We start from the raw sequence: 144,179 nt of genomic DNA, 5'->3' as shown, positions 1-144,179 counted from the left end.
CAAAAGGGAATAAGAATGGACAATAATATTATTTATCTTATATTTGAATATATTTATTAAGGGTTCCTTTCCTATTTCTGGAAATTATTATTTAAAAATGAGTCAAAGGCATCTATCCAAGGGCCAGGGTAGAGTTAATCCCATATAGGAAAATATGCCCTTTGAATATAGGGACACTCAGTTTCCTGGGTGGGGGAAGGGTGGCACCCATTTCTAGAGCTCCAGGCTTAGATTGAATATTTGTGCTCTTTCAGACTTTTTGATGTAAGCATTTAATTGTCTCATGTGTCGGTGTGAAGAGACCACCAAGCAGGCTTTGTGTGAGCAATAAAGCTGTTTATTTCATCGGAGTGCAGGTGGGCTGAGTCTGAAAACAGAGCAGGCTTGGTGGGATTATCATTAGTTATTACAGGTGTTGGGATAGGTGGTGGAGTTAGGAGCAATGTTTGGCAGGCAGGGGGTGGATTTCACAAAGTACATTCTCAAGGGTGGGGAGAATTACAAAGAACCTTCTTAAGGGTGGGGGAGGTTACAAAGAACCTTCTTAAGAGTGGGGGAGATTACAAAGAACCTTCTTAAGGGTGGGGGAGAAACAAACCGCAATGGTGGAATGTCATCAGCTGAGGCTATTTTCACTTCTTTTGTGGATCTTCAGTTGTTTCAGGCCATCTGGATGTATATGTGCAAGTCATAGGGGATATGATGGCTTAGCTTGGGCTCAGGCCTGACATTAATGCTATCTTTGAAGGCTGTATTTAGGCTGATGACATGATGTATATAATTATGTAAACAGGAATAGAGACAGAAATAAGGTTCAGGAGATTTGCATTCTATCACTGCTCTATATCAGGGAAAGAGACAAATATGCTAAAGTTCTGAATTACTATCTTACTTTCTAATTGACCTAGGAATTTGTCTTTCTGCTCCTTCCAGCTTCCTGTATTCCCAGGCACTAGCCTACTGGCTTCTTACCCTTCTATGCTCAAGAAACTCTATAATCCTCTGGTGATACTTGATTTGGGAGGTGACTCTGCTGACTCACCTCGGCCCAGAGCCTCTTCTCCTGTAATAGAAACAGCTTTATGCTAGAAATTATAACTTTGAATATGGGGAAACTTTGCTACTGATGAGATATATCTTTTATAAAACAGAAAAGTCAAAGAGGATAAGAGAAAATAGAAACATCCTATACATAACCAAGATAAAATATTTAGGAATTATTACTTAACTTTTGGCACTCTCTGGCAATTTATTTGTCAACAAAGAATGTCAAGCTCTGTAACATATTTTAAAAGGTTTATTCTGAGCCACATATGAGTTATCATAGCCTGAAACACAGTCTCAAGAGATCCTGAGAACGTAGGCCCAAGATGATTGGGTTACAACTTGGCTTTATACATTTTGGGGAGACATAAGACATTAATCAATACATGCAAGGTATATATTGATGCTGTCTGAAGAGGTGGGATAACTTAAACCTGAAGGACTTACAAGTAACAGATACATTCAAAGAACTTCTGATTGGCAATTTGTTGAAAGAGCTAAATTAGAAATTCCTGGGGGTGGGGCCAAGATAGCCAACTGGCAGAGCCATTAGGAGGCTCCCACTGGAATAATATAATAATAATAATAATAATAGAAAAGAAGAAGAAGAAGAAGAAGAAGGAGGAGGAGGAGGAGGAGGAGGAGGAGGAGGAGGAGGAGGAGGAGGAGGAGGAGGAGGAGGAGGAGGAGGAGGAAGAATGTGAATCCTTCACTGGCAACCAAGGTATCCAGGTTCTTTCATCAAAATTGACTAGAAGGCTGGCATAACCTATGGAGAGAAGGAAGAGCAGTGTGATGCAGTGGCCCACCTGAGAGCCAAACAGGGAAGGGAAACACCCTTCCCCTAGCCAAGGGAGGAGGTGAGTGGGCATGCTACCCAGCCAGGGAAACTGCTTTTTCTATGGAACTGTGCAGTCCGTGGATTGGAAAATCTTACTAGTGAACCTAGGCCATGGGGGCCTAGTGTCCCAACCCTGGAATGTGCAGATTCTTACAGCCCCTCAGTTGGAATCTGCTTAAGCCTACCAAACTTCTGAGGGGGAGGGGAAACCAGCACTGGCTGCAGCTGTCTGCTGTCTAAGCCATTTGAGCTCCATAGGGGAAGGACAGCAACCAGCACTGGGACTTGCAACTGACCAACACACTAAGCTCCCTGGGCGGGGAAAGGGTGGCACCCATTTCTATAGCTCCAGGCTTAGATTGTCTATTTGAACTCTTTCAGACTTTTTGATGTAGGCATTTCATGCTATGAACTTTCCACTTAACACTGTTTTTGTTGTATTCCAGAAGTTTTGGTAGATTGTGTGACTATTATCATTCACTTCAAATAATTTTTAACTTTTCACCTTGATTTCATTGTTGACCCAAAAATGATTTAGGAGCAGGTGGTTTAACTTCCATGTAATTGTATGGTTTTGAGAGTTCCTTTGGGAGTTGATTTCCAATTGTATTCCACTGTGGTTTATGAGCATATCTGCTATAATTTTGTTATTTTTTATTTTCTTGAGATTGTTTTGTGGCTTATTATATAGTCTATCTTGGAGAATGTTCCATGAGATGATGAGTAGGATGTATATTCTGAAATTGTTGGTTAGATTGTTCTGTAAATATTTGTTAAGTGAATTTTTTCTAGGGTATATTTAAGTCCATTGTTTCTTTGTTGACTTTCTGTCTTGATGACCTGTCTACTGCTGTCAGTGGAGTGTTAAAATCCCCAACTATTGTCATTTCTTGCAATCTATCTCATTTCTTAGGTCTAGTAGTAATTGTTTTATAAACTTGGGAGCTCCAGTATTATATTTTTGATTATATTTATGATCTAAATTTATCCAGTATATATTTATGATTGTGACATGTTCCTGTTGGACTAGTCCTTTTATCATTATATAATGTTCGTCTTTGTCTTTTTTAACTGCTGTTGCTTTAGAGTTTGTTTCTTCTGATATATGAATAGCTACTTCTGCATGCTTTTGGTGTCCACTTGCATGGAATATCTCTTCCCACCCCTTTTCCTTAAGTTTATGTGGGTCCTTATGTGTTAGATGAGTCTCCTGAAGACAGCAGATAATTGGTTGGTCAATTCTTATCCCTTCTGCCATTCTGTATCTTTTAAGTGGCGAATTTAGGTATTTACAGTCAGTATTGAGATGTGAGGTACTATTCTGTTCATTGTGCTAATTGTTGCCAGAATACCTTGGCTTTTATTTTTCACTGTGTTATTGTTTTATAGGTCTTGTGAGATTTATGCTTCAAGGAGATTCTATTTTGTGGTTTTTTGAGGATTTGTATCAAAATTTAGATCTCCTTTTAGCAGTTCTTGTAGAGCTGGCTTGGTAGTGGCAAATCCTCTCCATATTTGTTTTTCTGAAAAAGAATGTATCTTTCTTTAGTTTATAAATCTTGGCTTTGTTGAATACAAAATTATTTGCTGGGAATCATCTTGTTTAAGGAAGCTAAAGATAGGATTCCAATTCCTTCTAGCTTGTAGGGTTTCTGCTGAGAAATCTGCTGTTAATCTGATAGGTCTTCCGTTACAGGTTACCTAATTCTTTTGCCTCACAGATTTTAAGATTTTTTCCTTCTTCTTGGCTTTAGATAACCTGATGACTATGTGCCTAGGTGATGACATTTTTGCAATGAATTTCTCAGGTGTAGTTTTAGCTTTTTGTATTTGGATGTCTAGGTCTCTAGCAAGACTGAGGAAGCATTTCTTGATTTTACTCTCAAATAAGTTTTTTCAACTTTTAGATTTTTCTACCTCATCAGGAACTCTTAATTATTCTTTGACTCAGTCATTTATCATAATCCCAAACTTCTTGGAGGCTTTGTTCATTTTTTGAAATTCTTTTTTTTGTCTTGTCAGATTGATCAAAAGCCTTTCTTTGGACTCTGAAGTGCTATTATCTACATGTTCAATTCTATTGCTGAGAGTTTCCAGTGCATTTTACAATTCTCTAAATATCTCCTTCAATTCCAGAAGTTGTGATATTCTTTATTTATGCCATCTATTTCACTGGAATTTTTCCATTGAACTCAGACTTCAGTTTTCTCTGGTGCATCCTTGATTGGCTTAATAGTCAACCTTCTAAATTATTTTTCTGGCAATTCAGAGATTTCTTCGTGGTTTGGATCCATTGCTGGTGAGGTAGTGTGATCTTTTGAGGGTTTTAAATAACTCTGCTTTCTCATATTACCAGAATTGTTTTTATGTTTTTCTTTTTTTTCTCTCATTTGGGTAGACTATATTACAGGGAAGATCAGAGACTTAAGGGCTGCTATTCATATCATTTTCTCCCACGGATTGCTTCCTTGATGTGGTGCTCTCCTGTTTCTCCTAGAAAGGGAGCTTCCTGAGAGACAACTTGCCTTGATTGTTATTTCTCATTTGGCTCTAGACACTTAGAAGAGCTACTAGGCTTTGGGCTGGTACTAGGAAGTGTCTACAAAGAGTCTTGTGGTATGATCCATCTTCAGGTTTCTCAGCCATGGATACCAGCACTTGCTACAGTGAAGGCAGCACGGTTGTGAAGTGAACTCTGAGGGTCCTTGGTTGTATTTGTATTAAGTGTGCTGATTTTGTGTTGCTTTGTGTCCAGCCAGGTGGTGGTGCTTTTAAGAGCACATCAGTTGAGTTTGTATAGGGAGGTTACAAACTTACCCTAAGGTCAGCTTTGAATTAATATTCGAGTTTCTCAGGAAGAGGGCATGGCCATAGAGCTCCCAGGGGATTATGCCATTTGTCTTTGGCTACCAGGCTGGTTAGAGAAAAACCATAATAAGGGCGAAGGGTTAGGAATTTCTGAGCTGAGACTCTCCTTGGGCATAGCTTGCTGTGACTGCTGTGGGGGATGGCAGTGTGGTTCCCAGGCCAATGGAGTTATATTTCTAGGGGTAGGCTTGCTATTTTCAAACCAATTTGAATTTCTCTCAGTATTTTATTTATTTTCCTATGTTCTAATTTCTGTGCATAATTCCTGGATTCCAGAAATTGGTATTTTTATCAATGCCAAGTAAGGATAAGTGCTGGAGAAAAGTTTAGAGCATTTATAATTTATAAACTATTAAAATTTTGTGCCTCTGAGAGATTGTGAAGTACTATGATAAGGAGAAAAAAAATATTCTTCAGTAAAATTTTAATGCCCTATTTTCTGTATTAAATGAAATTAGGTAACTAAGAGGGTCTAGGTCTCTTGGCTTTTCTATTTCTTTCTAAGTGGAATTAATGGAAGAGACCACCCCTCATATTGTCTTATGCTGAATTTCAGCCTCCAAAGAAAGAAGAAGTAAAAACTAAAAGGCAGAAATGAAATCCACAGGCAGACAGCCCGGTACCACACCCTGGGCCTGGTTAAAGATCGACCCCTGACCTAACCAGTTATGTTATCTATAGATTCCAGACATTGTATGGAAAAGCATTGTGAAAATTCCTGCCCTGTTCTGTTCTGATGATCGGTGCATGCATCCCCCAGTCCCTTACCCCCTGCTTGATCAATCGATCACAACCCTCTCATGCAGACCCCCTTAGAGTTGTAAGCCCTTAAAAGGGACAAGTATTGCTCACTCGGGGAGCTCAGATTTTAGAGACGTGAGTCTTGCTGAAGCTCCCGGCTGAATAAACCCCTCTTTCTTGAACTCAGTGTCTGAGGGGTTTTGTCTGCAGCTTGTCCGGCTGCATTTCTTGGTTCCTTGACTGGGAAGAGAGGTGATTAATGAGCAGATGGTCGAGGCAGCCCCTTAGGCAGCGTAGGCCTGCCCTGTGGAGCATCCCTGCAGAGGACTCTGGTCAACTTGAGGGATGTGGATCCTGAGAGTGCTCCTGGGTAGGCAATTGCCCCGGTGGAACGCCTTGTCAGAGCAGTGCACAGCAGGCTCCCGTGGAGGATCAACTCAGTGGCTGAATACCAGTAAGGAATTGGCACTTGAAGTCCGGACATCTGAAACTTGGTAAGACTAGTCTTTGGAACTTGCCCACTCCATTTGAGTGGAAGCGTGGCCTGATCACCCACAACGTGCCTGTACCGGCACTTTGGTTTTTGTTTTTGACTTGACTTGGATTGCTTGATATATTTTGTTTTGGTTTTGACCTGGCTTGGATTTCTTGATACTCTGATTTTGGTTTTGATTCTGGCTTGGTGTAAACTGTAAATGTGTGTGTGTGCTCTTTTTACCTGTTCTTTGTTTTGTGGTGTGCAGGTGGTGTGATTGTGGTGTTTTGTCACGAGGAAGCATGGGTCAGGCACAAAGTAAGCCCACCCCACTAGGAACTATGTTGAAAAATTTCTAGAAAGGTCCCCTTACAGTGTTACTCTGACAACAGGAAAACTTAGAACTTTGTGTGAAATAGATTGGCCAGCATTAGAAGGAGGTTGGACATCAGAAGGAAGCCTGAACAGGTCCCTTGTTTCAAAGGTATAGCACAAGGTAACCTGTAAGCCAGGGCACCCAGACCAGTTCTCGTACATAGACACCTGGTTACAGCTGGTTTTAGGCCTGCCCCCCCACCCCCACCCCACCACAGTGGTTGAGAGAACAGCAGCATAAGCGGCTGGCAGAGGCAAGGAAAGACCAGAAGAGAGAGAGAGAGGAAAGAGACAGAGAGAAAAAGAGGCAAAGAGAGAGAGGAAGAGACAGAAAGAGACAGAGAGACAAAGAGGGAGTCAAGGAGAGAAAGAGAGAAAGAGATATACAAGTAGTTAAGAAAAAAACAGTGTACCCTATTCCTTTAAAAGCCAAGGTAAATTTAAAACCTATAATTGATAATTAAAGGTATTCTTCACAACCCTATAACACTCCAATACCACTTGCTGTCAGTGTAAACAAGGGTGTATCCCGAAAGCACTGAGGTCTTCCTACAAACATTTGAAGTCATATCAAGTATATTCTTTGAATACAATATAATAAAGCTAGAAATCAACAAGAGGAATTTTTAAAGATATATAAATACATGGAAGTTAAACAATATGCTCCTGCATGAGCAGAGGGTCAATGATGAAATACAAAGAAAATTTAAAAATTTATTGAAACAAATAATAATGGAAACAGAACATACCATTACCTATGGGATATAGTGAAAGCAGTACTAAGAAGGAAGCTTATAGTTACAAAATGACTACATCAAAAAAGGAGAAAAGTTTAAATAAATGATCTAATGATGCCTCTTTAATTAGAAAAGTGAGAGCAAAGCAAAGCCAAAATTAGTAGAGGAAAAGAAAGAATAAAGATCAGAGCAGAAATAAATGATATTGAAAAGAAGAAAAAATACAAAAGAACCACTGAATGAAAAGCTGGTTTTTGAAAACATAAACAAATTGACAAAGTTTTGGCCAAACTAACTAAGAAAAAAGAGAAAGCCCAAATAAACAAAATTGCAGATAAAAAGAAGACATTACAACTGATACTGCAGAAAACCAAAGGATCATTGGTGGCTACTATGAGCCAATATATGCCAATCAATTGGGAAAGCTAAAATAAACAAGTAAATTCCTACACACATACAACTTACCTAGATTGAACCATGAAGAAATCCAAAACCTGAACAGATCAATAAGAAGTAATGAGATTGACACCATAATAAAAAGTCTCCCAGCAAAGAAAACTCTTAGACTCAATAGCTTCATTGCTGGATTTTACCAAATATTCAAAGAAAAATATCAATTCCATTTAAACTATTCCAAAAAATAGAGCAAAAGAGAACACTTTCAAACTCATTCTGTGAGGCCAGCATTATCCCGAGAACAAAACCAGAAAAAAACATATCAAAAGAAGTAAAGCATAGGCCAATATCCCTGATTCAAAAATGCTCAACTAAATAACAGGAAATCAAATTCAGCAGTACATTAAAAAGATCATTCATCATGACCAAGTGGGATTTACTTCAGCAATGGAAGGAAGGTTCAATGTGTGCAAATAAATAAATGTAAAACATCATATCCACAGAATGAAGGACAAAAATCATATAATTTTAATTGATGTTAAAAAAGCATTTGATAAAATTCAATGTCCCTTCATGATAAAAACTTTAAAAAGTGCCGGGCGCGGTGGCTCAAGCCTGTAATCCCAGCACTTTAGGAGGCCGAGACGGGCAGATCACGAGGTCAGGAGATCAAGACCATACTGGCTAACACGGTGAAACCCCGTCTCTACTAAAAAAATACAAAAAAACTAGCCAGGTGAGGTGGCGGGCGCCTGTAGTCCCAGCTACTCGGGAGGCTGAGGCAGGAGAATGGCGTGAACCCAGGGGGTGGAACTTGCAGTGAGCCGAGATCCGGCCACTGCACTCCAGCCTGGGTGACAGAGCGAGACTCCGTCTCAAAAAAAAACCAAAAAACAAAAAACAAAAAACTAAAACTTTAAAAAGTAGGAATATATATAAAATCTATATATGACAGATTCACAGCTAATATCATACCAAATTGGTCAAAATTAAAAGCCTTTTCTCTAAGATATGGAACATGAGAAAGATATCAGTTTATTAACCTGATAACCTAATAACCACTGCTATTAAACATAATATTGGAAGCCCTATAACAATCAGACAAGGGAAAGTAACAAAGGACATACAAGTTGGAAAAGAAGATACCAAATTATCATTACTTGCAGATGACAGAATCTTCTATTTGGAAAAACTTGAAGACTTCACCGAAAAAAGAAAAAAAAAACCTATTAGAACAGTTAAATTTAGTACAGTTCCAGAATATAAAATCAACATGCAAATATCGGTACTATGTTTATAAGCCAACAATGAAAATCTGAAAACAAAATTTAAAAAGTCCCATTTACAATAGCTATAAATAAAATTAAATATCTAGGGATTAACTTTTACAAATAAGTAAAAGATTCCTACAATTGAAACTATAAAACACTGATGAAAGAAATTCAAGAGGACACCAAAAAATGAAAAATGATCAAAAATTAGATGGATCAATATTGTTAAAATGTCTATACTACCCAAAGCAATCTACAGATTCAATGCAATCTCTATCAAAATACCAATGACATTCTTCACTAAAATAGGAAAAATTCTAAAATTTATATGGAACACAAAAGACCCAGAAGAGCCAAAGCTATTCTGAGAAAAAAGAATGAAACTGAAGCAATCACATTACTTGGCTTCAAATTATGGTAGAGCTACAGTAACCAAAACCGCATGGTACTAGCATAAAAATAGACATACAGACCAATGGAACAAAATAAAGAATGCAGAAATGAATCCATACAGCTAAAATGAATTCACTTTCAACAAAGTTTCCAAGAACATACATTGGGGAAATAACAGTCTCTTTTCAATAAATGGTGGTGGGAAAATTGGCTATCCATATGCAGATGTGTGAAACTAGACTCCTATATCTTGACATTTACAAAAATGCAATAAAAATTGATTAAAGACCTAAATTTAAGACCTCAAACTGCGAAACTACTAGCAATACAAGAAACATCAGGGAAACTATCCAGGACATTGGAGTGGACAAAGATTTCTTGAGTTATAACCCAGAAGTACAACCAACTAAAGCAAAAATGGACAAATGGGATTACATCAAGATAAAGAGCTTCTGCACAGCAAAGAAAGCAGACAAAATAGAGAAAATATTTGCAAACTATCAATCTGCAAGGGATTAACAACCAGAATATATAAGAACCTCAAAAACTCTATAGGAAAAAAATTAATGACCTAATTAAATAATGGGTAAAAGATCTGAAAAGATATTTCTCAAAAGAAGACATGCAAATGGCAAACAGGCATACAAAAAGGTGCTCCACGTTATTGTTTATCACAGGAGTACAAATCAAAACTACAATGAGATGTCATCTCACCCCAGTTAAAATGGCTTTTATCCAATTGATAGGCAATATCAAATGCTGGCAAAGATGTGTACAAAAGATAACCTTCATATTGTGTTGGTGAGGATGTAAAGTAGTACAACTGCCATAGATAACAGTTTGGAGGTTCTTCATAAAACTAAAAATAGAGCTACCATTCAATCCAACAATCCTACTGCTGAGTATATACCCAAAGAAATTAGTACATCGAAGAGATATCTGCACTCCCATGCTTGTTGCAATACTATATACAAGAGCCAAGATTTGGAAGTAACCTAAGCATCTAGCAAAAGATGAATGGATAAAGAAAATGTGATACTTATACACAATGGAGTACTATTCAGTCATAAAAGAGAATGAAGTCCTGGCTTTTGCAACAACATGGATGTAACCGGAGGTCATTATGTTAAGTGAATTTAGCGAGGCGCACAAACTTCATATGTTCTCATTTATGGGAGGTAAAAATCAAAACAATTGCACTCATGTATATAGAGAGTAGAAGGATGGTTACCAGAGGCTGGGAATGGTCGTGGGGTGGTGGTAGGGGAATGCGGGGATGGTTACTGGATGCAAAAAATAGTTATAAGTGATAAATAAGACCTAGAATTTGATAGCATAAGAGGATTATCATAGTCAGCAGTAATTTATTGAATATTTAAAAATAGCTGAAAGAGTAAAGTTGAATTGTCTTTAATATGAAGAAAGGATAAATGCTTGTAGTGATTATACCCCACATTCCCTGGTGTGATTATTATGTATAGTATGCCTCTATCAAAATGTCTTATGTACCCCATAGATACACATACTTACTATGGACCAACAAAAATTAAACATAAAAATATTTACTTAAAAAAAGACAAGCGCCTGCCTCAAAGGATAAGAGAACAATGTTAGAAAAACTCGTCTTCAAAGGGCATTTGTAGTGTCACGTATTGTCAAAGGACTGCTTTCCCAGATTCAGCAGGACTCTTTAGACCAATGTTTATGCCACCCATTGTGTCCTATTAGAATACAAACACTAAATTTCCAAAAATAATCTCAGAGAATGAAACATTTAAAGAGCAGCTTCTGGAATTGAACTGGGTTTCATGAAGGTCATCAAGGTATATATTAAAAACTAAATATACTCATATTATGTGTAGTTTATGGATAAAATAAAAAAGGAAAGGATTTTAGAGGTAGAAGAAGACTTACTAATTAACATAGGGCTTCTAGTACAAGAGAGTAAAATGGACAGACATATTTCTATCTGTCTTTTTATTCTCCCTCCTATTGAAATGACAGTCAATATATAAAAATGATATAAATCTCTAATGGTGAAGAGATGGGAGGAAGGAAATGTAGGGGAACCGGGTGTGAAAACACTACGGTTATTTATGTGTACTATAAGCAGTTGTCCCCAACCCTGGGCCACAGACTGCTACTAGTTGGTGGCCTGCTAGGAACTTGGCTACACAGCAGGAGGTGAGCGGCCTGTGAGCAGGCATTACCTCCTGAGCTCTGCTTGTGTCAGATCACTGGCAGCATTAGATTCTCATAGGAGCACGAATCCCATTGTGAACTGCACGTGTGAGCGATCCAGGTTGTGCATTCCTTAGTAGATCTAACTAATGCCTGATGATCTGAGGTGTAACAGTTTCAACCCGAAACCATCCCCCCAACCACTCCTCGTCTGTGGAAAAATCGGTGCCAAAAAGGTTGGGGACTGCTGCTATAAAGGGAGTGAGAGTGTCTGCAGGGATACAACAGAGTGGAAGAAGCTGGAATACAGAATGTGCTTAGAAGGAGCCTGCATTGGAGGTGGAAAATTGAGTTGCCAGTTCAGAGTGTGAATTGGTAGCTGGGCAGAAAGCAGACCAGTTAATTGAAGGTCTTTGTGCAGATTCTTTACAGGCTAATATGATTTCCCAAATGATTGGATGCAGCATATAAAAAAGAAAGCAACTGAGATGAGAAAGACTGTGTAGAACAGGTTTAGGGGGAAGAATTATAGATTAAGTTTTAGGTATATGAAGTTTGGAATTTTATCTCTGAGTATATTAAAAATAACCAAGATTCAAGATGCAGGTAGCCTTGAAACAAGAAAGAGGAGCTCAAATCATTGGAAAAGAGCAGTGTAACTTTGACATAGGTATGACTGCAGCAGTGACGGCAACAAAGAAAAGTACCAGGTAATTTCTAACCTTATGGATATGTGATGAGTCACTAATCAGAGTTGTGTGCCTAAGCTTCTAATGCAGGTCTTGGTGAGAAATGATGACTCCAGATTGATGAAGAGGAAGAACAAAATCCAGTCCTTATTGGTGGAATAGTTATAAGAATATAAGAATGTCTCCTTTGCTACTGGCTGTAATTCAGTAATTACAGCTTAGGCCAATGAGATATTGTCAGAGGCTTGCAAGTTGGGAAGGAATTTCTTTCTGAAATAAAACAACAAAGCTTTCTGAGAAGACATTTTCTTCTTCTTTTCTGAACTGTGGATATTAGCCCTCGGGAGCAGTAGCCACCTTGCAACCATGAGGGAAAAAGCCTAGGGAACAAAGACAACACAGGAAAGGTGGCGGAGCTGGGAGACTGCTGGAGGGTCATTACTCAGGGCAGCACTTAACATCTCCACCAATTGAACAATGAGAACACCTGAACACAGGGTGGGGAATATCACATACTTGGGTCTGTCGTGGGGCCGGGGGAGGAGGGAGGGATAGCATTAATGTAAATGACTATTTAATGGGTGCAGCACACCAACATACATGTATGCATATGTAACAAACCTGCACATTGTGTACATGTACCCTAGAACTTAAAGTATAATATAAATAAATAAATAAATAAATAAATAAACAAAAGAAAAAAAATATCCACCAACAGGGATAGGGCTACCTGCTGTGGATTTTTAAGCTTATATATATATTTTTTCTTTTGGAGACAAGGTCTCTCTCTAGCACCCAGGTAGGAGTGCAGTGGTATGATCATAGTTTTTTGTAACCTCGAGCTCCTGGGCTCATAACATTATAAAATGTAAGTGGAATGCTTATATAAGAAAATAATTCAAAATCATAAATACAAAATAATCATAAGAAGCAAATATTTATCTAGACTGAGAAAAAAGTCACAATAAATTTCATGTAATATGCTTCAAGACACAATCATGACATCAAAAAAAAAAAAAAACCTACGGCAACCATTATATTAAAATGAGAAATATTAAAAGCTTTCCTGTTGATGTCAGGAGTTAGAAGATAACGTCTACTATCACCATTTCTATTAACCATTATTCTGGATGTTCTAGCCTTTATAAAGTGGCAGAAAAAGAATTTAAATTTAAAGACTAGAAAATAAACAAATATAATGTCAGTGACAAGAAGTATAATTAGAAAATTTAAAAGTTACTACATACAAACTATCAAAATTAATGTTAACTTTTATAAGTTAGCTGGATAGGAGAAAAGTATAGAAAATCAAATGTAGTGATTCAGACATTGGTAGTAATTAGAAAATGATATTAGTAAAGCATACTACTTATTGTAGTATCAAAAATTGAAATCCAAGGAATAAAGCTCATAATGGGTGTCCCAGACCTCTACTCTCAAACTACAAAATGTTATTTAAAGAAATTAAAACCTACATCATGTTCATTGGTTGAAAGACTTAATATTGTAAGAATGCTGGCTCTCCAAAAATACATCTGTAGTTTCAGTGAAATCTCGAACAAAATCCCAGTGCCTTTTGAAATGTTGAAACTGGCAAGATAATGTTAGCCTTTCCCTTAAAATGTAAAGGGCCAAGAATAACCAAAGCAATCTTGAGGAAGAATAAAGGTGGGGGAGGCCCCTATTGGATGTTGAGTCCTATAAATCGAAAGTAACTGGGGCAGTGTGGGACTGGCCACCCATCTCCTGTCTTTTCCCCTACAATTGTCTTCTTCACCTCACTTGGGATTCTACACTAGGAACGGGGCTACTCTCCTACCTAGACACTAGTCTCACCTTACTCAGGTTCTAATACTTCACATCAGACCTCTGCCCTGATTACCCCCCAACCACAGGGATGTCTTCCTCACCCTATTAAGGTGTTGACACCCATGCCAGCATGCCCCATGTACAGTTATTCTCCTTGTTCTCTGAGTCATGTCTCAACTTGGATCAGTCATGGTAATCAACAGACTTTGAGTAAAACCTATTACCTTTCACATTAAAAGTCTTAATAGAAAAAGATTCACCTTCCTTGAAGAAATCCTGCCGGCACACTGCCTCTGGACTCAAATTACAGCATCAATTCTTTCTTGGGTCTCCAGTTTGCAGGGCTACTCTGTCTGTCTGTGTCTATGTGTGTGTGTAGAGCTGACCCATGAACAAGACACGTTTCAACTGCATAGGTCACTTATACACGGATTTCCTTCAGTAAAAATTACACTAACCGTGCCTGCGTCTCCTAGAGTCCTCATCCACCTCCTTCACTTCTTCCACCTCTGCCTCTCCTGAGATGGCAAGGCCAACCCCTCCTCCTCCTTCAGCCTACTAAACGTGAAGAGACAAGAATGAAGATCTTTATGATCCACTTCCACTTAATGAAGAGTAAATCTATTTTCCCTTCCCCATGATTTTCTTAATAATATTTTCCTTTCTCTAACTTTGTAGAAAAAATACCGTATATAATACATACAACATACAAAATGCATGTTAATTAAACGTTAATGGTACTGGTAAGGCTTTCAGTCAACAGCAAGCAGTTAGTACTTAAGCTGTGGGGAGTCAAAAAATAGATGTAGGTTTTCAACTGTGAGTAATGTTGGCATTTCTAACCCCCACGTATTTCAAGGGATAACTACAAATATACACAGATTACCCCCACGTGCACACACACATATGTATTAGGATATATAGAGACATGTTCTTTTTCGCTGGAAACCCTAATGAACTTTTTCTTGTTTCTGACACACTACTGGACTCTCTTATGGACACTATTCTAATGCTGCTTGGGCCCTTGGGCTCTTACACCACACTCAGGTGCTGATAGTTTCTCTTACAGAACCAACCCCTTCCTTATCAGATATACAGTTCTACTTGCTAGGTTCCATCTAATGGGTCAGTTTGGAATTATTCAGAAAAAAAATGGACAAGACAAAAGAAGGAAAAGGAAAGGGAAGGGAAGGGAATGGAGAAGGATAAAAAAAGAACAGAGTATTTGATGAAGGTTGAAAGTGAACATTATAATGGATAACACATACCTAGAGAGTAGATACATATTTTTACTTGTATCTCAACCTTAGCAAAATCATGCCTAGGACTGGATTAATAAATGCCATTACACAATATTATGACTTTAATATTTAAGTTGATTTCATGTTTTCTCCTACTGTAGGATACATAGAAAGAATTTATTTTTAATGACCATATATCTAAAATCCTTTTCAGTTTCTTCATAAAGGCACAGAAAATTTTGGAAATGATTATTAAATGTATGACTCATGTATCTAGTTTTAAAAGATATAACTCAAGTGATTTTTTTAGATCCAGCAAATAACTGAGTATTTTTTAAAGTTTTTGAACAATGTAGCTATGTTCTTTTTATTTTTCCACAATGTTATAACCTGATGTACAAATGGATAACTAGTACAGGCCACAAATTATACAAATAGTTCAAAAGTTCTGCAGCTGTTATTTCACACCCTAAATAAAGAGCTCAGAGCTTTGTTAAAAACAAATGTTAATAAAGTAAAGCTTGGTGGATGATTAAAGAAATGTAGAAAACCTTTCTGCAGTTCATCCTATGAAAATCTTAAGCAAATTTAATGGAAAGTTAAATTAAAAGACCATCACAGGACTCTTTTAACCCTCGATGTCTATATTTCCTGTTAAAGTCAGTTTTTGAATAAAATAGTACTTTAACCTATCTTGATAACATGGAAACCATGAGAGATTCAAAAGTCACCCTTCAACAACATCATTTTTGATGAAATGACTAATAAAAGTTGAAAAAGGCACACTCTTTCCATTAGTAAAGATGTGCACTTTTTCTTCAGGATAGCTAATGTGGGTGAAAAGGTATGTACATCTTTAATATGAGTAGAAAATCTTATTCTTTTCACGATTCTGCATGTTTTCTTAAGGCCTATGAGAAAAATCATTTGCAGACCTCGTGTAGTATATACCTAATAACTTCTAACAAGTTTGCTACATGGAAATGTTCTTGCAGTTATTCAAAATATCACATGTATTTGCAAAACGACACCTTTTCTTCTACCTTCAATATTAATGGCATTATTTCCTCTTCTCTTTTTCAGTTGTTTAGAGACCTCATATTATGAAAAGATTATATTAAGAGTATGGGAGGGCCAGGCATGGTGGCTCATGCCTGTAATCCCAGCATTTTGGAAGGCTGAGGCGGGTGGATCACCTGAGGTCAGGAGTTTGAGACTAGCCTGGGTAACCTGGTGAAACCCCGTCTCTATTAAAAATACAAAAAACTTAGCTGGGCGTGTTGATGGGCACTTGTAATCCCAGCTACTTGGGAGGCTGAGGCAGGAGAATCACTTGAACCCAGGAGACAGAGGTTGCAGTGAACCGGGATTGCACCATTGCACTCCAGCCTGGGCGAGAGAGTGAGACTGTCAAAAAAAAAAAAAAAAAAAAAAAAAAAAAAAACCAACCAGACTATGAGAGATATTGTATGGGAAACATCACTAAAACTCTGAATGTACAGGTGTGAGGGATCAATCTTTTGACAAAATAGTTCAGAGTTACTTACACTCTGGATTAAACTATTTGTTTTGGTAAAGTATTTGTTTGCTAGAGACATAATGTATGAATTATTAATCTATTAATAAAAATCAGATAAGGGAAATAGGTACTCTCACAATATTCAAATTGGTCTTGAAAATGTATAAAGGTAATTGAAGTACATTTTCCTTTATAGCAAAAAAATAAAAATGAGACTTCCACTTTCCATCAGAAATGCAGGGAGCAGTAATGTCTCATCCATACCCTTATGATAGGAAAAGATGGATAAAATGCAAATCATAACTTTTCTTGAACCCACCAGTGAGTTGAGCTTATCAGATAAACAGTTAACTGGAAATCTAGAGAGAGATGGGCTCCTGTAAGAAGACATAAGATTTGAATACTTGTTTACTTGAAGCAGAAGTCACCCAGTGCTGTATAAGTAAAATGATTCAGCTAGAAATGTTTGATGAGTTGCTAAATACCAAGTGTGGCTGGACAAGAGAAAGTGTGAATTCCCTGAAGTCTGTACACATTAGGAGCTTTATGCTTCTTGCAGCTGATTCTTCAGTAGCCCCACTATGCACTCTATATGAAGATTACAGATAATCTCTAGACAGCTCCGTTGGTACTGGCTGGGGTATAAGAACAGCAACTACTGTTCAAGGCCTGCTCAGGATCAATCTTATTTCTCCTTCAAAGAATAAAAGTCTTTATCTCCAAAAGGGAAGGGCAACAAATTCTATGGTTTGAGAGTACTGGTGAACACCCTTGCAGCTGGGAAGGGGAACTAGGAGAAAAGCTCCACTCCTTGGAGAGGAACAGGTTATTATCGAGACCAAGATTCACAGAGCTTGCCTAATATTGAGCTTCATAGCAAGATCACCCCCTTGCTAATGAGTATCTAGTGAAAACAAGAGTAGAATATAGCTGGGAGAGCTGCAAGAGACAGATTGTTTCTGAGTAATACAGCAAAAGGGGAAACTAAATATACTCAGAAGGAAGAATTTATATACAAATTTTTACTAAGATATTTAATGCTTCTGATGCTCCCAGGGTAATCAAAGCAACAAAAAACTGCAAGCCCAGTCCTGTTACTGACAATCCCCCCACAATATATGCCTAGTGGCAGGAAAGATGTTATTATCTCCATGTAAAATAAATATTTACTTCATTATTGACATTCCTATATTACATTTATAGATTTCAACAAAATATTCTGAGACATCAAAAGGCAATGAAAACACACACTGAACAGATATAACAATCACCAAAACCAAACCACAATAAGACACAGATGTTGGTATTATCAGACAAACGAAAATTAATTTTTAATGCAGGTGACTCAAAGACACATTTTTGTAGGGAATTTAAACAATATAATATTCATTGATAAGCTCAGCCCTAAATAAACTGATAAACAGACAATTTTGTTTGTATTTATAATCTCACTTTTCCATGATCTTTTATTTGTTTATAAATATCTTTATGTTCTCTATTTTCACCACTATCAAAAGCCTGCTTCTTAAAAAAGAAGTGTATCGTTCACAATGTAGTGAATGAAAAAATTTCTCTTCCAGTTTTGCTTAATTCATGGGCATAAACTTATACTGATAGAAGTTAGGACAAGTTCAAATTAAACAGCAGAGATTTGTTGGTGGTTAGAGTTGTATATAGGGATATTAAGAAGATGATGTCTCCATGGAGACAGAGCTCTCTTTAGGATTCTGAAATCATGTCACTCCCAGGTCTTCACTAGTGGGCAAAGTGGAACCATGAATTAAATGGAGCATCCTTATTCTCCTGGAAACACACAACCTCCCAAGTTTGAACCAGGAAGAAATCAAAACCCTAAATAGATTGATATCAAATTCTAATTTGAAACAGTGCTAGAAACCCATCCAACCAGAAAAATCCTTGAGCTGGATAGATTCACAGCCAAACTTTAACAGATATGCAGAGAAGAGCAGGTAGCAATACTATTAAAACCATTCAAAGCAAAGTCAAAGAGGAGGGACTGCTCCCTAATTCATCTATGAAGCAAGTATCACCTTGATAATCAGGATCTGACAAAGACACAGTGAATACAGAGAACTACAAGCCAATATCTCTAATAAACATAGATGCAAAAATCCTCAACAAAATGCTAACAGCACATTTAATTCTTACAGCACATCAAAAGTTAATTCACCATGATAAAGTGGGCTTTATTCCTGGGATGCAAGGATGGTTCAACATACACTAAATAATAAAGGTAATTCAGCACATAAACAAAAGTAAAAACAAAACTCATATGATCATCTCAAGAGATACAGAAAAAGCAGTTGATAAAAATACAACATCTCTTTCATAATAAACACCCTCGAGAAACTAGGCATTGAAGAAACTTACCTCAAAATAATAAGTGCCATCTATGTCAGACCCACAAGTAACATTATACTGAATGGGCAAAAGCTGAAAGCATTCCCTTTAAGAACTGGAATAAGACAAGAATGTCTAACTTTCACCAACCTTATTAAAGACAGCACTTGAAGCCCTAGCCAGAAAAATCAGGCAAGAGAAAGAAATAAAAGTCATCCAAATAGGAAAACAGGGAGTAAAGTTATCTCTTTTGCTGATTATATGATTGTATACTTTGAAAATGCTAAAATTTCTGCCAAAAGACACTTCACCTTGATAAACAATTTCAGCAAACTCTCAGGATACAAAATCAACATACAAAAATTAGTGACATTTCTATATACCAATAATATTCAAGCTCAGAACCAAATCAAGAACTCAATCCCATTTACAAGTACATAACAATACCTAGGAATAAACCTAATCAAGGAGGTGCAAGATCTCTATAAGAAGAACCAAAAACAATGTCAAAATAAATAAAAGCTGGTACAAACAAATGAAAAACATTTGGTGCTCATGAATTGAAAGAATCAATATTATTAAAATGTTTATTCTGCCCAAGGCAATGTACAGATTCAGTACCATTCCTGTCAAACTGCCAAAGTTATTTTTCACAGAATTAGAAAAAACGCTATTCCAAAATTCATACGCAACCAAAAAAAAGAGCCCAAATGGTTAATGCAATCCTGAGCAAAAGAACAAAGAAAGAGACATCACTCTAAATGACTTCCAACGGTAAGAATACAGTAATCAAAGAGCATGGTGCTGCTAAATAATAGACACATAGACCAATAGAATGGAACAGAGAACCCTGAAATAAAGCTGCACATTTACAACAAACTCGTCTTTGAAAATGGGAAAAGAACCCTATATTCAACAAATGGTGCTGGGAAAACTGGCTAACCATATGCAAAAGAACAAAATTGGAACCTTATGTCTCACAATATATAAAAATTAACTCAAGATTGATTAAAGTCTTTTTTTTAAAAAAATTTTTTATTATTGTACTTTGAGTTCTAGGGTACATGTGCATAACATGCAGGTTTGTTACATATGTATACTTGTGCCATATTGGTGTGCTGCACCCATCAACTCGTCAGCACCCATCAACTCGTCATTTACATCAGGTATAACTCCCAATGCAATTCCTCCCCCCTCCCCCCTCCCCATGATAGGCCCCGGTGTGTGATGTTCCCCTTCCCGAGTCCAAGTGATCTCATTGTTCAGTTCCCACCTATGAGTGAGAACATGCGGTGTTTGGTTTTCTGTTCTTGTGATAGTTTGCTAAGAATGATGGTTTCCAGCTGCATCCATGTCCCTACAAAGGACACAAACTCATCCTTTTTTATGGCTGCATAGTATTCCATGGTGTATATGTGCCACATTTTCTTAATCCAGTCTGTCACTGATGGACATTTGGGTTGATTCCAAGTCTTTGCTATTGTGAATAGTGCCGCAATAAACATACGTGTGCATGTGTCTTTATAGCAGCATGATTTATAATCCTTTGGCTATATACCCAGTAATGGGATGGCTGGGTCATATGGTACATCTAGTTCTAGATCCTTGAGGAATCGCCATACTGTTTTCCATAATGGTTGAACTAGTTTACAATCCCACCAACAGTGTAAAAGTGTTCCTATTTCTCCACATCCTCTCCAGCACCTGTTGTTTCCTGACTTTTTAATGATCGCCATTCTAACTGGTGTGAGATGGTATCTCATTGTGGTTTTGATTTGCATTTCTCTGATGGCCAGTGATGATAAGCATTTTTTCATGTGTCTGTTGGCTGTATGAATGTCTTCTTTTGAGAAATGTCTGTTCATATCCTTTGCCCACTTTTTGATGGGGTTGTTTGTTTGTTTCTTGTAAATTTGTTTGAGTTCTTTGTAGGTTCTGGATATTAGCCCTTTGTCAGATTGCAAAGATTTTCTCCCATTCTGTAGGTTGCCTGTTCACTCTGATGGTAGTTTCTTTTGCTGTGCAGAAGCTCTTTAGTTTAATTAGATCCCATTTGTCAATTTTGGCTTTTGTTGCCATTGCTTTTGGTGTTTTAGACATGAAGTCTTTGCCCATGCCTATGTCCTGAATGGTACTACCTAGGTTTTCCTCTAGGATTTTTATGGTATTAGGTCTAACATTTAAGTCTCTAATCCATCTTGAATTAATTTTCGTACAAGGAGTAAGGAAAGGATCCAGTTTCAGCTTTCTACTTATGGCTAGCCAATTTTCCCAGCACCATTTATTAAATAGGGAATCCTTTCCCCATTTCTTGTTTCTCTCAGGTTTGTCAAAGATCAGATGGCTGTAGATGTGTGGTATTATTTCTGAGGACTCTGTTCTGTTCCATTGGTCTATATCTCTGTTTTGGTAGCAGTACCATGCTGTTTTGGTTACTGTAGCCTTGTAGTATAGTTTGAAGTCAGGTAGCGTGATGCCTCCAGCTTTGTTCTTTTGACTTAGGATTGTCTTGGAGATGCGGGCTCTTTTTTGGTTCCATATGAACTTTAAAGCAGTGTTTTCCAATTCTGTGAAGAAACTCATTGGTAGCTTGATGGGGATGGCATTGAATCTATAAATAACCTTGGGCAGTATGGCCATTTTCACGATATTGATTCTTCCTATCCATGAGCATGGTACGTTCTTCCATTTGTTTGTGTCCTCTTTTATTTCACTGAGCAGTGGTTTGTAGTTCTCCTTGAAGAGGTCCTTTATATCCCTTGTAAGTTGGATTCCTAGGTATTTTATTCTCTTTGAAGCAATTGTGAATGGAAGTTCATTCATGATTTGGCTCTCTGTTTGTCTGTTACTGGTGTATACGAATGCTTGTGATTTTTGCACATTAATTTTGTATCCTGAGACTTTGCTGAAGTTGCTTATCAGCTTAAGGAGAATTTGGGCTGAGACAATGGGGTTTTCTAAATATACAATCATGTCATCTGCAAAGAGGGACAATTTGACTTCTTCTTTTCCTAACTGAATCCCCTTGATTTCTTTCTCTTGCCTGATTGCCCTAGCCAGAACTTCCAACACTATGTTGAATAGGAGTGGTGAGAGAGGGCATCCCTGTCTTGTGCCAGTTTTCAAAGGGAATTTTTCCAGTTTTTGCCCATTCAGTATGATATTGGCTGTGGGTTTGTCATAAATAGCTCTTATTATTTTGAGGTACGTTCCATCAATACCGAATTTATTGAGCGTTTTTAGCATGAAGGGCTGTTGAATTTTGTCAAAAGCCTTTTCTGCATCTATTGAGATAATCATGTGGTTCTTGTCTTTGGTTCTGTTTATATGCTGGATTATGTTTATTGATTTGCAAATGTTGAACCAGCCTTGCATCCCAGGGATGAAGCCCACTTGATCATGGTGGATAAGCTTTTTGATGTGCTGCTGAATCCTGTTTGCCAGTATTTTATTAAGGATTTTTGCATCGATGTTCATCAGGGATATTGATCTAAATTCTCTTTTTTTGTTGTGTCTCTGCCAGGCTTTGGTATCAGGATGATGTTGGCCTCATAAAATGAGTTAGGGAGGATTCCCTCTTTTTCTATTGATTGGAATAGTTTCAAAGGAATGGTACCAGCTCCTCCTTTACCTCTGGTAGAATTCAGCTGTGAATCCATCTGGTCCTGGACTTTTTTTGGTTGGTAGGCTATTAATTATTGCCTCAATTTCAGAGCCTGCTATTGGTCTATTCAGGGATTCAACTTCTTCCTGGTTTAGTCTTGGAAGAGTATAAGTGTCCAGGAAATTATCCATTTCTTCTAGATTTTCCAGTTTATTTGCAAGAGGTGTTTATAGTATTCTCTGATGGTAGTTTGTATTTCTGTGGGGTCGGTGGTGATATCCCCTTTATCATTTTTTATTGCGTCAATTTGATTCTTCTCTCTTTTCTTCTTTATTAGTCTTGCTAGCGGTCTGTCAATTTTGTTGATCTTTTCAAAAAACCAACTCCTGGATTCATTGATTTTTTTGGAGGGTTTTTTGTGTTTCTATCTCCTTCAGTTCTGCTCTGATCTTAGTTATTTCTTGCCTTCTGCTAGCTTTCGAATGTGTTTGCTCTTGCTTCTCTAGTTCTTTTAATTGCGATGTTAGAGTGTCAATTTTAGATCTTTCCTGCTTTCTCTTGTGGGCATTTAGTGCTATAAATTTCCCTCTACACACTGCTTTAAATGTGTCCCAGAGATTCTGGTATGTTGTATCTTTGTTCTTATTGGTTTCAAAGAACATCTTTATTTCTGCCTTCATTTCGTTATGTACCCAGTAGTCATTCAGGAGCAGGTTGTTCAGTTTCCATGTAGTTGAGCGGTTTTGATTGAGTTTCTTAGTCCTGAGTTCTAGTTTGATTGCACTGTGGTCTGAGAGACAGTTTGTTATAATTTCTGTTCTTGTACATTTGCTGAGGAGTGCTTTACTGAGTAAGTGCGATGTGGTGCTGAGAATAATTTATATTCTGTTGATTTGGGGTGAAGAGTTCTATAGATGTCTATTAGGTCTGCTTGCTGCAGAGATGAGTTCAATTGCTGGATATTCTTGTTAACTTTCTGTCTTGTTGATCTGTCTAATGTTGACAGTGGAGTGTTGAAGTCTCCCATTATTATTGTATGGGAGTCTAAGTCTCTTTGTAAGTCTCTAAGGACTTGCTTTATGAATCTGGGTGCTCCTGTATTGGGTGCATATATATTTAGGATAGTTAGCTCTTCCTGTTGAATTGATCCCTTTACCATTATGTAATGGCCTTGTCTCTTTTGATCTTTGATGGTTTAAAGTCTGTTTTATCAGAGACTAGTATTTCAACCCCTGCTTTTTTTGTTCTCCATTTGCTTGGTAAATCTTCATCCCTTTATTTTGAGCCTATGTATGTCTCTGCATGTGAGATGGGTCTCCTGAATACAGCAGACTGATGGGTTTTGACTCTTTATCCAGTTTGCCAGTCTGTGTCTTTTAATTGGAGCATTTAGTCCATTTACATTTAAGGTTAATATTGTTATGTGTGAACTTGATCCTGCTATTATGATATTAACTGGTTATTTTGCTCGTTAGTTGATGCAGTTTCTTCCTAGCCTCGATGGTCTTTACATTTTGGCATGTTTTTGCAATGGCTGGTACCGGTTGTTCCTTTCCATGTTCAGTGCTTCCTTCAGGGTCTCTTGTAAGGCAGGCCTAGTGGTGACAAAATCTCTAAGCATTTGCTTATCTGTAAAGGATTATATTTCTCCTTCACTTATGAAACTTAGTTTGGCTGGATAGGAAATTCTTGGTTTAAAATTCTTTTCTTTAAGAATGTTGAATATTGGCCCCCACTCTCTCCTGGCTTGTAGAGTTTCTGCCGAGAGATCTGCTGTTAGTCTGATGGGCTTCCCTTTGTGGGTAACCCGACCTTTCTCTCTGGCTGCCCTTAACATTTTTTCCTTCATTTCGACTTTGGTGAATCTGGCAATTATGTGTCTTGGAGTTGCTCTTCTCAAGGAGTATCTTTGTGGCATTCTCTGTATTTCCTGGATTTGAATGTTGGCCTGCCCTACTAGGTTGGCGAAGTTCTCCTGGATGATATCCTGAAGAGTGTTTTCCAATTTGGTTCCATTTTCCCCCTCACTTTCAGGCACCCCAATCAGACGTAGATTTGGTCTTTTTACATAATCCCATACTTCTTGCAGACTTTGTTCATTTCTTTTTCTTCTTTTTTCTTTTGGTTTCTCTTCTCGCTTCATTTCATTCATTTGATCCTCCATCGCTGACATTCTTTCTTCCAGTTGATCAAGTCGGTTACTGAAGCTTGTGCATTTGTCACGTATTTCTCGTGTCATGGTTTTCATCTCTTTCATTTCGTTTATGACCTTCTCTGCATTAATTACTCTAGCCATCAATTCTTCCACTTTTTTTTCAAGATTTTTAGTTTCTTTGCGCTGGGTACGTAATTCCTCCTTTAGCTCTGAGAAGTTTGATGGACTGAAGCCTTCTTCTCTCATCTCGTCAAAGTCATTCTCCGTCCAGCTTTGATCCGTTGCTGGCGATGAGCTGCGCTCCTTTGCCGGGGGAGATGTGCTCTTATTTTTTGAATTTCCAGCTTTTCTGCCCTGCTTTTTCCTCATCTTTGTGGTTTTATCTGCCTCTGGTCTTTGATGATGGTGACGTACTGATGGGGTTTTGGTGTAGGTGTCCTTCCTGTTTGATAGTTTTCCTTCTAACAGTCAGGACCCTCAGCTGTAGGTCTGTTGGAGATTGCTTGAGGTCCACTCCAGACCCTGTTTGCCTGGGTATCAGCAGCAGAGGCTGCAGAAGATAGAATATTGCTGAACAGCGAGTGTACCTGTCTGATTCTTGCTTTGGAAGCTTCCTCTCAGGGGGGTACTCCACCCTGTGAGGTGTGGGGTGTCAGACTGCCCCTAGTGGGGGATGTCTCCCAGTTAGGCTACTCAGGGGTCAGGGACCCACCTGAGCAGGCAGTCTGTCCATTCTCAGATCTCAACCTCCGTGTTGGGAGATCCACTGCTCTCTTCAAAGCTGTCAGACAGAGTCGTTTGCATCTGCAGAGGTTTCTGCTGCGTTTGTTACTGTTTACTGTGCCCTGTCCCCAGAGGTGGAGTCTACAGAGACAGGCAGGTTTCCTTGAGCTGCTGTGAGCTCCACCTAGTTCGAGCTTCCCAGCGCCTTTGTTTACTTACTTAAGCCTCAGCAATGGCGGGCGCCCCTCCCCCAGCCTCGCTGCTGCCTTGCTGGTAGATCACAGACTGCTGTGCTATCAATGAGGGAGGCTCCGTGGGCGTGGGACCCTCCTGGCCAGGTGTGGGATATAATCTCCTGGTGTGCCCGTTTCCTTAAAGCGCAGTATTGGGGTGGGAGTTACCCAATTTTCCAGGTGTTGTGTGTCTCAGTTCCCCTGGCTAGGAAAAGGGATTCCCTTCTCCCTTGCACTTCCCAGGTGAGGCGATGCCTCGCCCTGCTTCAGCTCTCGCTGGTTGGGCTGCAGCAGCTGACCAGCACCGATTATCCGGCACTCCCTAGTGAGATGAACCCAGTACCTCAGTTGAAAATGCAGAAATCACCGGTCTTCTGTGTCGCTCGTGCTGGGAGTTGGAGACTGGAGCTGTTCCTATTCGGCCATCTTGCTCCGCCCCCCTGATTAAAGTCTTAAATGTAGGATCTCAAACTACAAATATTCTTGATAAAACCTAGGAAGTAGTCATTTAGACACTGGCCTAGGAAAAAAATTTATGATAAAGATCCTAAAAGCAAATGCAACAAAATGAAAAATAGAAAATTAGAACTTACATAAACTAAAGAGCTTCTACACAATAAAAGAAACTGTGATTAGAACAGACAGTCTACAAGATGTGAAAAAATTTGCAAACCGTGCATCCAACAAAGGACTAACGTTCAGTGTCTATTAAGAACTTAAACAAATCAAGAGTAAACAACAACCCAAGTGAAATGTGAACAAAAGACATGAGCAGATATTTTTCAAAAGAAGACATACAAGCAGCCAATATCAATTAAAAGATTTCTCAGCATAGCTAATTATTAGAGAAGTGAAAATCACAACCACAAGGAGACACTATCATCTCACACCCACCAGAATGGTTACTATTAAACTGTCATAAAAATAACAGATGTTGATGAGGTTATGGAGAAAAGGGAATTCTTATACACTGTTTGTAGGATTCCGAATTAGTGCAGTGTCTGTAGAAAGTGGTTAGGACATTTCTCCAAGAATTAAAAACAGCACTACCAATTGACCCAGTAATCTCATTAATAGGTGGATACTCACAGGAGAATAAATCATTCTCTCAAAAAGTCACATGCATTCATGTTTATGGCAGAACTATTCACAATAGCAGACAATGGAATCAACTTAGGTGCCCATCAATTGTTGATTGTATAAAGAAAATGTGGTACATATACACCATGGAATACTACACAGTCATAAGAAAGAATAAAATCATGTCTTTTGCAGCAACATGGATGCAGCTGGAGGCCATTATCCTAAGCAAACTACATAAGAAACAGCAAGCCTAATATCACATGTTTTCACTTGTAAGTGGGAGCTAAATCTTGCATTACCATAGATGTAACAATGAGAACAATAGATACTGGCAACTCCAAACAAAGGGAAATAGAGATGAAAACAAGGGACTAAAAAACGTGTTCTATTAGATATTATTTTTACTATCTAGGTGACAGGATGAATAGAAGTTCAACACTCAGCACTATGCAATACACCCTTATAATAAACTACACATGTACTCTCTGAATCTAAAGTTTAGAAAAGGAAATCAAAATTAAAAAATAAACTTCACTATAGATCAAGTGGACCTACTGGATATTTAAGGAACACTTCACCCAACAGTTGCTGAATGCACATACTTTTCATTAGCATGTGGAACAATCTCCAGGATAGATCTCAAAAATTATTTAAAAAAAATCAAATACATGTTTGGTATCTTAACTGGCCATATGAAATAAAACTAGACATAATAACAAGAGTAACATTCAAAACTATACAAATACACGGAAATTAAACAACATATTCTTAAATGACCAATGAGTGAAGAAAGACATTAAGAATAAAATTTTTTAAATTATCTAAAAAACATGAAAACGCAAACACAATATGTCAAAACCTATGAGACACAGAAAAAGCAGTGTTAAGGAGCAAGTTTATAGCAATGGAGGCGTATATCAAAAAAATCTAGAAAATTTAAAAATAACCTGAACATTTACATCAATTAAGTCATAAAACTTGGCCGGGCGTGGTGGCTCCAGCCTGTAATCCCAGCACTTTGGGAGGCCAAGACGGGCGGATCACGAGGTCAGGAGATCGAGACCATCCTGGCTAACACGGTGAAACTCCGTCTTACTAAAAAATACAAAAAACTAGCCAGGCGAGGTGGCGGGCACCTGTAGTCCCAGCTACTCGGGAGGCTGAGGCAGGAGAATGGCGTGAACCCGGGAGGCGGAAGTTGCAGTGAGCTGAGATCCGGCCACTACACTCCAGCCTGGGTGATGAAGCGAGACTCCATCTCAAAACAAAAAACAAAAAAAACAAAAAAAAAAGTCATAAAAATTTTCAGACCTAACCCAAAGTTAGTAGATAAAAGAAATAAGATCATGGCAAAACAAATCACAAAGAGTTAAAAAAAAAAAAATACAAAAGATCAACAAACCAAAATGCTAGTTTTTTGAAAAGATTAATGACATTGACAAACCATTAGCTAAGACTAAGAAAAAAAAGTCAACTAAATAAAATCAGAAATTAATAAGAAAATTCCACAGCAGCTACTACAGAAATACAAAGGATCATTAGGATATACTATGAACACTTTTTTAAATTTGAAAACCTAGAGAAAAATTGATAAATTCCTGACACACAAACTACCATGATTGAATAAAGAAGAAATAGAAAATCTGACAGACCAATAACAAGTAACATGGTTGAATATGTAATAAAAAGTCTTCCAACAAATACAAGTTGAGGACTGTATGGCTTCACTGTTGAATTCTATGGGTATAATTCTACTGGTACAACTCTTTTTAAGAAGATTTAAAACTCATTATGCTGAAACGATTCTAAAAATGTGAAACTGAGGGAATTTTCTTAATTCATTCAACAAGGCCAGCAAAACACTGCAATTAAAATCCAATTACAGCATGAGGAAATACAAAGAAAAAAACTACAGGCAAGGATTTCTGACAAATATAGATGCAAAAATACTCAACAAAATAATAGCAAACTAATCCAGCAACACACCAAAAAATAATACCATGATTGAGTGAGATTTATCCAAGGAATGCAAGAATGTTTCAAAATACGTGAATCAGTAGGGTCATGCATCACATTAGTAGAATAAAAGTTATGTGACCATCTTAGTAGACACAGGAAATGCTTTTGAATAAATTCATATATCTCTTCCTGATAAAAACTTTTAGTAAATGAGGTATAAAAGAAAAATGCATCAGTATGTTGAAGATCATATATGAAAAAAACACATCTAACTATTTTCTGAATTGGGGAAACCAGAATGCTTTTCCCCTAAGAAACAAAACAAGTTTGTCTACTCTCACCATTCTTAATCAACATATTTCTGAATTTCTAGCCAGGGCAAATAAGAAAAAGAAATAAGAAAGGCGTTTAAATTGGAAAGGAGAAAGTCAAGTTGTCCGTTTTTGCAGATGATCTGATCCTACATACAGAAAAATCTAGAGACTTACAAAAAAACATTAGAAATGGAAAATGATTTCAATAAAGATGCTGGATGCAAAATTAATATACAGAAATCAGTAGTGTTTCTATAAATAAACAATGAACTAGCTGAAAAAAATCAGAAGGACAAACCTATTTACAAGAGCCCCAAAAAAAGAACTAGGAATAAATTTTGCCAAGAAGGTAAAATCTTCTCCAAGGAAATACATAAAATGCTGACAAAAAATATTGAAGAGGATACAAATATGTAGAAATAAATCCTATGTTTATGAATCAGAAGAATCAATATTGTTTAAATGACACTACTCTCCAAATCAATCCATAGATTCATGTAATTCATATCAAAATACCAATGACACTCTTCACAGAAATAGAAAATATTAGAAAATTTCTACAGAACCACAAAAGTCCTCAAATCACCAAAGCAGTTCTTACCAAAAAGACCAAAGCTAGATGCATTACACTACCAGAGGTCACAATATACTACAAAGCTACAGTAACCAAAACAGCATGATACTAGCATAAAAACAGACACACAGACCAGTTGAACAGAATAGAAAACCCAGAAATTAATCCACATATGTATAGCCAACTATTTTTTGAAAAAGATATTAAAAACTCTCACTGGGGCAAGGACAGCCTGTTCAATAATTGTGCTGAAAAAACTGAATATACATATGCAGAATAATGAAAAAGGGGTCCCACTTTTTATGCTATTAAAAAACTCAAAATGGATCAAAGATCTAAATGTTATAACAGAAACAATAAAACCACTCTAAGAAATTATAGGGAAAATATTTCAGCACATTGGTCTGCAAAAAGATGTTATGAGTAAGACTTTAAAAGCACAGGCAACAAAAGTAAAAATGAATAAATGAGATTGTAACAAACTAAAACACTTCTGTACAGCAATAGAAATAATTAACAGGGTGAAGAGCCAGTCTACAGAATGTGAGAAAATATTTCCAAGCAACTCATTCAACAGAAGATTAATATTCAGAATATACAAGGAACTCAAACAGCTCAACAGCAAAATGACCAACAATTTAATTTTTAAAAGAATGGGCAAATAGTCTGAACAGACATTGCTCAAAAGAAGACATACAACTGGCTAACAAATATATGAAAAAATTGTCAATATCACTAATTAAAAGAGATATGCAAATAAAAACCACAATGAGGTATCCTCTCACCCCAGTTAGAATGGTTATCATAGAAAAAGTAAATCCTATAAATGCTTGCAAGGATGAAGAATACAGAGAATTCTTACAGACAGTTGGTGGTAATGTGAACTAGTATGGCCACAAAGGGAAGAGTATAGAGGTTCCTCAATAAACTACAACGGAAATACCTTACAATCTAGCAATTGCACTACTGAGAATTTATCCAAAGGAAATAAAATCACTAAATAAAAATATGTCTGCACCCAGATGTTTATCTCATCCTTATTCACAGGAGCCAAAATATAGTATTAATCTCAGTGTTCAACAACAAATAAATGGGTAAAGAAAACATGAGATAGATGGATGATAGATAGATAGATAGATAGATAGATAGATAGACATATATCTGTATGTTTAGAGAGATACATAGAATATTATCTAGCTATAAAAAAGAATTAAATCTTGTCATTTGTAGCAACATGGATAGAATTGGACAACATTATGATAAATTAAATAAGCCAGGAGTGGAATATTTTACACTATGTGTTTTCACTCATATGTGGAAGCTTAAACGGGTTGATCTCATAGAAGTAAAAAGTAAAACAGAGGATACTAGACAAGGAAGGACAAGGAGAAGGGGGGGATAGGAAGATATTTTTTAAAAGATACAAAACTACAGCTCAGAAAAGAACAGCAAAATGGCAGTAGTAAGTTCTTACTTTTAAGAATCACAGTGAATGTATATAGACTCAATTCTCTAGTTAAAAGATATAAAGTTGAATGAATGGATAAAATAACAAGACTCAACTATACGTTGCCAACAAGAGACTTACTTCACCTATACAGACATGCATAGACTGAGAGTGAATGAATGGAAAAAGATACTCCATACAAATAAAAACCAAACCAAAACAACAGTAGCTACACTCTCTCAGATAAACATAAATTTCAAGTTAAAACATATATAAAGAGACAAGGCTGTTATATAATGATAAAAGGGTCAATACAACAAGAGCACACAGCAATCATGAACACATATGCACCCAACATCAAAGCATCAAAATACATAAAGGAAACATTAATAGATTTACGGGGAGAGATACATAGTAATACAATAATAGTAGGAGATTTCAACACCCTGCTTCCTGCAATGGACAGATTATTTACAGAAAACCAAGAAAAAAAATCAGATTTAAATTACACTCTAGATGAAATGGACCTAACAGACATTTACAGAACATTCTATCCAACAGCTGAAGAATACACATTCATCTACATTGCACATGGTATGTTCTCCAGGATAGACCATATGTTAGTTTACAAAAAAAGTCTTTAAAAATACAAGAAAATTAAGATCATATCAAGTACCATTTTTCACCATAATGGAAAAAACTAGAAATCAACAACAGGAGGAGCTCTGAAATGCTGCAAGTACATGGAAATTAAACAACATGCTTCTAAACAACCTGTAAGCCAATGAAGAAATTAAAAGAGAAATTTTAAAAATTTCTAAAGACAGCTGGATGCAGTGGTTCATGCCTGTAATCCCAGCACTTTGGGAGGCCAGGGCAGGTGGATCACCTGAGGTCAGGAGTTCAAGACTAGCCTGAACAACATGGAGAAACCCCGTCTCTACTAAAAATACAAAATTAGCCAGGTGTGGTGGCACATGCCTGTAATCCCAGCTACTCAGGAGGCCGAGGCAGGAGAATTGCTTGAACCCAGGAGGTGGAGATTGCGGTGAGCCAAGAGATTGAACCATTGCACTCCAGCCTGGGCAACAAGAGTGAAACTCCATCTCAAAAAAAAAAAAAAAAAAAAAAAAATTTCTCAAGACAAATTAACATGAAAACACAACATACTAAAATTTATGAAATACAGCCAAAGTGGTCCTTAGAAGGTGGTTTATAGAAATTGATGTCTACATCAAAAAAAGCTCTCAAATGAACCACCAAATGATGGATCTCAAAGATAGAAAAGCAAGAATAAAATAAACTCACATTAGACAGAAAATAATAAAATCAGAGTACAGTAGAGACCTAAAAGCAACACAAAAAATCAATGAAATGCAGAGCTGATTTTGTAAAAACATAAACAAAATTGGCAAACCTTTAGCAAGACTAACCAAGAAAAAAAGAGAGAAGCGTCAAATAAATAAAATCAGGGATTAAAAAGGAGGTATTACAACTGATGCAACCAAAATACAAAAGTTCATAAGAAACTACTAAGCACAATTAATGATATGCCAACAATATGAAAAATCCAGAAGAAATGGATCAGTTCCTGAACACAAAAACCTACCAAGGCTGGGTCAAGGTTGGGAGAGTGGTGAAGGATATTGCATACAGTGTACACTTCTTAGGTGACAGGTACACAAAAATCTCAGAAATTACCACTAAAGAATTTATCCATGTAACCAAAAGCGGCCTGTACCCCAAAATCTATTGAAATAAAAATAATTTTAAAAATCTACCAAGACTGAATTAAGAAGAAATAGAAAATGTGAACCAACAAATAATGAGTAACGAGATTTTAAGCAGTAATAAAAGGTCTTTCATTAAAGGAAAGTCCAAGACATGACAATTTCATGGCTAAATTCTACAAAATATCTTTAAAAGAATGAATACAATTCTTCACAAACTATTTCAATAAATTGAAAAGGAGGGAGCTCTTTCAAATTTATTATGTGAAGCCATCATCACACTGATTCCAAAACCAGAGAAAGACACAACAGCAACAAAAATACTTCAGGCCAATACCCTTGATGAACTTAGATGAAAAAAATGCCAACAAAACACCGGCAAATCAAATTTAACGACGTATTTTAAAAATCAAGTGGGGTTCATCCCAGGGATGCAAGCATATTTCAACATATGTAAATCAATAAACATGATACATCACATCAATAGAGTCAGACAAAAATTATATGATCATTTTAATAGATGCAGATCCATTTGAAAAAATTCAGTCCCTCTTCATAACAAAAGCTCTCAACAATTAGGTATAGAAGGAACATACTTCAACATAACAAAGCCCATATATGACAAATCTATAGGCAGTGTAATGCTGAATGAGGAATAGTTGAAAGCTTTTCCTCTAAGATCTGGAACAAGATAAAATTCCCCACATTTACCAGTCCTATTCAATACATTACTGGAAGTTTACAAAAGACTGAATAACTAAAGTAATTCTGAGCAAACAGACAAAGCTAGAGACATCACACAACTTGGCTTAAAAATATACTACAAAGCTATAGTAACCAAAACTGCATTGTATTGGCTAAAAATACAGAAAAGACAAAAAGACCAATGGAACAAAACAGAAATGCCAGAAATAAATTCATGCATTTACAACCAATTGATTTGAAAAAGATGCCAAGAACACAAATTGAGGAAAGGTCACTCTCTTCAACAAATGGTGCTGAAAAAAACTGAATATCTGCATACAGTAGAATAAAACTAGACCTCTATTTCTCACCATATACAAAATTCAATTCAAAATAGATTAAAGATTTAAATGTAAAGCCCAAAACTATGAAACTACTAGAATAATACAAGGAGAAATGCTACATAACTTCAGTCCGGGCAAGGATTTACTAGACAAGATCTCAAAAACTCAGGTAACAATAGCAAAAATACAGTAATTACATCAAATTAAAAATATTCTGTATAGAAAAGGGAGCAACAGACTAAGGAGAATACGTACGGAATGAGAGAAAATATTTGCAAAACATACATCTGACAAGAGGTTATTAAGAATTTATAAGGAATTCAAACAATTCAATAGAAAAATAATGTAATTTAAAAATGGACAAAAGACCTGAATAGATATTTCTCCAAGAAAGATATAGAAATGGACAACAGTTATATGAAAAAAATGCTGAAAGTCACTAACAATCAGGGAAATGCAAATAAAACCCAAAATGAGATATCACCTCACCCCAGTTAGAAAGGCTGTCATCAAAAAGACAAAAAACAAAAAACAAACAAAAAAAGAAAGACAAGAAGAAATGCTGGCAATACTGTGGAAAAAGGGAAAGTCTTATACACTGCTGGGAATGGAAATTACTACAGCCATTATGAAAAAGAGCATGGATATTCCTCAAAAAATTAATAATAGATACAACATATGATCCAGTCATCCCACTACTGGGCATATAGTCACAGAAAATGAAATAAGTATGCTGAAGAGTCATTTTGCACTCCCATGTTAATTGCATTGTTCATTTTAGCCAAGGCATGGAATCAACCTGAATGCCATCAACAGAGAAATGGATAAAGAAAATGTGGCATATACACAAAATGGACTACCATTCTGCCACAAAAAAAGGATGAAATTCTGTCATTTACAAAAAAATTGTTGAGCCTGGAGCCTGTTAAGGGAAATAAGTCAGGCACAGAAAGAAACATACTGCATGATGTCATTCATGTGAAGAATCTAAACAAATTGATCTCATAGATATTAAGAGTAAAATTGTGGTTACCAAAGACAGGAAAAACAGGGAAGGGGAAGATGGGGAGGAGTTGGTCAATGAGTACAATGTTACAGTTAGATAGGAGGAATAAGTTGCTGGTACTTACTTCACAGTAAGGTGACTATAGCTAACAATAACGCATTGTATATTTCAAAAAGCTAGAGGAGAGGATTTTGAATGTACTCACAATTAAGAAATGATAAATATGTAAGGTGATGGATATGCTAATAACCATGATTTGATTATTACACAATGTATACATGTATTGAAACAGCACATTGTATTCAATAAATATGTATGATTATGTGTGTGTGTGTGTATTTGTTATATGATGATTTGTTAGATTTGTTATATGATACCTACAAACCTAGCATGTATGTGGGTTTCCCCAAATTTCTGTTTGTGTGATTAATTTTTTTTCAGGATTACAGTTGAGAACAGGTATAAAGATATATATATATATGTGTGTGTGTGTGTGTGTGTGTGTATGTGTATATATATATATCTTCCAGGCCAGTTCACATATTCTAGTAATAATTTTGTGTGACTTTGCTACTCTCAGTTATACCTTCTCCTGTACCATGGTAGTCTATCAAGGAATACTAGCATCATGTGGAATGTTTCAAAGATATCCAAGCTACATCACATATGTTTGAATTTGGAATCTCTAAAGTAGGTCTATAAATATATTTCTTTTAAAATGTATTTTTACAGTTGATTTGATACAAAATATCTTTTAACCAATTGAGAATTATAAACTACAACCTCTAGCATTCACTAGGTAGAGATGGTGCTCCTGATAGTGACAGGAGACAGCCAAATGCCTAGGCAGATAGGGGCAGGCTCCCAGTGAAACCCTACCTCCAAGCTGAAGACAGTTTAAAGTCCAAAAGCCAGGCTACAAGTGAAATCTTTAGACCAGATTGAGAAGTTGTCTTCTTATTTGGCATGCTTTCCTCTGATTGGTCCCCACCCTTCACCTATTTTAGATATAACTGCCCTTTCCTAATTGATTTTCTATACTGTCATGCCCACTTTTGAGTGGTGCCTTCACTGTAACCTTTTTTGCATACTCAGAAACCAATCAGCACACACTCCCCATCCTGTGCCTACAAAGACCCCAGACTCAGTTGGTGGAGTGGGGAAGACAGCCTGAATTCGAGGAAGAGACAGCAGGACTTTAGGGAAGACAACCTGCCCTTCCCATCCCCTCTCCAGCTCCCCTCTCCACGGACAGTCTTTTTCATTACTCATTAAAATTCTCCACCTTCACCACCCTTCAACTATCAATGTGACCTCATTCTTCTTGGACAGTAGATAAGGGCCTGGAACCCACTAAATGCAGGTACCCAGAAAAGGCTGTCACACTGGCTTTTGCCCTCACTTGCAGAGGTTAGCCATCCAAGGTAAACAGACAAGGGGCCAACTGAGCTACTAACATGCCGCCATCTGTCAGACTGTAGACAGTGGAACTAAAAGAGCACCGTAACAACCCCTCTGGGGCTTCAGGATCATGAGCACCCTTGCACCTTGTGTGGCTGCCAGTCCTGCATGGAACTCACTCCTGTTTTGGTGGCTGGAGTGGGTGGCCAGGTCCAGCATTCACTCGCTCGTACCTGGTCTGGCCATGGGAAACTCACAGAGCTTGTTTCTGTGTCGATGACCAGAATGACCCGCATGGTCTTGCACTTGATCAGTCACATGCTCCCTTCCGCAAAGCGTTGAGCATGGCAGACCAAATAAAGGGCACCTCTATTCCAAGTCCAGTGAAGAGGCCAAGAAATATTCTGCCTCACTACTAGAAAATGCAATATTTAAATATTTGGTCTCATTTTCTCTATTTCTTGTCCAGCTTTGGAGATGTGGAAGATATCTTTTTATGCACAAGGAATAAACAAACAAGTATGCAAGAGACTAACACAGATTTTGCTTCTCCCAGAGAACAGACAGATGCAATGAAGGCACATCTTATCAATAGGTTTTGCTTTCTCAAGTTAAACTCAGTTTTTCTTATCTACTTCCATGGGTCCAGTAGAAACTTAACACGTATTATAATATATTGTCTCACAATTCTCCTGCAGGATTTTAATGGGAGGTTGGAAGAAGATCCATCGAGGTTGTTAGTCAGACACAAATTCAAATTTTAAATTAATAATATTTGTAATTTCTGAAAAATGTACAACTTAACATGAAAAATATATATCATTATAGCATAAATCCAGTCTAGATTTTGGCCAAAGTAATACATCTAAAGTGTTTCTTTCTTTCTTTCTTTTTTTTTTTTAGGCATCAGGCTTTTCTCTTTATTTAGGCTATGATTCTATCTTCTCCCTTTTACCTCCCTTATATTCCAGTCACTTGTTTTATTAGCAGTTACAACTACAAAACAATTACTTTTTATTGTATTACATACTAACCATGCCTCTCACTTTAAATTTTTATGGATCATATATTCTAAGCTTAACCACAAAGGCATAGCTATATCCTAACCATAGGAACTCCCATTTTTTATAGTTTATTTAAATTCATAGGCTTTTCCATTGGTCCACTGCAAGTAAAGAATGTTGGAATTGTCAGTGAAAAGACCAGGAACACCTCAAAAATAACATCTTAATGAATCAATACAATGTTAGTTGGCAGCAGCATTGTCTTGCATGTCCAAATTACATGTTTTACTGTCTGCTCCAGCAGAAGGTACAAAATGTTCACCGTTATTTAAGAATTCTAAGTTTGCTTCATCCGTTACTTTTCTTTCATTGTCCGATGCCTTGGTATCCTTTCCTTGAAATTTTTTCTTCATAACAAAAATGAATACGATATATAAAACAAGTGCTGAGAATCTTAAAGCCGTAGATAAGCCCAAGTAGACCCTTCTGTGAAAAGAGAAAAAAGAGAGTAGATTATTATTTTAAATATGTAAAACATCTTACATTTTTTCTCTCCAGTATGCATACCTTAAAAGAAAGAAAAACAAGTTACACACACAAATATTCAGAGAAAAATTCTATTTATTCTTTTCATTGGGGCATAAAATATTTTTCTGCTATTTAAAAAAAAATGAAGCTACAGAAACTAAACCCCAGCTGTCTCTAGCCTTCCTTTGGGAGGGAGGAAAATATGTAACTCCAGCCCCCTCAAACCATCTCATTCTACCCAAGGAGTGGGAGACAGAAACTGAGAAGCATGTTTGAAGTTCACAGTCCAGAGATACAGGTTCACTAAAAGATTGAGACGTTATCATAGAACTATAGAATGTTACTTTTTCTTCAGCACCTTACACCCCATTAATAAAGGCTTCTATACAGCAATTCCTTTTACCCAATACATTTTGTGTGGCTGTCAAGAAAAATTTGCAAGTCACATATTAAAAAGCAATAAACATAGTCTGAAAATAATAAGACTTAAAACAAGATCCAGATATATCAAGGAATACCAGGGATGGAAATTTAAAACAACTCTTATTAATTTGTTAAGCAATCTAATGGATAATGTACACAGTATGTAAGAAAGGTTAGCAATGTAAGTAAAGAGATAAAAATTCTAAGAACCAAAACGAAACAGTAAGGATAAGAAAACTGTAACAGAAATGATAAATGCCTTGATGGATTTATCATTAGACAGAGCACTGCTGAGGAAACAATCTCTAAGTTTATCTCAATTAAAAAAAAAAAAGAAAAATAAGACAAAAGAAAGAAAAAAACAGAATAACCAAGAACTTTGGAAGGATTACATAAGTGTTTATAATAGAAATACTTGAAGGGGAAAATGAAAGGAGCAAAAGAAATATTTCAAATAATAAGTATGGAGAATTTTTATCGAATTAATGTCAGACACCAAACCTCAGATCCAGGAAGCTCAGAAAACACCAAGAAGGATAAATGCCAGAAAAACTATGCATAGGTTTATTATTTTCAAAGTCTGGAAAATCAGATATGAAGAAAACATCCTGAAAGAAACAAAAGGAAAAGCAAACCTGGTTTATAGAGTAGAAAAGATTACATCAGACTTCTCTTCAGAAACCATACAAGCAAGAAGAGAGTGAAGTGAAATATTTAAACTGTTAAGAAAAATAAAACACCAACTTAAAAATTCTGTACCATGTGAAATTATCTTTCAAAAGTTAAGTCAAAATCAAGACACCATCACACAAACAAAAATTGAGGGACTGTTTTGCCAGTATACCCTCCTTGCAATAAATGTTAAAAGAAGTTTGTTAGAGAGAAGGAAAAGGATATAGGTCAGAAACTTGGATATACATAAAGAAGAAGATCAGAGAAGAAATCAGTTAAGGTTGAATAAAAAAATTTTTATTCTAAATTGATTTAATAGAAAACTGTTCAAAACAATAATAGAAACCATGTGTTTAATTATATATAACACACATGCTTATTCATACGTGTATGTTTGCTTACAGATAAGTGGAGTAAATGACAGCAGTGATACAATGGGTAGGAAAGAAGAATTAGGGTTATTTTGTTATTATAAGGGTACTCATAATCTGTGAACTAATAAAGTGTTACTAAAATATAAACTTGGATTAGTTTTAAACATATATTGCAAATGCTAGGAAAACCACTGAAATTTTTATTTAAAAAGTACAACTAATAAGCTAAGAAATGAGAGAAAATGGAATTATATAAAATGCTCAATTAAAACAAAATGGGAAGACAAAGAGTGGAATACAAAAATAGGATCAAAGAACAAGGATAGCAAATAGAAAATAGTAACAAATATGGTCAGTATTCTTTAATTTATATCAGTAATCACTTTGAATGTCAATGACATAAATACACCAACTAAAAGACCAAAATAAGCCAGGCATGGTGGCTCATGCCTGTAATCCCAGCACTCTGGGGGGCCAAGATGGGAGAATCAAGTGAGTCCAGGAGTTTGAGACCAGACTGGGGAACAAAGTTGCTCATCTCTAAAAAAAAAAAAATCAAAAAATTAGCCAGGCATGTTAGTTCATGCCTGTGTTCCCAGCTACATGGGAGGCTAAAGCAGAAGGATCTCTTGAGCCCAGGAGGTTGAGGCTACAGTGAGCCATGTTCAAGCCACTGCTCTACAGCCTGGGTAGCAGAGTGAGATCCCATCTCAAAAGATAGTAATAAGATTGTTATAGGATTAAAACCAAGAACCAAACTATATGTAGTCTATAAGAAACTCACTTTAAATATGAAGACATACAGATTAAAAGTAATTAGACTGAGGAAGATATACACTGATAACATTAATCAAAAGAAAGTGGGAGTACCTATTTTAATTTCAAACAGAGCAGACTTCAAAGCAAGGAAATTTATGAAGAATAAAAAAGTCTTTACATAATAACAGAGGAATCAGTTATCCTATTATCCTTTTACAAAACAGAACAATACTTAACACGTAAGCATGTAAAAATGGAATGTCTAAATATGTGAGGAGAAAATGATAGAGCTGCAAAGAGAAATGCAGTAAGTATTCACTTAACATTGTCTACAGGTTCTTGGAAATTATAATTTTGAGTAAAATTATGTATTGTATAATGAAACCAATTTCACCATAGATAACTGGTATAAAAAATAGTTACTATGGTACATAGTATATTGTTTTGCTTAAAATCCGTTTCTAAGAACCTGTGGACAATGTTAAGTGGATACTTAATGTAAATGAACCCAAAATTATGTTGGAGACTTCAACATGCTTCTATCAGAAAAGGTCAGATTCACCAGGCAAAATTTGATCAGACAGTTGAAAACTCAACAACACTATCAATCAACAGTATAACAGATGTAACCTACTACATCAAACAGCAACAGACTACAAAGTCTTCCCAGGCTCATATAGAATATTCACCAAGATAGACCACATTCTGGGCTATAAAAGATATCTTAAGATATTTAAGGCCAGGTGTGGTAACTCAGGACTGTAATCCCAGCACTTTGGGAGGTCAAGGCAGGCAGATCACTTGAGGTCAAGAATTTGACACCAGACTGATCAACATGGTGAACAACATGGTGAAACTGTCTCTCTAAAAAATACAAAAAAAAAAAAAAAAAAAAAGGCTGTGTGCAGTGACTCATGCCTGTAATCCCAGCACTTTGGGAGGTTGAGGTGGGTGGATCACGAGGTCAAGAGATTGAGACCATCCTGGCCAACATGGTGAAACCCCATCTCTACTAAAATTACAAAAATTAGCTGGGTGTGGGGGCACGTGTGTGTAATCCCAGCTACTCAGAAGGCTGAGGTAGGAGAATCACTTAAACCCAGGAGGTTGAGTTTGCAGTGAACTGAGATCGCACTCCAGCCTGGGCGACAACAGTGAAACTTCATCTAAAAAAGAAAATACAGAATACAAAAGAAAAAAATAAAAAAATTAGCCAGGCGTGATAGCACACACCTGTGAACCCTGCTACTCAGAAGGCCAAGGTATGAGAATCGTTTGAACCCAGGAAGCAGAGGTTGCAGTGAGCAAGATCGTACCACTGTACTCCAGCCTTGGTAACAGAGCAAGACTGTCTGAAAAATAAGTAAATAAATAAATAAATATAAAAGAAATTTGAAAGAATGAAAATCATGCAATATCTGTCCTTAAACCACAGTGGAATTAAACTAGAAGTCAATAGCAAGAAGATCATTGGAAACTCTCAAAATCTGTGAAAATTAAGCAATATACTTCTAGGAGACACATGGGTCAAGACGAAATCTCATGAGAAATTTAAAAATAGTTTGAATTAAGTGAAAATAAAATTATAACATCCAATATTATGGATGTAGCAAAAGCAGGCTTAGAGATAAATGAAGAATATCTTAAATCAATCATTTAATCTTTTACCTTAGCAAACTAGAAAAAGAAGAGCAAATTGAATCCAAAGTAATATGAAGATAATAAATAGTAAAAGTAGGGCACAGTGAAATTTAAAATGGGACATGAAGAGAGAAAATCAACAAAAACAAAAGCTGTTTCTCTGAAAAAAGTTAGTAAAATTGATGAGTCCCTTGCCAGGCTAATTTAGATAAAAAGGAGGACACAATTTACTAATGTCAGAAATCAAAGATGGAACATCACTGTAGACCCCACTGACCTTAAAAAGACCCAAAGGGAATATCACAAACAACACCATGTCCCCAATTTTAATAACCTGAAAGAAATGGACCAATTCCTTGAAAGATACAATCTACTTAAATTCACTCAAGAAGAAATACACCATCTGAATAGGTCTATGTCTGTGAAAGAAATGAATTGATAATAACTTTCTAAAGCAGAAAACACCAAACCAAGATGGGTTCATGGGTGAATTCTATAAAACACTTAAGTAAGAATTTATACCAATTCATTACAATTTCCTACAGAGGAATAGAAGCAGCAGGAATAGTTCCTGTCTCCTACGAGGTCAGCATCATCCTAATACCCGAAGCAGACAAACATTACAAGAAAAGAAAACTACAGAGCAATACATCTCACAAATACAGGTGCAAAATTCTCAAAAATAGCTAATTGAATTTGACGTTGCATTAACAAATTAGGCACCACAGCCAAGTGGAATGTATTTCAGGTTTACAAGACTGGTTCAACATTCAAAAATCAATTATATAATTTATTATATTAACAGGCTAAAGAAGAAAAAATCACATGATCACATCAATAGATGCAGAAAATGCATTTGACAAAATCAAACATCCATTTGTGAACAAAAACTTTCATTAAACTAGGAATAGAGGAGGATTTTATCAACCTGATTAAAAACATATACACCAAAAATTGTACACATTTTTTACTTGATGGTGAAGAACTCAGAGCATTCCTGATAAGGTTGGAACAAGCCAAGAATGTCCCTTTCCACCACTGATTTTCAACATGGTACACAGAAAGTTCATGTGATTAAAAAAAAAAAAAGTGAAAAGGCAATGATATGTTTACAGATTGAAGGGAAGGAATAGAACTACCTTTGTTTGCATATTTATATGTAGAAAATCTCAAATAATAGACAAAAACACTACTGGAACTAATAAGCAATTATAACAAGGTTGTAGGATATAAGATTAATATGCCAAAGTGAAAAGTTTTCCTATAAATTGGCAATAAACAAGTGGACTTTGAAATTAAAAACGCATTACTATTTACATTAGCACTCCCAAAAATGAAACATTGGGTATAAATTTAGCAAAATATATACAAAGGGTATATACAGAAAACTACAAAACTCTGATGAAAGAAACCAAAGAAGCATTAAACATGAAGTGATATTCCATGTTCATGTACAGTATCAGAAGACTCAATATTGTCAAGATGTCAGTTTGTCCCAACTTGATACATAGATTCAATGCAACCCCAATCAAAATCTCTGTAAGTTATTTTTTTGGATATTGACAAACTAATTCTAAAGTTTATGTGAAGATGCAAAAGATGCTAAATAGCCAAGACAATGCTTAAGTAGAAGAACAAAATAATAGGACTGATACTACCTGACCTCAAGACTTACTATGAAGATACAGCAACCAAGACAGTGTGACTTTGGTAAAATAATATACAAATAGGTAAGGGGAAAGAATAAATAGCTAAGAAATAGACCCACTTAAATACTGTCGATGGATCTTTAGAAAAAAATGAAGGCACTACAATGGAGAAAATACAGTATTTTCAACAAATGGTGCTGAAACAACTAGATATCCACATGTAAAATAAAGAATTTAGGCTGCACAAAAATTAACTCAAAATGAATCACAAACTAAAATGTAAAATGCAAAACTATAAAACTCCTAGGAGGTAACACAGGAGAAAGCAACCTAGGATTTGGCTATGGCTTTTCAGATGCAACAGCAAAAGCACAATCCGTGAAAGAACTTATTGATAAGGAGGACTTCATTAAAATTTAAAACTTCTGAATAGAACAGTTATCCAGGCATATATCTCAGGTGTGCAAGACGAGTTTAACATTCACAAATCATTTATATAATTCATTATATTAATAGACTAACTAAGAAAAATAATCACAAGATTACATCAATAGGAGGCTAAGGTGAGAGGATCGCCTGAACCCAGGAGTTCAAGGCTACAGTGAGCTAAGAAGGTGCCACTGCACTCCTGTTTGGGCAACAGAGCGAGATCCATTTCCAAAAAAAAAAAAACAAACCAAAAAAAAAATTCTGCTCTGAGAAAGTAAGACACTGTCAAAAGGATAAGATAAGATCAGAGGCCACAGACTGAGAGAAAATATTTTCAAAAGGCATATTCAATAACTGTTTTCAAAAATATTAGGAACTCTCAAAATTCAACAATTAAACAGTTAACAAGTAGGCCAAAGACTTTAACACATACCTCCCCCCAAAAATATAGAGGTGGCAAATAAGCATATAAGATGTTTCACATCTTATGTCATCAAGGAAATGCAAATTTAAACAACAATGAGATGCCACTACATACCTATTAGAATGACCAAAATCCAGAACACTGAACATTAGATGTGTATAAGGAAGTGGAGAAACAGAAACTGTCATTCATTGTTGGTGCAAATGTAAAATGATACAGCCACTTCTGAAGCCAGTCTGACAATTTCTTAAAAAACTATACTTATTTTCACTATATGATCAAGTAATTGCACTTTGGTGTTGACACAAAGAATTTGAAACCTGTATCTACACAAAAATGGGCACACGGATGTCTTTTATTATTAACTTTTACTTATAATTTCCAAAACCTGGAAGCAATCAAGATGTCCTTCAGTAGGCAAATGTATAAACTGTGGTGTATCGAGACAATCAATTATTGTTCAGTGCTAAAAAGAAATAACCTATCAAGCAATACAAACAACTAGAGGAAACTTAAGTGCATATTACTGAGTTAAAGAAGCTACTCTGAAAAGGCTACAGAATGTATAATTCCAACTATATGATTTGAAACAGACAAAATTATGGAAGTAGTAAAAAGACTATTGGTTCCAGGGATCCAGGTATTAGGGGGAAAGGGGGGATGAACAGGCAGAGTACAGAGGATTTTTAAGGCAGCAAAACTACTTTTTATGATAGTGGAGTGGTAGATACATATCATTTTACATTCATCCAAACCTATAGAAAGTTCAACCCTAAATGTGAAATCTGGTGTAAACTGTGGATCCGAGTGATAAAGATGTGTCAATTGTAACAAATGTACCATCCTGATGGGAGATACTGATAATGGGGAAGGCTATGCATGTATGGGAGCAGGCAAGATATAGGAAATCTCTGTGCTTTCTCCTCAGTTTTACTGTGATTCTGAAACTATTCTAAAAAATAAAATCTATAAAAAATCAGAATCATTTAACTTTCAGTGTATTAACTGGCAAATTAACTGCCCTTTTTTAAAATTCCACTTTTCATTTCTTTTTACTTTTACCTAAACCTTCACTGAAGGAAAAAGAACTAGTACAGCTTTTAAAACAATGTTTTAGTGGTCTTTTCATACTGAAACTAACATAACTAAAGTAACGCCAACTCAAAATGTTATGTTGATGCTTGGACTTGGTGATTATTGCTTTGGGGAGATTCTGGGGAGCATCTTGCCAATTGTCCTGAAAATGATTATGATTTCAATTAAAATAAATATTTTCTTAAAGTAAATTTATTAAGTTTTGCTTTGTTATTTCTTTCCATACTTTTATAAATAGAAATAAAATCTCCCAGCCGGGCATGGTGGCTCATGACTGTAATCCCAGCACACTGGGAGGCTGAGGTCGACGGATCACCCGAGGTCAGGAGTTTGAGACCAGCCTGGCCAACATGGCGAAACCTCGTCTAGGAGAGATACAAAATAATTAGTCCATGTGGTGGCAGGCGCCTGTAATCCCAGCTGCTCAGGAGGCTGAGGCAAGAGAATTTGCTTGAACCCAGGAGTCAGAGGTTGCAGTGAGCCGAGATTTCGCCACTGCACTCCAGCCTGGGTGACAGAGTGGGGCTCCGTCTCAAAAAAAAAGGAAGGAAGGAAGGAAGGAAGGAAGGAAGGAAGGAAGGAAGGAAGGAAGGAAGGAAGGGGGGGAGGGAAGGGAAGGCGGGAGGAAATAAATCTCCCATTTAGGGAAATATTTTCTATAATTATTTTAAATTTAAGAGAATGCTTGTGGACTGGTGAATGCTGCTTTACTATAATTCCAGAAAAAGCTGGATCGTTACTTGTTGGGGATGTTAGACGGTGAATATACACGTTAAGTAGAAGAAAGTTCTTCTAGTACATTTGATCCAGGGAGTTTTCACCAGAGATCTAACCTGAACTAAGAAACATTCCCCACTTTACATAAATAATTGCATATTACACACACATTTTTCATGTAATGTTTCCTTTTTTCACATAATATATATGTGAATATATCAATATATTGCTAATTGGCTTCCATATTAGTAAGTAAAAACATTTTTCCTTTTTTTAAGAACTCAGAATATTCATTTGCCTGCATGCACACTATTAATTTAATTGATATCTTCTTGATTGGTTCTTCCTTTGTTTTCAGCATTTTGGGAGCATAGATATCTGTAGGATAAATTCCTAGAAGTATTGCTGCTCGTTCAAAGTTACACACTTTGCCAACACAGTCTTCAAGCAACATTTTTTATTGTTGACAATCTGGGTGATTTTTAATTATAATTCTTTTATTATCAAGATGATGTTCATGTTCTTATTCATTGATAACAGAACTGCAATTATAACATAATTGATAATAACGGAACTGCAATGTTTTTATGTTTCATAACCACTAGTGACTTCTTCTTTGAAAAATGTTTCATGATTTTTTTGTCTTTATATTTTATAGCAATTTTAGTTTTACCAGAAAACTGTATAGAAAGTATGGAGATCTCCCTGCCCAACATGTACACAGTTTCTCCTATCATTAATGTCTTGTATTAGGATAGCACATTTGTTACAATTGATGAAGAAATATTGATACATTGTTAAATGCATATTTTACATTAGAGCTCACTTTTTATGTTGTAAAGTTCTACAGGTTTGGCAAATGCAAAATGTCATGATCCAATATTACAATATCATATAGAATAGTTTCACTGCCCTAAAAATCTCTTGTGCTAGGCCTACTCATCCCCGCTTTCTCCACGCTGAGCCCCAAGAAACTACTGATATTTGTAAAAGGCCCATTGTTTTGCCTTTTCTACAAGATCACACGGTTAAAATTATACAATCTGAAGCTTTTTTTTTATTTAGCTATATGAGTTTAAGTTTCATTTTTTGCTTTTTATAGGCTGATAGCTCATTTCTTTTTATTGATTGATGTAGTTTGGATTTGTGTCCCTGCCCAAATTCCATGTTATATTGGAGAAGGGGCCTGGTGGGAGGCGATTGAATCATGTGGGTGGATTTCCCACTTGCTTTTCTCATGGTGGAGAGTGAGTTCTCACCAGATCTGATGGTTTAGAAGTGGGTATCCCTTCCCATTGCACACTTTTCTCTCCTCTGTTGTAATGAGAAGACATGATTTGCTTCCCCCTTCCACCATGACTGTTAGTTTCTGAGGCAGACTAATAGAGAATATTGGTACTGGAAGTGGGGCACTGCTGTAAGGATACGTGAAAATGTGGAGGCGACTTTGGAACTGAGTAACGAGCAGAGGTTGAAACAGTTAGGAGTGCTCAGAAGAAGACAGAAGATGTGGCAAAGATTGGAACTTCCTAGAGACTGTTGAATGGTTTTGACCAAAATGATCTTAGCGATATGGACAATGAAGTTCAGGATTGTCTCAGATGGACATGAGGAACTTATAGGGAACTGGAGTAAAGGTCACTCTTGCCATGCTTTAGCTAAGAGACTGGTGGCATTTTGTCCCTGCTCTAGAGATGTGTGGAACTTTCAACTTGAGAGAGATGATTTAGGGTAACTGGTGGAAGAAATGTCTAAGCAGCAAAGCATTCAAGATGTGACCTGGCTGTTTCTAAAAGTGTTTACTCATATGTGTGAACGAAGAGATTATCTGAAACTGGAACTTATATTTAAAAGAGAAGCAGAGCATAAAAGTTTAGAAAATATGCAACCCAGCCACAGGGTAGAAAGAAACAAACAAACTTATTTTCTGAGGATAAAATCAAGCCTGCTGTAGAAATTTGCTTAAGTAAAGAGGATCCAAATGTTAATAGCCAAGACAGTGGGGAAAGTATCTCCAGAACACTTTAGACACCTTCACGGAGGCCCCTCCCATCACCAGCCTGGAGGCCTAGGAGGGTTAAATGGTTTTGTAGGTCAGGCCCAGGGCACTGCTGCCCTGTGCAACCCTGGGAGATGGCACCTTATTTCCCACTGACTACAGCTCCAGCCATGGGTAAGAGGAGTCAAGGTACAGCTTGGGCCATGACTTCAGAGGATGCAAGTCCCAAGTTTTTGTGCCTTTCACATGGTGTTGGGCTTATGAGTATGTAGAAAGCAAGAGTTGAGGTTTGGGAACCTATTCCTAGATTTCAGAGTATGTATCAAAATGCCTGGATGACCAGCCTGGCCAACGTAGCGAGACCCCATCTCTACTAAAAACATGAAAATTAGTCAGGTGTGGTGGTGCATGCCTGTGGTCCCAGCTACTCAGGAGAGTGAGGCACAGTAATTGCTTGAACCTGGGAAGTGGTGGTTACAGTAAGCTGAGATCATGCCACTGCACTCTAGTCTGGGCATCAGAGCAAGACACTGTCTCAAAAAAAAAAAAAAAAAAGATGCCTGGATGTCCAGGCAGGAATCTGCTGCAGGGGTGGAACACTCCTGAAGAACTTATATTAGGGCAGTACAGAGAGAAAATTTGGGGTTGGACCTCCCACACAGAGTCCTCACTGAGGCACTACCTAGTGGAGCTATGAGAAGAGGGCCACTGTCCTCCAGACTCCAGAATGGTAGATGCACCAACAGCTTGCACTGTGTGCCTGGAAAAGCTGCAGGCACTCAGCACCAGCCAGTGAAAGCAGCCATGGGGATTGTACCTGCAGAGCCACAGGAGTGGAGCTGCCCAAAGCCTTGGACACAAATCTCTTGCACCAGTGTGCCCTAGATGTGCAACATGGAGTCAAAGGAGATCATTTGGAGCTTTAAGATTTAATGACTGCCCTGTTGGGTTTTGAACTTGCATGGGGCTTGTAACCCTTTGTTTTGGCCAATTTCTCTCATTTGGAATAAGAGTATTTACCAAATGCCTGTACCCCCATTATATTTTGGAAGTAACTAAATTTTTTTTTTTTTTGAGACAGAGTCTTGCTCTGTAGCCCAGACTGGACTGCACTGGTGTGATCTCAGCTCACTGCAAGCTCCACCTCCTGGTTTCATGCCATTCTCCTGCTTTAGCCTCCCGAGTAGCTGGGACTACAGGTGCCCACTACCATGCCGTGCTAATTTTTTGGTGTTTTTAGTAGAGAAGGGCTTTCACCGTGTTAACCAGGATCATCTTAATCTCCTGACCTTGTGATCCGCCTGTCTTGGCCTCCCAAAGTGCTGAGATTACAGGTGTGAGCCACCGTGCCTGACTGCAGGTAACTAACTTTTTAAAATTTAATAGACTCATAGGTGGAAGGGACTTACCTTGTCTCAAAAGAGACTTTGGACTGTCGGCTTTTGAGTTAATGCTGAAATGGGTTAAGATACAGGAACTGTTGAGAAGGATAACTGTATTTTGCAATGTGAGAACATGAGATTTGGGAATGAGCAGGGGTTGAATGGTATGGTTTGGGTTTGTGTCTCCGCCCAAATTTCATGTTGAATTGGAGAAGGAACCTGGTGTGAGGTGACTGGATCTTGGGGGTGGATTTCTCCCTTTCTGTTCTCCAGATAGTGAGTGAGTTCTCATGCGGTCTGATGGTTTAGAAGTGTGTGGCACTTCCCCCTTTGCTCTCTTCCTCTCTCTCTCCTGTCACTAGGAGAAGACACGCCTTGCTTCCTTTTAGGCTTCTGCCATGATTGTGAGTTTTCTGAGGCCTCCCAGTCATGCTTCTTGTTAAGCCTGTGGAACTGTGAGTTAATTAAACCTTTTTTCTTCATGAATTACCCAGTCTCAGGAAGCTCTTCATAGCAGTGTGAGAATAGACTAATACATTGATTACTAATATTCCACTATATGAATGTAACACAGTTTAGTTATCCATTTACCTACTGAAGGACATCTTCAATGCTTCCACTTTTTTATATTCGGGTACAGGTTTTTGTGTGGACATGTCTCCAACTAATTTATGTAAATATCTGGGAGTATGATTGCTTAATCATACAATAACTCTATTTGCTTGTAAGAAAATTTCACTCTGTCTTCCAACACTCCAGTACCATTTTGCATGACCTCCAGCAATGAAAGGAAGTTCCTGTTGTTTTCCACTCTTGATAGCATTTGATGTTTGCATTGATTTTTTTGTTTTGTTTTGTTTTGTTTGGTTTTTGAGATGGAGTCCTGCCTGCTCTGTCGCCCAGGCTGGAGTGTGCAGTTGGTGATCTCAGCTCACTGCCACCTCCACCTCCCGGGTTCAAGCAATTGTCCTACCTCAGCCTCCCAAATAACTAGGATTACAGGCATGTACCAGAATGCCCGGCTAATTTTTTTTGTATTTTTACTAGAGATAAGGTTTCACCATGTTGGTCAGGCTGGTCTCAAACTCCTGGTCTCAAGTGATCTGCCTGCCTCAGCCTCCCAAAGTGCTAGGCTTACAGTTGTGAGCCACTGTACCCGGACTGTTTTTGTAGATTTTTAAGAGATCCTTATATACATAGGACATTTGGCTGTGTCTGTGTCTGAATTACAAATTCTTCTAATTTACCCCTGCTGTTGAACTTTGCTTAAAATACATTGTGTGATGCAGATTTTAAAATATTTTATTATCTTTTTTTTTTTTTTTTTTTTTTTTGAGACGGAGTCTCGCTCTGTCACCCAGGCTGGAGTGCAGTGGCGCAATCTCGGCTCACTGCAAGCTCCGCCTCCCGGGTTCACGCCATTCTCCTACCTCAGCCTCCCGAGTAGCTGGGACTACAGGCGCCCGCCACTGCGCCCGGCTAATTTTTTTCTATTTTTTAGTAGAGACGGGGTTTCACCATGGTCTCGATCTCCTGACCTTGTGATCCGCCCGCCTCGGCCTCCCAAAGTGCTGGGATTACAGGCGTGAGCCACCGCGCCCGGCCTTATCTGTTCTTGTTCTTTCTTCTTTTTTAAATAAGCATAGTCACTTACAGGTAGTTTTGTTTCTTCACCCTCTTGTCACTCTCCATCCACAAGTAGGCTCCAGTGTCTATTGTTCCCTTCTTTGGGTCCATATGTACTTAATGTTTAGCTCCCACTTACAAGGGACAACATGCAACATTTGGTTTTCTTTTTTTATTTTTTTTGAGACGGAGTCTCACTCTGTTGCCCAGGCGGGAGTACAGTGGTGCGACCTCAGCTCACTGCAAGCTCCACCTCCCAGGTTCATGTCATTCTCCTGCCTCAGCCTCTCGAGTAGCTGGGACTACAGGCACCCACCACCACGCCCAGCTAATTTTTTGTATTTTTTAGTAGAGACGGGGTTTCACCGTGTTAGCCAGGATGGTCTGGATCTCCTGACCTCATGATCCGCCCACCCTCGGCCTCCCAAAGAGCTGGGATTACAGGTGTGAGCCACCGTGCCTGGCCACGATATTTGGTTTTCTCTTCATGCATTAGTTCACTTAGGATTCAACATCACTGATTATTAGATTACAAACCAAAACTACAATCAGATACCATCGCACACCAGTCAGAATGGCTGTTTTTAAGGGGTCAAAAAATAATATACTGAAGACGTAGTGGAGAAAAGGGGATGCTTATACACTGCTGGTGGGAATATAAATTAGTTCTGTCATTGTAGAAAGCAGTCTGACGATTTCTCAAAGAACATAAGACAGAATTACCATTCAACCTATCAATCCTATTATTGGGTATATATACAAAGCAATGTAAATCCTTTCACCATTATTTTTCTATTATACGTTGAAGCATTTGGGTCATACTTACAAACACATTTATTCTTCCTAGATAATTAAAAGAAATTCTACTATGAGTAGTTCTAATATTTATAGTTTCAGGAATCAAACTTATATATTGGGTCAGTACATAAATTACACATTAATGTTTCTATAAGAGGTAAGGTACAATTGTAGCAGCTTTTTTTTTCTTCCAGATAATCTAGTTATTTTAATGTCACTTGCAGGATACGTCTGCCTATGAATAGAAGAGTACTGAAACTTTTCTTTTCCATTTTTTTCCCTCAATTACCATAAAACCAGAGCTGCAGCTGGTCATTCTGTGTCTTCCTGGAGAAGCCAGTGGGAGAGAGCTTTGTAATCAAAAGAGATTCAAGTACAAATCCTAGCTGTATTTCTTTTACTTGTGCAATTTTGGACAAGTTGCTCATTATTCTTGAATCTTGTTTTCTTCATATTTAAGGAAAAAGGAGAAATATATACATTTCCTACAGTTTCTATGAGTAGTAAAATGAGATACCAGAATGCTTGATACAATAGTGAATACAAAGTAAATGTTCACTAAATGGTAGCTGTCATTATTAATATTATGATCACAGTAAAAATGCTATATCTTAGACATTAACATAGAAAAAAATCTATTAATGAAATGTGTTTATGACAACTTACCCAAAAAATACGGAATTATACATCCTACAAGCCCCTCGTGCTCCACAGCTGTTGGTGGACCACTTCATACATGTTTTATCAATCAGAGCGCCGTAATATATTGGAGCTAGAATTCCTCCTGCAACATGAGATAAAAAGATATTAATCCAAGTGAAACGCTTCAAATGTAACTGGATGATCGTCTACATTGATACATTTTGGATTAATACCAGTTTAAAGTTTTGGAAAATTATTCCATTTTTTTGGCCTCCATCCACCCAGGAATCAAAATTATTAGAAATCGCAAAGGCTTAAATCATATGGTAATGTCACAGATGTATTTGATCTACTCTTCTCTATATATATACAGAGAGAAGAAAGAGTATTATACACCTGTATACTCTGTTCTTCCTACAATACCAATTAACTGAAGCCGGATTGGTAAAAAGGGGAATGTTGTTAGTAAAACGTGAAAGTTATGTTGGTTCATATGGAATTTTTCTTAGGCAAGAATGGCTGGATTACTGAGAGTTAAATTACAACTTTATGAGAAAAGGAAAAGCTCTCACCTCAACTGCTGTAAAGTCAGGAGATTTTAATACTATTTTAAGATAATAAAAAAGTAAATGCTTACACAAGGATTCCCTCCCCAGAGAAGCTCAGGCCCAGCTTCAAAGAGTGCTCAGCTATTGACCAGTTTTACTTCTTTCTGGACTCAGAGCCCAATTCTCTCTTTCTTACTGCTATTAGAGCCCACAATCAAACATTTTCTCTCCATCGATTTCATGCACTTTTTAATATCTCCTAAAGCAGGCTAGGCTGCAGGTTAGGGTCTCTGTTGCTAAATTTTGTTTCTGTCAGTGGTCTGTTAGTGCAAAACGGTGCATATATTTTCAGTGGTCTGTCCAAAGTCAATTTTTATCTGTAGTGCCTGATTTCGATGAATGTGCAGCATTCCAGGGATACATATGTTGTTTACAGGAGAAGTATAAATTTTGAGATTAACTCCTAGTTTTAAGAATGGGTAATTTGTTCAAAATTTTGAGGGCCATCATAGTAAAGAGCTATCGTTCAGATGGCAGAAATGAAGCACACAAGATTTTACTTTGTTCTTGTTCTGTTTTGTGATTCATACTTTTCAGATTTTGTTTTGTCACAAAAAATGACAGTGATTTCTACATGAATGTTTCACCGATTCTTTTTACGTTTAATCATTCTCAATTTTCTGAGACTGAGAAATAGTAGAATCACAAGGGAATGCTGTCTGAGGCCAATGCATCAGAAGCAAACTGGTCCTGAAATAATGGGTGAGAAATTTGCAGATTTCAAAAAATCACAGCGACCCTTTGAAAAATAAAGAAAAGATGCCAACAATTTATTTTCTTCATGTTATGCCACTGGTTTAAACAAACTTTATGAAGTAAATGTTTTAAGTAACAAACTTTGTCTTATTAGAATTGTAAATCTTCTGATAACCTGTTTTCTAAATATCTCTTTCAGTTTAATATACTATATAGGTCTTCTACCATTTACACATATATCATATTTAAGACAATTGTTCATGAATTGGAAGTTTGCTACTAAGTGTGGATGTTTCCCACAGAAGCATTTAGGGTCCATTGTACCATATATTGGACATAACAAAATTGGATGTTCACAATTAGAATGACAAAATTCATTTTTTTCTATGTTATGTTGCTAAAACAATTTCTTCTATTGTCATAATCTCATTTCAACATATCAGAAGGAGTCCTAACTACCCAGATGCTGTTTTCAGCCTCTGTGGCCCAGGTGCTAGGAATGAGATATCTTCTCTGAATGTGGAGGTAGACAACTGCCAAGATTACAGAGGCTGGAAGATTAAGGACCCAGAAAGGGAATGCTGGGATAGAGCCAATGGAACCCTGCAGCACCTTCATCTTCTCTCTCCTGTTCCTTTTATATTTCCTTTTACCTTTCTGAATCTGTGACCTTCTCACCAAATACACTTCATGTTCAACTTCTTCACGGTAATTTGGCCATAGAGTTATACTTTTTCCTTTGCTTGCAAGGGTCCCAGAAACTGACCCCTCCCATTTCCTTTTCCTTCTGCCATCTGTGGTTACTTACAGGCCATAATCAGTCCTCTGCACCAATCCCTAGAGGAATGATGCCCTTTTCCTACTTCCCAGGAATAAGCACATAATGTTTACAATTCTTACAAAGGAGCACTCACAGAGGTTAGACTAGACATTATTTAACAACAAGTATCTGTGCAGTAAAAAAGGCAAATGGCAATAAGGGATAAAGGGTCATTTCCTAAATCTTTTCTCATCACTTTTGAATATTTAGAAATAGGCCTTCAGCCTCTGGAGTCTACAATCCTACTTTTTGCCACCATAAACCACAATTTTCTGAGCTTTCTTTCATTCAGGACATCCTCTTAATCCAACACGCCTAGTTCTAGAGTATGAATTCTCATTCCCTTTTGCATTAACTCCCGCTAATGGTTAGATGTCCAGTCGTACAGGACCAGGCAGTGGGAAATGGCACAGTTAATGTTACCTTCTGTTGTTTTAGACAACCTGAGCCTGACCAGATTTCCAGGGCTCCCAAGCTACTTTAGGGCTGTCCTAAGTAATGTCTCCATTTGGAAGGAAGGTCCTCCACTCTGCCTATACCTGGGAGAAATATTCTTATTTTTCTGAAAGAAGGAAAGCCTCAGAGACCACCTATCTTTCTGTTTCTGTTAGAAAGAGTATAATATAAACATGATGATTCCTTGCTCTTAACAGATAGACTCTAACTAGAATTAACAATCAAATTATCTTTTAGGTCACTCAATTTTCCTGTTCGTTTTTATTTTCATTTATCACAAAATAGAAATGATTCTTACTTACTCCTTTTTATACAGTCTTAGAGTGGAAAATTAATTGCATTCAGTCTTTAAGGCTTAACAATATTTATATGTTAAAATGTATACTCTATATATTTGTCATACCTAGTGTTCTTATAACCATTGAATGAAAACCCATTGCAAGTGCTTTCAATTCAGGTTGAACAATCCTGAAATATGATAAAGGCAAAGAAATAATACATGTCATTAAAAAATCAAACTGAGTTAATATCAAAACATTCATCACTATTGTTCCTCTCCCTGGTAGAATGAATACTCTTAAATGAATTTCCCACATTATATAAACTTACATTTTCAACTGTTTTAAAAGGTAAACACCTGAGTGACAATAATTTCCTTATTTCTTCAATGCTTTATGATTTCAAGACAGTTTAACAAATATGTTCACATTTGATCCCTATGAAAATCCTATAAGAAAGTGGTCAGAATAGACTTTATTATGCTGATGAAGAAAATGATTTTGTGTGGACTGTTTAGTCGAGGTAGCTCATATTAAAAGATTATATATTTTATCCAGGAGTAATTCTTAGGAGACCTCTTTTTACCACCTTACTTCTGTCATCGATGTTAACGGAATAGCTTACTAATATGATTTGTAAATTATACAACCAGAAGGGTCAAAAAACTTTCTGTGTTGTAGCATCTAATGTATTTAACTGTCATATTAAAGATACAGAGTATATTTGTATCCTCACTTGGAAATTCACTCACTCTTACATTTCTACAATTCCATTTTTCTGTGTTCAATAAACTGATGACGCTACCATCCCTGCGATAACTTAGTACCTACCAAGTGAAATGAAATTATCTTTCATTAGTAAAGGAGGTGGGTTGGGATGAGGAGGATGACTGTGGCTCAAATAACCGTTACTAAATTTTGAATTAACTGATAAAAAGGGTGTTTTTTTCCTCGAAGCGTTGGATGGTTTTTTTTCAGAGAGCTAAGTAACCATCATCAATCAAGAAACATTCACTAAGCACCTACTAAGAGATACCATGCTAGTTAATATTCTTGAAAGTAAATAGACAAATTATGCTTTATCTCATCCAAGTGACTTGTAGAAGTGTATCACTTAATCTCTCTTGGCCTCAGTTTCCTTGTTTGCTAAGTAGGCATGATAATGCTTATCTCATATATTGTAAGAATCCAATACAATGAACTAGCACTCTAAACCTGTTTCATGTACACATATTTGCCTCTATACCTTGCCAGAGAGCTGCCTTTTATTGAGATTCTGAAAAGAATTCAATAGAGCTTATAAAATTTTAAAAGACAAAAATTAAATTAAACCTAATACATTAAAACTTAAGCAGAATAGTTATACATTAAGAGAGACAATAAATGGAAAGTGTGTTTTGGCTCAGCTTTGACAAAGGACAGCAGCACTTTGTTAGCACAACTGAGGGCACAAAATTACACTGAGGACAATGAATCTCATATGGTTTGGCTCTGTGTCCCCATCCAAATCTCATCTTGAATTTTACTCACATAATACCCATGTGTTGTGGGAGGGATCTGGTGGGAGATAATTGAATCATAGGGGCAGGTCTTTTCTGTGCTGTTCTCATGATAATGAATAAGTCTCACGAGATCTGATGGCTTTATAGGTCAGAGTTTTCCTGCACAAACTCTCTTTGCCTGCAACCATCCATGTATGATGTGGCTTGAGCCTCCTTGCCTTCCACCATGATTGTGAAGTTTCCCCAGCTACATAGAACTATAAGTTCCTCTTTCTTATAGATTAAGCCTCTTTCTTTTGTAAATTGCCCAGTCTCAGGTATGTCTTTATCAGCAGTGTAAAAACAAACTAATACAGTAAATTGGTACCAGCAGAGTGGGACGTTGCTAAAAAGATACCTGAAAATGTGGAAGTGACCTTGGAACTGGGTAACAGGCAGAGACTGGAACAGTTTGGAGGGTTCTGAAGAAGACAGGAAAATGTGGGAAAGTTTGGAACTTCCTAGAGACTTGTTGGATGGTTTTGGCTAAAAGCCTGATAGTGATATGGACAATAAGGTCCAGGCTGAGGTGGTCTCAGATGGAGATAAGGAACTTGTTGGGAACTGGAGCAAAGATGACTCTTGTCACATTTTATTGAAGAGACTGGCAGTATTTTGCCCCTGCTCTAGAGATTTGTGGAACTTTGAACTTGAGGGAGATGATTTAGGGTATCTGTCAGAAAAAATTTCTAATGAGCAAAGCATTTAAGAGGCGACTTGGGTGCTGTTAAAGGCATTCAGTTTTATAAGAGAAGCAGAGCATAAAAGTTTGGAAAATTTGCAGCCTGACAATGTGATAGAAAAAAAAGAAAAATCCATTTTCTGAAGATAAACTCAAGCCGCCTGCAGAAATTTGTATACCTAAGGAGGAGCTGAATGTTAATTCCCAAGACAATGGGGAAAATGTCGTTAGGGCATATGAGAGGTCTTCATGGTAGCCCCTCCCATCAAAGGCCTGGAAGCGTAGAATAAATGGTTTCCTGAGCCAGGCCCAGGGTCCCTGTGCTATGTGCAGCCTAGGTACTTGGTGACCTGCATCCCAGCTGCTCCAGCTATGGCTGAAAGGGACCAATGTAGAGCTCGGGCTGTGCCTTCCCAGGGTGCAAGCCCCCAGCCTTGGCAGCTTCCACGTGGTGTTGAGCCTGTGGGTGCACAAAAGTCAATAATTGAGGTTTGGGAACCTGTGCCTAGATTTCAGAGGATGTGTGGAATGCCTGGATACCCAGGAAGAAGTTTGCTGCAAGGGCAAGGTGCTCATAGAGAACCTCTGTTAGGGCAGTGTGGAAGAAAAATGTAGGGTCAAAGCCCCCACATAGATTCCCTACTGGGGCACTGCCTAGTGGAGCTGTGAGACGAGAGTCACCGTCCTCCAGACTCCAGAAGCTGTCAGTAGATCCACCAACAGCTTGCACCGTTCACCTGGAAAAGCTGCCAACCTGAGAAGGCAGCCTGGAGGGAGGCTGTACCCTGCAAAGCTACAGGGATGGAGCTGCCTAAGACTACAGGAATCTACCTCTTGCACCAGCCTGACCCGGATGTGAGACATGGTGTCAAAGGAGATCATTTTGGAGCTTTAAGTTTTGACTGCCCCATTGGATTTCAAACTTGCATAAGGCCTGTAGCCCCTTTGTTTTAACCAATTCCTCCCATTTGGAAAGGCTGTATTTACTGTATTTACCCAATGCCTGTACCCCCATTGTATCTAGGAAGTAACTATCTTGCTTTTGTTTTTACAGGCTCATGGGTGAAAGGGACTTGCCTTATCTCAGATGAGACTTTGGACTGTGGACTTTTGGGTTAATGCTGAAATGAGTTAAGACTCTGGGGGACTGTTGGGAAAGAATGATTGGTATTGAAATGTGAGGACATGAGATTCGGAGGGGACAGGGGTGGAATGAAATGGTTTGACTCTGTGTCCCTATCCAAATCTCATCTTGAATTTTACTCACATAATTCCCACATGTTGTTGGAGGGACCCAGTGGGAGATAATTGAATCATGGGGGCAGGTCTTTCACATGCTGTTCTCATGATAGTGAATAAGTCTCATGAGATTTGATTGCTTTATAAGGTGGACTTTTCCTGCACAAGCTCCCTTTGCCTGCTGCCACCCATGTAAGATGTGACTTGCTCCTCCTTGCCTTCCACCATGATTGTGAGGCTTGCCCAGCCATATGGATCTGTAAGTCCAATCAAACTTCTCTCTTTTATAAATTGCCTAGTCTCAGGTATGTCTTTATTAGCAGTAGAAAAACAAACAAATACAGAATCCATGCCTGCTATTTAGGAGGAAGTTTATTTCACAAAGAGATGGTCAGGAGGAAATCAGTGGAAAGGGGAGTTTAATTTATCTATTTAGTTATTACTCTGAAATATCAGATTTCTCACAGGAGATTTTGGGAAGGGAGAGATTGCACTTCACCCCTGGTTGAGTTTTTTGACAATTGCCTGACATGTATTTTTCACTGTAATAGATTTTCAGAAGTTATACTTTGTCCTACACACACAAGGTAAACTGACATTTGTTATTGAGCTGTATTTTCACCCAGGGAAAGGGTTAGCATGCAGGAGACTTGGGGAACTTGCAAATAGGGAGGATATTTTCCTAAGAGTGGGCCTGAAATCTTCAACAATTCAGTGGAGATGATGAATGTGTGTGATACAGTAATATTCATATACAATAACAATCACACACACTCACCCCTACATTCACACAAATGCACACTCACACTTCTTGCCACATGCTCATACTCATATCCTCACTTGCATGCATACACCCGTGCATGGTTATCATGTAAGTTATTTATCACTGTAGTGTGACTCCTGTTTTACATATGATATTGAGCAGCTCTGTATTTTGATGGATCTCTCTTAGGATGAATTTATCACAAAAAGCACCCTAAGAAGTTAAATGTGCTATTTCATTTAATTATTTAATTTAAGAGATTTCATTTAAATTGTTCCTCTGTTGTTCTTTCTAATGACAATCAACCATCATGACCTGCTGTTTCTTGAGGTAATTTCCAGTTAGACCTAATGAAACCCTAACAATAGATAGCATAGGTAGGGAATGCTTGATTTCCTGTTTGCAAAAGATTGAAGAAAAGTTCTAATTTATTGTGTATATGAGCCAAATCCTTTCTAGCTAAGCCACTAAAATGTAGTTTTTTTAAAAAAGTTCTAAAACATTACCCTCTTTGGGTCATTTAAATTGATGTTTTGTTTGTCATAAACTTACATCATGCCTCACATCCTGTCACCAGCAGAATGTCAAGATTTTGAGATCCTCTCTGGGTACCAAGACTCTCATTCCACATGGTTTACTATATCCCTTAATCCCACTCACTCGCTTACTCTTTTTCCATTACTCAAACCCTTTCATTTTGCCCAGGGAAACTCATGTTTGTTACCAGCAAAATATTTAGTTCCTACATTCTTTGTAGCCCTTTCACTTTCTTGTTCTAAACAAAGCCTGGTTTACTCCCAATGACACTCCATGTAACTCTCTCATGTAGGACTGTTTTCCTTCCACAACCTCCATATCAATGGGCCTGAGATGTAGAAGTTCTTATTGATCTTTCATTTTTACCACTTCCAGATCTGAGTCTTTCCTCTGAAAGACCTCTAGGTTCCAGGAAGAGGTGTACCACCTTACCATACTATTCTCTAACCTCCTTGTTGAAGTTAACTATAGACTGGCACATCACAACTCTCATCATTTCTTGACAATTTTCATTCTAGACTCCCTGTAATTTTTGTGAAAATTATTTCTGCCCTTTTTCCTAGTTATTTTAGGAAATATAGATGATATAGATTATGCTCCCAATGGTATGGCCTTTCACGTTCTTAGTCTCTTTTCTGGAAAGTCTTATTTCTTCCACCCACAGTCAGTTCATCAGTACCCATTTTTAAAATTCTCCATTTTGGCCATCCTAGTCCTTATAACCACCTCCTACATTTTAAATTTACTCCCTTTCATGTATCTGTTACAAGAAGCTGTAGCCCTACCTCTTCAGGCTATGATTCCCCTGATCTCTTCAAAGGCCATCTCTAGTTTTACCACTTCACTTTCTTTCTCATCATGATGTTTATAATCATGTTATAAATCACTCTTCTGCATATATTCTGTACATTTTTGTTCATCTCATCCTTTACTGTACTAGACAAGTAAAAATGCTTTCATCTAATCCTCTGCCTTCTCTGAACCTATATACAAAGAGTTTCATCCCTGAAGGAAATAATTCACACATCTGACTGTGTTCACTTTAAATTCATAAGCACAGACCTTCAGGAGGGCTCCAGGGCAATTGTCCAATAGCCTACTAGTCCATTTTCCCTGTCAGTATGTTTCTTTAATCTTCAAGATTACTAGTTCACATTTTCTGATCTAAAGACTTTCTTTTTTTCCTCCTCTTTCTCATCTGATTACATTCCTTTTTTATAACAAAGAAAGTAGAAACAGCAGAAAAAAGTTCAATATTCTTCATCACTACAGGTACACATTTACCTGTCTTTTACCCACATAGACAATTTCTCTTTTTGTACAAAGAAAAACTCTGTATCTTGGTTAATCTCTTTTCACCTTCCTCTGTAATTGCCTTCCCTCTTTTCTGCATTGTCAGTTTCCTTCATCTCTACTGATGATTCTCATCAGTATGTCAGCATGCTATTATGTCTAGAATTGAACATAAACAGAAATTTTACCCCACAACTTTGCTAACAACCACACCTTTTGTCAGCTTCTTTTATAACACTACTCCTGAAAATAACTTTCCGTGCTGACTGTTGCACTTTCCTGTCTAGAATTTTCTCTTGATCCTCTTCAATATAGCCTGTTGGATCCTACACAACACACATTATAGCCACATTTTCAAATGGAAAAAAATGAATTCAAACAAAATAAATTCAAAATAAGGAGAGATAGCTTATCTAAGTTAGAAAGAACCAAAGAAAGAATTATTTAAGTATAAAGAAGGTAGAATGTTAAAGGTCCAAAGGACCACAGTGACTCTTGAGCAATGAATCCAAACTTAAATAAAATCTCTGATATGCTGATAAAGAATCCAAAATATTGATTCTAAAGAAGTCTTCATGAAATAAGAACTTCAAGTAATATGGGATTATGTAAAGCTTGAGATCCAAAAGAAAGTTAAAAATTATCAAAAATAAATGAGAAACATAATATAGGGTATAAAAGGAGAGAGAGATTTTACTAAGAAAAGTAGACACAACTTCTGAAAATAAAAAAAATGTATTGAAGGGACTGCAAAGTACCTTTGAAAGCTTTAAGAATAGGCCAGAGCAAGCAGAATAAACAATTTCAGAGCTAGAAGACAGGTCTTTCAAATAAACTCAGTAGGAAGAATACATAGAAAAATGAATTGAAAAACCTAACAGAGCCTTCAAGATATATCAGATTATGTATTGCATCCAAATTTATGAATCATGGATGTTCCAGAGGGAGAAGAAAAAGTAAAAGTGTGGGAAACTTGTTTAAAAGAATAACTCAGAAAAACTTCCCTGACTTACTACAGATCTAGACATCCAAATATAAAAAGCTCAGGTGATTCCCGGGAGATGCATTGCAAGAATAACCTGCACAAGACATACAGTCATCAGACTACTAAAAGTCAACATAAATTTAAAAATCTTAAATATAGCAAGAGAAAAGTATCTAATTACCTGTTAAGAGAATCCCATCAGACTAACAGCAGACTTCTCATCAGGAATCTTACAAGCCAAAAGAAATTAGGTCTTATTATCAGTCTCTTAAAGAAAAAAACAAAACAAAACAAAACAAAAAAAACAAAACAAAAAAAAAACCAAGAATTTTGTATCCTGCTCAACTAAGACTCATAATTCAAGAAGAAAAACAGTACTTCCCAAATAAGCAAACACTAAGGGAATTTGTCACAAACAGACTGACTCTACAAGAAAGACTTGAAGGAGTTCTAACACATAGAAATGAAAGAGCAATACTTATCATTATGGAAACATACAAAGTATAAACCTTACAGATCTCATTTTAAAATGACCTAATTGAGACTGCAAAGCAAATTAAGAAATAATTCACGATATTACAGAAACAACCCTCAAAAATTAATACTGACCTTAACTATAAATAGACTGAACACTCCTCTTAAAAAATATAGTCTAGCAGAATGAATTTTTTAAAATTCAACTATATGCTACATACAAAAAACCCACCTAACTCAAGTAACTTGTAAAGACCTTTTCAGACTCAAAGCAAAGGGGTGCAAAAAGATATTCTGTGAAAATACAAACCAAATCTGAGCAAAAGTAGTTACATTTGGATTAGATAAGACAAATATCAAACCAAAAACCATAAATAATGACAAAGAACGTTACTATATAAAGGATCAGTTAAGAAGATATGACAGTTCGAAACATATGCACCCAACACTAGAGCACCCCAATTCATAAAACAAACACTACTGGACCTAAGGAAAACAAAATAGATAGCAATACAATATTAGTGGGGTCTTTCAATAACCCACTGACAAGATTAGGCAGATAATGGCAGCCAAAATTCAACAGAGAAACTTTTACAATGGACATTAGACTCAATGGACCTGACAAACATTTACAGAACATTTTTCCTTACCACCTCAGAATATACATTCTTCTCATGCACACATGAAACATTTTCAAAAATTGACCATATACCATGCCTAAAGGCAATACTCAATGATTTTTTAAAAAATCAAAATAATATCAAGTTCCATTTCAGAATACAGTGTAATATACAGTGGAATAAAGATAGAAATTAGTTCCTAGAAGAATTCTCAACACTATAGAAATACAGGAAAATTAAATAATCTGTTCCTGAACAATTATTTGGTCAATGATGGAAGCAAGGCAGAATTTTTTAAAAAAAAATTGACATGACGCTGGGTGTAGTGGCTCACTTAAGGTCAGGAGTTTGAGACTAGCCTGGCTAAAATGGTGAAACCCCATCTCTACTACAAATGAAAAAAATTAGCTGGGTGTGGTGGCACATGTCTTTAATCCCAGCTGCTAAAGAGACTGAGGCAGGAAAAGTGCTTGAACCCAAGAGGTAGAGGTTGTAGTGAGCCAAGATTACACCATTTCACTCCATCCTGAGTGACAGAGTGAGATTCTGTCTCAAAAAAAACAAACAAAATTAAGAAATTGAAGTGAATGAAAATAAAGACACAACATACCAAAATCTCTGAGCTACAACAAGTCAATACCAACAGGGAAGTTTTTAGAATTAAATGCCTACAACAAAAAGATAGAAAGATATCAAATTAACAATCTAATGTCATGCCTCACAGAACTAGTAAAACAAGAATAAACTGCACCCCAAGCTAGCAGAATATAGTAAATATTAAAGAACAAATCTAACAAAAATTTGGGCAAAAAAAATTGCAAAGGATCTGTGAAATAAAAAGTTATTATTTGAAAATATAAGTAAGATAGACAGACTACTAGTAGATTAACCAAAAAAAGAAAGAAGATTCAAATAAGTACAATCAGAAATATTAATGGTGTCATTAAAACTATTACCCTGGAAATATAAAATATCATCAGAGGCTACTACGGCCATCTCTACATACACAAACCAGAAAACCTAGAGGAAACTGATAAATTCCTGGAAACATACAACTTCACAAGTCTGAACTGGGAAGAAATAGAAATCCTTAACAGACCAATAATGAGTAATTAAATTGAATTAGTAATAATAATAATAAAAAAATCTCTTTACGACAACAACAAAAATTGCAGGACCAGAGAAAATTATTGCCAGATTCTGCCAGACTAAAAAGGAAGAAATAATACCAATTCTACTAAAACTATTTCAAAAAATCAAGGGGGAAGGAATCCTCTTCAACTGATCCTATGAAGTCAGCATCATGCTGATACCAAAGGCAGGCAAGTACATGACAAATAAAAGAGAAAACCACACATCAATATTCCTGATGAACACAGATCCAAATATCCTAAAAAAAAAAAAAAAAAAAACCTCTAGAAAATAAAATTCAGCAACACATCAAAAGGTTCATCACAATGAAAAGTGGACTTTTTCCTGAAATGCAAGGATGGTTCAATATATGTGAATCAAAAAATGTGATTTACAAAATTAACAGAAATTTCTTTTTTCAAAAAGCATATGATAAAATCAATTGATGTAGAAAAAAAATTTGATAAAATCCAGCATCCCTTTATGATAAAAACACTTACCAAACTAGGCATAGAAGAAAAATACTTTAAAACAATAAAAATCACATATATGACAAACCACAGTCAATAACATATCAAACGGGGGAAAATTGTAAGCATTACTTCTAAGTATGGACCCAAGATGAGGATGCCCATTTTCACCACTCCTATTCAACATAGTATTGGAAGTCCTATCAGGAGCAATAAGGCAAGACAAAGGAATAAAAGGTCTCCAAATGGGAAAAGAAGAATTTGAATTATTCCTCTTCACTTATGACATAATCTTACACCTAGAAAACCCTAAAACTCTTCTGAAAGTCTCTTAGACTCGATAAACTACTTCAGTAAAGTTTCAGGATACAAAACCAATGTACAAAAATCAGTAGCATTTCCATACACTGATAATGATCAAGCTCAAAACCAAATCAACAACTGAATCCCATTGACAATAGATACAAAATATGGGAAAACATTTAAAATAATAGGTAAAAAAGTCTCTATGAGGAGAACTACAAAACACTGATGAAAAAAGTTATATATGGCATAAAATAATAGAAAAACATTTCATATTCATGAATTGGAATAATAAATATTGTGTAAAATGACTATCCAGCCCAAAGCAATCTACAGATTCAACACAATTTTTATTAAATTACCTATGTAAATCCTAAAATTTGTATGGAATCAAAAGAGTCTGACTAGCAAATTCATCCTAAGCAAAAAAATAAAGCTGAAGTTGCCACATTACCTGACTTCAAATTATACTACAAGTCTATAAGCCAAAATAAAATGGTATTAGTATAAAAATAGACACATAGATCAATGGAACAGAATAGAGAAACCAGAAATAAAGTCATATATCTACAACATACTGATTTTTGACAAAGTAACAAATATATATACAGTGATGAAATGGTGCTGGAAAATTGGAGAACCATATATACAGACATAAAATTGAACCCATGTCTCTTATCATATATAAAAATTAACTCAAAATGGATTAAAAATCCCAGCACTTTGGGAGGCTGAGGCAGGTGGATCACGAGGTCGGGAGATCGAGACCATCCTGGATAACAATGTGAAACCCCGTCTCCACTAAAAATGGAAAAAATTAGCCAGGCATGATGGCAGGTACCTGTAGTCCCAGCTACTCAGGAGGCTGAGGCAGGAGAATGGTGTGAACCCAGGAGGCAAAGCTTGCAGTGAGCCGAGATCGCATCACTGAACTCCAGCCTGGGCAACAGACTCCAACTCAAAAAAAAAAGATCGTTTAAAGACTTAATTGTAAGGCCTGAAACTATAAAAATCCTAGGGGAAAACCTAGGAAAAACTTTTATGGACAATGGTCTAGGCAAAGAATTTATGACTACATCCTTTAAAGGAAATGCAACAAAATAATATACCAATGGAACTTACTTAAACTACAAAATTTTTGTTCAGTAAAACAATAGTAATAATCAACAGAGTACACAGACAACCCACAGAATGGGAGAAAATATTTACAAACAATGCACCTGAAAAAGGGTTAATATCCAGAATCTACCAGGAACTGAAACAACTCAATGAAAAAAAAAAGAAAAAAAACCTCATTAAAAAGTGGGTAAAGGATATGAATAGACATTTTTCAAAAGAAGACATACAAATGGCCAATAAATATATAAAAATGCCCAACATCATTAATCATCAGAGAAATGAAAATTAAAACCATAATGAGATATCATCTTATACTCATCAGGATAGCTATTAATACAAAGTCGAAAGTCAAGAGATGTTGGTGAAGATGAGAAGAAAAGTGAATGCTTATACACTGTTGGTGGGAATGTTAATTAGCACAACCTCTATGGAAAACAGTACAGAGATTTCCTGATGACCCAAAAATTGAACTACCATTTAATCCAGCAATCCCACCACAGGGTGTCTACCTAAAGACAAAGAAATCATTTTATTAAAAAGACACCTCCTGACTTGTATGCTTATCACAGCACTAGTGAGAAAGCAAAGTCATGGAATCACTAATCACTAAATTTCCATTCACTGATAATACAATTAGATTAAAACATTGGTATATATGTATACACTATGGGATACTAGTGAGCAATAAAAAAATGAAATCATGTCTTTTTATAGCAATGTGGATAGAAATGGATGCCATTATCCTGAGTGAAATGAATCAGAAACAGAAAGTAAAAAGTACGTGTACTTACTTAGATGTGGGAGCTAAACAATGGGCACACAAGGATGTACAGAGTGGAATAACAGACACTGGAGACTTTAAAGTGTGGGAGGTTGGAAGGGAGTGGGAGAGAAGAAATACTACCTACTGAATATAAAGTACACTATTCAGGTGATGGGAATATTAAACCCCAGACTTTACCACTGCCTCATATAATCCATGTTTCACAACTGTATTTGTATCTCTAAATCCATAAAAATGAAAAAATTTAAAACAACCAAAACAAACTTTTTGTTTCACCTCCCATCTTCATGCACTAGTTTTGTTTAGGTTAACAGTGATGAGCATATAATGAAATCCAATGGTCACTTTCTAGTCCCTAACGCCTATGAACTCTCAGCAGGCCTTGACATAGTTTCTTTATTCATTACTTCTTCATATATTCTTCACTGTGCTTCAAGGACATGATCCTTTCCCAGTTTTCCTCATAACTCATGGGACCTCCTCAGTTTCCTTCAGTGTCTTCTCCTTCTATGATTAATCTCTAAAGTTAGAGTGCCTGTTGCTGTTCCTAGGATGTAGTTTCTATCTGTACCCAGGCCCTAGAACATCTCAATACACCACTGAATTTAAATAGCATCTGTTTATGTTGCAAACTCTAAGATTTGTGTCTATGGCTTTAATGATTTTCCTAAATGGTAGATTCTACATATTCATTGTTGGTAGATACCTAACAGGCAGCTCAGTTTTACAGGGATATAAGAAATCTTGCTTTTATACTTCCTGCAAACTACCCTTCCTTTGTATTTCCCCTTTTGTTCAATGGTATCACCATCTTTCCAGAGCTCAAGCCAGAACCTTGGGATCGTCCTTAAATTATCTTTCTCACATGCCACATTCAATCAACAAGCAAATCATATTGGCTTTGCCTTAGAAAATGAAACAAAACAAAGAATGAAGCACAAATATCTTCCCACTTCCTTTATCATAACCATGCTCAATAATACCTCATCGTGAAGAATGATCATAGCCTTCTGTTTTCCCTGATTTCATTCTTGTCTTCCAAAAACACATGCCATGCACAGTCAGAGTGATCTTCTCATTAGGTAAGCCATAAGCATTAGGTAACACTAATGCTTAAACCCTCTGGGGCTTCTGAACACGCTTAGAATAAGCTCCAAAGCCTTTCCTCTGAACAATATAATCTGGATCACGCTAGCTCTGTCATTGTACTTCATACCTCTCTCTTCCTCACACACTTTTTTTCTAACCTTGTATGTATCAACTATGTGCCACACAAGGGCCTTTGTCTTTGCTCTACTTTGCCTAGCTTGTTCCTTTCCTGTCCTCATTTAGCATGGCGTGTAGCTTCTCTCTTCATGTCTTCATTTAGGTCTCTTGTCATATAACTTTCAATGCACAATATCTGAACTAGTGTCTCTTACCTATCCCCACTTTTTCTGTCTTCTGACTCTGATTTATTTTTCTTTCTAGTGCTTCACATTTACCCTGGTTTACATATTTACTTGCTTATTTGTTTATTAGTTCTTCTATATACATTCACTCTCCATTCCCTATCCCCACTGGATGCTAATGAAGTTTTATCATTTTCATTCACATTTGCATCCTCAGTGCATGGATCTGTGGCTGATACACATAATGAATATGTACTGGATGAGTAAATGTTTACACTCCTGCTTAGTCTAGTTTTAGCAATAGCCTTACGATGCAAGCATTAGAAAATCATTAATAAAATGAAGTTTATATTTTCATTCTCTAGCCAACTTTAGAAAACTTTTCTTAAAAAAAATAAATAAATACAAAGGAAATCAAAGGCTGGTGAGAAATTAATAAATGCTTTGATAAGTGGTAATGTTAATTTAATCACTTTTTAATCGTATAAAACATAACTACATTCAAGGATGGAACGATGTTTTTAAAACTCCTTTTCTCATGAAAAGGTTTCAATTAAGAAGCTAAAACATGCTGAGATGTAAACTAGTATGAAATTTTGAGGTGAATTTTTTTAAGTTAATAAATTTGTAATTTGGAAATATAGAAGGCTTCTTCTGAATAGACATTTTATATTAAGATGAAACTATACTTGTGGAATATTTACTGTACGGAATTTAATAAAATTTGCAGGCAGGGTGAAAATTTAACAACTGTAAACTTACTTAGTTTACAGGTTTATATTCATGTCAACAAAAGTTAAAACACATTGTTGGTTGCTTTTTTTTTTTTTTTTTTTGAGACAGAGTCTGGCTCTGTGGCCCAGGTTGGAGTGCAGTGGCCGTGATCTCGGCTCACTGCAAGCTCCGCCTCCCAGGTTCTCGCCATTCTCCTGCCTCAGCCTCCTGAGTAGCTGGGACTACAGGCGCCCGCCACCGCGCCCGGCTAATTTTTTGCATTTTTTAGTAGAGACGGGGTTTCACCGTGTTAGCCAGGATGGTCTCGATCTCCTGACCTCATGATCCACCTGCCTCAGCCTCCCAAAGTGCTGGGATTACAGGCGTGAGTCATCGTGCCCGGCCTACTTTTTTTTTTCTACCATGTCGTGCTGTTGACTAGTCGTGAACTTATGATCAACTAGTAGGTTTTAAAAGTACAATTAAATGTTACCCCAGGTCACTCTACTTATCATGTATATTTTAAAGATCTACATGCATGTCTTTACATGTTTCCAGTTTTAGGTGATTGAGTGCTTATCCTGGCCAGTAGGGCACACATATCTGCTTCCTGGCTAACTCTCCAAACATCATCTGCCATACCTCTCTCACTCAGTGTGTTCCTGTAAACTGGCTTCTCTTCATTCCTCAAAAATTCTAGCTCTTTCCTGCCTTAAGGAAACAAGACCTAGACCCTCTCCCTGAAAGCCCTTCATTTGGCTTTTTCTTTACCTCCTTAGATATAATGTCACTTCTTTTGAGATGTACTCTGTGAATCTTTCCCATCACATCCCCTTACTTTAATCCTAAATTTAATGTCTCTTTTTATTTCTTTAATTCGAAGTCTTTTCCCTTATTAAGACAAAGAGCAATGTGTAATTATGTGTCTATTTTTATACTTATTTGTCTCACATCAGTCTTGTCATTTTCTAAGCTGTGAAACAACAGGTACCTTATTGGTTTTACTCACTAAGAAATATTCTTCATCATATCCTGTCTAAAAAACTGTCTAATAAGTGAAAAAAAGAATGACTTATTTACACATATTTTTCTTATGTCTACAAGGGTATTGTGAGATAGCAGGTCAACAGCCATGCTGTGGGTGAATTGAAAGCATTAGAATTTCATTACAAATTGAAGTTTATATTTATATCTGGTTGCTAAATGTTTTCTTCAATGAAATCAACAGATGATTTACTCTAACTGGCTCATTAGGATGCAACGCAACTCAAAATTAAAAGTTCTTTTACAATCACACAAAGATTCTTCTACTATCGAGGCAATTGTCAATCAGTGTGTGCCTTAAGATTTTTATTAAGAGAAGAAAGTATAGAGCCTAGATTTGACAATGGAAGTATTGAAAACAAAAATTATTAATGATGGCATTGAAAGATCAAAATAATTCTAAGAAAATGCATTCTCAAAGAATTAAAAATTGACCAAATATGAATTTGAGTGCAAAATATGTAAAAATATGCCTATCATTAGGTGTGTTTTAGTCTAACATACGTGACAATGTTTCAAAGCGACATACTTACTTCACAATCAGCAAGATACATACGGTACCTCCTGTTGCAGAGAACAAAGAGTTTATGACTTGAATTGCAACATAGATGTAAAATTTCCTTGTACAAGCATCATCTCTTGGGCATTCACCCAAGTGCGCTGAGTAATTTCTGTTCCGGAGACCAGTTACTTCCACACAACTACAGTTATAAAACACCTAAAAATATTTTTTGGAATATTACCAAATACATTCGCCAAATACAACAGGGCTATGAATACATTCCATTATATTTAAGGAAGTCTCAAACTAAAATATTTACAGTTTAAAAAATGTTATAAAAATATAGTTGCTTAATACTGAAGGCAAAATAGCTTCCTGAATTTAGGAAGTTAAGAAATTAGTGTATGAAATTCTGTATATAATTTTTTCATTAATATACATTATTTAAAATATTTCTCTTCCACCCATATTCACTTTCTAAAATACACATTCTTACTCTCTTTGACAGGTTCTAAGTATTAGTGACTTAGAACTAATTAATGACTTAGAACTTTGGTAGTTCTGAGAAAGAACTACCAAAGAATCCAGAAAATATAGCAGTTTGAAAAGGGACAAAATCTAGCCACTCATGAAAATGGGACAGAGTGCAGGGGAAACAGAGCCAGGCACAGGTGCCAGAATTCTACTTAAGAAGGGAAAAGCAACATTCAAGACCATAATGACAGGTAATAAAATATATTATATTATTACTAGAAAGATTTAACACAAAAGAATGTCCTGGCTAATGGTTAGCGTATAGAAGAGGAATATTAGGAACAAGTGATTTTAGAGATTTCATCAGGTAGGCAGTGTATGTTGTTAGGTGGCTTTAATAAATTCTGCTCTGATTCTACATGAAAGATTTAAGTTCATCTTGAACCTACTACTGCTAGACTATTTACTGAAGGGGAACTTGTAAAAGAATTGACCAGGTGCAGTCACTCACACCTGTAATCCCAGCACTTTGGGAGGCCAAGGTAGGCGGATCATGAGGTCAGGAGTTAGAGACCAGTCTGGTCAACATGGTGAAACCCCGTCTCTACTAAAGATACAAAAAAATTAGCCAGGTGTGGTGGTGCACACCTGTAATCCCAGCTACTTGGGAGGCTCAGGCAGGAGAATCACTTGAACTCAGGAGGTGGAGGTTGCAGTGAGCCGAGACCGTGCCATTGCACTCCAGCCTGGATGACAAGGCAAGACTCCATCTCAAAAAAAAAAAAGGAAAGAAAAAGAAAAAGAAAAAAAGAATTTAAATCCATACTTGTATGGTTCAAGAAAGATTCCTTTTTTCCTTTTTTTTTTTCAATAGGAATAATATGGAGGAATCTTTTATGGAGCAAGCACATTGGCCAATGAAACCAAACTTTGATACAGAGAGCATTATTTTAACAATTTTACTGAGGATTTAGTAAAGGAACTTTGCAGTAGCCCCCCCATGGTATAGCCATTGCCACTATTAAGATGATGTCTCCACGTAGACAGAGCTCTCTTTAGGATACTAACATCATGTATCTTTCAGGTCTTCACTACTGGACAATGTGCGACCAGGGATTAAATGGGGCACCCTTACTGAAAGGTACTATAACTGATGAATATGAGATGTGAGCTTTTAAGTATAGTCTTTGGGCCACATATGTGCAAGTTTATTAAAGTTGTAGCCTATCTTCAAGGAAACTAGGATGCTTTATTCTTCAAATTTCTCCATGTCATTTAATTGGTAGGACATTGGGCAAGGGAAAGATAGAAAATGTTTAGATTTGAAGCATGGAAGAGTGTGGTAGAGAGTTATAATCACAGCTGACTATATTGCTAATGTTGGTAATAGGGAAAGGGCCTGAAAAACAGTTATGCAACTTTGTGAGATGTTGAATTGATTGTAGGTATGGGGAACAGCATACCTAATTTCCAATCATTGGGAGTTACCTAGGATATTGGGAAAAATCCATGTGTCACATGGAAAAAAAAAAAACAAAGAAAGAAAGAAATGGAATTTCCAACGGATATGTTGGCAATCAATGAGCAGGATACTAAATTAAACTGAGTAAAAGAAGTGCCAGCTTTGGGAACATCAAAATAGGAAATCAAGAATAGGGAATTCGAGTAAACATGAAGCCTTGATGAATTTCTTAGAAAGTCCAAGGCCACAGTGAGTCCCTAGCTAAACTTATCAGGATTTGTATATATTAAAATGCAAATACATCGTTGTCCTCATAAAGCGGGTAATGCAGACAACTGGCTAATTCTGAACTTTCCCCTAACTTCCAAAGGGTAAAGTAATTCCAAATTAATAATAATCATGTGCTTTAGTCAAATGAGAGACTTCTTAGATACCCTAAATGCATTCAAATTCTAGCAGGTCATATTCTTAAAATCTCAAGAAAAAAAAGTGGGTAATCTCTAATTAGAAATCAAGTAACAGAGAAGTCTGATTGTGTCCTAAACAGAGTTTTATATGAAGCTTTGTTTATAATTCACAGCTATCATGAGGACGGATAACACTGGAATCTTTTTCTTTTATCTTTTTATTGGTGACCTTAGTTACAGGAAGATTTGATAAGTAATTATTAAATCTGTGATTTTGATTAAGGAGAGGAGAAAAAGCAAAAACTAATACTCACTGTAGACTTCTTAATACCACTTAAGGATTTGCATCCTGCTAGACAAGGTGACAGGTAAGTTATTCCATTGTTCCCACAGACTGGTTCCCATTGACTTTCATCACAATTGCACTCTGAGTTGCAATAAGAAAGTGGTACATCTATATGAGATGCCACTGAATTTTTTCTGAAAATATATGATAGAAATATATCAAAAAAAGAGAAAGAGGAAGTAGAGAAGGAGGAGAAGAGAGAGACAAGGGGATAAGGAGAGGGGAAATAGAGGAGGAGGAAGAGAAGGGGAAAAGAAGAGAAATAAGAGAAGGGGTTTTCCTTTAATTAGAGAAATCTGATTTGCTGACGTCAAAATGGCAATTTTTGTAATGCTTATTGACTTTTAACTCTCCTTCTTTACCAAGACATGACTTATGACCTAGAAAAAGTAAAACTTAAAAAAGAAATAAAAGAGGTTAGATAAGACTTAGACAAGAGGTCTTTATCATTCTTTCAAAGTAACTTTACATTAGATAAGTAACTTCATTTTTCTGAGATTCACTTTCTCTTCGGGGAGGTAATGGCATTAGATTGACATTCCTCTCAGCTCACTGTAAAATTCTCTGAATCTACACGTTAGTTAACATCGTTGAATTTTGCAATCTGTATTTTAACTACATAAAAAATGAATTCGATGTGGTTAAAGCTGAACCTCTGAGGAATAAATAGAATCAGTTGAAAAAGGATAAAAAAAATCTCTGTATATTTTTTGAATAAAACTATAATATTGTTTATACTGATTTACTTTATAATATAGTTAAAAATTACAAGATATAATTTTATATTTTGACTAAAATTATAAAATATGTTATTTGTATAATGTTTAAGCTTAAAGATTTCAAGTTGTCTTGTAAAGATATGATAATTATTTAGGATTTATGAAATATCTTCAAATGAGTATATAATTTAAATTAAGAAAAATAAGTAAATTGTTAATTTAGAAAATACATTATGAATAATTTTATTTAATGACATCTGATACCTCTAATATCTCAAATTTGTGTCTTAATCTTAACATTGCTAGCCATATAATGTGTGTATTTCTCTAAATCTTACTTTTACATCTATAAAACTGGGGTAAAAGTGTCCACCACTCATTTTAATTACCCATAAATTATAGGTGTTATTATTTCAACCTATGTAGCTTTTCCTTAAGGAATAAAACAAATTTTTATCGTCTTAAGAAATGGACATTTTAAGAATTTGAAAATTGAAATTTCTCTCAATTAAAATAAAGTTTAATTACAATTGTTTTCTACCCTATTTTACTTGCACATAATCTTTTAATTCAATGGTTAATATATCACACAATTTATATAGCAATATATACAAACCCATCATAGGTCAAGGTTAGGCCGGCAACTGATTTGCTTTCACAGATTAGAGGGAAATAAATAAGTTGAAACAAGAAGGATATTATCGAAGTAAGAAGTGAAAATTTGGCAATTCCAACTAAAGACAATTTGAATTTTTTAATGATATATCCTCCTAAAAACATTCCAGTTGCAATCGTAGGAATGGTTATGACTCCTAGAAATAAAAGAAGAGAAAAAAGCTATAATTATATGAATATGGTTTTTCTGATATGTCTTTATTTATAGAATACAATGTATATCAACCAAATTCACCCTTTCTTATTTCTTTAAGAGAAGGGTGGCGAACCCGGAAGGCGGAGTTTGCAGTGAGCTGCGATCCCGCCATTGCACTCCAGCCCGGGCGACAGAGCGAGACTCCATCTCCCAAAAAATAAAAAAGAGAAGGGTGGCACACTAGGGTGGAGGTAAGGGACAAGTATACCATATGAGAGACAAAAATAATTTATTTTGGCCAATTATGAGGGCTTGGCTTCCTCACAAGCAAAAGGCAGTGGCTAAGAATATTTATGTGTCTAAAACGGTTATTTCTATGAGGAGCTTTCTTTTTTTTCTTTTTTTTTTTTGGCAATCAACAACAACAAACAAAATCTTTCTTCCTCTGAGATTTCTATCCTACCACCTAAAATCCTTTACATCTCTCAAAACAGAGTTTCAATCCTCAATAACTCACTCCAATTTTGCCCAAGGCTTTAGAATTAAATTCTTGAACTAATCTCTTTATTATTCATAAAACACATATATACCCTGATATGATAAAAAATGTCTACATACAGGATTAAAAATGATTGATCCCTCTTACAACTTTTCCATTTCACGGTCTTGTAAGTGTTATTACAGGTGAAGATTCCTCTAACAAAAAATTCAAGCCAGGTTATTGCGAGTCAAAACTTAATCTTTCAGTTTAAACCTGTCAGTTCAACAGGGAGATCATCCAGAAGCCTGTTCCAATGCTTCAGTATACAGATTTTCTAATTATTACTTTCCTATGTACATATGACCGAGATACCTACCATTTGATACATTGTTTAACTCATCAAATATTTATCAAATTTCTACAAGATTTCTACAATACTGGAGTTGTGGGAAAAGTGATATAAGATAAACTTTCCTTAAGGAGAAGGTCTCAATATGACTTTGAAAATAGGTATTGTAGCAAAAAACAAACAAACAAACAAAAAAAAACAAAAAAACCCTCTCTAAAATACGATATTTGTTTTGAATCATGCATATTTTGTAATGTATTTATATTGATTCTCCTTCTGAAAACATTAATATGATGTGTTTTGTAAGTAGCTGAGGCCTTATTTCAGTCCATGAATTATAGGATTATAATGGTTATATTATAAAAGGGTTTGTCTTAGGATCTTAGTACTATAAGATCCAATTATGCAGATACCACATCTAAATGTTTTATTCACAAGCAATTTTTTTCTTTAGAATTTCACCTATAGAATTAAATTCAGCTAACATGAGATGCAACCTCAAATGCAGAACAACGACAATATCACAAGATGGAGAAATTTTGTAAAGTTTGAGAGATGATAAGATTATATTTAGTAAAATATAAAATCACCTTCATAATAAAATGCGACTTGGAACACAAGTACTCAGGAGTGTTTCATTTATCAAGCAAACAGGTAAAAAATATGTCTTACCCAACAAAAAGTTAGCCTGAGATGCAGACTGACCATACTGTTGCTCCATATATTTAAAGATGTAAGTAAAAGAACCAATAAAGCTGCTTATTTGTAACAATGTCAAAAGCACGAACATAACATACAGGGGATTGGTAAGGAGGCTTTTCAAAGACTGGAAAAAACCTATAGAGTTATAAAAATAAGATATTTCAATAATAAAATATATACTAATATCTGAATTTTATCAACATAAGTTACATAAGACTTAAAGTTACAAAAGACATAACACAGAGACAGTACCCTGCAATCCTACTGTCAAGTTTTTAATATATTCCTTCAGTATTTTCCATATGTATATTATTATTTATTTCTTTCCTTCATTTTAACCTCAAATAGGATGATACATAAATGGTATTTTTTATCTTGCTTTGTTCACTTAATATTTGGTTATCTTTGGCACTTTACCATACTATTTGATATAGACTAATTCACCTATTGATTTATTCAACAAATGTTTGGTTTTCAATTGGGTACCAGGCAATATGCTTAGTGTCCAAGAAACAAAAAAAAAGTGAATCAGAAATGTGATGTTCACCAGGTGCAGTGGCTCACACCTGTAATCCGAGTACTTTGGGAGGCTGAGGCATGCAGATCGCCTGAGCCCAGGGGTTACAGACCAGACTGGGCAACATGATGAAATCCCCTCTCTACAGAAAATACACAAATTAACTGAGCATGGTGGGGCATGCATGTAGTCCCAGTTACTTGGGGGGCTGAGGTGGGAGGATCGTGTGAGACAGGGAGGTTGAGGCTGCAGTGAGCCATATTCATACCACTACACTCCATCCTGAGAGACAGGGACAGACCCTGTCACAAAAAAAAAGGAAGGAAAGAAGGAAGGAAGGAAGGAAGAAAGGAAGGAAGGAAGGAAGGAAGGAAGGGAGGGAGGGAGGGGGGAAGGAGGGAGGGAAGGGGGGGGAGGGAGGAAGAGAAATGTGATGTCCTTTATTTATTAGCATTTAACATAATTATATTAAAACTGTAATTGTTAAAAATAAATTTAAATTAAAGATAGTATAATCTAAGACACAGAAATAAGAGCACTAACATTAAAAAATTTTACAGAAAACATTAGTATGAGGGCTCAGACCTCTTTTTCCCTGGTATATAGCTTGTGTACCATCAAATACTGCCTCAGTATATCTGGCAGTATTATAAATTCCTTATAGTAAGATGCAAGAAGGTGAGGCAGGGGATAACGATGTTGATCTCAAGTGACATTACGACAGTAATAGTACAACAACCTATGCCTACAAGTAGGTGCAGTAACAAACTTCTAACTTCTGTCCATGGCAGAAATTATGTGATCTGGGTCTGTGATTGCCAACTCAATCAGCCACAATATGAGATAAAAGTGGAAGGAACTATTTAGAACAACAGGAAGTTTCAGAATACAGCAAGAAAGTCTGAGATATGGTTACTGAGAGATGGATGATATGGGCTTTGAAAGATCTTGCTCTCCATAGACCTTTAAAGATTTTCATTAGATATGGACAGTACTTTCAAACGGTAACAAATAAATACTTTGTTTCCTCTGATTATAATAATAAGGAAAGACAGGGAAATGGCACAGAACAGAAAAGAGTTAAGAAAATGTATAGCAGGAATAAAAAATATTTAAAGTTGTTAAAACAAAGCGCCAAACTTCCCTCCTTAGGTCTCCCCAGTGAGGAAGAATCACCACCGATTTGTGAGGCATTCTAAGAGAGTTGTGACCTTTGCTCAAAATAAATGGAACATGTGGATTAACCAAATTGTTAAAGTTTTGAGGTAAACAGAAACTCGGATGTCACATAAACTGAACTTCCATACAATCATAACTCACTATATGTTGATCCATTAAAAAATGGATCAATAAACAACTCAAGTGACATTACGCTACCTCAGAGGAATTTGCTCAACTTTTGAAGAATTCTCATTGTTTACATGTTGTCTTTGTAACGAACTGAAATTTTCTTTGCCTTCTGATCAATTAGTCTTAGTTCTACTCAAGAATGTATAGAATAAATCTAATTTGTTTTTCTGACTATAGGTACTTAGTATTTTAACCATTCCTAATGGGCACCTAATTAAAATTCGCTTTACTATTCATGTCACTACCCTTAAAGAAAAAAAAAGCTCATAGTATAGACAATGTTTACAGTTGCCCCTTTATTTGAACCTTATTATCTTCTTTATTCTTTTTGGGCTCACAGTCAACCCTGGTCCTCATTGGTTTAGAAAATCCATTAATTGGCCGGGTGCGGTGGCTCACGCCTGTAATCCCAGCACTTTGGGAGGCCAAGGTGGGTGGATTGCCTCAGCTCAGGAGTTCCAGACCAGCCTGGGCAACATGGTGAAACCCTGACTTTACTAAAATACAAAAAAAATAGCTGGAAATGGCGGCGTGCACCTGTAGTCTCAGCTACTCTATAGGCTGAGGCAGGAGAATTGCTTGAACCTAGGGGGCAGAGGTTGCAGTGAGCCCAAGATCACGCCACTGCACTCCAGCCTGGGTGACAGAGTAAGACTCTGTCTCAAAAAAAAAAAAAAAAGAAAAAAAAATCATTAATTGTTATGGATTGGATTAGATAAAGTAGAAACACATCATAGACAAAATAAAAAATCCTTGAAATGCTATTTTTAGTATGCATGTTAAACTTATAAACTCATTAATGATGTGCTAGTAAACATTTAACAACAGATTCATTGGGAAATAAACCCGATTTGTAATATTTTTCCATTTCCATGGTAACACATGATGGTAAATTCTCCTACCACGGACAATTTAAAGCTACCTACGCAGCTGAAATTGAGGAATCCACTCTAATGAGTGAATATACAAGGCTCCAGCATCCCATTGCTCTTGGGTTAGTGTGGTGGAGAGGAGAAAATAACAACAACAACAAAGGTAAGTGAAAGAACTGATGAGAGAAAGAATATGGGTTACTTTGGAAAGGTTGTAAGCTTACTTCAATGAAAACCTGAAAAAGTGCCAAGGGTTTAGGTGTTGGTTGCACTGCTTCAGGTTTTACTGCTTCACCATTTCTCCCTAAAACTGCTAACTAAAACTGAAAACTGCTGTCAATACCTTACCATTTCAAATATCTTGCTCTGACAGCTGCTAGATCATTCTCTTGATTACTGCTTCTCAATGGTTCACCATTAGCCCATGTGACTTATATTCAAAAGAGTTACGACTATCAAGTGCTAAAGAATCCTAATTCACATTATTGACTCCAAATATCTTAATTACTGATGTTGCTTTTCACTTCATTTCTGAATACTTAAGTAAGATTATATATGTGTATATATACATTTTTAATTCATATATACATTAATTTAATTTAATAAGATATATATAATTTTAATTACCAAGAAAAATAATCTTGCTCTAATTACCTAGACAGACTCATCTCCTGACTTCCTTCTCCTTATTTCATCTCTACACCTGAGAATAGTTAAATATAACCTACCATAGTACTTAAGATACTTTATTACAATGATCCATATACTTCTCATTATCATCCACTAAGTTCTCAAAAAATAAAGGCAATGTTCTATTACCAGGGAATAGTATGATGGCTGGTATCATTTGTTAAATAAATAAATGAATGAAATATTATAATCCTTTTAACCCTCACAGTTTATACTATATTATATTAAAATGAATATGTACTCTTCGGCTTATAAGGAACAGATGTTAATAGCTTCGATTGGTTTCTGTCTTCTAAACAGCAGAAACCTAATCCTTTTCCCCTTTTTATGTGCTCAAGACATACTTGTTAATTTTAATAGGAGTTTTAGAAAAAATAATTCAGCTAAATTTAGTGGAGAAGAAAGCTAACTGTAGATGATTTGAGTATGCTTTTTTATTTATTTATTTTTTACTCACTTCTCCCTTTCATTGAGATTAACAATTCTAAGTTGACAATTAATGTTAAATACTTACCAGTCACATTTTTTGTAACTTTTTTTCCTCGGTTGGTCAAATTAGCTGTTTGACTTCTTTCATCATTTGTTTTCAGCACATGCAAAGAGAGTGAAACTTTTCTTTCTTTTTGTGGTTTATTTGGATTTCGGGGCAAGAAAAAAAATGGTATGGAAGAAGTAATGGAAAACAGTCCAGACACAAGGAAACCAAGCCACCAAGCTCCAACCCAACGAGAGTCCTTAGGAGTTATCCTGATAGTGCCTAGGAGAAACAGTTAGAAGCAGCCAGTCAAAAATCATTTTGAAATACAGTAGGTTCTGGGAAATAATGATAATGATTGTAGTCTTCCATAGATGAAGGAAGTAAACTATATGTTTGCTTTCAATTCTAAAACACTATTTTCTTCTTTTCATGTTTTGTTATCTCTGAGACTAGGTTGATGACATCTTGCAATTGCTGTTGTCCAGGAATCAGTCATGACACTGTTCACATTGCCTGAGCTTGTGTGCACATGGTGGCTTTTCAGATTTCATGACTGGACAGCTGTCACCATTGGACATTTAACTCTTCAGACCATTTAATAACTATTCATGGAAGAAATATGAATCCTCACTGTTGTCTGACAATGCTGGAATCATCTGATGAGGTCAAGAAAGCATCAGCAATAAAATTTAAGCAGCTGGCAAAAAATACTTAGAGACAATAAACACCACCACCACACCACTATCCACACCACCCTAACCACCCAGGAACCTGATTTGCAACTCTCCAGATAGCACAGAGGATGAGAAACTATGCAAAATGAAAATCTGAGTTTAAGAGTAACCCAGAAATATTGGACTCTAAATGTTAGAGATCATTTAACCGTTTTATTTCAACTATATTTCCCTTAAAGTATGTATAAGAGTAATGTGTAAATGCTATATCTCAAGTGTAAATGAGTTATTTTAGTAGGTAGAAAATATACAGTTTAAGTAACAGGAAGGCATCCATGAAATATCAGCAAGATACCAGAATAGGAAGCACTAGATACCCTTCTCTCCATGAACATACTGATTCAACAGTAATATTCAGATCAATTTCATTTGTGAGAAATACAGAAACTAATTGAGAGACTCCTATACATCAGCAAAGTACAAAACCAGATACATAAAAACCAGTAAGATAATCGGAGACACCCTCTTGCCATTCTCCTCCTCAGTATTGTACCACACAATTGGGAAAAACTAGCAGTTTAAACTGGCATGTGGACACTTGACACAGCTCTTCCCTCCGGCTTAACACAGAGTGAATGTGTGAGAGAAAAAGAAAAAAAAAAACAAAAAAAAAATGTGGCAATTCCTCAAGGATCTAGAACCAGAAATACCATTTGATCCAGGAATCCCTTTACTGGGTATATACCCAAAGGAATATAAATCATTCTATTATAAAGATACATACACAGGTATGTTTCTTGCAGCACTATTCACATTAGCAAAAGTCATGGAACCAACCCAAATACCCATCAATGATAGATTGGATAAAGAAAATGTGATACATATACACCACGCAATACTATGCAACCATTAAAAGGAAGGAAATCATGTTCTTTGCAGGGACATGCATGACGCTGAAAGTCATTATCCTCAGCAAACTAACATGGTACAGAAAACCAAACACTGCATGTTCTCACTTACAAGTGGCAGCTGAACACTAGAACACATAAACACAGAGAGGGCTACAACACACACCAGGGCCTGTCATGGGGACAGAAGGAGGGAGAGCATCAGGACAAATAGCTAATGCATGTGGGGCTTAATACCTAGGTGATGGGTTAATAGGCGCAGCAAACCACCATTGCACATGTTTATGTAACAGACCTGTACATTCTGCACATATATCCCAGAACTTAAAGTAAAATAAAATTTTAAAAAAATGCTCCCAGCTTATCCCTGGGGAGAGAAAGGGTTGGACTGCACATTCAACATTTCAACCTTTCCAAGTGCTACTTAATGGATTGGCTTCTATCTCATCTGCCTCAAAGTGCTGACAGGATCCAGCATATGCCAGTCACCTGGGAACTACAGAGAATAAAGATGAGCCAGTATGTGGACATTTATCACAGATCCTGCCCCCTAGCTTAGTGCAGAGTGAGCAGGCAAAAACAGACAAAAACAGAAACAAAATTCAAGCTTTTAGCTCTTCCATGGGGAAGCAAAGATTTGGACCACACGTATAACATTTCCTCTTTTCTGAATTCTACTTAAGGAAAGGTATTTTGTCTTCCTTGTCTCTGGGTTAGGCATACACTTGGCCCCTGGGTACTACAAAGAACACAAAAATGATAATTTAAACTAGCACATGGGCACTTGTCACAGCTCCTCCTGCCGCTAGATTTAAGCAGAGTGATGAGTTAAGAAACCCCAGCTTCCAAATTCTCCGTGGGAAGGGAAAGAGTTGGACAGCATGCCAAATATTCAAACTTTCCTAAGAGTTGACTAAGGACTGTCTTCTGTCTCAAATGTGTAAAGGTGCTGATAAGACCCTGCATACGCTACATGCCTGGGGGATCCTAAGACAAAGATAGCAGTTTGGATGACCATGAAAGTTTGAGAGGCCCAAGAAGATATGGCTGGGCTGATTGATGAAGGTTTTCTCCTATAATAAGGTCTGTCCATGAAGAGTTGGAGAGGTGATTCTTTTTTTCTAATGCATAGATTGCAAAATATTTTTTTCTAATACCAGCTTAGCCACAGGAAAATAGGGCACCAGACAGAGTTTTGAGGTCCTAACTCATGGACAACAGTTGTAGGCATATCCTGGCCCAAAAAGGAATCCACTGCATTGAAGAGAAGCACCCACTCCTGGCAGCATTTATCATCAGTTGACTAAAGAGCCCTCAGGCCCTGAATAACCAGCAGCAGTATCAAACTAATACACTGCGGGCCTTGGGCTCTGAGATTTGCTGACTTCAGGTGTGACCGAACACATTCCCAGCTGTGGTGGCTATGGTGAAAGACTCCTTCTGTTTAAGAGAAGTGGTGGAAAAATAAAGGGGACTTTGTCTTGCACCTTAGGTACCAGCTCAGCTACAGTAGAGTAGAGCAACAAGAAGGCTTTTGGGGTCCCTGAGTCCAGGACTAAGCTCTTAGACACCTTTTCTAGACCTGCCCTGGGCCACAGGCAAGTGTAGAAATGCTGTCCAATAGCCTAGTCCTGAATTAAGAGACACATTGCCCTGAAGGATGAGTCTCTGAGACCTGGCAGCATTCATATAACCTGACTGAAGAGCCCTAGAGCTTTAATTGAACATGGGTGGTGGCCTGGCAGAATCTTCCTTGGGCCTGTGGTGGCGGTGGACACAGGGAGAGGCTCCTCTGCCTGTGGCAAAGGGAGAGACGAGCAAAAAGAACTTTCTGCTGTGTTTTGGGTGCCAGTGTAGCCACAGTAGAATAGAACATCTATTACAGGTAAATTGCTAAGGTTTTTTGCTCCAAACCTTGGCTCTCAGACAGCATCTGTAGGCCAGCCTGAGGCCTAGGGGAACTCACTGCATTGAAGAGAAGGACACAAACCTGGCTGACTTGGCCACCCACTGATTGTAGAGCCCTTGAGCTTGAGTTAATATAGATGGTAGCCCGATAGTAGTTACAGAAGGCCTTGGCCAAGACCCAGTGCTGTGCTGGCTTCTGATAGTGGTTACAGCAGGCCTTGGGCAAGACTCAGTGCTGTGCCAGCTTCAGGTCTTACCCAGTACAGTCCGGTCTCAGTGGTGGGGGGGCCACAAGGATGCTTGCATCAGTGAAACCCCAGTTCCAGGCAGCTCAGCACAGAAAGAGCAAGACTACATTTACTTTGGAGAAAGTAGGGGAAGAGAACAAGAGTCTCTGCCTAATAATCCAGTGAATTCTTCCATATACTTTCCAAGGTCACCAAGGCAGTACCTCTCCAAGACTGTAAAAACCACGGTATTATTGAGGTTGTGGCCAAAGTCCCTTCATATACCTAAAAAACCTAGTAAAGAAGGATGGGTAAAAACAAACCCAGACTACAAAGACTACAATAAATACCTAAGTCATCAATGCCCAGACACTGATGAATAACATAAGCACTAAGATTAGCTAGTAAAACATGACCTCACCAGACAAATTGAATAAGGCACCAAGGAACAATCCTGGTGAAAGAGACATATGTAATCGTTCAAACAGAGAATTCAACGTAGCTGTTCTGAAGAAACTCAAAGAAATTCAAGATAACACAGAGAAGGAATTCAGAAACTATCAGATAATTTAACAAAGAGACTGAAATAATTAATGCCAATACTATTCAAACCATTCCAAAAAATGGAGGAGGAGGGAATACTTCCAAACTCATTCTGTGAGGCCAATATTACCCCGATACCAAAACCAAACACACACACATCAAAAAAAGAAAACTACAAGCCAATTTCTCTGATGAATATTGATGCAAATATCCTCAACGAAATAGTAACAGACCAAATTCAACAATACATTAGAATAATCATTCATCATGACCAAGTGAGATTTATCCTGGGATCCAAGGTTAGTTCAACATACGCAAATCAATAAATCTGATACGTTATATAAACAGAATGAAAGGTAAAAATCCTATGATCATTTCAATTGATGCTAAAAAAAGCACTTGATAAAATTCAACATCCCTTCATAATAAAAGCCCTCAAAAATCTGGGTATAGAAGGAACATACCTACCTAAATATATCCACAGATTCAAATTCATATGAAACCAACAAATAACCTCAAATAGCCAAAGCAACTTTGAGAAAGAATGAAGATGATGGCTCACACTTCCTGACTACAAATATATGTCAAAGCTAAAGTAATTAATACATTACAGTACTGGCATAAAGACAGATATATAGACCAACAGAATGGAATACAGAGCCCAGAGAAATCTGTGTGTATACAGTCATCTGATCTTTGGCAAGCGATCACAATAGTGAAATAATTGTTTCTCTGACAAATGGTATTGAGAAAAGTGGATATTCACATACAAGAGAATGATGTTATACCGTTATATACACTGAAAAAATAAACTCAGACTGTGTTGAAGACTAAAATTTAAAACTAGAAACTATAAAATTCTTAGAATAGAACTTAGAGAGTTTCATTACATTTGTCTTGACAATAATTCATGGATGTACCACCAAAAGCACAGGCAATAAAAACAAAATTAGACAAATGGAACTAGTCAAACTAAAAAGCTTCTGCCCAGCAAAGGAAATAATCAACAGAGTGAAAAGGCAACATACACAATAAGAGAATATATTCATAAAGCATATATGTGATAAGGTGTTAATTTCTAAAATGTACAAAAAATTCCTGCAACTCCACAGCACAAGAATATGATTACCTGATTTAAGAATAGGTGAAAGACCTGAATAGAAATTTCTCCAAAGAAGATATAGAAGTGAACAACAGGTACATGAAAAGATACCCAGCATCACTTATTATCATGGTAATGCAAATCAAAAGCACAATTACATATCACTATACACCCGTTAGGATGGCTATCAAAAATAAAGAAGGAGAAAAGTGTTGGCATAGATGTGGAGATATTTGAACACTTATATACTGTTGGTAGAATGCAAAATCGTGCACCCAGTATAAAAAAATAGTATGAAGTTTCCTTGAAAAATTAAATATAGAACGACCATACAATGGAGCAATCTCACTTCTGGGTGTATATCCAAAATAATCGAAATCAGGATCTCACAGAGATATTTGCAGTTGCATGTTCATTGCAGCACTCTTCACAACAGTCTAAATGTGAAAACAACCTAATATTTACAGAGAGATGAATAAAGAAAATGTGATCTATACATATAATGGAATACTATTCACCCTGAAACAGAAAGGACATCCTGCAATATGTGATAACATGGATGAACTTTGCCAACATTGTGCTAAGTGAAATAGGCCAGTCACAGAAGAACAAATACTGAGTGATTACATTTATGTGAGGCATACAAAAGAGTCAAACTCATGAAAGCAGAAAGTAGAATGATTTCCAGTGGTTGTGGGAAAGGGGAAAGAGGGAATTCCCAGTTAATGGGTATAAAAAGTTTCATTTATACAAGATGAGTAAGCTCTAGAGATCTGCTGAACAACATTGTGCCTGTAGTTAATAATCCTGAATTGTACAGTCGACGTTTGAATAACATGGGATTTAGGGTGGCTTACCCTCCACACAGGTGACAATCCGTGTATAACTTTTAGTTCCCCCAAAACTTGAATCTGTAGATATATTTGGGTAGGTAGGTTCCTTCTCTCCCCAGATTTTTTAGGGCTTTGATTAAGAAGGGATGTTGAATGTTATCAAGTGCTTTTTTAGCACTAATAGTCTACTGTTGGCCAGAATTCTTACCAATAGCATAAGCAGTCAACATATATTTTGCATGTTGTATGTATTATAAACTGTATTATTTGTATAAATTAAGCAGGAGAAAATGACATTTAGAAAATCACAAGGAAATGTGTTTACTATTCATTAAGTGGAAGTGGATCATCATAAAGCTTTTCATCCTCATCTCTTCACATTGAGTAGGTGGAGGAGGAGGAAGGGGAAGTATTGTTCTTGCTTTCTGTAGGGTAGTAGAGGCAGAGGCAGTGAAGGAAGTAAAAAGGAAGACAGGAAAGGCAGGTATACACAGCGTGACTTTAGAGAAATACATCATAATTTCGATTTGACTTTGTTGCTTTATCATTTCTCTAAAAATGTTTCTATATGGTACCAATCCTTCTTCCACTGTTTGCTTTTGTTTCAGTGCCCACATTACAGAAGCTTCCACGTTGCAAAATATGTCAAAACAGTCTTGAATAATCAGAACACTTCTGCCAGACTGTCTAATGTCAACTTGTTTCTGTCACTGCTTCTTCTATGTCTTCTTCCTCATCAGCTGACATTGGTTCAGAAGCTCTTCTCTCCATTAAGTTTTCTTCTGTTAATTCCTCTGATGTACCTGTTACCTCTTGAATGTCTCCAAGATCCATGTCTTGAAATTCTTCACTCCACACCTTTTTTTTTTGCCATATCCACAATCTCTTCATAATTTTCTTGAATGGTTATGAATTCCATGAAGCTATGCACAACATTTGGACAGTTTTCTCCAGTAGAAATTTGTTTCCTGTTTGACAGCTTTTGTGGCTTTTTACATAGCAATGATGGCAACTTTAGTGGTGTGATTCTTTCAGACTTTTATAATGTTCTCTCTGTTGGAGTTCTCTTCCACAGTATTTACAATCCTTTCTATAGGGTCACATGTGTAATGAGCCTTAACTGTCCTTAGGACCCCACATCTAGGGGGTGAATTAGAGACATTGCATTTGAGGTAAAGCAGACCACTTCAGCACCTTCAGTATTCAACTCATGAGGCTCTGGATGACCAAGAGCATTGCCAATTATCAAAAGGACTTTAAAAGGTAAACCCTTCCTGCCAAGGTACTTCCTATCTTCAGGAACAAAGCATGGAAGGAAACTGTCATAATTTTTCAGAAAAGAAAAGTTATTATTGTTCAGGACTTCTTGTCGTACAACCAAAAGACTAACAACTGTTTTTCATCTTTCCCCTTCAAGGCTTAGGGATTAGCAGTTGTATAGGTAAGAACAGTTCTGATCATAAACCCCACTGCATTTGCGCAGAACAGCAGCGTTAGCCTATCCCTTCCTGCCTTAAATCCTGGTGCTCACTTATCTTCCTTATTAATAAGTGTACTTTGTGGCATTTTTTTTTTTCCAGAATAGGGCACTTTCATCTGATTAAAAACCTGCTCAGGTAGATGTCCTCTCTCCTCAATGACTTTCTTTATGCCATTTAGAACTTTTCCGTTACCTCCTAAGTGGTAGAAGCTGCTTCTCCTGTTATATTGACACTTTTTTGAGGCAAACTTCTTTCGAAAATTTTCAAAGTATCCATTAGTGGCATGAAATTCTCCAGCTTTAAATCATTCACTTTCCTTTTGCTTTAAGTTGTCATATAATGACTTCACTTTTTCTTGAATCATGTTTCGAGCCTACAGGTATGCCTTTCTGATAGCAATCTTGCATCTACATAAAAGTTGAATTTTCAATATGATATAAAAAGCTATTTCAGTAAAAGGACGGGTTTTTGTGCCCAATGCTGTAGCTGCAGTGAGGCTTCATGTCGTTCCATTTTTCTGTGAGTGTGGATTTTAGTTTTTGTTTTACAATGGTCCTTGTACTGGATACATTTATACTGAAACAGTGGCCAGCTGCAGAGCTCATTCTACAGTACCTATTAACCAATTCAACTTTGTCTCATAATGTCATGACTTTTCTTTGCTTTTGGGAGCACTTCCAGCATCACTAGTGGCACTTCATATGGCTCACACAGTGTTACTTAAGGTTGATGTTACAGCACTAAACAGGATGAAAAATACACAGAAAACACAAGGGTTCACTTTTTACTGTGATTCATCACTTACTGGAGAGTGAGGAAAACTACTCGCATGGAGATGATGAATGACACATGGCATTTTAAATAAATACTCTCAACACTTGAGCTTACTGCAATAGCAACAGGAGATGGTTAGAGAATTTTTACAGCAGTGAGGTAAGCACTACAGTTAATTTTATGCAGTTATGATTTAATACCGCGACTGGGAATGGCATCGTCTAAGGTCTATAAGAGTTTCTCTGTGGAAAGTTTAACAAATTTTAGCTTTTAATAATAGATCTGTGCATATTTTATTATAGTAAATTATAAAATCGTATTTACATATATTTTATGTATTCACACTATAACTAACTTTCTCTTAACCTTTTCTATATTTCTAAGCTGAGTAGTTTATCTGGAAGGTTTTCCATGTCGTCACAAATCTCAATTGCACAGTTCAAACCTGTGCTGTTCAAGGTTCCACTGTACTTTTAGGAGGTAGGGTTCATTTTAATTGTTCTTATCTCAATAAAATAAAAATGATAAAAATTAAGAAAGCGTACACACATGGAAACACACACACCATGGAAGTTTGTAGCACACTTAACTGATGCCGTTACTCTGATCAATAAGAAAAATCATTGACGTGAAAAAATATTGACTTGGTTTAAAACTATTTAGAAATACATTATTTTCTAGTATGGACTGATCTGGTTTTAAAATTGATTTATGTGATCATATTGTTTCATAATCAACAACTCAGGCAGACTTCAGGAAATGACTACTTAAATCAGTAACTCCATTATACATGCTAAGTGTTTATCACCTATCAGAAACGTAATTTTGATGACTTTTTTTTTTTGGTTCTTTCACTGGTCTATATATAGGAGCTAAAGGTTATAACTGAGCTAGATATGTTCTGCCAGTGTTTCCCGTGGCTCACACACAATCTTAAAAATTGGAAAATTCTACGTAAAAATGTTAGTTCCTGGATTCTCTGGAAAACCAATCAGAAAGCCTTATTAATGCTGGTCCCAAAATTCTGTATGAAAAGTATAGACCAGAGCTGGGGAGCACATGAGTTTTGGGGTGTTTGGGGAGAGTAGTGCACCAACAACTCCCCCCATTCTAACCATCACACCCTAATTTCCTGTCCTTGATACTCTTTACTCATTTATGTTATGTCTTTGGCTACTGTAGGAATTAAAGTTTACCAAAGTATACTTTATCATAAGTTCCCTTCATACTTCTCATGGAATAAGAGAAGACATGATAAAGTCTGAACGGTCAGGGGTAGAAGTTGAATCACTATGAATTCTAAAATGGTATGATTATTTTTGAATAGAGAGGCTACAAAACTACTATCCTAAAGACCTCCAACACTTATTTTGTACTCAGTGTTAAAAAGCAATGATTAAACTAGGGCAAATGAGTAAAAATAATGTACATAATGTATAGCTATACTAAGCCACATGTCTAACATGGAAGATATAAAACATATCATCAGCTACTTGTTTTTGTTTTATAATAGAAAACACTTTATGATTCATTGGCCTACAATAATGGCTATTCCATCTTGGAATGAATCCTTTGGTCTCTTTGGAGTGATCTATTTAAGTCCTCAAGAAAATCATATTTGTTTATTCACAAACCCTGATGAGTTATTATATGCTAACACAGACACAATTCTGTCATGTTCTCAAAGAGACGGTGGGTAAGTATGCAAATATTTATAGATTGTTGTGAGAAGGGCTACAATAAAGGCATGCTCTTGATGATTAATAGGAGCACCGAATTTGAGACCAATGGAAATGATGAAGTAAGGGTTATATGAGAAAAGTCACATGTTGAAAAAGACTTTGAGAACTATGAAAATAAAAAAGAGAGCTGAGATCTGGCCACTGCACTCCAGCCTGGGTGAGAGAGCGAGACTCCGTCTCAAAAAAAAAAAAAAAAAAAAAGTTTTTCCAATTTTAAATAAAGGGAAGTGTGTGATTACAGGACATAGGAATTCAGTCCATCATTGAATTAAGGTACAGATAATCATCAAGAGGGAATATAGGAAACAAAGTGGCTTTGGAAATAAGACGATGAGACCAGTTTTTGACAGGTTGAGTTTTAGGCACTTATTTAAAAAAAAATCTAATAAGAAAAAAATTGAACAAGTAGTAGAATTATCCATTAAAACAAATAATAGAAAAATAGCCATTACAATTAGTAAATTACATAGAAATTGATTGTTTTATTAGCGGTAAAGCAGATTATAGTGGATGAGAAGTATATGGGAGGTGAAAAGGTGAGACACTTATGTTAGATTACTTTTTCTAGGTACCTGGCTTTGAAGACAAATTGAGAAACAGTTAATCAATTGGCAAGTTGTTTGGGGATATAAAAATGTATATGTGTACATAGATGGGATAGACTTGAGTGTGTTTGCTGAGGAAAAGAGAGGGTGCAGATGTAGAAGAGGCAGAAAGAGGAAATCTAAACCCCAGTTGGATCTACTAATATTAGCTAAAGATAAATATTTTTTCATAAGTATGGGTAAAAGAAGATAAATATGGATATGGTGAAGGTATATTTGCAGGAAGGAGGGCCTGAAGTCGAGGCAGATCTTACAACATTGACACTCATTCTTCTATGAGAGGAGAAATAAAGCATGCTCTGAGAGTGAAGACAAAATTCATAAATTTTATTTATGTGTCCACTCCTTCATTCGTTTGTTCTGTAAGCACTCATTCAATATTGCCATAGGCCAAGCCATCAGTGAGAACCAGGAAAAATGATCACAACCAAAGTGCACTGTGGCCTCTTAAAACACCCCCGCCGTAAGTCAATGCAGCAGCCACAAGGAGGCTTTGGTAAAGCAAACATCAATATCTGAGTTCTACACATCAACATCCAAGTCACCACCAACTGAAAAATAAAATTTACTTGACTGGGCCAGTTTTGGGAAAGGGACATTTTAAGTTTGGTTATTTTGGATCAAGTAATCTAAAATAAATTTGTTAAAAATCTCTTTTTACACTTAGTTGTAAAAGCAAAGTATAAATAGGAGCTAAATTTCTTTTTTATTCTGATTATTAATACATTTATTTCCTACTTGTAACTTTTGAAAAACAGTAAACAAAGAACTATTGAAAGACTGAATTTAATTCTTTGGAAGAATGGAGTCCTGCACTTAAAAGACACTATCATGGTACCTTGTTTTGATAGTACTTACTCAGATCTACATATCCAATATCCACATACATTTTAGCAAACAGAGATCCCAGGATAAAGCCAATGACTGGACCAATCATTCCTATTGCATTCAAACTACCTGTAAGTATTACAAAACAATTTAATCAGATGCCACAAATACTTGGTTTTGATTTAACATGTTTTTAAAAGTAATATTACACAATACACTTCTGCAAATATTTTTCTAATAGGTAAAATAAAAAACTAATGACGTTATTATTTTAAGGGTAGATCCAGGGAATGTAATCACGAAATTTAATATTTTCTGCACATTACCTACATACAAGGAAGAATGTCCTTCTTTTGCAAAATCATCAATATACGAAATCCCCAATGGTACTATGGGGGATTCCCCTATACCACGAAGCACATTACCCATGAAGACATACATCCACATGTGTGACCCAGATTCCTTCACACAACCTATAGAGATAAGAAAGTGTTTTACTTTAAAAATTAATTTTAACATTCCTATTAGGAACTTAACCACTTTAAACCCTTCATTTTTCCTTTTTTTGTTTGTTTGTTTCTTTCCTAATTACAAGTGATTCATATTTACTTTACAAAGTTTGAAAATAAAGAAGGGCACAAAGAAAACAAGTAAAAATTGTCTATAATTACACGACACACAGACGATCATTGCAAATGTTATTCTAGATCTTCTACAATTTTAGTGCACAAAATACGCATAATATTCATTATGTACATTATGTACTTAAAAATCCAGGTTATTTTTAAGGTGCATACACAGTTATCACTATATTGTCACAATTTCCCCATATTGTTAAGAGTTCTTCTATATTAAAATTTTAATTACTGCATAATAGTGTGTTTAATAATAGTTTGCTAATTTGTTTAAACAATCTGTTGTTGTTACAAAATATTTTTACTTTTATTCTCTTAAACACGGATGTCATGGCTGTGATTATGAAATGTCCTTGTGAACATTTCTGATTATTTCCTTAAGATTAATCAAGAAAGAGCTGGGCGCAGTGGCTCACTCCTGTAATCCCAGCACTTTGGGAGGCCAACGCAGGCAGATCACGAGGTCAGAAGATTGAGACCATCCTGGCTAACACGGTGAAACCCGGTCTCTACTAAAAAATACAAAAAATTAGCCGGGCATGGTGGCAGGCACCTGTAGTCCCAGCTACTCGGGAGGTTGAGGCAGCAGAATGGCTTGAACCCAGGAAGTGGAGCTTGCAGTGAGCTGAGATTGTGCCACTGCACTCCAGCCTGGGCAACAGAGCAAGACTCCGTCTCAAAAAAAAAAAAATTAATCAAGGAAGTAGGCAAGTATATTTTTGTTCTTTAATATATATTGAAAATTAATCTCCAGAAAGACTTTCCAGTTTATACTCTCTCAGCAATACATAAAACTTGAAATCATTTTTTTCCTCCACTTCATTTATTTTTATTAAATTTTGGGGTTATCATTATAATGATATTATTGTGTCATAATAGTTACAAAGTCTTCAAACGCTGTAACATTTTGCATTTCTATAAAGAGAAGTTTTATTATTCACATATTTCTGCCACTTTCTGCTTTTTTATTTTAAATGTGTATGTTCTTTGCAAATTTCCTTCTAAATTTGTTCTTTATTCTTATCTACTTCTAAATGCCCTTGATATATCATAGTCCATTTGGACACTAGGAGAGTTGTTCCAGGACAACTTATATGTACAGAAATTTGTGCAGACGTAAGTCCTCCCGTTGGCCCTGTGGAAACGGCCTATTTAAGTCAGACCTCCACATGGGTGGGTTTCTCTTTCTGATTGGTTGGACAAAAGCTGCATATAAGGGAACAGGTGCAGTTCAAACCTGTGTTGTTCAAGAATCGACTGCATATATTAACAGTATGATTTTGCCTGTATGTGAGGGATAAATGTTCTTCCTGTTTGTTCTTAAATCAATTCTGCTAAAGAATATCACAAACTTTATAGATGTGATTAAATCTATCAATCTAGAATTTGTTTTACTGTCACTATTAATTCTTACCTTTTTCTCCTATCTCAGGTGATGTTCTATTGAATGATAAGGTTTGATTAATTAAACAGGTTGATAAACTTGATGTTGAATTTTCTGATGGATTAACATGGGTTTCTTTAGAATACCTGTAACTATAAGAGCAATATTAGATTGAACATTTTGCTTGTCTACTGAATATTTTCAGTTTTCCCAGAAATACAGAGAAATTTTCCCCTTTATTTGAACCACTGTCTTCTCCAAATTACCAGAATCTTGTTTGTCAACTTCTCAGCATGTATTTCAGAACAGGTGATGAGAAGGGGGTGAAATGAGAGTGTCCACTGAGAAAGATACTTCAATACACTGTGAACAAAGTAGGTTATCACCTTGCTATTATCCTAAGAGTGCTTATATTCTGGTCAAGATATGAAATATCCTGGTTTCACCTGTTGGTTTTTTTTTAATCTGTTAACTATGTCTATTTATCCCTTTGAGTTATCATCAAAGATGGTCAATCTGTCAGATTTTCTTTCATGTACACACACACACACACTAGTGCTTGACTTTTCAAAACTCAATAAAAACAAATTTCTAATTCATTTCAACTTTATAAGGAAAAGCTTAGCAAGAACAACAGAGATGCAGCTGGATTAGGGATGGATGTTGATGCCCAAAAATACCAAGTGCTCTGTGAGCCCTAAGGGTACCATATAGTGTGCCAGGCATTTTGCTCAACTTCAAAGAACAAGAAATAAAACACACAGTGTTTGTACTTTGGAAATGTCACACTCTCTAAGATAAATGTATATGATCAAAGATATAGTAAGTTTAATATACAAGGTCTTGAGTTGTCACACACCCACCAAAAAGAAAGAATCAGCTTTTCTTGGAGGTGGGGTGTAGATCAAAGAAAACTTCACAATGTGAAGGATAGATTAAATGAATATTGAAGATAGATAGAATTCTAATTGGTAGACAAAGGAAGAAAAGAATTCAAGTCTGTAGAAATAACAGATGCAAAGATATGACATATTATGGCACACTAAGAACTGTAAGCCTAAAATGTGATCCCCAAATATGGGGAGCAATGGAAGATGAAGCTGGGGTAGCTGCGTTTATGGCATATTCTCCATAAAAATCATGAAGAACAAGATATTAAGAAGATTAGAGGGAATTGTGGGACACTGAAATTATGGTGTCAGAAGCAAAGGAAAAAGATGGTCATGATGAAGAAGCCACAAAAATAGGAAAATGAATCAAGATTGTGGAATATGATGCGTATTAGAGCAGTATCATTAAGAAGAAAGTTCTTATAAAGGCCAAATATAGGGGGAAAAAGCAGAATTAATATGGTGACCAAAAGGCATGATTGCTGGCATTAAGTAATTGATGTCTCTAACAAACCACTCATTGTCTCTCAGTATCCTTTCTTCTCTCCTTCCATAGTAACAGAAGTTGGTTTTTTTTTTTAGCTGGAAATAGGGAAGCCTGGAATAAAGTATATTTTTACCAACATCTATATATTATATCTGACTTCTGGTAAATGTGAAATCAGTGAAAGTGTTTTGCTTCTGAAAATGCTCCTGGGCCTCAGCCCATGTGCACTCTTTGTTCTTGTTCTTCTCTTCTTCTATCCTGTTGCCTGGAAATACACTGCTACATTTTGTAATAGGAGGACAGGGCCATGCAAGGCACAGCACTATGATGAAAAATAGAATCACATCATCCTTGGACTAGCTACATTACAAAATGTAAAATATAAGCTTCTATCTTATTTAAGTTATTGCTATTTTCAGTTTTCTCATATGAGCGTCTTCCTCTAATCATAACTACACAGTTACCTTAGAAAGAGCAGCTTCATTGAAATGCTGGTGGGAAAACATATACAGCAGTGGCTGAAGTTGTGAAGTCTTATTGAGTATAATCAAAATCTTACAGGCAAAAACATAAAATACATATGTTATACTAAAATTGGTAAATAACTTATTTCATATAAAACTGTATATCTTATATAATATTATTCTTATTTAAAAGTTTATAAAAGCCATGATGAATAAAGCAATATATGCACTATTATATAGGAAATATACTCCATTTCTCTACGCATACATGCGGGTAATCCTCTCAAAAGGTAACTGCCTACTTAAAAGTATAAAAATAAAATTCTACTGCTAAGTTACAAGTAGCTGATAATAAATGGCTCAGAGCTGTTTAGCACTTACTATCCCATGAAGAAATGTGGCAAAGCTGTCAAAATACTTCCAGTTCCCATAATGAGACAACCAATTCCGATTAACTTTGGTCTGTGTAGTTTAGATCCAAAGTAACTTACAAATACAATCACAAGCAAATTTCCTAGAAAAAGAAAAGAATTAAGTTGATATGACTTAGCGTAATTTTGTATCTAGTAGAACCGAATGCCCCAAAGGAATGCAAATATGCCCAAGACATCGTACCTTCCCTCAAAGACCATGACATTTAATTGTGAAGGTAAACTCTCCTACATTAAACCACTCATTGAAAAGTTGTATAGGATTAATAAGTAGAATAGGTTTTATATGCAAAGAAAGCACTCAGGTAATTTGGCTACATGAGAGAAGCAAAGTTTTTTTGAAAATGTGGAGTTTACTAGATTGTATTGGAATGGAAAACTGTCTTCCTAATCTGAGGGAAAGATCATCATTCATGTATATTTTAAACTTATTCCAGGCATTCTTTAAATTTATACTATGTACCTACCACAGTGCTCAGAGTCAGAAATAAAATAAATCATGGTACTTGTTCTCTAGAAACACACCAGTAATAAAACAAAACAGATGGATAGATGTGCTGTTAGATTATGGAAATATGGAGCTTAAATTAATTAGGGGCTTTGTGAAAGTTTCCTGGAGGAGACGTTATTTGAGATTTAATGTTGAGTATAAATTATTTAGATTAAAATGTGGAAGAGCCATCAGAGCAGACCAATTCAGAGTTATCTATAGCCTTATATATAACAATGAACAGACAATAATCAAGAATTATTGAACATTGGTGGAAAATAGTTCATGAAAGCAAGCACCAGAATGGACCAGCAGATAAAGCAACACAAGAATAAATACTTAAACAAGATTAAACTAAAAGAATAGAAACAATTTAAAAAAAAAAAAAAATCCTGTTAGTATATTTAGAGGTACAATGGCAAGTTGTAGCCACAGAATCAGAACTGGCAGACTAAAAATAATAAGCACAATAAAGTGTTGTTATAAATTTAAAATATAATTTAAAATTTACAAATTAGAACTTGATATAATAAGATGACATCACACATCAGAGAAGATTGATGAAACATAGAGAAAAGAGGTAGAAATTTAAAGGAAAAAATTTTTAAAAGAAAAATATCCAGAAAATATATTATTTATCTCATATATGTTTCAGAAGAAAAGAAAGAATAAAAACAGAAAGAAACAAACAGAAAACAGAAAATAAAGTCTTTGTGTTAGAGGAAGACATAAGCTTGCAGATGAAAGTTCCCACATTTGTCCAGCAGAAGTAATGTAGAAAGAGAGAGTCTCAGATACATGCTGGTAAATTTTTGGATATTTAAAGATAAAAAGGAGATGCATATCAGTGTATGAAAATTACAGTGGTAATAATTTCTTATATACCACATTGAATGTTATAAAACAGTAGATGAATATTTTTAATGTTATGAGAAAAAAATCATTTGGAAATTTTAATTACATACCCAGACAAATTATCAATTAAATATGATACTAAAATAAAAGCATATTCCAACAAGCAAGGGCTTAAAAAATATGCCATGCTTTCAATTCTTCCTAAAAAAAAAAAAAAACTATGGTCATCCCTCAGTGTCAATGGGTTATTTGTTCCAGAATGCTCTGTAGACACCAACATTTGTGGATGCTCAAGTCCTTTAAGTAAAAAGTTGTAGTATTGCCTGGACATGGACGCTCACGTCTTTAACCCCAGCACTCTGAAAGGCTGAGGCTGGCAAAACACTTGAGGCTAGGAGTTCGAGATCAGCCTGGCTAAATGGTGAAAACCCATCTCCACTTAAAAACACGAAAATTAGCCGGATGTGGTGGTACACGCCTCTAATCCCAGTTACTTGGGAGGCTGAGGCAGGAGAATCGCTTAAAACCAGGAGATGGAGATTGGTGTGAGCTGACATCAGGGCACTACACTCCAGCCTGGGTGACAGAGGGAGACTCTGCCTCAAAAAACAAAAACAAACAAAAGATGCAGTATTGCATATAACCTATCAACATCCTCCTATATGCTTTATATCATCTCTAGATAACTTCTAATACTTCTAATACAATGTAAATACTATGTAAATAGTTGCTATTCTATGTTGGTTTTATTTGTAACATTTTTATTAATATATGGCCATTTTTTAGTTTTGTATTTTTTGAATATGACTTGCATCCACAGGTGTGGAACCTGTGGATACAGAGGGTCATCTATACATGGAGGTATACTCCAGAAAGAGTAAAGATGAGATTTGAAGTCACAGGATTCAAAAAACAGAGGTAAGCAAAGAAACTAAACTGATAATGATGTTCGAATAATTGCTGTTAAAGAGTTGCAAAGTTTAACAAAAATGTTAAGGATTAACTTCATGATAAAAATAGACATACAGTGAACTAAATTTTAAAACTAATAACATTCCAATTCTAAAATTCTAGATGATTTCATTGAGCTGGGGAGGTGAAAAAGTAAAGGACATGTAGAGTGTCATATCTTTGAATGACAAACATTCTGAATTCATATAAAGAGATAAATCTTCCTTTGACAATTACATTTTAGTCATTAGTTAAGCATTGTGTAAATACAGTTAAAATAGAAACAGAAATTGTAGGAAATATTTGCAGTCTATATAATAGACAATTTGGTGGTCCCTCCAAATAATTAGAAAGTGAAGAGAAAAAGGGAAAATCAGCAGAGGCTATGAGCTAGCAGTAGGTAAAATAAGAAAAAAAAACCCTATTTTCAATAATTATATAAAACCTCACTATTGTTGGAGAAGTCCAAATTAAAATGATGACAACAAAGCAATATCTTCAACGTTCAAAGAAAAAAAAAAAAGACTTTAAACCCCCAATGTTGTATACAGTTAAACACTAGAACCTAGTGTAGGTTGCTCCTATGCAGTCCCTCCACTTAAAACCAGAAGAATTATAGTCCTCCCTCAACCTTTCTTCACACTGGGGCACCTTGAGACGAGGGAGATAAAGCTTCCGAAAAAGTTAATTTGCAAGCCATGAGTTTGTGTAGGATCAGAGTTTTTCAACACCCTCACTATAGACATTTTGAGAGGGATAGTTATTTGTTGGTAAGTCTGTTTTACGCACTGCATAGTGTTTAGCAGTATCCCTGACCTCTACCCCTAGGTACCAGTAGCATCCTCCCTGCCCCAGCCCATTTATGGCAACAAAAATGTCCTAACGTATTGCCAAATTGCCCATGAGAGACAAATTTACACCTAGTTTAGACCCAGTGGTATAAAGCATGCATAAACAGTTTGTTTTTTAACTTATGCAAGTATGGTTATCAAAATACAAAAAAAAAGTTACCAATTTCAAAACTTCCATCAATTAAACCAGCGAGAGAAGAAGATATGTCAAATCTCCTTTCTATTTGAGTGATGGACATTTTCATAATGATTCCACCTAGTGCTCTAGCAATATAGCTGAATGACAGGGCTGCCAAGAACATCTAAAAAAAGCAGAAGAAAAAAGGAAAATTGGTTAATCAAAGAACTATATGATGTTTATAGGTACATGGAATTAAAACAATTTTTCTTCTTTACTTGAAAACATTATTTTTATCATAAAAAGCATACCCATTTTTCCCTATACAAGTTGAAACTTCTCAGCCTTATAATATTATCAGTACACTACTAAAGCATGATTTTCTAACTTGGTTACAGCATTTGATTGTTAGAGGAGTGTAGTTAAGGTTGTTATTTTTAAACTAATTTCATTAACTGATTTATAGAAACTAGACACTGTTCTCAGATGGCCATGATGGTGAGTTATTCTTTTTTTTTTAATTTTATTTTTTATTATTGCTGCTATAAGAAATACAACTTATTTTTGTACATTGACCATGTAACTAGTAAAATTTCTTAATTTGCTTATTCTAAGTTGTTTTTCTGAACATTATTCAGATAGTCTTTGTGAATAATCATGTCCCTTATTAAAAATGATACTTTTATTTTTTTCTTTCCAATTCTTAATGATGTTTTTACTCTTACCTCATTGGATGACCTGTGATTTCTAGTAAATATTTACTAGAAGTGATGATAAAAGGCATCATTGTATCATTCCCGTAGTCTGATTATTGAGGTCTAATAAATATACTTACAGGAAACTGTATACATCATAAAGTGGACAGCTTGATTGATTTTCACAAACTAAACATATCCATCCAATAAACTTAACATGATTAGCAGCTAAGAAGCCCATATTTTGCAAGATTAACCAATCTCTTGACTTTTAATAGCATAGATTAGTTTTACCTGTTTTTACATTTTTATAAATGGAAACAGACACTGTGTACTCTTCTGTGACTGAGGTTTTTTGCCTTGCCATTCATGTGTTTAGAGTATATCAATATTATTTAAAAGATAAATTCTTTTCTGTTTCTAGTTTGCCAAGAGATTTTATTGTTATTATTAAAGTAGGTAGTGACTTTTGCGAAATTATTTTATTCTGTCTCAGCAAACTATTGCAAGAACAGAAAACCAAACACCACATGTTCTCACTCATAGGTGGGAACTGAACAATGAGATCACTTGGACTCGGGAAGGGGAACATCACACACCGGGGTCTATTATGGGGAAGAGGGAGGGGGGAGGGATTGCATTGGGAGTTATACCTGATGTAAATGACGAGTTGATGGGTGCTGATGAGTTGATGGGTGCAGCACACCAACATGGCACAAGTATACATATGTAACAAACTTGCACGTTAAGCAACTGTACTCTAGAACTTAAAGTATAATAATAATAATAATAATAATAATACTAAAAGAAATTGAACTTACCATTAAAAAAAAAATCCCTACAAGGACCCTAGGTCTAGATATCTTCATGAGTGAATTATGTGAAATGTTCAAGAAGTAAATTATATCAATCCCACAACACTATTTCTGCTAATAGGAAAAGAATAATTATTTCCCAATTCATTTTAGGAGGCCAGTATCACCTTGATACCCATACCCAATGAAGACATTATAGGAAAATAAAATTACCAAGGAATTTTTCTGAAAAGCATAGAGGTAAAAAAAATTGATCGGCTAAATAAAATATAAGCCGATCAAATTCAGTGATATTTAGCGGGGGGGAAAGATAATACATTACGACCAAGACAGACCTATTCTATGAATTAAAAGCTATTTCAACAATCAGAATAAACCTGATGTATCACATTAACAGAAAAATAAGGAGAAAAATCATATAAACATTTTGATAGACAGAGCTATTCTTTATTTCCATGTGAATAGCATTGGCTAACTGGGAGGGGAATGGCAGTACATTCGCAAAGGTAGCACTTCCAGAAGCCAGCTGAAAAATAGAACTTTGTGGAGGCAAAGAGGCATTTTATGACCAACACAAGTGACTATCACTGTGAGATGTAATGGTTGTAGATGTTTTAATTTCTAATATCATTTTAACAAAATGTATTGATTCATCCTTTCTCTTACAGCTCATATCTACATCCATAAGAATTCCTTTGGCTCTACTATTAAAATATTACCCACTTTTGAACCGCATGTTTGTGTTCCCCCCAAATTCATATGTTAAAGCCCAAATTTCCAGTGTGATGGTAATTGGAGATGGAATCTTTTAGGGCTACTTGGTATGAGAGTAGAGCTCTCATGATTTATTCATACCTTAATAATTAGAGAAATTAGAGATTCTCGCCTTCTCACCCTGTCCAAGAACTGGTATCTGTATTCCCATATCCAAGTAGCCATAGGAAAGGAGAAGCAGGTTGGGCTTATCTCTCAGAACAAAGACAATTAAATGTACATCAGAATCTGCACTACCACAGAAAGATTAAGTGCAGCTCCACTGCCAAAATTTACTGTGGTGCTAGAGAGGTCACAGTATCATAGACACGAGAGAGGATCTTGAGTAGAAACCAGCAAGACTTTTCAAATGAAATATTACACACACAAGCCCAAAACACACAAAGAGGAATGCCTACCCAGAAAAGTCTGAGAGGGTAGCCAGGTAGAGTGGGAAAAGCTCTCCCTATGGAAAACTGGAGTGCAAAGCCTGTGAATGTTGGTGGATTCTCCATATGCAGGCATTTTGTCAAGAAAAAAATAACAAGGCCTGTAAAGAAAGAGAGACGCCTACAAATTCAAAGGAGTAAATTAAATCTCCAGAAAGCGACCTGAAAGAAATGAAGATACAGATCTTGCCAGATGACAAGCTCAAAATTACTGTCAAGTATGCTCAATAAATTCAAAGAGAGCACAGATAAACAACTAAATGAAATTAGAAACATAACCAATGAACAAAATGAGAATATCAATAAAGATGTAGTAACTACGGAGAACCTAACAGAAACCCTGGAATCAAATAATAAAATAACTTAATTGAAAAATTGACTAGAGACTCAACAGAAGACTTGATGAAAAGGAAGAATTGGTGAAAGCAAAGACAAAACTTTGAAAATTACTGTAGCAGAGAAGAAAAAGAAAAAACAATATAAGGACTAAAGTACTTATGGAACACCATTGACTAGAACCATGTATGCATTATGAGAGTACCAAAGGAGAAGAAAAAATGAAAGGTGCAGAGAACTATTTGAATAAATTAGGGCCCCAGATTTGTCCAATCTGAGGAAAGAAATAAAGCTAAAAATTTAAGAATCTCAAAAAAACTCCAAATAGGATCAATCTAATGAGATCCCCACCAAGACATATTGTAGTCAAACTGTCAAAAGTCACAGACAAACAGAATCTTAAAAGCAGCAACAGAAAAGCTACCAAAAGTACAAGAAGCATCTCACAGAGTACCAGCATATTTCTTAAAAGAAATCTTTCAAGATAGGAGGGAGTGAGACAACATATTTAATGAACTGTGGAGGGCAGTGAAACCTGCAAGCCAAGAGTACTATCTATCTATCTATCTATCTATCTATCTATCTATCTATTGGTCTATCTACACATACACATATATAAGTACGTATGTGTTTATTTATTTATTTATTTATTGATATGGAGTTTCACTCTTGTCTCCCAGACTGGAGTGCAATGGCACAATCTCAGCTCACTGCAACCTCTGCCTCCCAGGTTCAAGTGATTCTTCTGCCTCAGCCTCCCGAGTAGCTGGGATTATAGGTGCCTGTCACCATACCCGGCTAATTTTTTGTTTGTTTGTTTGTTTTGAGTAGAGATGGGGTTTCACTATGTTGGCCAGGCTGGTCTTGAACTCCTGACTTCAGGTGATCCACCCCCTCTTGGCCTCCCAAAGTGCTGGATTACAGGCCTGAGCCATCATGCCCTGCCAAGAGTACAATATTTAACAAAACTGACCTTAAAAAAAAACAGAAGAAGAAGAAGGAGAAATCAACATTTTCTTACATTAGCTAAAAGTATGAGAGATAATCACAACTAGACTTATAAATGCTGAAGGGAATACTGTAAGTTGAAGGAAAAGAATGATAAACAGCAAAAGAGAATCACACAAAAAAGTGAAATTCTCTGATAAGGGTAAATACATACACAAATATAGAATCTGGCCATATTGTAATGTAAGTGGGTAAATAACACAAATCTGATATAGAATTTTTTAAATAGCATGAAAGTAATTGTAAATCTCTGTTAATAAGTACACAAAAAGGTAATATTCATCATTAACAACATAAAGTGAGAGGGGACAGAAATTTGAATGAGTCAAGTTTTTAAATACAACTGAAGTTATCAATTTGAAATTATTATATTTTAAAATTTTATTTAATTAAAATGGTAACCACAAAGAAAACTGACTATACAGGAAAATGAGAAGTAAACAAAAACATGTCACAGCAAAAAAATAATAATAATATAACCCAAAGGAAGACACCAAGAGAGAAAAAGAGAGAGAAAAGAAGTTATAAGACAGAAAGTAATAAACAAAATGTCAATATTAAGTCCTTCCTCATCAGTAATTATTTTAAGATTAAATGGATTACACACTCCACTTGAAGAATGATTTTTTTAAAAGATGCAACGACAAGACAGATAAAGGTATCCGATGCAAACAGGAACCTAAAGAGAGCAGGTATGTCTATAATTATATCAGAAAAATTAGATTTTATGACAAAATCTGTCTCAGGAGACAAAGGACATTATACTAGCATAAAGTTATCAATTCACCAGGAAGAGCCAACAATTATAAATAGATCTGCACCTAAAACTAAAGCAATGAAATATATGAAACAAACATAGATACAACTGAGGGAAAAATGGACAGTAACATAATAATATGACAATAATAATAATGATACTTCAATATCCTGCATTCATTTATATACAGAACAACCAGGGAGACTATCATAGGAATCAAATGACTTCAACATGATAGGCCAATTAGCCTAACAGACAAATAGAGCACTCTCTATCAAATAACAACAGGATAAATATTTTCTCCAGCAGAAATGGAACATTCTCCAAGATAGACCACCTTGTCCCACACACCAAATCTTAACAAATTAAAAATGTTGAAATTATATTAAGTATCTTCTCTGCTACAGTTCAATGAAACTAGTACTTAAAAGCAGAAATAAAACAAGAAAATCCACAGATACATGAAATTAAAATATTCATTCTTAAACAACCAATGGGTCAAAGGAGGAATAACAAGAATTAATAAAATATCTGAGAAAAAAATGAAAACGAAAACACAAGAAACCAAAACTTATGTGATGCAGTGGAAGCAGCACGAATGGGAAAGTCTAAAAATTGATACTAAGAAAAGAAAAATCTCAAATAAATAACATAACTGTATCCATCAAGGAACCAGGAAAAGAAAAACAAATCCAAAATTGAGAGGAAGAAAATATTCAACATTACAGTAGAACAAAATAAAATAGAAAATAAACAAAAACAACAGAAAAAAAATAATGAATCTAAGTTGGTCTTTTGAATGTATCAACAAAATTGAGAGACCTTTAGCTAAAATAAAAAGAGAGAGACAGAGAGAGAGACTCAAATAGCTAAAATTAGAACTGAAAGATGAGGCATTACAACGGCTGTCTCAGAAATTAAAAAGAATTATAAGAGATGACTATGAACAATTATAAGCCAACAAATTGGAAACCATAGAATAGTGAATAAATTCCTAGAAACATACAACCTACTGAAATTGAATTATGATTCAATTTTAAAAAACTGAACAGAACTATAATTAGTTAGGACATTGAAGCACTATCAAATACTTCCAAAAAAGATAAAACCAGTAGCCAATGTCTTCACTAGAGAATTTTACCAAACTCCTAAAGAATAAGTAACACCAATACATGTGAAAGTAACTCCCAAATTCATTTAATGTGGCCAGAATTACCCTAATACCGAAATAACATAAAGACAGAAAAAAAGAAAACTACAGACAAATATTCCTGATGAATATTGATACAAAAATCCTAAATGTAATACTAGTAGGCTGAATTCAACAGCGTATTAAAAAAAAAATCACATCATGATCCAGCAAAATACATACCTGAAATACAAGGATGGTTTTATATACAAAATTACATCAGCATAATATATCACATTCACAAAATGAAGGACAACACCACATGGTCATCTCGATTAATGCAGAAAATAACATTTGACAAGATGCCTACTCCTAACATTAATATTCATTCAATTTAGTGCTGGAAGTTCTAGGAAGATAAATTAAACAAGAAAAAGAAAGAAAATGCATTCAAATTGGAAAAGAAATAAAATCATCTCTGTCCACAGATGACATCATCTTATATGTAAAGATTCTACCAAAAAAATTTAGAAAAAATAAACACATTTGGCAAAGTTGCAGGACACAAAGCAATATTCAAAATTAAGAAGTGTTTCTATGCACTACCAATGAACATTTCAAAACGAAATTAAGAAAATCTCACTGGATCATACAAAAAGATAAAACATTTAGGAATAAACTTAAATGACAAAGCGAAGATTTTTACACTGAAACCTATTAAATATTACCAAATTAATAAAATGCAAATAAGTGGGAAACATTCAATTCTTACAGATTGGAAGATTTAGTACTGTTCAAACATCCATACTATTCAAACTCATCTACAGATTTTAATTTCAATGCCATTTAATTTTTTTAATTTTGAATTTTAGTTTTTTCTACAGAGTCTTGCTCTGTTGCCCAGTCTGGAGTACAATGGAGTGATCATGGCTCACTGCAGTTCCAACCTCCTGGGCTCTATCAATCCTCCCACCTCAGCCTCCTGAATAGCTGGTACTACAGCTGTGCACCACTATGCCTAACTAATTTTTTTTTTTTTTTAAGAGGTGGCATCTTGCCATGTTGCTTGTGCTAGAGCTAGTCTCAAACTTCTGGCCTCAAGTGATCCTCCAGCCTCAGACTTCCAAATCCCTGGGGATATAGGTGTGAACCACCATACCTAGCCAGCATTTGTATAGAAATAGAAACAACAAATATAAAATTTACAGGGAATTCAAAGTCACTGTGTGTAGCCAAAATAATCTTGAAGAATAACACAGTTGGATGCTTCATATTTCCTGTTTTCAAAATACACTGCAGAGCAACTGTAATTAGGATGGTGTGCACTAAAATAAAGACAGTCATATAAAACAATGGAATAGAATAGAGTTCAGAAAGAAACTCTTGCCTATATGGACAAGTGATTTTCAACAAGGGTGCCAACACTACATGACATGGAGAGAACAGTCTCTTCAACAATCGGTGTTGAGTAAACTGGATATCCACATACAAAGGAATGAAGTTGACCTATTGTCTTACACCATATGCGAAAACTAACTCAAAATGGATTAAATGCCTAAATGTAAGACCTTACACTCTTAGAAGAAAATACAGAGAAAATGCTTCACAGCATTCGATTTGACAATAATTTCTTGAGTATGACACCCAAAGCACAGGCAACAAAATAAAAAACAGACAAATGTGACTACATCAAACTTAAAGACCTCTGCACATAAAAAGAAACAACGAGATGAAAATTTAACCTATAGAATGGCAGAAAATAATTGCAAGTCCTATATTTAATAGGGAGTTAATACCCAGAATATATAAGGAACTTCTGCAACTTAACAACAACAAAAAACAAATAATGCAATTAAAAAATGGACAAAGGACTTGAATAAACATTTCTCCAAACAAAGTGTATAAATGGCCAATAAACATATGAAAAGATGCTCAACATCACTAATCATAAGGGAAATGTACATCAAAACCACCATGAACTATCACCCCACACTCATCAGAACACTCACTATTCAAAGAAAAATAAACAGTTAGTAAGTAGGTGAAAAAGTTGGATCCACTGTGTTTGTTGTTTGAAATGTAAAATAGTGCTACCATCATGAAAACTAGTTTGTAGTTTCCACAAAAAAGTCACAAGTAGAATTACCATGGAAGCCATCCATCCTTCTTATGTGTATATATTCAAAGACATTCAAACTGGGATCTTTAAGAGATTTTCGCACACCCATGTTCATCACAGCATTACTTACAATAGCCAAGAGGTAGAAGCGACTCAAATGTTCATTGACAAATGAATAGATAAATAAACTATGATAAAGCAAATCAAAACTACAATGAGATACCACCTCACGCTGGTCAGAATGGCTATTATTAACAAGTCAAAAAATAACAGATGCTGGTGAGGTTGTGAAGAAAAGGGAACACTTATACCTTGATGGTGGGAATGTAAATTAGCTCAACCATTGTGAAAAGCACTTTGGCAATTTCTCAAAGAACTTAAAATGAATTGTCATTTGACCCAGCAATTCTATTCCAGCAACATGGATGATGCTGGTGGCCATTATCCTGAGAAAGCTAACACAGGAACAGAAAATCAAATATTGTACGTTCTCACTTATAAGTGTGAACAAAAGATTAAGTACATATGGATATAAAGAAGGGAACAATAGACACTGTGCCGACCTGAGGGTGGAGGTTAGGAGAATACAAAGAATAGAAAAACTACCTATCAAGTACTATGCTTATTACTTGGCTGATAAAATAATCTGTACATCAGACACCGGCAACACACAATTTACTTACATAACTAACTTGTGCATGTACCCCTGAAGTTAAAATAAAATTTTGAAAATGTTTTTTTCAACTTTGTTCTTTTTTCAATATTATTTTGGTTATTTGGGGATCCTTGCCATTTCATATGAATTTTAGTATTGATTTTTCTATGTCTGTGAGAAAAAAAAAATTGCTGTTGGGATTGAGATAGAATTTGTAGTGAATCTGTAGAGAAATCTGGGTAGTATTGTCATTTCACTAATACTAAATTTTATAATCTATAAACACCGGATGTTAGATTTACTCCTTTAATTATTTTTCAATGCTCATTCCTGGTGTACAGAAACACAAGTAATATGTGTGTGTGTGATTTTCTACTATGTAATTTTGCTTTAATTATTTATTAGCTCTAATAGATTTCTTGTGGATTCCTTGGGCTTTTCTTTACGTATAATTATGTTATCTGTAAATAAAGACAGTTTTCCTTCTTTCTAATTTGAATGCCTTTTGTTTATTTTTCTTGTCTAAAGGCTCTGGCTAGAACTTCTAGAACAATCTTGAATAGCGTTAGTAAAAATGAGTATTCTTGTCTTGTTTTTAATTACAGGGAGAACACTTTCAGTCTTTCAATATCAAATATGATGCCAGCTGAAGATTTTTCATAAACACCCTTATCATGTTGAGAGAGGTCCCTCATATTATTAGTTTTCTGGGTGTTCGTATTGAGAAACGGTGTTGGATTTTTGTCAAATGCATCTAGTAAGATTGTCACGTGGATTTTTTCTTTGCTTAATGTATTGCATTACTTTGAGTTTCATATATTTAATCACGCTTAAATTTCCAGGATGAATCCATCTTTGTTATGGAGTACAATCTTTTAAATGTGCTGTTGGAATTAATTGGCTAGTATTTTCTTGAAGATTTTTAATATACTTAATAGACTATATTTTTTAGAGCAATAAAAAAATGACCATAAATTACAGAGAGCTTCGACATATTCCCTCTTTCCACACATAGTTTTCCCTATTATGTTTACTTTCTATTGGTGTGGTACATTTATTTATACTGAGGAACCAATTTTGATGCATTAACTGAAGAGCATATTTACATTAGGGTTCATCTGGTGTGTTGTGCAATCTATCGATTTTGATAAATGTATATTGATAGGTCTTCTTCATTACTGTATCATAAAGAATAGTCTCCCTTACCTAAACATCCTCTGTACTGTGTTTCTTTTTTCTTCCTCTCTCCCTTAAACACTTGGCAACTACTGAGCACATTCCTCTCTATAGATTTCTCTTTTCCAGAATCTCATATATTTGAAATATTACAATGTATAACATTTTAAGATTTGCTTCTGTTGCTTACAATTACGTTTTGGATGTCTTTCCATGTATTTTTATGGCTTGTTGTCCCATTTCTTTTTAATCACTAAAAAAAATTCTGTTGTATGACTGTACCACAGCTTGTTTACCTATTCACCTATTGAAAGATATCTTGGTTGCTTTTAAGTCATGACAATCATGAACAAAGCTGCTATAACGCTTGTGTGCAGGTTTTGATGTGGATGTAAGTTTTCAAGTCATTTGGGTAAATACTGAGGTCTAACACTGCAGGACTGTATAGTAAGCTTGTCTTTAGATTCATAAGAAACCATCAGATTGTTTTGCAAAGTGGCTCTACCATTTTGCATTCCCACCAGCAATAAATGAGAGTTCTGGTTGCTCCTCATATTTGCCAGCATTTGTCATTTTTTGTGTTTGGAATGTGACTCACTTCAATAAGTATGAAATGAAAGCTCATTGTTTTAATTGGCAATTCACTATTGACATATTATGTTGAGCATGTTTTCATATAGTTGTTTACCATCTGTATATGCCCATCAGTAAGGTGTAACTGTTCAGATCTTTTTCCTATTTTATAATTGGCTGTTTTCTTATGATTGAGTCTTAAGAGTTCTTTGTAGATTTTTAATATCAGCCCCTTATTAGATATATCATCCAATGGTCTCCATAGTTTCTGATGAGAAATCAGTTATTAATCTTATGGGAGAGCACTTGTACATGATGATTCCCATTCTAGCTGCTTCCAATATTCTGAATTATTATTATTATTTTGACTTTTAGTGGTTTGATTATAATGTATCTCAAAGTGAATTTCTTTCCGTTGTTTTACTTGGAGTGCCTTAAGCTTCTAAGCTGTTGAGATTTATGTCTTTCATCAACTTTGTGGTGTTCTCAGCCATCCCATTTTTCAAATATTATTTTTTCCCTTTTCTTTCTCTATTCTCCTTCTGAAATCCCTGTAATTTGTACACTGGTTCACCTGATGGTATATGACAAGTCCTTAGGTTTTGTTCACTTTTCTTCATATATATATTTTTTCTGCTTCTCAGACAGAAATTTTCAGTTTACCTATCTTAAAATTTGATGATTCTGTATTCTGCCTGCTTAAGTTTTCCACTGAACTTTAGTTTTAGTAAGTTCAGGCTGCTATAACAAATTACTATAGACTAAATGGGTTGAAAAATAAACATGTATATTTCATAATTCTGAAAGCTGGGTTGTCTGAGATCAAGGAGCCAACATAGTTGAATTCTGGTGAAGGCCGTCTTTTAGGTTTAAGACAGCTAACTTCTACTTGTACCCTCACAGGGAGGGAAAAATTTAGTTAGCTCTCTGACATTTTCTAAGGGCACAAATCCCATCATGAAGGGTTCCTCTCTCATGATCTATTTACCTACCAAAGGCCTCAAATACCAACACCATGGGATCAGGGTTTAAATATGTAATTGGCAAGGAGGGCACAAATATTCAGTCCATAACCTTTTTCTTATAAACTTTTATTTTAGCTATTTTTTTCTTTTTTATTCTTCTACCTTTGGTTACCCTTGTGCTGAGCCTGAGGATCAGCCTTAGGTAAAAGCTTATGGTCTTCTCAGGCATTTTATAAGTGAATGTACTACCCTTTGCATATGTGAGGCTTTCTATATACCTCCAGGAAGATGAAGTGCTAGCTTCACTGTAAGCTTGATAAATTTCTGTTTTATTTTATTTTATTTTATTTTATTTTATTTTATTTTTTTATTTTTTATTATTATTATACTTTAAGTTCTAGGGTACATGTGCATAACGTGTAGGTTTGTTATATATGTATACTTGTGCCATGTTGGTGTGCTGCACCCATCAACTCGTCAGCACCCATCAACTCGTCATTTACATCAGGTATAACTCCCAATGCAACCCCTCTCCCCTCCCCCGTCCCCATGATAGGCCCCGGTGTGTGATGTTCCCCTTCCCGAGTCCAAGTGATCTCATTGTTCAGTTCCCACCTATGAGTGAGAACATGCGGTGTTTGGTTTTCTGTTCTTGTGATAGTTTGCTAAGAATGATGGTTTCCAGCTGCATCCATAAAAACCCTAGAGGAAAACCTAGGTAGTACCATTCAGGACATAGGCACGGGCAAAGACTTCATGTCTAAGACACCAAAAGCAACGGCAGCAAAAGCCAAAATTGACAAATGAGATCTCATTAAACTAAAGAGCTTCTGCACAGCAAAAGAAACTACCATCAGAGTGAACAGGCAACCTACAGAATGGGAGAAAATTTTTGCAATCTACTCATCTGACAAAGGGCTAATATCCAGAACCTACAAAGAACTCCAACAAATTTACAAGAAAAAAACAAACAACCCCATCAAAAAGTGGGCAAAGGATATGAACAGACAGTTCTCAAAAGAAGACATTCATACAGCCAACAGACACATGAAAAAACGCTCATCATCACTGGCCATCAGAGAAATGCAAATCAAAACCACAATGAGATACCATCTCACACCAGTTAGAATGGCGATCATTCAAAAGTCAGGAAACAACAGGTGCTGGAGAGGATGTGGAGAAATAGGAACACTTTTACACTGTTGGTGGGATTGTAAACTAGTTCAACCATTATGGAAAACAGTATGGCGATTCCTCAAGGATCTAGAACTAGATGTACCATATGACCCAGCCATCCCATTACTGGGTATATAGCCAAAGGATTATAAATCATGCTGCTATAAAGACACATGCACACGTATGTTTATTGCGGCACTATTCACAATAGCAAAGACTTGGAATCAACCCAAATGTCCATCAGTGACAGACTGGATTAAGAAAATGTGGCACATATACACCATGGAATACTATGCAGCCATTAAAAAGGATGAGTTTGTGTCCTTTGTAGGGACATAAATTTCTATTTTTATTAAAATTGTGAGCTTCCAACTTCCAGCTCTCTGCTTTAAGTTTATTCAAATAAAAACAAAACAGTGATACAAACGTTCACAATTATCAGATAGAGTTTAATGTATCACTGGCAGGAAGAGACACTGGCATCGAGATAGGAGGTAAAGTCTCTATTTACCTGCAGTCACAGCAAGCTGGTCATTAATGTAACATGGTAAAATTTCTGGGCTTACAGTCAGAAGACAGTTCCAAGCTTCTACTTTGTCACATGTACAGATTTAATTAACTCAGTTAACCCATCTGAACCTCAACTGATTTACTCAACAAACATTTATTGAGCAACTTCAATATGACAGTTACTCTTCTAAACTCAGAACTGAGACAACTATAGAGGAATAAAGCCAAAGATAAATAATGCATAATAAATGCCCTAAATAAACTAATAATCTCTCAGGAGCAACAACTCAATAATGACAATATAATACGTATTGAGTAATGGAATTGCCATAAGTTTATAAAGTTATGAGTTGACAGGGAAAAGTGACGCATTCTGCCTTTATAGGTTAAAGTTTTTACAAATATGGTGACATTTGAGCTAAGTTTTTAGGGGATAGTAGAAGCTTCAATGCTGAAGAAGAAATTAAATTTTTAAAAACAAAATAAGCATATAAATAGCCTCTGAGAAGTGCAAGCACACAGACTAGTTGAAAAACAGAAAGAGTATCTGGCAAAGGGGAGTGTAAGGATAGAAATATGACAAACATTTGGAGGTCAATATGGATTTTTATATGCATCACAACAAAATTAATTTTTGAGTGTTAATTCTGGCAGCCACGAGAAAGATTAAATTATGGCAAAGAAATCTGTTATAAAGCTGAGTTCAGAAAAAAAAAAGTGAGTAGAGACAGGGAGAAGAAAACAAAGTTATTAGACATACTAGGAAGAAGTTTAAGAGGAGAACCATATGAAAAATCTGATTTTATTTTTGGGATTTCTGCTTTAGATAACTGCATGTAATTGGCAAGGAGGGCACAAATATTCAGTCCATAACACTTTTCTTATAAATTTTTATTTTAAGGTGTTATTATTAAGCTATTATTTATTATTTTAGCTGTTATTTAAGGTGAGAAATATAGGAAAAAACAAGACTTGACAATAAAGACAATGAAATTATCTTTTCACAAGTCAAATTTGACATGCCTGAAAATAAGCATATATCCAGTAGACACAACTAAAAATAAATGTGTATCCTGTAGACACAACTAAGACAAGTCTGGAGCTCAAGAGAGAGATTTGCCTGGAAATAGTTGTGAAATTTACTAAGAAAGATACAATGAATCCATATTTCAGTTTATTTTATTTTAAAAAATAGCTCTTCTGCCCCACTGAAACTTCTCTTTCCCATAACTCTGTCTCCCTTGTGTCCTTTCCAGTATAAGCTTAGAGTTGACTACGCTTGCATGACTCAAATCCTATTTTTTGCATCATTCCTCCCAAGTATTCATGAATTAGGTTATTCCGGTTATTCCCTGTTCTTCCAGGGATTTGTTTCAGACACTCTTCTCTTTTTACTTTATATACTTTTTCTAGGCAAACTCACTCATTGTCATTGTTTTTATTACCATCTGTTAAGGATTGAATGTTTGCACATCCCTCAAATTTATATGTTGATGGTTTTTGTTTTAGCAGCCTGAGCTGACTAAAACACCAAGACATAGTTTGCAATTCCTATGCAAGTCAACAAAGTTAAATACCTTATAAAACAAAGAAACTAACTAACTAACTAACTAACTAACTAACTAACTAACTAACTAACTAACTAAAGAATAACACTTTTTGGAAGAATATAACAGTGTTCAAAATTATCCATATAAGAAAGTCTAGAAAAATATGAGATATTCTCATGAGAAATGACAATCGATAAAAACCAACCCATAGATGGCACATATGTTGGAATCACTGAATAAGAATTTTGAAAGAACTATCTAACTATTCTCTTTGATATAAAGGAAAACAATGTCATAGTAAAAGAAAATAAAGTGAATTTTACCAAAAGAAGTAAGCTATGAAAATGAAAAATAAAATTGGAATACGTGAAATAAATATGTGTAACCAAGATGTTAGCTCACAATAGATCTTCTGGATAGATATTGTGTGCATACTGTCTTAATTTATGCTTTCCTATGATATGTATCTTGGCAATTCTTCAAATTTTCCTAATAAATTTGTTCACTAAAAGCATTAATAAGAAATACAGATTTTGAGTTGTTTGCTAGAAGAGATACAGGAGAAGAATTATATCATTTTACTCACAGAAAACAATTTAACACCTACTTTCTCCACTTTACATTTTTTTCCCAGTTGATACAGAATGGGTATGAGCATTAATCATTTTATTATACAGAATTTAATATTTTCTAGGAACTACCCCACTTATTCTGTGAATATTATTTCTAGTGCCCATGAAAAATTTTTTTCAGTCTCTTTTTTAATTATTATGCTTTAAGTTCTGGGGTACATGTGCAGAATGTGCAGATTTGTTACATAGGTATACATGTGCCATGGTGGTTTGCTGTACCCATCATCCCATCGTCTACATTAGATATTTCTCCTAATGCTATCCCTCCCCCGACCCACCACCCCACAACAGGCCCCAGTGCATGATGTTCCCCTCCCTGTGTCCATGTGTTCTCATTGTTCAGTTCTCACTTATGAGAACATGCGATGTTTGGTTTTCTATTCTTGGGTTACTTTGCTGAGAATAATGCTTTCCAGCTTCATCCATGTCCCTGCAAAGGACATTAACTCATTCTTTTTTATGGCTGCATAGTATTCCATGGTGTGTATGGGTCACATTTGCTTTATTCAGCCTATCATTGATGGGCATTTAGGATGGTTCCAAGTCTGCTATTGTGAACAGTGCCACAATAAACATACGTGTGAATGTGTCTTTATAGTAGAATGATTTATAATCCTTTAGGTATATACCCAGTAATGGGATTGCTGAATCAAATGGTATTTCTGGTTCTAGATCCTTCAGTAATGACCACACTGTCTTCTACAATGTTTGAACTAATTTACACTCCCACCAAGAGTGTAAAAGTGTTCCTATTTCTCCACATTCTCTCCAGCATCTGTTGTTTCCTGACTTTTTAATGATTGTCATTCTAACTGGTATGAGATGGTATCTCATTATAGTTCTGATTTGCATTTCTCAAATGATCACTGATGATGAGCATTTTTCCATATGTTTGTTGGTTGCATAAATGTCTTCTTTTGAGAAGTGTCTGTTCATATCTTTCACCCAATTTTTGATAGAGTTGTTTTTTTTTATTGTAGATTTGTTTAAGTTCCCTGTAAATTCTGGATATTAGCCTTTTGTCAGATGGATAGATTGCAAACATTTCTCCTATTCTTTAGGTTGCCTGTTCACTCTGATAGTAGTTTATTTTGCTGTGCAGAAGTCTTTAATTTAATTAGATCCTATTTGTCTATTTTGGCTTTTGTTGCCATTGCTTTTGGTGTTTTAGTCATGAAGTCTTTGCCCATGCCTATGTCCCGAATGGTATTGCCTAGGTTTTCTTCTAGGGTTTTTATGCTAAAAACTCTCAAAAAACCAGGTATTAATGAAATGTATCTCAAAATAATAAGAGCTATTTATGACAAACCCACAGCCAATATCGTACTGAATGGGCAAAAACTGGAAGCATTCCCTTTGAAAGCCAGCACAAGACAAGGATGCCCTCTCTAACCACTCCTATTTGACATAGCAGTGGAAGTTATGGCCAGGGCGATCAGGTAAGAGAAAGAAATAAAGGGTATTCGATTAGGAAAAGAGGAAGCCAAATTGTCTCTGTTTGCAGATGACATGATTGTATATTTAGAAAACCCCATCGTCTCAGTCCAAAATCTTCTTAAGCTGATAACTAACTTCAGTAAAGTCTCAAGATACAAAATCAATGTGCAAAAATCACAAGCATTCCTATACACTAATAACAAACAGAGAGTCAAATCATGAGTGAACTCCCATTCACAACTGCCACAAAGAGAATAAAATACCTAGGAATATAACTTACAAGGGATGTGAAAGACCTCTTCAAGGAAAACTACAAACCACTGCTCAAGGAAATAAGAGAAGACACAAACAAATGGAAAAACATTCCATGTTCATGGATAGGAAGAATCAATATTGTGAAAATGACCATATTGCCCAAAGTAATTTATAGATTCAATGCTATCCCCATCAAACTACCATTGACTTTCTTCACAGAATTGGAAAAAACTACTTTAAATTTCATATGGAACCAAAAAAGAGCCTGCATAGCCAAGACAATCCTAAGCAAAAAGAACAAAGCTACCTGACTTCAAAATACACTACAAGGCTACAGTAACCAAAACAGCATGACACTGGTACCAAAACAGATATATAGACCAATGGAACAGAACAGAGGCCACAGAAATAACACCACATATCTACAACCATCTGATCTTTGACAAACGTGACAAAAACAAGCAATGGGGAAAGGATTCCCTATTTAATAAATGGTGATGGGAAAACTGGCTAACCATATGCAGAACACTGAAACTGGATCCCCTCCTTACACCTTATACAAAAATTAACTCAAGATGGATTAAAGACAACATAAGACCTAAAGTCCATGAAATTTTTTGCATGTCGTAGATTACTCTCTACATTATGCAAATAGGAATAATAAAGTTTAGAGATACAAAGTTATATAATTAGAGAAACAAAAACTGACCTGAAGCAGAACAGGGAAGGGAACACAAATACTATACATAAAAAGGCAAAATAGTCTATGGATGTAATATAATAACCTACCATTTCTTCATCTCCTAATTATCCTGAGTTAGAACCTTGTCAACTCTCCCTAGGTTTATCTGTGTAATCTGCTGCTTCCCTCCCTTTATAGCAATGGGAATCTTGATAAATTTTAATGCCTGACTCAGTGTCATTTCTTCAGTTAAGCTTTATTTATCCTAGTAGGAATTTGGTTTGTATCTCTCTTACATCTTATTCATGATATAGACTGGAACATTTTTTAGATCAAAATATGTGATAAAAACTGAGGTTAGAAAAAATTTTGAAATATTTGTTTATCAACAAATTGGTTTCAATTATTGCTTTATTCAGAGTTTTCCCTATGTAAAACTATTTCAAGTATTTTTAAAATAAATGATCCAAAACAGAAAAACACAGCCAAGTACATTGAAGAAAATATATTAAATGCTGTTTTTTCTTATTTTATTATTAAAAATAATAGAATATGATTATTCTTGATAGATACATTAGTGTTTCCATGTATATCAGTATGTCTACATGTGTATCCATATATTTTACTCATTTTTCTCTTAAGAGTATCTGTATTATCATGTCACTGTTACTTTTTGAAGGATTTTTTTCAAATTTCTCCTAAGTATTTTAATTTGTTAATAAGATCACATAAAGTCTTCTTTAAAGTTCTTTTTAATGATTACTAAATTTATAGTTATTGATATTTTAAACGGAGTATTTTCTGTAGATCACAATATTTTTAATGAAGAAAAAATTTTCCTGATAAACTCACAACAATAATGCTAATGGAAAAATAATACATGGAAATGTCTCGATTTCTTTTTATTCAAATTGACCTACATACATTTTTATTCAAAGTAAACTATAGGTTTTGCCTGTCTTCAAATTTTTCTCTCCAAAAATATCTATGTAAAAATACAAATTAACTGAGTTTATTTGCTTTAAACATTTGCCATTTTTTGTGGTTGCAAAGTCATAGGTATTCTCAATTACTTTTTATTCATGTACATAATGTACATTTACCCAATTCAAATAGAACGTATATTAAAATAATTTTTTCACATATCAAGATATTCTAAAACACAAATGCAGGATTTCAATTTCATATCTTCTTTTCTGCTATTTGATAATAGAATAATATATTCACAGTTCTTTCCCTTGCATCTGTTTGCAAGTTTCGTTTTTAATAATTAATATATGCTAGCATGTTAAAAATTAGAAGGTTTGACTCTATTACTTTGACTAAAGAACTTCAATTTATTTTGAAAAAAATGAAAAATTATGGAATTAGTTTACAAATATGTTTAATACCACTGAGGGACTTTTTCTTTTGTATTCCAGATCAGCTTCTTCTAAAAACTCTTACAGTTCAATTTCATATATATGTAAATGTTGACTATTGTTTAAGTTCCATTGTTAAACTATCACATATTGGACATATCTATAAATTATATGTACATTATAATCAATTTAAAGAATATTTTGCTTTTTTTCTTCATTGAAAGAGAAGAATATATTGTCCCCACTTTATTGAGGTATGATTGATGAATAAAATTCTATATATTTAAGATGTACAACCTATTGTTTTCTGTTTTAGTAAATTGTTTTTCACTATAACACCTATGTTACAATAAAGTTTGTATTTGTCTGAACACCACACAAAATTATATTATCAATGTTGAATTTTTTCTTTTTTTCTTTTTTTAGACGGAGTCTTGCTCTGTCACTCAGGCTGGAGTTTAGTGGTATGAACTCAGTTCACTACAACCTCCGCCTCCCGGGTTCAAACAATTCTGCCTCTGCCTCTCGAGTAGATAGGGATTACAGGTGCATGCCACCACACCTGGCTAATGTTTGCATTTTTAGTAGAGATATGGTTTCATTATGTTGGCCAAGCTGGTCTCGAACTCCTGACCTCATGATCCTCCCACCTCAGCCTCCTAAAGTGCTGGGATTACAGGCATGAGCCACTGCGCCTGGCCTCAATGTTGAATTTTTAAGTCAAATAAATAGCAATGTTCACAATAATATGGGAAAGTTTACCTTTGAAGAATACATTTCCAAAGGCTATACTTCATTTCTATATGTTTAGTTGAAAACAAAATCAAATTGTTATTGAATTAATTTGAGACATCTAGTAACATTGAGGCAAACAGTCATCAGGTAATTGCAAAGTTATTTTTCTGCTGAGTATGTCAAAACATTAATAGTTATTCACTTAGTATGCTTAGGGATGATAAGAATTCAGGTAAAATTGGAACACAGGATGAGTGTATGCACTCATTAAATCTTTGTTGAAATCTATGTAATCCTTGATTGGTTTCACATATTATTTTTACAGTGTTTTGTTTTAAAAATCTCTTTATTCTTTACATCAATTTAATGACATAGTACATTATTTAATTTGTTTTATTGAAATGTAAAACTATTTCAGTTGAATCATACAAATAATATAACCTCTTTTCCTTCAAATATCTTACAGAAATGACCATTAACATTTTTACTGCCCTTCAGTGACAAAATATATACTCTTTTAATTAATCATAATTTCTGAATATAATTATTTCTTTTCATATTCAGATGGTACAACTGCTTAGAAGATATTCTGGTTAGAATATTTGTGTGCTTTTTTATAGTTAACTTTCAGTTTCCATAGTTTCTATTTTAATTTTGAATTGAATTTAAGTATTATAAATATAATACACAAGATTAGAACACACTTTCCTGGTCCGTTTCAGGAAAACTAATCTCTTTATTATTCAGTTTATTTCATATATACCTTTTATGTCTTATGTTTTCTCCTTTTATTTTCTTATACTTTCTACTCACTATACTATTTTCTTCTTGACAAAAGTAGAAAACCATCTATGGACTTGATATATATGTTCTGCAAGAAACGAAAGTGTGCTTTGAAATCAAAAGATATGGATCCAGTCATTTTTTGGTTTGTTTGTTTTGCTTTTTGATGTCTGTTTGTTTTCTTTGCTTAATAACTTAACCAAGATGGAACAGTAACACAATTCACTGAAGTGTAATTTCATTATTAATAGGAGGAAAATATAGAATATTTAACTAATTTACTTCAAAGGGTCATGGTAAGGGTTCAAAGAAATCATGATTATGTGTTTGTGAATATTTGTCAAAACATTGAAGATTAATGGAATTTGAAACACTACTATTGATTCATCTTTTTTGTCTCTCTTTGTATAAGAGAAACAAACTACATTAACTACATTCACACGCTCCATTTACACATTGTTTTTTTGGGGGGGGGTACTAGGGCTAAAGCAGAAACAGAATTAAGGGCCAAGGCCCTTCCTGCTACCTCAGTATGATACATTTAGGCCAAGTTTAAGATATATATTATGGAGTGAATATAAAGCACTTGATTGTGTACCCCAGCCTAAAGATTTAAATCTGTGTTAAATATTAGCCTTATACCTTTAAAAAGTAAAAGTTCTAGTCTTTGTAAATCTATGTTGGTTTTATTAAATTTTACTTTATTTTACCACATTATGATATTATTTAAAAATATTTAATTACATAATGAAATATGTAATAAAATATTTAATACTTTTAATAAATAAAATATTTAAATAAATATTAAAACATTTTTAAATTAAAATATTTAAATAAAATATTTAAAATATCATTTTATTACATTATGATAACCACTTTATAAAGTTTTTGATGTTGTATTTTTATTTTTTTCTGTGTTGACTAATGACAGGCAATCATATCCCTATCAGTAGTCACTTTGGCAAAATAAACTTCATATGATTAATTCTTCTTTTTTTTTTTTTTCTTTTTTTTGAGATGGTGTCTTGCTTTGTCACCCAGGCTAGAGTGTAGTGGCACGATCTCAGCTCATTGCAACCTCCGCTTCCCAGGTTCAAGTGATTCTCCTGCCTCAGCCTCCCAAGTAGCTGGGATTACAGGCACCGGCCACCAGGCCTGGCTAATTTTTGTATTTTTAGTAGAGATGGGGTTTCATCATGTTGGCCAGGCTCGTCTCGAACTCCTGACCTCGTGATCCACCCTCCTCAGCCTCCCAAAGTGCTGGGATTACAGGTGTTAGCCACCACACCCAACCAATTCCTCTTAAATTTTTAAAGTGTTTGTCATTTGTGTTTTCTGTGCATTTCTGTGCTTTTAAATTTGATTTATTAGAATCAAATTTACTGTCACAATCCCACCCTTTTGTGATATCCTAGCAGTTGCTTGTGTCTTTGGATTTGGTTACTGACAAAGTTTAAGGTGCTTTACTTGAAAAATAAACTTATTCAGTCATAAGTTTTTCCCTTAAATCATCATTATATTACAACATTTTAAAGTACATCAAAGTTTTCAAAATGGTAGACTTTGACATAATTTTTAAGTCATTCACCTGTACTGTGCTTTAAGAAGGGAGGTGTAAGCTCCTGCACTCAAAGGCCTCTAACCTGAAATCATCATGAACCTGTCTTCAACTTTACCTTTGTCTCGTGGATCCAGTACTTCTGGTATTGAGCTCAGTATCCCTCATCAACTATTATATACTCATTTTATAAAATGATAGGTATCTTAAAGAAAAAACAATCAGAACTCCTGAATATGTAGACACAGTTAGAGAATTACAAAATGCAGTGAAAGCTTTCGACAATAGACTAGAACAAGTAGAAGAAAAAATTTCAAAGCTCAAAGACTAGGTCTTTGAATTAATCCAATCTGATGAAAATAAAGAAAAATAAAATCAAAAGAAATGAACAAAGTCTCCAAGATGTATGAGACTATGTAAAAGGACCAAATCTAAGAATAATAAATGTTCCGGAGGGAGAAGAGTAAACTAAATGTCTGGAAAACATACTTTGTTGAATAATTGAGGAAACTTCTCTGACCTTGCTAGAAACTTCAATATTCAAATACGAGAAGCTCAAAGAATTCCTGGAAGATTTATTACAAAAAGGTCATCACCAAGGCATATAGCCATCAGGCATCTCAAGTCAAAATGAATGAAAGACTTCTAAGATCCCTAAGACAACACTAAGAGCATTAGGTAACCTATAAAGAAAAAGCTATCAGAGAAACAGCAGACCTCTCAGGAGGAACCTTACTAGCCAGATGGGATTTGGGTCCTGTCTTCAGCCTCCTTAAATAGAACAATTGTCAGACAAGAATTTTGTATTCATTAAAACTAAGTTATATAAATGAAGGAGAAATAAAGTCATTTTCAGACAAACAAATGCTGAGGGAATTGGTTATTACCAGACCAGCTCCACAAAAAGTGCTTAAAAGGGGACTAAATCTTGGAAAAACAAAGCTTGATATGCACCCAAACTGAACCTCTTGAAACTCACAGGGCCTATAAAACACACACACACACACACACACACACACACACACAATTAAGAATAGAAGTATCTAGCTAACAATTAACATGATGAATGGATCAATACCTTACATCTAAATATACATGTTGAATGTAAATGGCCTAAATGTTCCACTTAAAACATTCAGATTAACAGAATATATAAAGAATCACAAACTAACTGGCTACTGTCTTCACATGACTCAGATAACACATAAGGATGCATACAAACTCAAGGTCAAGAGGTGAAAAAAGATATTCTATGGAAATGGAAATCAAAAAGTGAGAAGGAGCTATTCTTATATCAGATAAAACAGACTTTAAAGCAACAACAGTTAAAAAAAAAGACAAAGAAGATCATTGTATAATGGTAGAAGAATCAATCCAACAAAAAGATATTAAATGTTTATGCACCTAACAATGGAGCTCCCAGATTCATAAAACAATTAGTACTAGACCTAAGAAATCAGTAGCAGCAACACAATTACAGTGGAGAACTTGAAAACTTCACTGACAGCACTAGACAGATATCTAGAGAGAAAGTCAACAAAAACAATGCACTTAAACTACACTCTAGAACAAATGAGGCTAACAGAGATTACAGAACACTCTACCCAAGAACTGCAGAATATACATTCTTGTCATCAACACATGGAACATTCTCAAATGTAGATCATATGATACATCACAAAACAAGCCTCAATAACTTCTTTTCATATTCAGGCACCTCCAAACATATTTTCTTTATTTCCTCCAGAGAACAGGCTTTAGTTCTGAGGTCCTTGTAAACATTTAATACAAAAGAACAAACTAGAAGCATCTATATCCTTGTCCTGTGTTGCTGGGATGAGTTTATACAAGGAGAAGTTGGGACAAATGCAGTAGGCACAGGTAAGCTTCTTACTCAGTTCGAAGTGGGTCTTGGGATGAGAGTTCCACACAGCCAGGACAGCTGACTTTCTGTGATTTCCAAGGGGCGCCCAAGACATTAAGGGCCATGGTCCTTGGGAAAGACTGATGAGGTTTCTGTTTATTGTTGATCAGGATCAAGCCTTTTCACTAACTGGGGCTGCTCTTTCCAGGGGGTCAGAGATCAGAAAGCTAGTAGAATCATACATGACCATCTTGACAGTACATGTAGAACTGCTTCTCCCATGTGGCTACCTTGTACATATGGTCACAGCCCAGTGAGCTCAATGACATAGTCTAAGACTTGCTGGACAATAAAACGGCTTCCATCACCTTGGCTAGCAATGAATCCATCTCTGAAACGTAGCAGGATAGAACTGGTGCTTTTTTTTTTCCCACAGTCTTGCTCTGTCACACAGGCTGGAGTGTGACACAATCTCAGCTGACTGCAACTTCTGCCTCCTGGGTTCAAGCAATTCTGCTGCCTCAGGCTCCAGAGTAGCTGGGATTAAGGCATGTACCACCACACCCAGCTAATTTTTTGTATTTTTAATAGAGATGTGGTTTCACTGTGTTGGCCAGGTTGGTCTTGAACTCCTGACCTCAGGTGATTCGCCTGCCTCGCCTCCCAAAGTGCTGGGATATAGGTGTGAGCCACCACTCCTGGCCGAATAATTTTTTTAAATTGAAATCGTATCAACTATTTTTTCAGACCACAGTGGAATAAAACTAGAAATCAACTCCTAAACTATACAAATACATAGAAAATGAACAATCTGCTCCTGAATGATTTCGGGGTTATCAATTAGTGCAAGATGGATTTTGTTTTTCTTTGAGACACAGGCTTACTCTGTCACCCAGGCTGGAGTGCATGGTGTGATCTCAGCTCACTGCAACCTCCGCCTCCTTGGTTCAAGTGATCCTCCTGTCTCAGCCTCCCAAGTAACTGGTACTTCAGGGGTATATGCCACCATGCCCGGCTCATTTTTGTATTTTAGTGGAGAGGCGGTTTCACAGCCTTGGCCGGGCTCATCCTGAACTCCCGACCACAAGTGATCCACCCACCTCAGCCTTCCAAAGTGCTGGGATTACAGGTGTAAGCCACTGCTCTTGGCCAGAAATTTTATTTAAAAATTTGGAAATACGTACATATATATATGTAAATAAGGTATGTATAGATAAATATCTTTAAGTTTAAGGTATATAAAGTTTAAAGTGTGTATATATATGCACACACACACACCTTATATACCATATATATGTTTAAAGCATACAAAGTTTTTTAATAAAATTAACAATAACTTAACAATGAATTCCTTAAAAGGAGTATAAAAAGTTGAAGAGAAGAAAATTTTTAAAAAAAATAATAAATGCAAATTTTCCAATATTCGACAAAAATATGAAAACTTCATATTGAGAGTGCCTGTTGAACACCCAGCAAAAGACATAAGGACACACATATATGGAGAAAGTTTAGTAAAACATAAGAATATCAATGATGACAAAAAAATGTGAAGTCTTTCAGAAAAGAAAGCATATCAATTTTAAACAGCAAGTGTGGATGTACAAAAGATGAATAATACTTTTTTTTTTTGAGATGGAGTCTTGCTCTGTTGCCCATGCTGGAGTGCAGTGATGTGATCTCGGCCACTGCAAGCTCCGCCTCCAGGGTTCATGCCACTCTCCTGCCTCAGCCTCCTGAGTAGCTGGGACTACAGGCACCCACCACCACGCCTGGCTGATTTTTTTGTATTTTTGGTAGAGACGGGGTTTCACGGTGGTAGCCAGGATGGTCTCAATCTCCTGATCTCATGATCCACCCACCTCGGCCTCCCAAAGTGCTGGGATTATAGGCATGAGCCCTGTGGATGAATAATACTTTTGAAGTATTGAGGTAAGAGAACATGGAAACTGTAATTTTATATTTAGCCACATAGTCATTCAACTATAAGGAAATATATTCTCGAGCATATAAGGTCTCAAAAGTGTGCAATGTAAGAGTCACACTGAAATCAACTTTGGAAGATATACTTAAATAAAACAAGAATCAAATACTGAAGATATTGTGTGAGATTTATAAAACAAGGTGAATAAAATACTTGATAATTTTGTAATTGTCTTTTAAAAGATGAGACCAAAAATAGAAAAGGAGAGAAAATAGATATAATATCTAAAATTTTAAATTTTAGATGGAAAATTGAGACAGTATCAGATATTATAAAGGTTAAAGAGGCACATCAAAGAACATGAGAGCATGTATTTTAGTATGTTTTGGGTTTCTATTAAAAATATAGCAAAATATAGCATATAACAAAATGGAGTACGCTATAAACAACAGAAATTTACTTGTCACAGTTCCAAAGGTTGAAAAGTCTGAGATCAGGACACCAGCAGGAAGAAGGTCATCTTCTCACAGTAATCTCACGGTGACAAGGGCAAAATAGCTCTCTGGGATCTTTTTTATAAAAACACTAAGCCCAGTCATGAGGGATCTGCTTTCATGACCTAATCACTTCTCAAAGTCTCTAACTTAGGATCAGAGATGGTACAAATATTCAGACCATAGCAATATGCTACAGTGTTTGCCTTGTTATAAAAGAGATAAATATATCAATTCAAAAAGTAGAAGAAAACATTAAAAGGCAACAGGGAAGGGAGTAAATTGGCATAATATTCTAAGATGGTAGAAACAAGTCTGACTATCTAAAATACAATAAATGTAAGCAGACAAAATTGCTAGTTTAAAGACAGAGATTTTTCAGTTTGGATATTTTTTGAAAAAACTACATATGTGCTCTTGATAACAGGTATTCCTAATTCATGAGGAAGTGTTGATGATGGTAAAAGAATAAGAAGCAATTAAAAGAAAATATTGTAGTTGTATAAATAATAGCCCAAATAGACTTAGACAAACATCATTATGGATAGAGGTCTCTACATAATGATAAAAGTGTATCAACCTAAAAGATAAAATGATTATAAAATAATGGATTTAATAGGTATAAAATATATAAACAAAAGTCAATAGGATTACTGTGACTAGAGGAAATTTCAACATATCTTTGTTTCTCAACTATGATAGGTCAAGTAGTCAAAGTATTAGCAAGGACATAGAAGATCTGAATAATACAATCAACAAGACTGACCTCTTAGACACATATAAAATTCTACATTTGGCTGGGCACATTACTGGCTCACATCTGTAATCCCAGCAGTTTGTGAGGCTGAGGCAGGTGGATCACGAGGTCAGGAGTTCAAGACCAGCTTGATCAATATGGTGAAACCCTGTCTCTACTAAAAATACAAAAATTAGCCAGGCACGGTGGCATGTACCTGTAGTCCCAGCTATTCAGGAGGCTGAGGTAAGATAATTGCTTGAACCTGGGTGGCAGAGGTTGCAGTGAGCCGAGATTGCGCCGCTGCACTCCAGCCTGGGTGACAGAGTGAGACTCAATCTCAAAAAAAAAAAAACTCTACATCCAACAATTCAAAGAATATGCATTTTTCTCAAGTACATGAGGGAGAATTACAAAAATTGATGATATATTTGGACACAAAAAAGTCCCAACAGTACACATGGACACAAAGATGTGAACAATAGATGCTGAGGCCTACTTGAGGGTGGAGGGTAGGAGGAGGGTGAAACCTAAAATCAGTCATTGAGCTTACACACACTGAGCACTGATGTTTGCCAGAGAGAACAGTGACTCAAACACCTGTGTTTTCATGGAGCTTAATTTGTGGTAAATAGAGATAGATGATAAATAAATTACATATATATTACATATAATATACAATAAATACATATTATATATATTATATATAACCTATTACTCTACCAAAGGTTATATTATATATAACATATCTATATATAAGGTTATATATAATATGTATATAAAATACATACTCAACCTAAGGTTATATTATATATAAGGTTATATATAACCTATTACTCTACCTAAGGTTATATTATATATAGCATTACATATATATTCTCCATGTATATGAAGAATACATATATAGTTTATATGTTTGCTATATATACATACACATATAGTTTGATATGTAAATATATATGTGTATATGTAATGCATTTGTATATGCATTTATATATGTGTATATTTTATGTATTTATATATTTTATATACACAGATAATACATAAATGCATATGTAAATATAATACATATATACATATGCACACATATACACATATATGTTTACTATGTGTATATACACATATATAGCTTATATAGGTACATATGTATGTGTACATATGTATATGTGTACACATGTATGTTTACTATATATGAATATATACATTTATTGAATATATACACCATATATAGTATATAAAATAGAGTATGTAAACTATTACATAAACACAAACCGTGTGTGTGCATATACACACACTTTATGGTATAGAGAGATAAATGATAAATAAATTACATATATGTAATACATATTACATAAATAAATTACATATGTAAATATATGTAATATATATGTATGCAATATATATGTAATTTATAATATATAAACACATATATATCTATACCATAAAGTGTGTATACATATATGCACACACACGGTTTGTGTTTATGTAATAGTTTGCATACTCTATTTTATATACCATATATGGTGTATATATTCAATAAATGTATGTATTCATATATAGTAAACATACATGTGTACACATATACATACATAAACTATATCTGTATATACATACACAGTAAACATATGTATATGTGTGTATATGTATATGTGTGTATATATATTTATATATCAAACTATGTGCGTATATATAGTAAACATATATAAACTATACATATGTATACTTCATATTCATGGAGAATATTTATATATCATGTTATATATAATATAACCTTAGGTGGAGTAATGACCCTTAAAGACATCCAGGTCCTAATCTCCAGAACTTGTAAATATGTTAGGTAACATGGCAAGGAGATATTAAAATTGCACATGGAATTAAGGTTGCTAAACAGATGACCTTAAAATAAAGAGACTGACTTGACCTGGACTAGTGAATCCAATGTAATCACAAAGCTCCTTTAAATGTGAAAGAAGGGAGCAGAAGAGTCAGTATCCATGTGATGTGGACATCACTAGCTTTGAACATGGAAAAGGGTCATGAGCCAAGGAATTCAGACAGCCTCTAGAAACTGGAGAAGACAAAAAAGTGTATTGTCTCTAGAATTTCCAGAAAGAAACATGGCCTTGCCAACACCCTGGGTTTAGTTCACTGACACTTATTACTGATGTCTGGATTTTAGATCTCTAAGATGATACATTTTTTGGTTTTAAGCCATTAAGCACACATGTGCGCAAACACGCACTTCTGCACAAGTGCATTTTGGGGTCTTAGTGTCAGCTGGTGATAAATACTATACAAATCAAACTGGCTGAAGAGTTATGGATAGGGAATACTATTTTATATGGGGTGTTCAGGAGTAAAGAAATCTTTAAACAGAGATCTGAATAAGATGAAAGCACAAGACATCTGGAAGAAGGTTTTAGAAGAGGATCAAGGAAGTGCAAAATTCTCCAAGTCAGAAGTGTGCTTGGCATGTTTGAGGAATAGCAAAAAGGCCACTATGGCTGGAGGAAAGAGACTCAGAATAAAACCTGTGGGATATGGATCTTGGTGGCAGTTACATATGCAGAGTGATTATTCCAGAAAGGGAGGGAAAATGAAGGCAGAAAGGGGAGACTTTTTCTTTTGCTCTACTTTTTTTATAATAGTGCATTACTTTTTGTTGTTAAAGATTTTCATTACAATATAGAGGCACAGGTAATTTGAAGAGCAGAAAAGACAAGTGTAATGAAGAAGCATACACAGTCAGATTCTATGTAACTTAGTTGGTTCAATACAAAAATCTGAGGGAAAAGGGTAGAAAATAATCAAAGTATATTGTTTTATTTAAATGGGTTTGTAATCTACTTGTGCTTTTATACATCTCCATCCACTGAGCCTGTATATGCAAGTCAGTAACAACATGTGTATTGGTGTGTGCACATGCAGGTAAACCAAGTCCCATGGCTGGTTGATAGTGAATAATATGGAATAAGGTATATCATTAAATAGCACCGCTTAAGGGTACTAATAGTACAAAGGTCCACAGTTACTTTGGCAAAATGAAACAGAGTTGAGAGCATGGAATTTGGAATCAGACTGCCTGAGTTCAGACCTTGGCTCCATCTTTTACAAGCTGTGAGAACTAGCGAAATTCATTTGCCTTTTCTATACCTAGGTTGTTTTTATCTGCAAAGGGAGTTAATAGCATCTGGTTGATGGAACTGTGGTAAAGAAGAAAATCTACTAACACAAACAAAACACTAGAGCAATATCTCATACATAGTAAGCGCCCAACAAATGTTAGCCACCACTATTGTTCCTCTCACCTTCTCTTTTTATGCCGCTGAATTAGATCTATTTTTACCATTGTTTTCATTATTTCTGTCTATATGTGTGGATACTCCTAATTCACAAGATTTCAAAATTCATAAGATTTTTGGTAATTATTTTTACTGAAAAATTAAAATACTGATTATTTAAAAATTTTATCCCATTATGTTGTTGTTCCTCATGAATACAAAGTAGGCACAGAAATGCTACTAAATTCAACTTCAGACACACAAGTCTTTACAAAATTGCTGTAATGTGATTGTTGAGGTTAATATTCTTTCAATGTTAGCAATTTAACTTAGTGAAAAGATCCCTTTAAACATCATTTGTAGATATGATTAATCAATTTAGCAATGTTTTTGAAATCATGATGTTAATCTTATTCAAATATTTTTCCCTAGCACTGGCTTTTTTTTTTTTTTTTTTTTTTAATTGATACAGTGTCTCACTCTGTCACGCAGTCTGGAGTGCAGTGTTGCAATCTCAGCTCACTACAACCTCTGCCTTCCGGGTTCAAGTGAATCTTCTGCCTCAGCCTCCTAAGTAGCTGGAACTACAGGTGCGTGCCACCACGCCTGGATAATTTTTGTATTTGTAGTAGAGACGGGGTTTCATCATATTGGCCAGGCTGGTCAAGAACTCCTAACCTCGTGATCTGCCCACCTCGGCCTCCCAAAGTGCTGGGATTACAGGCATGAGCCACTACACCCAGCCTGGCTTCTTTATTGGACTGAAGGTAATGTGCCTTACATACGCTACTATCTTCCTAACTCCTAGCTTTATTCCAAATATGCTTTAAGGGATTATTCTGGAAATCTTATTTCTTCCACCAGTTTGTTGTCCCTTTGCTATGCACATGAAAGTGAAATCACTGTAACACTCAATATTTAAAGTAAAAATAATTTAGCCCACTATATTACTCTTAGATAACAGAAGGTAATTCACTTGCATTAGCCAATACTTTTTCCTTATGATTGCCATTCTGCTGAAACATTATTCAAATATTTCATCACAATAGACTTTACCAGATATCTCAGAAAACAGATAAACTCTGTGTTCCCTGGACAAAGTTAAAAGGAACCTTGTTTAACATTATTGCAAGTGAATGCTGTGAAAGGAAATAAATACTTGGAACTCCAATTCACTACGCCAAAAGAAACAAAATTAAGCTGAGTCATCAACAAGTGGTTTTTTCTTTTGTTCCTAAGCAGACAGCTACAGGTAAAAGGTTTAATATCCCCAGGAGTAGGTACTCTATGTTCACTTTATCTTGGTTAAAGTGTCAGTTTACTAAGTGCAAGATGTATACACAGTTGACTATTTACCTACCTGCTCCTTTTTCTCTGGCAACCTGTGGATTCAGAATTGTGACCATACCCTCACCTCTCTTTCCCCTTCAACCTATTTTTCCCCTTTAAATATTGAAGCCCTCAAAATCATCTTTTGAGAAAGGCACAGACCTGTCTCCCTGGTGTATCCTTAACCTTTGCAAAATAAACTTCTACATTGATTAAGACCAGTCTCTCATACCTTTTGATTTACAAATTTGTAAATTGGTGACCAAGGGAAGGTCTCTTAGTAGAGATGGACCTAACCTTTGACAAGCCTCCTATGGGTGCCAGGTACAAGCTTGAGCTGTCTTCATTGCTCACACTGTCAGAGGCATGTGAACAAGAGCAACTCCATCTTGAATAGGGGCTGGGTAAAATGAGGCTGAAACCTATTGGGCTGCAGTCCCTGACAATTAAGGCATTCTAAGTCACACGATGAGACAGAAGGTCAGCACAAAATATACGTCATAAAGACCTTGCTGATAAAACAAGTTTAAGTAAAGGAGCTGGCCAAAACCCACCAAAACCAAAATGGCAACAGAGTGACTTCTGGTCATCCTCACTGCTACACACCAACGCCATGACAGTTTGTAAATGGCATGGCAACATCGGCAAGTTACCCTATATGGTCTACAAAGGGGAGGCATGAATAATCCACCCCTTGTTTAGCATATAATCAAGAAATAACCATAAAAATGGGCAACCAGCAACTCTCGGAGCTGCTCTGTCTATGGAGTAGCCATTCTTTTATTCCTTTATTTTCTTAATAAACTTGCTTTCACTTTTCACTGTGGACTTGCCCTGAGTTCTTTTCTTGAGCAAGATCCAAGAACCCTCTCTTGCGGTCTGGATTGGGACCCCTTTCCTGTAACAAAACCAATTGCACATTTTGCCAAGGTCAGGGGGCTCCCACTACAGAGAGAATGCCTGATCTCTCAAAATTTGGTTGAGATCTAAGATTTATTTTGTTGTGCAACACCTTTTCTGGAGTTTCACTTGCTTCAAACAAAGAAGGGGAGTTTTCCTGCTCCATGATGATGAAGGAGACCAGCAACTCCTTTCTGAAGTTTCAGCCCACTTCCCACAGGGAAGGTGAGTTTGAGTGTTTCCCTGCCTCTAGGATGGTGGAGAGCAGTGTTCAGCCTGGGCCCCATTCCTAGGCAGTAGCTGAATTGCAGTTTTTGTCTTGGAAATTCTTAATTACTAAAAGTTAATATTAGCAACTAGCTTGCCTTAATTTCTCCTTACCATTAGAGCACTCAGTGATCCCATAAATTGTACAATTGTTTGTTTATTTGGCTTAACTGATTTTTATTTGTTTGTTTTTGTTGTTTCAGTCTTTTTTCCATTAGGTTTGACCAACTCTACCAGACATGGTCAAAACCAAAGAAAAGTTTCAAATTATGGGGAAAAAAGCTACTGAGTTGATTGAATTCCTGCCTCTGACAAAGGAAAGAAAAAATTAAAAAACAACCAGCAAACAGAAAAACATATATTGATTACCTGAGGGGTTTTTATGTACATAACAAAGCCATTTATTCCTAGCCAAGCCAAGATGAAAGAGCAATGGTGGTTACCCCATGCTGTAGTTCAGTAACTAGATTCTGCCCATTTTTCACCATGACAGCCTGGGTTTGGTTCCTAAATCCAATCTTTTCAGGGTTGATATTTGTGTCACTTTTGAAATATCAGCAGTTTGTCACAGCTAAAATATGGTAATGAAATTTAAAAGGATGTATTTAGTTCCATGGTTAAAAATCAGCTTAATTAAGAGCTAATATCCAAGATACATGTGTGAGTGTGTATGTGTGTGTGTGTATGTGTGTGTGTGTGTGCCTTTATGCTTTCTTTTTCTCCTAGGATCTTGTTTTTTAAGAAAAAGTTCTTTTTTCTTCTCAGTTGGCTGAATTCTGTTTTCTTCATTTACTTGGATGTGTCTTTCCTTCTTTTTGCCACCCTCCTCCACTGTGTGAGGGACCTAAAATCATTTCTAACAGCCTGGGATTCCTTAAGAAAATACAGGTTTCCTCCCAAACTCCTTTTTGGGGAGAAATCTCTGTTTTCCCTTATGGAACCCCAAGAGTGTAATCAGACAAGTTTCTCGGTTCTTAATGCTTGTTTTTGTACTGTGTTATCTATTTATTTATTTATTTATTTTCTAAAATAGTTATTACAACAGGTGCTGTTCATGGGCGTTTAAGATACAAAAGGGTGTGGTTTAGACACGTAGAAAAATGTCTTTGTAGCCAAGTGCACTGTAAAAGCATTACATGTCCTAGTCTCAAGAATCACTCTCCTTTTGGAGACCTAGGATTCAGCGGGGCTTTGTGCAGAGAACTCACATATCCAATTAAAAGACAGAGACTAAATTTAAAACTTCCTATCTAATAAAATTGGTCTCCTATACAATCGTAAGGTAGATTTCTACAATTTCATGTTTGACTTGGCATCCATTTTTAATCTCCTTCTAGCACACCAGACTCTCTCTCTCTGTACCTTGAGATGTAAATTTTGCTATCTGATTTTCGTCTAAGAGTTGTGCCTTTAGTACGCAAATTTAGGGCTATCTAGTTAAACAGGTTATAAGAAATTGGAGGCTGTGCAAGGTGGCTCACGCCTGTAATTCCAGCACTTTGGGAGGCCAAGGCAGGCAGATCATGAGGTCAGGAGTTCGAGAGCAGCCTGGCCAATATTGTGAAACCCTGTATCTACTAAAAATACAAAAATTAGCTGCATGTGGTAGCGTGTGCCTGCAGTCCTAGTTACTCAGGAGGCTGAGGCAGAAGACTCACTTGAACTCAGGAGACGGAGATTGCAATGAACTGAGATCGTGCCACTGCACTCCAGTCTGGGCAACAGAGTGAGACTCTATCTCAAAAAGAAAAAAAAAAAAGGAAAACACAAATTGGAAGTCTGAAATATCTGAATTGGAAGTCTAAAATATCTAAAATATGAATCTTTAAGATCTACTTTTATCTTCATGACTAAAAAGTCTATGTATTTATGTGTCATGTGTGTTTCACTACCAAAAATATATAAAGGAGCTCTAATTAGTTGGATTTACAAAAGCACTTAAATCAAATACTTTATCAGAAAAACAGAAAATAGAAGAACCCAAGTGCTTTTTCAAGTTCATGTGAATTAAGAAAATCCTTAATAAATAAGTGTGTTTTAATTGTTGGTAAAATAAAATTAGAAATGTCTTTAGAATTGTTGATTCACATTATTGTTTACATTTCTTGATCAAGCAGTTTAATATTTATCCCCGCTAAATATCATAATGTGTCCAAATTTGGCATGAGGGTTATAAAGCTTACAACCCAAAACATGATTATCTTTGTGTAATTTTTGTAAAAATAATGCATTGAAAATTGTTGGTTTAATAAAACAGCTAACTTTTGAATTATTGGCAAAACAACAATAAGAAAAAAGTTGTTTAACCTTAAGGTTCTTAGGTAAACATCTGAAATCACAAGCTGTAAAAATGATTAACAGAGAAATAACTTTAAATAATGGTCATTTATAATCTAAAGTTATAAAAGTTATGTTACATTAAATATCTGGGTTATTTCCAATTCAAAAAAATAGAGATATTTTTCTAAAAAATGTGTTCTTATTTAAAGGAAAATAATTTGTGTCTAATTCGAGGCTAAATTTATGAAACAAAGTGAAAGAAACTAGTATATAAGAGAGATATACAGAAAGTTTTAGGTATAAAGAGGTATTTTTGGTAAGAAACGTTGAAGGGAAAATAATTTTATATGAGAAAGAATCTTGTGTGATTAATTTTTTTTTTCTAAAATGACTGATTATTTAAGAAAGAGGTACCTTTAGGACAACACAGAAAGTCCAAGCATGTCATAAATGATTTGTATAAATTGTAATAAGGTTTGTAAAAAGAGGATTTATGTGTAAAAAAAATGCAATCAAGTATGCTATAATTAAAGGGAAATTATTTATAATAGTCATTCCAGAGATTGAGACTTCATATTTTAAAAAAATTAATTCACTAAAGAATTGGTTAGAGCAACATTTTCTTAAGGTATTGATTCATGCTTAATAAAATGACGAGAGATTTTAATTTTTTAACCCAAAAGTTCAACTTTTATTGTGTCCCACTATTTTCAGCTTTCTCTTCCCTTTGAGAAGGACTGAGATAATAACTTTCTCCTTCAATTTTGTCAACAGCTTCTGTAATTTTTTTCCCTCAGTTTCTGCTATTATGAACTGACATTAAAAAAAATGTTTTACCTTAAAGGTCTAAATAAAATGTTTTCTTCTAATATAACACTCTGTGCTCTTGGCTTTAAATTGTTCTATGAAACCAAGAATTTTCATTTATCACCTGGAACACGTTCTTTCTATATCTACCTAATTCAAGTATGGTTTATATTAGTTTTGATTGCATGTTATCTAAATACACTCCTTATAGGGAAAGGCAAACATAATGTAGAAGATCTTTTTTATTCTTTTTGTTAACTGGTCTAACAGATTTTACATTTTATCAAAATAATTTCTATGTTATTCTTCTTAAGTTTTGATTTGTTTAGAAAAATTGAGATTCACAAATTTTAAAAATTAAGGTTATTACATCCATTTTACTTTCTGTATTGCTTTTAAAGTCCTAATTCTGTTGAGTGTTCACATTTTTTCTTTCTCTTTCTTTCTTTCTTTCTTTCTTTCTTTCTTTCTTTCTTTCTTTCTTTCTTTCTTTTTATTTCCTTCTTTCTTTTTCTTTCTTTTCTTCTTTCTTTCTTTCTTTCTTTCTTTCTTTCTTTCTTTCTTTCTTTCTTTCTTTCTTTCTTTCTTTCTTTCTTTTCTCCTCTCTCTCTCTCTCTCTCTCTCTCTGTCTTTCTCTCTTTCTCTCTTTCTCTCTTTCTTTCTTTCTTGACAGAGTCTTGCTCTGCCATCCAGGCTGGAGTGCAGTGCCACAATCTCAACTCACTGCAACCTCTGCCTCCCAAATCTCAAGCAATTCTCCTGTTTCAGCTTTCTCAGCAGCTAGGATTACAGGTGCATGCCACCACACCTGGCTAATTTTTGTATATTTAAAAGAGTTTCACTATGGTTATATTTAATAGACTTTCACCATGTTGGCCAGGCCGGTCTTGAAGTCCAGACCTCAAGTGATCTGCCTTCCTTGGTCTCCCAAAGTACTTGGATTACAAGCATAAGCCACCATGCCCAGACTATTCTGTTAAATTAAAGGGCTTTTACTTCTGGGTCTAAAAAGCACACCAAGTCCTGCTAAGTCTTAAACCCTAACACCAGTTAAACCCTCATCTTCAGACCCAGGAAAAGATGATAATCAAAATAAACTGCATTCATGAGACACAGGGCCAGAAATTAGAACTGCTGAACCCCTCTAGGCCCAGGGACTGTCACAGAAGACGTGCGTCTGTGAAATTATAAGGGCCAATTTTGAGAGATAAACTTAGTTCAGAGTTTCTGTATAAATTAAACGTTAATATTACAGGTACACTGATGAAAGACCAGCATCAGCGCCCCTATGTTAGATAAACAAGGTTCTTATAGCATTAACCCAATTTTAATTTAAAAAAAACATTAAAAGGTTATTTAAAGCTTTATGGAAATTATATCTTATGGTCAAAATAATTAAAATTTAATAGATTTGTTTATAAGATTTGAGAGACAGATTTAATTGCCCTTATGCAGTCTTACTTAGGGCTCATTGTTTGGGAAATTAAGTCTCCTCTCTCAAAAAATAAAGATTTTTGCCTTTTTTAAAAAAAAATTTGAGTTATCACTTTGACTAAATGAATGATTTATTTTAAAATAACTTATGATCCTATATTGTCATATTAAATATTTTAAACTTCTGACATTTGACAGACTTTCCAAAATCAAATTGTAAAATTAGTACTTTGACTTCATATATTTATTAATAATAGGTCCCCTGAAGTCCAAAAGAGACATATTTGACTTATTTGGTATAGTAAATTCATATAGGAAGCATTGTCAAATAAACAAAGATATTTAACCTTCTTCGGATTATATTATATTTATGTGAATGTGTTATTAGTATGTGTTCCAAAAATATATGCAATTCCTGTGATTCTAATATGTCTTAGTAGATGTTGTCAGTAGTAATTATGATTATTATGTAAAATTGCTGTATGCCACAGAAGAAACCAAATTTACTTGTCAATGGTGTCTTTAACCATGGCTGTTCTAAGATTTTTTGTCATCCACAATTGTTGTTATACTTTAATCCTTTTATAGGACAGTTTATAATCAGCTATAGAACTCTGAGGAGTACTCCTAAAAAATAAGTTTTTGATAAATTTAGATATAGCATCATTGGAATAGATAGGAAAAATTCCAGGCCTCCCATGGAGAGTTCATGTATTCATAAGTCTTGGTGATCCAATATTGAGCAGAACATGGAGCTAACTGCATGGACCAAACTAATAGAAGATTGAAATAATCTTGTATAAGATTTTGTTTAAAACATTTGCTGATTATTTTTATTTTTCAGAGTCAAGAAAACTTTCCTTTTAAGCTATTTACAGCTTTAACAATTTAATAAAGTGATTTCAGTAAATTTAGTAAAATTTGTTCTTATGAGCAAAATTTAAAATATAATTCCTTTCTCTCAACCTAATTTCTCCAAAATTTGAAAACTATTTTGAGAGTATTCTTAATTTTGGCAATATAATTATTTGCATAAGTTTAATAAGAATATATTTTCTTTTATCACAGGACATAATTGGAGACACTAGTTATTTTACCAAGGCCTTGACTGGAATGACATTTTCCGATTGCCTTGAGTAAAGCAGGCTGACCTATAGAGCCAATAAAAGCACCTTGGGAAAACTAGCCCCATATCTTATCCTTTACAGGGTCATGACCTGTGATAAGTAAAGAATGTCACTTTTTGACTGGTGCAGGAACTCCAAGTTTTCTTGAGACCTCAGAAAGAGAAGAATTCACCCAATTCACATATGTATCTGCAGGCACAGATAAATCTTCATCTAGGCTTCAGGCATTTACAAAGGTCTAATCTTACATTTGTTGTGCAAAAAGTTCCAGCAAAGTCAATTCACAAAAAGAAAGAGAGCCCCTATATGGCAAATGATTATTCTTGTTGCACTTTACACAAATAATTAAACCAAGTATAAAAGTACTAAAATTTATTTTACCAATAAATTGGTCCTACTATGATTTTCTGTTTAATAAAACTGGGGAATTGAGAGAAAAATTATGCTTTTATAAACTATAGTACCTGTTGTTTGATTCTAGTCTTGCCTAAGGTTTATCAGCTTTTATTATTTTCTACAATTTAGACTAAATTCTAAAATTTTTCCTGGCTACAAGTCTCTAAATAATGTTTTAAATTTTTCTGTCTTTTCTCCTTTCCTTTCATTTTCCTTTTCCCCCTATTTTCCAATTTGGAATTACTAAATATTAAATTGTGATTTTCTTAAGCCAGGGGAACGCAAACTAGGCAACTTAAACTTCAGAAGAAAATAACAGAAATCTATTTATACACATAAATCATTTTCATACCTGCCTACTGACAATACTTCAGAGTAATATGGCCTACATCAGTTTTCCAGGATTGTTCTTTTTACTATGTGTTTGTCTCTCTTCCTCCTCCTATTTTTTTTCTTTGCAGGAGATGAGATTTCACAATGAGCATTCCTAATAATATGGGATCTATTGGTCTAGGAATAAACCATCATAGCCATGAGAGATCAGACAAAATTCAAGACCAGGGAGTAACTTTCTTCTAAAATGCTTTCTTCAAAAGATTTTAAAAGGAAAAAGGCAGGGGTGTGAAAGGAAAATAAAAACTTGAGACCCCAATTCATTACGACAAAAGAAACAAAATTAAGCTAAAAGCTGAGTTCTGCAAAAAGATGCCTTTCCTTAAGCAGACAGCTACAGATAAAAGGTTAAATCTTTCCACAGGTAGCTAGTCTATGTTCACCTTATCTTTTGTAAAGTGTCGATTTACTGAGCACAAAACAAATAAATAATTGACCATTCCCTTACCTGCTAGTTTTTCTCTTGCGACATGTGTATTCAGTAATGTGACCATACATTCCCATTTTCTCCTCCAGCCTGCTTTTCCCCTTTAAGTATTTAAGCCCTCAAAATCACCTTTGGAGAAAGGCCCAGGCCTGTCTCCTGGGTGCATCCTTCACCTGGATAAGGTAAACTTCCAAATTAATTGAGACCTATATCAAGTATTTTTTGGTTTACAACCCAATCTCTGTGGCCCTATTCAACTCGATAGGACTACAACTGTGAGTAAATTTGTGTGTGTGTGTGTGTGTGTGTGTGTGTATATATAATATATATTTTATATTTCATGCATAATAATATATATTTTATATTTTTATATATATATATATATCACTAAAAGGTGACTATGATTAGTTTCTTGATTTCTTCAAAGACTTCTCTGTGGGGATTAAAAGGCTTTGACATGGATTCCAGGATTTTCAATTCAAAACAGAGGTGACTGCAGTCAAATAACTCTACTGAGTCTTGGTTTCTTCATTTAGCACTGTGCTTAGCAGTACTTTTTCCTTGTTTATGAAAATGCCAATATAATTTAATGCCTCATAATTTTGTGACAAAAGCAAATGGCAGAATTATTACCTTTACCAATTTGCAAATGAAAAATTAAATGATCTTCCCAAGTCATCAACTAGATTTTTGGACTAGGTCTTTTGACTATTACAGATCTCTTTTCCATCAGCCTCCATTACATAGGTTATCAGAATTCATAACAATGCTGTTCTTTAACAAAAGAATATTTAAATAGATCAAAATTGTAAAGTGATTCCCAAGATATTAATCTTCTAGAATTATAAGTCAATTCTAAGAAGATTTTTAGATGTTATTTATTACATATCTTTTTTCATTTTAATTATATTTATAAATGTCTCTTGATCTATCAAGAACCAAAGGGAAGATACCAAAATATTTCTAAATGTTCCACATTAATAAACTCTTTGCTTTCCCTCTAAGATCTGGAACACAACAATAATGCCCACTGTCACCACCGTTATTTAACATAGTAGTGTTAACTACTAAAATAACATAGTTAACACTACTTATTATGTTAAATAACACTATGTTATTTAACATAGCTAACATAGTCCTAGTGTCAGATACAAAAGAAATTCCTCTTCAAAGGTTTGGCTTGTTCAGCTCTTTGTTCTTTGTTCCCTACTTCCAAGGCCAAACTAACTTCCTCATCCTTTATGCCTCCCTGTCTTGGTTTCAGTAAACAACTTTCCTGCCAGTCCTTATCTACAGAGCACACATCTGTTACCCACTCTGTAAATTACCTCTCCCATCGCCCTACTCTTCCCTCCAAAACTGCCCTTCCTGCCAGTGTAACCATATTCCTATACCTTTCAAGTTAGCCAGTTGGGTTCAACTTAGATTGTGCAGTCCAACTCCAGCCAGTGGAGGCAGGACACAGTAGCAGGGACAAACTACATGAGAAACTAAAACCCCTTCACTCCTTTGTTCAGTGTGCTCTCCTGGTGACCAAACTTGCAAGCAGCACCCTTCTGCAGAAGTAAATTTGCCTTGCTGAGAAATCCTTTAAGTGCTCGTTTTCTTTGTGACTCCAAGCTTTACTTTCAACACTTAGCTAGAGCAATCAGACAAGAGAAAGAAGAAAAGGGCATCCAAATTGGAAAAGAAGAAGTCAAATTACTCTTGTTTGTAGATTATATGATCCTATATTTGGAAAATCCTGAAGACTCCACAAAATTATTAGAACTGATAAACAAATTCAGTAAAGTTGCAGGATACAAAATCAGCATACAAAATTCAGTAGCATTTCTACATGCCAATAGTGAACAATGTGACAAAAAATAAAAAAGCAATCTCATTTACAATAGCCACACATAAAATTAAATGTCTAGGTATTAATTTAACCAAAGAAGTGAAAAATCTCTCTAATGAAAACTATAAAATACTCTTGAAAGAAATTGATAAAGATATCTAAAAATGGAAAAATATTCCATGTTCCTGGTTTGGAAGAATGAATATTCTTCAAATGTCCATAATACCCAAAGCCATCTATGAATTCAATGCAATCCCTATCAAAATACCAATGACATTCTTCACAGAAATAGAAAAATCAATCCTAAAATTTATATGGAACCATAAAAGACACAGAATAGCCAGAGGTATCCTAAGCAAAAAGAACAAAACTGGAGGAATCACATTACCTGACTTCAAATTATACTACAGAGTGGCCAGGTGTGGTGGCTCACGCCAGTAATCCCAGCACTTTTGGAGGCCAAGGCAGGCAGATCACGAGGTCAGGAGATCAAGACCATCCTGGCTAACACAGTGAAACCCCATCTCTACTAAAAATAAAAATAAGAAAAATTAGCTGGGCATGGTGGTGGGCACCTGTAGTCCCAGCTACGCGGGAGGCTGATGCAGGAGAATGGCATGAACCCAGCAGGTGGAGCTTGCAGTGAGCCAAGATTGTGCTACTGCACTCCAGTCTGGGCAACAGAATGAGACTCCGTCCCAAAAAATATATATATAAATACACACACACACACACACACACACACACACTACAGAGTTATAGTAACCAAAACACCATGGGACTGGCATATAAACAGACACATAGACCAATGGATCAGAAAAGAGAACCCAGAAACAAATTCACACACCTACAGTGAACTAATTTTTGACCAAGATGCCAGGAACATTCACTGGGGAAAAGACAGTCTCTTCAATAACTGGTGCTAGGATGAAACTAGACCCCTATTTCTAGCCATATACAAAACGAATCAAAATGAATTAAAGATTTAAATCTAAAGACCTCAACCCATAAAACTACCTCAAGAAAATATTGAGGAAACTCTCCAGGACATTGGTCTGGGCAAAAATTTCTTTAGCAAATTTCTTACCCCGGAAACACAGGCAACCAAAGAAAAATTGACAAACAGGATCACATCTAGTTAAAAAGTTTCTACATAGAAAAGGATACAATCAACAAAGTGAAGAATCAACCTACAGAGTAGGAGAAAATATTTGTAAACTACCCATTTGTCAAGGAATTAATCACCAGAATATCTAAGTAGCTCAAACAACTCTACAAGACAAAATCTAATAATCTGATCAAAAGGTAGGCAAAACATTTCAATACACATCTCTCAAAAGAAGACATACAAATAACACACAGGCAAAGGAAGAAGTAAGTGCTCAACATCACTGATCATCAGATAAATGCAAATAAATACTACAATGAGATACTATCTCACCCCCAGTTAAAATGGCTTATATACCAAAGACAGGCAATAACAAATGCTGGTGAAGTTGTGGAGTAAAGGGAATTCCTTGTACACTGTTGGTGGCAATATAAATTAGTAGGACCACTATGAAGAACAGTTTGGAGGTTCCTCCAGAAACTAAAAATTGAGCTACCATGTGATAAAGCAATCCCACTCCTGGGTATATACCCAAAATAAAGGGAATCAGTTTACCTAAGATTATCTGTACTTCCATGTTTGTTGCAGCACTATTTACAATAGACAAGATTTGGAAGCAATGTAAGTGTCCATCGACAGATGAATGCATAAAAAAAGTGGGACATATACACAATGGAGTACTATTCAGCTATAGAAAGAATGAAATTCAGTCATTTGCAACAAAATGAATTGAACTGGAGATTATTATGTTAACTGAAATAAGCCAGTCACAAAAAGACAAACATTGCATGTTCTCACTTATTTGTGGGATCTAAACATCAAAACAATTGAATTCATGGACACAGTGAATAGAAGGATGGTTACCAGAGGCTGGAAAGGGTGGTGTATGTGTGGGGATGGGGGGATGGGGATGATTCATGGGTACAAAAAATAGTTAAAAAGAATGAATAAGACCTACTATTTTATAGCACAAAGGGTGACTATAGTCAATTACTTAACTGTACCTGTTAAAATAACTTAAAGAGTATAATTGAATGATGTGCAATTCAATGAATAAAGGCTTGAGGGAATGGATGCTGCATTCTTCCTTATTTGCTTATTTCACATTGCATGCCTGTACCAAAGCATCTCATGTACCCCATAAATGTATATACCTACTACATACCCACAGAAATTAAAAATTTAAAAAGTAAATAAACTTTTATACATCAAAAAACTCTAGCAAAGAAATACTTCAATCAGATTAAAAACTGATTTAAATCAATATAGGGATATTTTGTTAATATTTTAATGTGTGCTTCAATGGAAAAATTATAATATAAGATATAATGTTCTTTTTGACAATTAGTGGCCTTTCTATACATAAAAATTTTCCATTAATTTATTTTAGTTTGAAAATATAAAACCCATTCTACCTTGAATCCATTGCAGCGTCTTGTTTTCTTTTTCTCTGAAGATTCTGACTCTGCTGTTTTATTCAAATGTTGATGTTGGTCCATGATTAAACTACAGATACCATGTGAATGTTTTTAATTGTTGCTAATGCTAGGTTTGAAATGATCACCTGTTAAAAAAGAAAAAGTATAATTTATTTTACTTTAACAATATGCAATTTAAAAATAGGAAAAGTCACAAGCTCAATATCAATCAATCATTCTCTAATATTCATTCAGGGCCTGCTATTTCCTGACCACAGGATTAGGGCAATGCCGGACACAGAGGAGGAAAGACAGACACAAACTCTGAGCCTTAAGAGATTATAATTTACTTAGAAAAATAATTTTTATAGACAGAAATTTGATTTGAAACAAGTAAATAAT

At 35.5% G+C, this 144,179-nt stretch overlaps 1 protein-coding gene across 1 annotated transcript; it reads right to left on the bottom strand.

Annotated features, from left to right (window-relative positions):
• Positions 1-37,062: 37,062 nt before the first annotated feature.
• On the bottom strand, positions 37,063-143,892 carry SLCO1B3 (solute carrier organic anion transporter family member 1B3). The gene is made up of 14 exons (XM_007967858.3): positions 143,775-143,892; positions 99,692-99,833; positions 96,335-96,467; positions 94,143-94,264; positions 92,420-92,566; positions 92,124-92,222; positions 80,505-80,747; positions 76,532-76,696; positions 74,835-75,030; positions 73,468-73,633; positions 70,842-71,026; positions 55,344-55,408; positions 52,385-52,502; positions 37,063-37,688 (listed from the first exon to the last, which is right to left on the bottom strand). Exons 1-14 carry the CDS (start codon positions 143,856-143,858, stop codon positions 37,445-37,447), a joined length of 2,109 nt encoding a protein of 702 aa, XP_007966049.3. The 5' UTR covers positions 143,859-143,892; the 3' UTR covers positions 37,063-37,444.
• Positions 143,893-144,179: the final 287 nt, after the last annotated feature.

The sequence above is a fragment of the Chlorocebus sabaeus genome, chromosome 11 (genome assembly GCF_047675955.1).
Source record: "Chlorocebus sabaeus isolate Y175 chromosome 11, mChlSab1.0.hap1, whole genome shotgun sequence".
Taxonomy (NCBI): domain Eukaryota; kingdom Metazoa; phylum Chordata; class Mammalia; order Primates; family Cercopithecidae; genus Chlorocebus; species Chlorocebus sabaeus.
The sequence above is the reverse complement of the archived record's forward strand: the minus strand, read 5'-3'. Positions and strand labels throughout refer to the sequence as shown.

Bases quoted from the DNA above. Each gene is read 5' to 3' on its own strand.
- SLCO1B3 (XM_007967858.3), bottom strand. From the start codon at position 143,858: ATGGACCAACATCAACATTTGAATAAAACAGCAGAGTCAGAATCTTCA. The intron at 92,567-94,142 runs GTAAGAATTAAT...TTATCTCTATAG, and splicing joins ACCTGAGATAGGAGAAAAAG to GTTGTGTGAAGGAATCTGGG. The intron at 73,634-74,834 runs GTTTGTATATAT...ATATATTTTCAG, and splicing joins CTAACCTTGACCTATGATGG to AAAAAATTCAGTGGCATCTC.